Raw genomic sequence first — 144,179 nt, 5'->3', positions numbered from 1 at the left:
AGCGTGGAGACAAGGCTCGAAGCAATGAACCAACAAGTTTTCAAGTGCCAAGGGATGGTGGAACACAGACTTAACACTAACCAGATGATGATCGCGGAGTTCACCAACAACCACAAGCTAGACGCCAAGAACATCGGGGAGGCTATCTTCAAGCTTCATGAGAAAATCGAGCACCTCCAAGCCCAGATCTATGACCTGCAAAACCAAAACTGTGAGTATGAATATAGATTCAAGAGGATGAGCTTGGCTGCAGATTTGGGGATCCCGGAGACTCGATCATCCTTCTATGATGGTGAGCCTATGCCCTGGAAGATGGACGATAAGCCTACATCATCAACAACTCCACCTTCTTCACCAGCAAAAGAGACATAATCACATGGGTATGGGCACTCCCCTTGGCAACTGTCAAGCTTGGGGGAGGTGCCCTGGTATCGTATCACCATCACACTCCTATATTTATTGTTTTACTTAGTTCGATCCTTTTTGGTAATATCTTGATCTAGTAGAATAAAGTCTTGGTATGAATTAGTTTTGAGTTTTGCTTTATGATCCCTCTATGTAATCGAGTCCGTGAGCTATATATAATAAAGATTAGTGTTGAGTCAAGGGCTTTACTATCTTGCTATGATCTTGAAAGAAAGAATAAAAAGAAGTTAAGAGATCATATTGATCTTATGGAGAGTAATGACTTCACATATAAAGAGTATGATACATAAAAGTTGTTGAGAGTTGACAAACATAGTTTTGGTCATCGTTGCAATTAATAGGAAGTAATAAAGAAAGAGAGGTTCTCACATATAAATATACTATCTTGGACATCTTTTATGATTGTGGGCACTCATTAAGTATGACATGCTAAAGAGTTGATGTTGGACAAGGAAGACAACGTAATGGGTTATGTTTTCTCATATCTAAATTAAAGTATATTGTCATGGATCATCCAACATGTTGAGCTTGCCTTTCCCCCTCATGCTAGCCAAATTCCTTGCACTAAGTAGAGATACTACTTGTGCTTCCAAATATCCTTAAACCCAGTTTTGCCATGAGAGTCCACCATATCTACCTATGGATTGAGTAAGATCCTTCAAGTAAGTTGTCATGTTGCAAGCAATAAAAATTGCTCTCTAAATATGTATGACTTATTAGTGTGGAGAAAATAAGCTTTATACAATCTTGTGATATGGAAGTAATAAAAGTGACAGACTGCATAATAAAGGTCCGTATCACAAGTGGCAATATAAAGTGATGTTCTTTTGCATTAAGATTTCGTGCATCCAACCATAAAAGCACATGACAACCTCTGCTTCATTCTGCAAAGGGCCTATCTTTTACATTATGCAAGAGTCTAGGTGATCTTCACCTTTCCCTTTTACATTTTATCCTTTGGCAAGCACCTCGTGTTGGAAAGATCATGATATATATATATCCAATTGGATGTAAGTTAGCATGAACTATTATTGTTGACATTACCCTTGAGGTAAAAGGTTGGGGGGCAACAATATAAGCCCCTATCTTTCTCTGTGTCCGATTAAAACTCCATAACCATAAGTATTACGTGAGTGTTAGCAATTGTGAAAGACTAAATGATATTTGAGTATGTGGACTTGCTGAAAAGCTCTTATATTGACTCTTTCTGATGTTATGATAAATTGCAATTGCTTCAATGACCGAGATTATAGTTTGTTAGCTTTCAATGAAGTTTCTGGTTCATACTTGACATTGTGAATAGATTGTTACTTTATCATAAGAAATCATATGACAATATCTATAAATGTTGTTGTTATAAGAATGATTATGATGCCCTCATGTCCGTATTTTATTTTATCGACACCTCTATCTCTAAACATGTGGACATATTTTTCGATATCGACTTCTCCTTGAGGACAAGCGAGGTCTAAGCTTGGGGGAGTTGATATGTCCATTTTGCATCATGCTTTTATATTGATATTTATTGCATTATGGGATGTTATTACACGTTATGTCACAATACTTATGCCTATTCTCTCTTATTTTACAAGGTTTACATGAAGAGGGAGAATGCCGACAGCTGGGATTCTGGGCTGGAAAAGGAGCAAATATTGGAGACCTATTCTGCACAACTCCAAAAGTCATGAAACTCCACGAAAGTCATTTTTGGGATTAATAATAAACATTGAGCGGAAGAAGTACCTGAGGGGGCCCACACCCTCGCCACGAGGATGGGGGCGCGCACTACCCCCCTAGGCGCTCCCCCTTGCCTCGTGGGCCACCTGGCAGCCCTCCGGTGCCCATCTTCTACTATATGAGGTATTTTACCCTGGAAAAAATCATAAGCAAGCTTACGCGATGAAACTCCACCGCCACGAGGTGGAACCATGGTGGAACCAATCTAGGGCTCCGGCGGAGCTATTCTGCCGGGGAAACTTCCCTCCGGGAGGGGGAAATTATCACCATCATCATCACCAACAGTCCTCTCATCGGGAGGGGGTCAATCTCCATCAACATCTTCACTAGCACCATCTCCTCTCAAACCCTAGTTCATGTCTTGTATCCAATCTTTGTACCAAAACCTCAAATTGGTACCTGTGGGTTGCTAGTAGTGTTGATTACTCCTTGTAGTTGATGCTAGTTGGTTTATTTGGTGGAAGATCATATGTTCAGATTCTTAATGCATATTAATACTCCTCTGATTATGAACATGAATATGCTTTGTGATTATTTACATTTGTTCCTGAGGACATGGGTGAAGTCTTGCTATTAGTAGTCATGTGAATTTGGTATTCATTCGACATTTTGATGAGATGTATGTAGTCTCTCCTCTAGTGGTGTTATGTGAACGTCGACTACATGCCACTTCACCATTATTTGGGCCTAGAGGAAGGCATTGGGAAGTAATAAGTAGATGATGGGTTGCTAGAGTGACAGAAGCTTAAACCCTAGTTTATGCGTTGCTTCGTAAGGGGCTGATTTGGATCCACTTGTTTCATGCTATGGTTAGGTTTACCTTAATACTTCTTTTGTAGTTGCGGATGCTTGCAATAGGGGTTAATCATATGTGGGATGCTTGTCCAAGAAAGGGCAGTACCCAGGCACCGGTCCACCCACATATCAAATTATGAAAGTAATAAACGCGAATCATATGAGCGTAATGAAAACTAGCTTGACGATAATTACCATGTGTCCTCGGGAGCGCTTTTATTTATATAAGAACTTGTCTAGGTTTGTCCTTTGCTACAAAAAGGATTGGGCCACCTTGCTGCACCTTATTTACTTTCATTGCTTGTTACCCGTTACAAATTATCTTATCACAAAACTATCTGTTACCTACAATTTCAGTTCTTGCAGAGAATACCTTAATGAAAACCGCTTGTCATTTCCTTCTACTCCTCATTGGGTTCGACACTCTTACTTATCGAAAGGACTACGATAGATCCCCTACACTTGTGGGTCATCAATAATTTTTGACCAATGTCCAGTGATCTACTCCTAGATCACTATTGTACTCCCTTGCCAAACTCAGGGCGGGGTATACAATAGGTCTGGTACACAGCATGGCATACTTTGTAGAACCTATGGCTAAGGTATACGGAATGACTTTCATTCTCTCTCTATCTTTTGCCGTGGTCGGGCTTTGAGTCTTACACAGCATGGCATACTTTGTAGAACCTATGGCTAAGGCATGGGGAATGACTTTCATTCTCTCTCTATCTTTTGCCGTGGTCGGGCTTTGAGTCTTACTCAACTTCACACCTTGAAACACAGGCAAGAACTCCTTCTTTGACTGTTCCATTTTGAACTACTTCAAAAACTTGTCAAGGTATGTACTCATTGAAAAAAATTATCAAGCGTCTTGATCTATCTCTATAGATCTTGATGCTCAATATGTAAGCAGCTTCACCGAGGTCTTTCTTTTAGAAACTCCTTTCAAACACTCCTTTATGCTTTCCAGAAAAATTCTACATCATTTCCAATCAACAATATGTCATACACATATACTTATTAGAAAAGTTGTAGCGCTCCCACTCACTTTCTTGTAAATACAGGCTTCACCACAAGTCTGTATAAAACTATAGGGATCCCAAAACTATATGCTTTGATCAACTCATCAAAGCGTATATTCCAACTCCGAGATGCTTGCACCAGTCCATAGATGGATTGCTGGAGCTTGCACATTTTGTTAGCACCTTTAGGATTGACAAAATCTTTTTGGTTGCATCATATACAACTCTTCTTTAAGAAATCCATTAAGGAATGTAGTTTTGACATCCATTTGCCAGATTTCATAGAATGTGGCAATTGCTAACATGATTCGGACAGACTTAAGCATCACTACGAGTGAGAAAATCTCATCGTAGTCAACACCTTGAACTTGTCAAAAACCTTTTTCGACAAGTCTAGCTTTGTAGATAGTAACACTACTATCAGCGCCCGTATTCCTCTTGAAGATCCATTTATTTTCTATTTCTTGCCGATCATCAGGCAAGTCAACCAAAGTCCATACTTCGTTCTCATACATGGATCCCATCTCAGATTTCATGGCCTCAAGCCATTTTGTGGAACCTAGGCTCATCATCGCTTCCTCATAGTTCGTAGGTTTGTCATGGTCTAGTAACATGATTTTTAGAACAGGATTACCGTACCACTTTGGTGTGGAACATATTCTGGATGACCTACGAGGTTCGGTAGTGACTTGATCTGAAGTTTCATGATCATCATCATTAACTTCCTCACTAATCGGTGTAGGCATCACTAGAACTGATTTCTATGATGAACTACTTTCCAATTCGGGAGAAGGTACAATCACCTTATTAAGTTCTGCTTTCCTCCCACTCACTTCTTTCGAGAGAATCTCCTTCTCTAGAAAGGATCCATTCTTAGCAACGAATGTATTGCCTTTGGATCTGTGATAGAAGGTGTACCCAACAGTTACTTTTGGGTATCCTATGAAGATGCACTTCTCCGATTTGGGTTTGAGCTTATCAGGATGAAACCTTTTTCACATAAGCATTGCAACCCCAAACTTTAAGAAACGACAGCTTAGGTTTCTTGCCAAACCATAGTTCATACGGTGTCGTCTCAACGGATTTAGATGGTGCCCTTTTTAACGTGAATGCATCTGTCTCTAATGCATAACCCCAAAACGATAGTGGTAAATCGGTAAGAGACATCATAGATCGCACCATATCTAATAAAGTACGGTTATGACGTTTGGACACACCATTACGCTGTGGTGTTCCAGGTGGCGTGAGTTGTGAAACTATTCCACAATGTTTCAAATGAAGACCAAACTCGTAACTCAAATATTTGTCTCCACGATCAGATCATAGAAACTTTTTCTTGTTACAATGATTTTCCACTTCACTCTGAAATTCTTCGAACTTTTCAAATGTTTCAGACTTATGTTTCATCAAGTAGATATACCCATATCTGCTCAAATCATCTTTGAAGGTCAAAAAATAACGATACCCGCCGCGAGCCTCAACACTCATCGGACCGCATACATCAGTATATATTATTTCCAATAAGTCAGTTGCTCGCTCCATTGTTCCGGATAACAAAGTCTTAGTCATCTTGCCCGTGAGGCATGGTTCGCAAGCAGCAAGTGATTCATAATCAAGTGATTACAAAAGCCCATCAGCATGGAGTTTCTTCATGCGCTTTACACCAATATTACCTAAACGGTAGTGCCACAAATAAGTTGCACTATCATTATTAACTTTGAATCTTTTGGCTTCAATATATGAATATGTGTATCACTACGATCAAGATTCAATAAACCATTTATATTGTATGACCATAGAAGGTTTTATTTATTTAAATAGAACAACAATTATTCTTTGACTTAAATAAATAACCTATTGCAATAAACATGATCCAATCATATTCACGCTCAACGCAAATACCAAATAACATTTATTTTAGGTTCAACACTAATCCCGAAGGTAAAGGGAGTGTGCGATGGTGATCTTATCAACCTTGGAATCACTTCCAACACACATCATCACCTTGCCCTTAACTAGTCTCTGTTTATTTTGCAACTCCCGTTTCGAGTTACTACTCTTAGCAACTGAACCAGTATCAAATACCGAGGGGTTGCTATAAACACTAGTAAAGTACACATCAATAACATGTATATCAAATATACATTTGTTCACTTTGCCATCCTTCTTATCCGCCAAGTATCTAGGGCAGTTCCACTTCCAATGACCAATTCCTTTGCAGTAGAAGCAGTCAGTTTCAGGCTTGGGTCTAGCTTTGGGCTTCTTCACAGGAGTGGCAACTTGCTTGCCAAAAATCATGAAGTTCCCTTTCTTTCCCTTGCCCTTTTACTTGAAACTGGTGGTCTTGTCAACCATCAACACTTGATGCTTTTCTTGATTTCTACCTTCGCCGATTTTAGCATCGCGAAGAGCTTGGGAATTGTTTTCGTTATCCCTTGCATATTACAGTTCATCAAGAAGTTATAGTAACTTGGTGGTAGTGACTAGAGAATTCTGTCAATCACTATCTTATCTGGAAGATTAACTCCCACTTGATTCAAGCGATTGTAGTACCCAGACATTATGAGCATATGCTCACTAGCTGAGCTATTCTCCTCCATCTTGTAGGAAAAGTACTTTGTTAGAGGTCTCGTACCTCTTAACACGGGCATGAGTCTGAAATACCAATTTCAACTCTTGGAATGCCTCATATGCTCCATGTCATTCAAAACATTTTTGAAGTCCGGGGTCTAAGCCGTAAAGCATGGTGCACTAAACTATCAAGTAGTCATCATACCGAGCTTGTCAAAACATTCATAACGTCTGCATCTGCTCCTGCAATAGTTCTTTCACCTAGCAGTGCATCAAGGACATAATTTTTCTATGGAATAATGAGGAAAATCCTTAGATCACGGACCAAGTCCGCATCATTGCTACTATCATCTTTCAACTTATATTTCTCTAGGAACATATAAAAATAAACGGGGAGCTACATCGCGAGCTATTGATCTACAACATAGATATGCTAATATTATCAGGACTAAGTTCATGATAAATTAATGTTCAATTAATCATATTACTTAAGAACTCCCACTTAGATAGACATCCCTCTAATCATCTAAGTGATCACGTGATCCAAATTAACTAAACCATGTTCGATCATCACGTGAGATGGAGTAGTTTTCAATGGTGAACATCACTATGTTGATCATATCTACTATATGATTCATGCTCGACCTTTCGGTCTTAGTGTTCCGAGGTCATATCTGCATATGCTAGGCTCGTCAAGTTTAACTAGAGTTTTCTGTGTATGCAAAACTGGCTTGCACCTGTTGTATGTGAACGTAGAGCTTATCACACCCGATCATCACGTGGTGTCTCGGCACGATGAACTGTCGCAACGGTGCATACTCGGGGAAAACACTTATACCTTGAAATTTAGTGAGAGTTCATCTTATAATGCTACAGTCGAACTAAGCAAAATAAGATGCATAAAGGATAAACATCACATGCAATCAATATAAGTGATATGATATGGCCATCATCATCTTGTTCCTTTGATCTCCATCTCCAAAGCACCGTCATGATCACCATCGTCACCGGCTTGACACCTTGATCTCCATCGTTGCATCGTTGTCGTCTCGCCAACTATTGCTTCTACGACTATCGCTACCGCTTAGTGATAAAGTAAAGCAATTACATGGCGATTGCATTTCATACAATAAAGCAACAACCATATGGCTCCTACCAGTTTCCGATAACCGTTACAAAACATGATCATCTCATACAACAATTTATATATCATCACGTCTTGACCATATCACATTACAACATGCCCTGCAAAAACAAGTTAGACGTCCTCTACTTTGTTGTTGCAAGTTTTACGTGGCTGCTACGGGCTTAGGAAGAACCGTTCTTACCTACGCATCAAAAACCACAACGATTTTTTGTCAAGTGTGCTATTTTAACCTTCAACAAGGACCGGGCGTAGCCACACTTGATTCAACTAAAGATGGATAAACAGACACCCACTAGCCACCTGTGTGCGAAGCACGTCGGTAGAACTAGTCTCGCGTAAGCGTACGCGTAATGTCATGGACCGCTTCATCCAACAATACCGCTGAATCAAAGTATGGCATGCTGGTAAGCAGTATGACTATTATCGCCCACATCTCTTTGTGTTCTATTCGTGCATATAACATCTACGCATAGACCTGGCTCGGCTGCCACTGTTGTGGAACGTAGTAATTTCAAAAAAAAAATCCTACGATCACGCAAGATCTATCTAGGTGATGCATAGCAACGAGAGGGGAGAGTGTTGTCTACGTACCCTCGTAGACCGAAATAGGAACATTATAACAACGTGGTTGATGTAGTCATACGTTTTCACGATATGACTGAGGGAGTCCTGGATTAGGGGGTATCCGGACAGCCAGACTATATACTTTGTCCGGACTATTGGAGCGTGAAGATACAAGACTCAAGACTTCGACCCGTGTCCGGATGGGACTCTCCTTTGCGTGGAAGGCAAGCTTGGCGATCCGGATATTGTGTTTCCTTCCTTGTAACCGACTCCATGTAAACCCTAGCCCTCTCCGGTGTGTATATAAACCGGAGAGGTTGGTCCTTAGAAGGCCGGTCACAATTACAATCATACCATCATAGGCTAGCTCTTAGAGTTTAGCCTCTACGATCTCGTGGTGATACCAGGCGTTGAAGCCTACGGCAGGGGCTCTGTCGTACTGGAGGTAACATTTGGCTCCCCAGGCAATTCCAGAAGCGAAGAAATACTCTTCACCATCGCACCCTTCCAAAGCGGCTATCATGCATTGCTTAGAAGAACGGCCTTCGCCCGCTTCAACGCATTACCGCACTATGGCTACCTTATACTCAAGATGCCCGGTCCACGTGGCGTCATCACCGTTAACGGAATCACAGAGCGCTCTTCACGCGCAGAGGAACACACGACGGCCCTAGCGGCCGGACTATAAGCGGCCTCCAATATCAGAAAACATGACTGGTCATTAAGACCACAGACACGGTTAGACGAGTCCGGTAGCCTGGACAAAATTGAACCAGGGCACCGTATATGTAATCCCATAGCGGACACCAGGGGCTATAAATATTTAATACAGCCCCACACTTGGCTCAACCTTATTGGCAGGCCAACATCTTACACTTTTACTATCCATCGCATACTTATGTTGTACTCTCCTACGAGTTTTCTTTTTTCCACAGACAACGTTCGCGCGATACCCTTCCAGGATACGGCACAACGAGACAAAGGCGCAGACGTGCAGCAGGGCCCCGTTCAACAGGTTTCTTTTTAGATGAAGACCATGTGTAAACCTTTTCTATTGCCTCTTGTTGTTTAACCATCCCATGGGTTCCATACCCACAGAGGATACTGCCGTTATTGGCATTTCACCACGATAGATTAAAGCACGTACCTGGAAACACAGGGTTTATAATAAATGGGCATTCTTGAGCCCATCTTCTGTTATAAAGTCCGAATACCTTCGGGAGTGTTCGGCGTCACGAGTTTGGCCTTATATGCATCAGCTCCAAATCATGTCTTTGGTCAAATGTTGGGTTTGCCCGGCTCCTGGGTTTGCCTCCTTACGTTCCGTCATTATCGGCTAAGACGGCCAAAGGAGAACTACTGCGATTGTGCCCTGGTTATTCCGGATGAGCACCTCAGTAGAGAAAGCTGAAAACTGACTGTCATGATATAGCGAGAGACTGATCAACCACTCGAAGACTCACCGGAATCTTTAGGATTCCTCCGCATTAACGAAGGGCCATTTCTCGGTCATGTACATACGCGCCCGTATTCGAATGCATGCGAAGGTACCAGGGGCTACATAGTAGCCCCAACGTTAGACTCCCATGGCTAAGCGAAAGTGTTACAGCTATATAGTCTGGTTGCCTAGTTCGACGTGCGATCACCTCCTTAATGGACCAAGACATTGGATCAAGTGTGATTAAGCATATTTTTCGCGAACACCCCCGCATTGTATGCGTGGGGGCTAAAGCCAACGACTGCTAACTTTCGGATTATATATATATATATATATATATATATATAGGGTGGGTCTATTATGATAACACCCCTTAAGACCTTATTCTGCACACCCGAACCTTATTCTGATAACACCGGATCGTCGCAAGTGCGGAAAAAACAGCCCCACCGCACCTTCTTCACCTTTCCCCCACTCCCTGCACACCTTCTTCCCCTGCCCCCAACCAACTCGCCGCCGCACCCAGCTTCTCACCTTCTGGACGACGCGCCAGCCACCAGCTCCGCCCCGCCGACTACCTCCCCCACCGCTCCGATCTCCCCCTCCACTCCCCCACCTCCCAGGTGCCCCGTCGCCTCCCCCCGGCCCAGGCAGCTTCTCACCTTCAAGATGACGCGCCAGCAATCAGCGCCGCCCTGCCGGCTACCTTCCTTGCTGCTCTGATATCTCCCTCCACTCGCCCCACCACCTCCCAGGTGCCTTGCCGCCTCCACCCCCCACCCCCCGGCCCAGTAGCCTACGCGGTTGCTGGTGTAGATCTGGGCGCGCCACCCCCAAGCGCCCCACACGGCTGTCGATGCGGATCCGCCCCCGCTGCCCGCCATGGCCTACCCAACTCATCCCATACCATTGAGATGCGTGGCCGAACGGATCCTCTCACGTCCAGTGCTCGCCGATGCGTCCCCCCGATCCCGTGCCACCTGGTGTTGGAGCTCCCACCGCTCGTCTTCTCCTGCTGCGGGCAGCATCCAGTGGCCCGAGGAGGCGTGTGGAAATCAGGTGATCCTCTTGTGGAGGCCATAGAAGGAGGTACCCCACCTCTACATCACCCACTCCCTGCGGCTGCTCCTCTGCACCTCCAGGGCGGGATCTACCATGACTCTCCCATCAAGCTCCTCTCCTTCGAAACATTGTAATTCGTCAACGTGCTCTTTGCAGTTTGCCGGTGTGACTCCCGTGTACTTCGGCCATTGAGCATTCTCTTTTTTTTGTGTGTAGCAGCAGTCCACTTGCGAGCACCACTTCTTGACAGTGTCGGCCGTGCCTTCTTGCAGTTCCCTTTGACGATTATGAGGATCACCTCTCACTACGATGCAGCTCGGTTGGCTCTTCGTTGAAGTTTGATCGAGCCCACGTCTCTTTGGTGTGCTCATCAGAGGCTCTTGATGACGATAGGTAAGCAACCCCTGGCGTGCACTTCAATCCATGAATTTGCAGCTCGGCCCGGGTGTGCGAGTGCGGGTTGTTCTCCACCTGATGTTGAGCAGTGCGGGTTGTCTCTCCTTGCAGCTTGGTTGGGTCGTCGGTGCAGTAGGAAAGCGCCTGAGAGGACTATGGGCATATAGTTTGATTCCGGCCGTGCAACACCGCAGTACACATGTGTGCGGCATGCACTTTACTTGGTGTGCGCGGGAGGTTCTCGCAACTGGCTTGTGCAGTTCGCCGTTGCCCTTGTGCTGGTTGATCGTTTCAAAAGGGCACTCAGTTTCGCTGTGAAGTTTTGATGCAGTTTATTTTGTTTTGCCTTTTGAAAAAAATGGTTATGTTGTGCGCAGTGTAGTACTGTTAGAAACCTCGACGATTGGCTTTGTTAAAAAAAGATGGAGCAGCCCACTTGGTTGTGGGGGACAAAAAGAATGAAAGACCAAAGTTTATACAATTTTCTTAAAAAATTGATGTTCACTACAGTCGACCTAACAGTTTCATTACCTGTATGTATGAAGTGCACTCAGTTTGTGTAAAAAGAATATGTATGAGGTGCATTCTTTTGTTTAAAAAGAATATGTTTCATTACTCGTATGTTTGAAAACGCAAAATTGTTTTGTGTGTTTCAAAAAATCAGCCGACTACATCTACACATGCAGTGCGTTTGGTCATCGGGTGTGGTTCACTTTTTAGAGTGATGGTGTTCACTTGCGCCCAACATGAAAAGTGTGATTTTTTTAAATGAAAAAAAATAGCAATGATGTTCACTTCAACATGTGTCGCGGTTCATTTGCCCTCGTCTCTGCGGTGCACTCTCGTTCATGAAAAATTGTTCAAAAAAAGACAACAAAAACTTGTTCAAGAAAATTTACGTCCAACAAAAAGAAATCATGAAGTTCGCTTGACTTTCTGATGCAGTGCGGTTTTTTGTTCTAAGCAATGCGTTCTTTCATAAAAAATAACGACAAAAACTCACAAAAGCTCACCTGAGATAATTTACGCCCGACAAGAAAATCATGAAGTTCGCTTGACTCTTTGATGTAGTGCGTTTTTTCGTCTAAAAGCAGTGCGGTTTTCTTCCTCGTCTTCAAAAATTTACGTCTCACAAAAAGGAAACCATGCAGTTCTCTTGCCCGTCTAATGCAGTGCGGCATTTCATTCGATGCAGTGCGGTTTTCAGTCGGATGAAGTACGCACGTCGATTTGGGTGTCACGAAAAACAGTGTCCGCATTTCGGTAAATTTAAAACTGCTCTTAAACCGTAAAGAATTAGAGAGAGTGTTCTATATGAAAAAGTTGCACCTCGTCGATACCTTTCCAACGGCGTATCGTTTGAATCATTCCGAGCAGCGATTTGTAAAAATTTCATGAAAAACAGCAGCTGCCACTCGTCGTCCGCCACACGATTTTCAAAATTAACTTAAACCATAAGGAATCGCAAAAACATTGCAACATATGAAAGTTGCGCCTCGTCCGTAGCTTTTCAACGATATATTACATGCCTCGTTTCGACAAATGGTTAAAAAACTAGAGCGAAAACAGTACCGAAAATTTGAAAAAATTTGAAAAACAGAATTATGCGATTTAGTAAATTTGAAACTGCTCTTAAACCATAAGAAATCAGAGAAACATTTATATATGAAAAAGATGCGTCTCGATGATATCTATCCAACGGCGTATCGTTTGCTTCATTCTAATGAGCAGTTTAGAAGAAATCGCGAAAAAACGCTCGCTGCCACTCGTCATGGGCCGCACCATTTTCAAAACTACTCTTAAACTGTTTGGAATCTCGAAAAAGTGTTCAACATGTCGAAGTTGCGCCTAATCCATAGCTTTTCAACGGTATATTACACGCCTCATTCCAATAAACGCTTAAAAAATTAGAGCGAAAACAATACCGAAAAAATAACGCGTGCATTTTTTTCCGACGAGAAGTTCACTCGTGTGAGTACTACAGCACACTTGGTTTAAAGAATGACGTGCACTTGCGTTCAGCGTGCAGTGCGGAAGTGATGTGCAGAATAGTTATTCTGCTAATATTAGCAGAATAGACATATATATATATATATATATATATATATATATATATATATATATATATATATATATATATATATATATATATAGAGAGAGAGAGAGAGAGAGAGAGAGTAATGCTAAACTAAGCTTGAGTGTAGAATAGCTTATTCTACACCCCCAGTAACGCTCTATACAAAATATAGTAACGTAACATGTAAAATATAGTAAATTTTTTGACCAAGTAAGAACTCAAAAACTTGGATAGTAAAAAATATATCTCATAATTACTACATTTTACATAGCGTTTTACTAGATTTTGTACATACCGTTACTGGGGTGTAGAATAAGCTATTCTACACTCACGCTTAGAATAGCGTTACCCTAGTTCAGGGGACACAATCATATTTTCAGGAAAACAGTATAAATATAGCCTCATAATCAAAATAAATATTGTTTTTACAATGATTTGATTCATCACTCGAACAAGACATTCTTCGAGCACTGCGCCTCTATTAGGCCGGCACCTTCTCTGACCTGCGCCAAGTAGTGCTCGGCCGGATATTGGCCCTCTGCCGGATCCTGGATCGCTATAATGGTGGCCTCCATATCCGTCCAATAGGCTTTAACGCGGGCAAGAGCCATTCGTGCACCCTCTATGCACGCCGACCTCCTCATGACGTCGATCCGAGGCACGACCCCAAGGAATTGTTGCACCAAGCCAAAGTAACTGTCCGGCTTAGGCCCCTTCGGCCAAAGATGGTTTATTACAGACCGCATTGCAAGCCCGGTACAGCCTGTGAAGCTCCGCTACAGCAGCCATCTTCTCATTTAACGGCAGCGGGCGAGTGGGAGCATTGAATTGCGACCAGAAAAGCTTCTCCACTTCCTTATCACCTTGATCCTCAAAGAACTTGGCAGCGTCAGCCGTACTATTCGTCAAGTCCTCATATGCATCGGCTGGACTCCAGCGCCCATCCAGGGAAGCATACTTTGGATCCAAAAACTTCGTCCGCAGTAAGTAGGAGCCCCCAGCCACGATTTTGTCTGCCTGGTGGAGCTCCTCCCGCATACCCCGGATCTCGGTCCGCATCTCTTTGGTGGCATTAAGTGCCTTGTCCAGCTCGGCCGAGCTAGCCTTATTCTCCTTTTCAAGGAGTACATACCGGTCGGTGGCATTTTTCAACTCCACAACCATCTCGGCATCTTTTCCTCGCTTCGGTGATGAGCAGCCTGTTCGGCTCTCAATTCTTCGGCCGCCTTTAGGGCAGCCGCATTGCTAGCCCGAGCTTGTTCCTTGGCCTGAGCAAGTTCCGCCCTCAAGACCTCCACGGCAGCAGCACCATTTGAAGTACAAACACATTGCATTAATATTATGCCCCTCTCACATTTTCCTATACAACATAATAGGGGAAGCAGAGCACATACCCTGTGAATCGTCCAGCCGCTTGTTCACCAGCGTGATATCAGCATCGATAGATCCGATCTGCCTCCTTAGTTCGGCAACTTCAACAAACTGGTCGGCTGCCGGATCCTTAGATACCTGCGCACATGTACAGCACAGTCATTATTATATGATCCCCCGTTTGCCGCCTATGGCGGGCAACCAGAGTCTCAGGGGCTACTATCCATATGGAGCACACCTAGTGCGTGCCTCACAACCAAAAATAGTGCATTTTTACTACATACCTCAGCCTCTAAGCAGGCTCGTAAATGCCTCATTCAAACCGCTTGTAGCGGATGAAATCTTCTTAAGCACTGTGCTCATTAATGAGCGGTGCTCCTCCGAGAGCGCAGCTCGCTCCATAAGACTTGTTAGTACGTCCAGCCGGACATCGAATTGTGCCGGACCCTTGTCATCGCACCCTGTGGGAGCCGAACGCTCTGGGCTTAGGGCGGCTAACGTATTAGCTTCTGGCTTCAGCAGAACCAGACTCCTCCGTGATGACACCTCCGTGTTGCCCGCTTCATGAGGCGGAGAGGTGGGTGGGGTCTCGCTCTCCATCATCTCCGGAGGAAGATCCCCCGAAGACGAACTCTGTTGAGAAGAGCTGCTAGCCGAATTGCAAAATATGAATCCTGGTTAGGGATCTCGGAGAAACACCGTACCTTTGAATTAACGATTAACTTACAGCTCGATGGAGGGCTGGACCGTTGATGGGCACGACGCGGTGAGGGTGCCCGTCGCGGCAGAGCCCCCTGGTGATACCTTCTTCCCTTGCTTGGGCATCTCCGTCTCCAAGTCTTCGGAGGCGGCCCTTTTCTTCCCGCGCGGGGAGGTGGCCTCGGATTCGCCTCCCCGACTATCCTCCTTTGGGGAGAAATCAATTCCCCCGGTCCGGATGCATAGTGAGTGAAGTTTGGCTTCGCTGCCCTTTCCTTCGCCTTTCCCTGAGGGCATTTTGCTAAGCACCCGGCCAAGCATCTTGGCTACGGTTGGACCAGGCGAGCCTTCAGGAATTGGCGCCAGACACCTGATTCTCTTCGCTTTGTTGAGCCATTCCTGGCCACGGAGGGTTTTTAGAACAATGGTCATGGCAAATATAAACAGAGTGTCCGGTTTTAAGGTTACTTAATTGGGTATCTAGGCGATTGCAGCTTAGGCCCGCATCCTCGATGGTGTCCGGACACTTTACTTGTGGTTCGAAGAATAATTTACACATCCCTTCGAGCTTCAGGCCGAAGAAGTGCTTAATAGTTCGCGGACCCTCTGGATTGAACTCCCACATCCGGAGGCCGACGTTTGCACGGCAACACCCGTCGGATTAGCATTACTTGAATTATGCTAACAAGATTTATGTCCCTCTCGATAAGTTCCCGGATATGGCTCTGTAGTATTGGAACATCACTGGCGGGCCCCCAATTCTGTCCTACGTCGGACCATGACGCCAACTGTGACGGAGGGCCCGAGCGGAACTCGGGGGCGGCTACCCACTTTGTGCCTCTGGGAGGCGTAACATATAACCACCCCTGTTGCCGTACATCGGGTACTTCCGGGAAAGAACCCTCTGGCAATGGGGCATCGGCATTCCTACTTATTATGGCACCTCCGCACTCCGCATGTCGCCCCTCGATCATCTTCAGCTTTACATTGAAGGTCTTGAGCCACAAGCCGAAGTGTGGGGTGACATGGAGAAAAGCCTCGCACACAATAATGAACGACGAGATATGGAGGATAGCGTCCGGAGCCAGATCATGAAAATCCAACCCATAGTAAAACATGAGCCCCCTCACAAAAGGGTCGAGGGTGAGGCCCAGGCCGCGGAGGAAGTGAGGGCAAACACAACGCTCTCATGGGGCTCTGGTGTAGGGATAACCTGCCCTGGAGCAGGAAGCCTGTGCTGGATATCGGCGGTCAGGTATCTGACCTCCCTAAGCCTCGTAATGTCCTCCTCTTGGATCGAGGAGGCCACCCACCAGCCTTTAGGGTTGGATCCGGACATATTGGAGGATCTGAGGTGTTGGAGCTTGGGTCTTGGGTGTTGGAGCTTGAGGCGCGAGAAGATGCAAGGGAGGTGGAAAAGAGGCATAGGCCCCGATCCCTTTATAAAGGGGGTGAATATCAAGAGTCCTCAGCGTGACCGCTTGAGACTTATCCAAAAAATACACGGAGTCATACCAACGGTCGTCGTGGGGTTACGCACGCCCATATTGATGGAAAATCCCGTAATAAGAGGAACACGATCTCTGCTTTGGCAGGACGTGCCAATAAAAACCGCCTCGCAACGTGAGTCGAGGTGGGATAGGAAACGCCGGTTTGTGTTGGACCAGGCCACGATATAAGGGCACGACATACGAGGATTGCCAGCAGATCGGATTTACGCTATGTTCCCTACAATGGTATGTGAAGATCATCTTGCAGATCCGGACACGGTTTGAGTGTTCGACAGTTACTTTGGAGTATTCGGAGAAGGAACCCGTCTTGCAATGCCGAAGACAAGACTGCGCACCGGACTCATCGTCATTGAAGCCTGGTCCAGGGGCTACTGAGGGAGTCCTGGATTAGGGGGTATCCGGACAGCCGGACTATATACTTTGTCCGGACTATTGGAGCGTGAAGATACAAGACTCAAGACTTCGGCCCGTGTCCGGATGGGACTCTCCTTTGCGTGGAAGGCAAGCTTGGCGATCCGGATATTGTGTTTCCTTCCTTGTAACCGACTCCATGTAAACCCTAGCCCTCTCCGGTGTGTATATAAACCGGAGAGGTTGGTCCTTAAAAGGCCGATCACAATTACAATCATACCATCATAGGCTAGCTCTTAGGGTTTAGCCTCTACGATCTCATGGTAGATCTACTCTTGTACTACTCATATATTCAATATTAATCAAGTAGGAAGTAGGGTTTTACCTCCATCGAGAGGGCCCGAACCTGGGTAAACATTGTGTCCCTTGCTTCCTGTTACCATCAGCCTAAGACGCACAGATCGGGACCCCCTACCCGAGATCCGCCGGTTTTGACACCGACAATGACTGATCGTAGCACCGAATGTACGGCACCTCCGCGATCTGCACACGTTCAGCTCGGTGACGTCCCATGAAGTCTAGATCCAGCTGAGGTCGAGCGAGAGTTTCATCAACACGACGGCGTGATGTCGGTGATGATGAAGTTACCAACGCAGGGCTTCGCCTAAGCACTACAACGATATGACTGAGGTGGAAATCTGTGGAGGGGGCACCGCACACGGCTAAACAATCAACTTGTGTGTCTATGGGGTGCCCCCCTCCCTCGTATATAAAGGAGTGGAGGAGGGGGGGGCGGCCTCCTATGGCACGCCCAAGGGGGTGAGTCCTACTCCTAGTAGGAGTAGGTTTCCCCCTTTCCCTAGTTGGAGTAGGAGAAGAAGGAAGAGGGAGAGGGAGAGAAGGAAAGGGGGGCCTCCCAATTCGGATTGGGCTTGGGGGGTGCCCCCACCTTGTCCGCCTCCTCCTCTCTTCTACCATGGCCCATTAAGGCCCATTAACTCCCCGGGGGGTTCCGGTAACCTCCCGGTACTCCGGAAAATGCCCGAACTCATCCGAAACCATTTCGATGTCCAAACATAGCCTTCCAATATATCGATCTTTATGTCTCGACCATTTCGAGACTCCTCGTCATGTCCGTGATCACATCCAGGACTCCGAACTACCTTTGGTACATCAAAACACATAAACTCATAATACCGATCGTCATCAAACGTTAAGCGTGCGGACCCTACAGGTTCGAGAACTATGTAGACATGACCGAGACACATCTTCGGTCAATAACTAATAGCGGAACCTGGATGCTCATATTGGCTCCTACATATTCTACGAAGATCTTTATCGGTCAAACCGCAAAACAACATACGTTGTTCCCTTTGTCTTCGGTATGTTACTTGCCCGAGATTCGATCATCGGTATCATCATACCTAGTTCAATCTCGTTACCGGCAAGTCTCTTTACTCGTTCTGTAATGCATCATCTCACAACTAACTCATTAGTCACATTGCTTGCAAGGCTTATAGTGATGACCATTACCGAGAGGGCCCAAAGATACCTCTTCTATACACGGAGTGACAAATCCTAATCTTGATCTATGCCAACCCAACAAACACCTTCGGAGACACCTGTAGAGCATCTTTATAATCACCCAATTATGTTGTGACGTTTGATAGCACACAAGGTGTTCCTCCAGTATTCGGGAGTTGCATAATCTCATAGTTAGAATAACATGTATAAGTCATGAAGAAAGCAGTAGCAATGAAACTGTAACGATCATAATGCTAAGCTTACGAATGGGTCTTGTCCATCACATCATTCTCCTAGTGACGTGATCCCGTTCATCAAATGACAACACATGCCTATGGTCAGGAAACATGACCATCTTTGATAAACGAACTAGTCAAGTAGAGGCATACTAGGGACACTTTGTTTTGTCTATGTATTCACACATGTATTAAGTTTCCGGTTAGTACAACTCTAGCATGAATAATAAACATTTATCATGATATAAGGAAATAAATAATAGCTTTATTATTGCCTCTAGGGCATATTTCCTTCAGATTCACACCTTGGAGAAGAATGACCAAACCATCACCTACTGGATGAACACATTTTGTGGTACATACCAAATAAAAATATTCCTTATTCAATTTTTAAGGCAATACTAATGTGTATAGTCCCAAAAACATATAATGTTTTCAACTTTCAACTTCCTTTCTCTGTTTCTTACATTGCATGTGTATCTCATTCCTACATTTTGCTCAAACACAATGGGTACTAACAGACAATTGCGCAGCTAAAATGAATATATGCACAGAAACATTTGCATGTCTAAAACAATATGTAAACCACAATTGAATTCTTTCTAGTGCTACTCGATGGATCATCCACTTACTGCTGTTTCTTGGGGCTCAAAACTGGAAACAAAATAAGCGCCTTATTCCATTTTGAACTTGGATTAAATTTTCATGGAAGTAGATGTTCCTCATGTTTATAATCTTCTAGCTCTCTCTCCCCTCCATTCCTGATACATGTCAATATGCCACCCTCAAGCCAACACTTGCGTCCATAGCCCTGGGCACTCATCATAGCAGTTACACACAAGCAAGGCCTTCACTGAAAAGAAGAAACGCGATTTCATTCAACTGAGATGTACATGAATATGATCGAGCAAAAGAAGAAATAAGAACTTGCATTGAAAGAAAACAGTCGCTTAAAACATTGTACAAGTGTTATTCTATTTGGATGAAGTTTAACTCAATCCTAACATTCACAAACAACAATTATACACTACTAGAAAATTAGAAATAAAGCCCACATTAAAAATAGGTAGAATAATTTTAGTTCCTGCTCCGGTTACTTTCCCACGAAGCATTTTGGTCCTCCATATACATTTCAGTTAAATGCATAGGCATCAAAATATGAAGAGTAAAGCACACATAAAAAATAGGAGCTGCCAATATGGATAATCTTGCATTACAAGACAACACACCTGAGCATTAAAAGAAAAGAGAGGACACAACCTAAAATATTTATCCACTTGCATAAAAGTAAAAAGGGGAAAGGAAAAAAAAGCCCTCACATGCACGTAATCGACATGTTGAAGGCGGAGGAGCAGACAGATACATATCCTCAAGTCGCCACATGCATCACAGCTTGCTCTCAGTGCTGCTGTGAGTGTTGTTCCTGCTGTTTTGCAGCGCCTATGTGCTGATGACCTTGGTAGCGAGCTTGGCGTTGTCCTCGGCGGCCCCACACTGAGCGAGCTAGCTTCTGTTCTCAAGGTTGCTTGCATCCATATGGGAACAAAGGTAATACTGGAAAAAAATCATTGAGAAGCAGCATAAGGAGAACTACGTAGGGATGTACCATCGATCCTGAAGACACCTCCATAATACATCGTCTGGTCAGCACACAAGATCAAAATACCCGTTGGTTCAAACCTGTTGTTAGTGGTACTTGTACGGTTGTGCCATCTGAAAAAATAAGACAATTTGTATATAAATAAAAGAGGCAAATTCATCAAGCCCACCTTAAGGCAGATGAATGGCGTATAAGCTCCTATAGAGGCCTGAATAATGCTGATCATAGCCAGAGTTGTTGCCACCACTATTGAAGACGGGATATCAGCGTTGATTCCCACACATTCTTTGATCTTCCTGCAAAGTCATTGGCAGAAGATCACTATGAACGAGCTCTGCTCAATTAAGCATACAAAAACAATGATTTTCTAGAACCATAGAAGGTGGAATCAACAAAAATAAAAGTTTGGTTGAAGTTGCCAAACTACAATCAGAAGATCTACAAATGGTAGAAATCATCTATGTGTGGAACTACACTTTTCACCAAGACAAAATTTGAAAACTTGTTCATCTCATACATGCCATGGGTCATTATTTTCTCAACAATTGACTACCTTTTTAACCGTCGTTCATCGTATTCAGATACATCAGATGGACCATTTACAGATGCAAAATCACTCAACAAATTTGCTATTTCTCGAACTATTTATAACATACAGCATGCAGCAACTTCAGATCTTCAGTAACATCAACTGAACATACAACAAACAGAACATCATAACTCACCTACCCACCAAACTGACAAACATTGATCACCGAGATTGAAAAATCATCAGAGATACACACTAAAAGGGACAACAAAAACAAGCACCAATTGGCATACATATTTGACGCACCTCTGCCTTTGAACTCCACGTCTGTGGCGTGTTAGGTGGATCTCTATCCCATTCAAACCCAACGGGTCGAACGGGCCCCTGACTCGCGCCCTGATCGGGGGCCCCCAACCAAACCATGGTTGGTGGGCCCCTGTGACCCGTGCTACATAATAGAGGTGGGGGCCGGGGCACGACTCACGAGGTTGATCGCTGCCACAAACCCCACCGAACACTCCCTATCGATCTAGGGTAAGCGTAGTGCTCACGGGAAGCACACGACCACCGCCATCTCTCTGCCATTGCCACCATCGCCCTCTCCACCATGGCCTGCTCCGGCTCGAGCTCGTCCGCACCAGGAGAAGGTAGGTTCACCGGAATCACTAGCCTACACCGATCCAGAGGATCTATCAATGGTATCGGATGCCACTAGGCTAGATGATTCGGTACAAAGAAACAAAAACAGAAAAAGAAAAAGAGATCCCCTCCCCCAAGAACCCTAGACAGGGCAAAGAACGAATCCTTCACGGAAACGGAAAAGGTAGCGCCACCGCAAGGCCGCGCCGTTCCTCTCGATCTCGATGCGCATCGGCAAGCCGAGGCATCGAGAAGAAGAACACCACCCCTTTTCAGGGGAAAAGATCACCACCACCGATCCATTCGACGGCGGCGTGCTCACCGCAAGGGGAACGCGCGACCGGCGAAGGGGTTGGCAGGGGCGCAGCCGCTCCGTCCATCTAGGTCGCCGTCTTGCGGCAGTTGCCTCTCTTTCTCTCTGTGGGGAGGTGGTGGATGGACATAGTAGATACAAAGGAGGGGGAAAGGATAGGGGAGGGGCTCCGGCGCGGTGGTAGATCCACGGCGTCGCCGGCGGCCAGTGCAGCTCCAACCGCACCGCCACTCAGGCGCCATCACGCGCAGTGGGGAAGAGGAGCGCTCAGCCGTGCTGCTCTCTCTGCCACAGGAGAAAGAAAAGGGAGGAAAGAAAGGGAGAGAAGGCGCGCGCGGCGCGGTGGCTTCAGCCGCACCGCCGCGGGCGGCCGGGCCGGGCGGCCGGAGCACAACTCCTTGGCTCCGCCGTCATGAGGAGAAGTAGAGAGAGGCGAAGGGACAAAGTGACTATGGTTTCTCGAGTGGTGAAGGGATCGGGAGTTCTAATCCAGCAAGAACGACGCTGGACCGTCGGATCGTTTTTGACGGCCCAGATCGAAACCCTAGTGTGGTAGCAGGCCATTGGGCCGGAAGAGGAGGCGCGAGCTGGGCCAAGGCCACCAGCCGTGGGTGCCGCCGCGCGCGCTGGGCCAAGGCCAGCAGCCGCGGGCGCTGCCGCGCGGGCTGGGCCAAGGCCGGCTGTGCTGCACCTCCCCTGAAAAGTCTCTGAAAAGTAAACTAAAAAGTTATGATATTTTTTTCAAAGAATATAAAATTTTCCGAAAAGAAATGTTCATGAACTTTTTATAAATAAATTTAAATTGTTCATGATTTTTTATTCGGTCATAGAAAAGTTTCTGTAAAAAGTAAAAAGTTCGTGAATTTTTATTCATGTTTTTCCGCTACGTAAATAATTATTAGTGCTCTTTTACAAAGTAAATAAAAGTTTAGAAAGAATTAAGTTTTAAGAGCATGTTAAAGTAGTTATTGAAATGATATGATTATGTTATTTTTTATGACCAACGTTATTAATAACATGATCATGTTTTATTATTGAAATTTAAAGGTGCATTTATTTCTAATATTTTGCCCAACGGTAATATAGATTTAATTGCATAGACAATTGTATGTTTAATTTGACCAATGTTAGATTAATGCATATGATTGTTATACTGATGTCACTTAAATTGTGATTTCAGGAGGCTTTCACTTGATGAGTTGCCTAAAAGAAGTTCCGACACTCAGAGGTGACAATCACACTGAGGAGGAAGAAAATAGAATTGGCATTTGTTTGTGCTGATCTGTACTGGTTGTGGATGAACCATAGCCGGTCAGACCCAGAGAGCCAATAAGAGAGGCCACCGATGATGATGATGCATGGTCTAAAAAGAGGGGGGACTATGCTCCTTTGGAGATGTCCTACCTCACAGAAAACCAAAAGTGGGTCAATGCAAACAAAAAGTGCATGGCATTTGTAAAGAATACAATCGAGAGCACCATTGTGGGCTCCATTGCAGAGTGCACTTCCGCAGGGGAGTTGCTTACAAAGATAAAGAGCCAGTTCAGTGGCTCTTCAAAGATATGTGCCACCCAGGTGTTAAAACAACTGGTGACAAAACACTACATGGTTGGTGGAATAAGAGAGCACATCCTTAGGATGAGCAATGTGGCAGCAAAGCTAAAGCCCATGGATGAGGATCTGGAGATCAAACCAAAGCTCCTAGTCCACCTGGTCATGGCTTCACCGCCAAAGGAGTTTGAAACTTTTGTTGTGAACTACAATATGTCACCTGGAACATGGGACATTGAAAAGACAATAGCAATGTGTGTCCAAGAAGAGGACAGACTCAAAGCCTCACATGGTGGTTCACTCAACTATGTGAAGGATCAAAAGAAAAGGAATTACAATCAAAACAGCAAAAGTTCTCCTTCAAAGCATGGAAAAGCTCCCTATCAGCATCAGCATCAGCAACAACCTTTCTTAGTGGACAAATGCACTTGTCTCCACTGCAAGCAAAAAGGGCATTACAAGAAAGACTGCACTGCTTGGCTAAAGTCAGTCATGTCAAAAAGAGGTAAGAATATAGTTTCATTTGTAAATGAATCCTTGTATACACAGTTTTTCAAAATCCACTTGGTGGATTGATTCAGGAGCAACTGTTCATGTTGCAAATTCTTTACAGGGATTCCATTTGACGCGGACTACGCTAAGAAGCGAAAGACCCATTGAAGTGGCAAACAGGGTTGAAGCAGAAGTTGAAGTTGTCGGTGACATCTCCTTGGAGTTAGCTGACGGATTCAATCTTCTACTTAGAGATGTTTTATTTGTTCCATCATGTCATAGAAACTTAATTAGTGTTTCTTGTTTGGACAAAGATAATTATGAATGTTATTTTGGACATGGAAGTGTGCCATATGGTTAAATAATGCTTATGTGGGTGATGCTTTACTACACGATGAGCTTTATTTGTTATCACTTCGTGAAAAAGTTTATTCTGTATGCAATGTGAAAGAACATGTTTCCGCGTCGAATAAAGAACAAAACAAAAGAAAGAGAACATTCGACTCATCGAAATTATGGCACTATCGCTTGGGCCATATTTCCAAGAGGAGAATAGAAAGATTAGTCAAAAGTGAAATTCTTCCTCCGTTAGAATTCTCAGACTTAGAACAATGCACAGATTGCATTAAAGGAAAGTATATAAAACAAATCAAAAAAGGTACAATCCATAGCATAGGCACACTGGAAATCATTCACAGTGACATTTGTGGACCATTTCCGGTGAAAAGTGTGGATGGATATGACTCGTTCATAACATTCACGGATGATTACTCTCGCTATGGATATATTTATCCAATCAAAGAAAGATCTAAAGCATTGGATAAATTTAAAATATTCAAAGTTGAAGTTGAAAATCAGCATGATAAAAGAATAAAGATAGTCAGGTCCGACCGTGGGGGAGAGTACTACGGTCGGCACACTCCATATGGCCAAGTCACTGGACCATTTGCAAAGTTCTTGCAGGAGACTGGCATAGTAGCCCAGTATTCAATGCTGGGCGAGCCTCAGCAATATGGAGTAGCTGAAAGGCGCAACCGTACACTTATGGATATGGTGCGTAGCATGATGAGTTATTCCAACTTGCCATTGGGATTATGGATGGAGGCGCTTAAAACCGCCATTCACATTCTCAATAGAGTACCAAGCAAGTCGGTGCCCAAAACACTGTACGAGCTATGGACAGGAAGGGTGCCCTCCCTACAACACTTCAGGGTGTGGGGGTACCCTGCTGAGGCCAAAATGTTTAATCCAAATATTGCAAAGTTAGACCCCAAAACAGTGAGTTGCCACTTCATTGGCTGTCCAGACAGATCAAAGGGTTTTCGTTTCTACTGCCCAGACAGATATACAAAGTTTGTAGAAACGAGACATGCAGTCTTCTTAGAGGATGAAATTATGAGGGGGAGCTTGGTAGCTCGGGAAATTGATCTTGAGGAGAAGAGGGTGCATGCACCTAATCCGATGATTCAGGAGCCATTTTCTCACTACCAGTTGCAACTCCACCCATGACAACTATGGGGGTAGACCCGGAACCTGTCCGTCAGGAGCCGATTGAACCCATTGTTGAGCATCAAAGGGAGGTGCAGCAGCAATTTTTAGAAGAAGTGCCAAAAGTTGAGGCACAGAATGTGCCAGAAACTGAGGCTCTTAGAAGGTCTACAAGACCAAGAAAGTCAGCTATTTCTACTGACTTTAAAGTTTATAACACAGAAATGGTTCATATGGAAAAAGATCCCACCTCATATGAAGAAGCCATGAGAAGCCCTCATTCAGGCAGTGGATGAAGGCAATGGAAGACGAGATGAAATCGATGAGTTCCAAGGATGTTTGGGACTTAGAGGAAATTCCTAAAGGAGCCAAGATAGTAGGCTACAAATGGGTCTACAAAATTAAGTATGACTCTAAAGGGAATGTAGAAAAGTATAAAGCACGACCCGTGGCAAAAGGATTTACACAAAAAGAAGGGATAGATTACAATGAGACATTTTCTCCGGTCTCATGTAAGGATTCCTTCAGAATCATAATGGCATTAGTTGCACATTTTGATTTAGAGTTACATCAAATGGATCTAAAGACGGCATTTCTCAACGGAGATTTAAAGGAAAATGTCTACATGAAACAACCCAAGGGTTTTATCATGGAAGGCAAAGAAAATATGAGATGCCGCCTGAAGAAATCCATTTATGGATTAAAGCAAGCCTCTAGACAGTGGTATTTAAAGTTTAATCAAATGATTAAAACTTTTGGATTTAAAGAAAATATTGAGGATAACTGCATTTATGCAAAGTTTTAAAATGGGAAATACATTTTCCTAATCTTGTATGTGGATGATATTCTGCTTGCTAGTAGTGATGTTAGTCTACTATGAGAAACAAAGAAGTTCTTATCCTCGAATTTTGATATAACAGATCTTGGTGAAGCATCATATGTTTTGGGCATACAAATTTACCGAGATAGGAACAATGGAGTCTTAGGACTATCGCAGAAATCATATTTAGAAAAGGTTCTTAAAAAGTATAATATGCATGCGAGTAAAGCCACACCTGCTCCTATAGTCAAGGGCGATAGTTTTGGGAAACCCCAATGTCCCAAGAACCAGTACAAGATCGATCAAATGAAAGCAGTACCATATGCTTCGGCAGTTGGCAGCTTACAGTATGCACACGTGTGCACTCGCCTTGACTCAGCCTTTATCACCGGGGTACTCGGTAGATATCAAGAGAATCCAGGCATAGAGCATTGGAAGATGGTAAAGAAAGCATTGCTTTTATGCACAAGGCACGAAGGACTACATGCTAATATACAAGAGAAGTGATTCCCTAGAGATAAAAGGGTATTCAGACGCAGATTTTGCGGGGGACAAAGATGATAGAAAATCCACGTCAGGATACGTATTCACCCTCGCTAGGGGAGCTATTTCGTGGAAAAGCTCCAACAGATAGTTGCATCATCCACGATGTATGCAGAATTCATAGCATGCTTCGAAGCCACGGGGCAGGCGATATGGCTAAAAAAAATTATACCCGACTTGAAAGTGGTAGATTGCATTCACAAACCACTAAAGATGTACTGCGACAACCAGCCCGCGGTATTTTACGCTCACAACAACAAGTCGAGTAATGTTGCCAAAACAATAGAGATAAGGTATTATGTTGTGAAAGATAAAATCTAGGATCAAACTATAAGTCTCGAGCATATAAGGACAAAAGATATGCTTGTGGATCCGCTAACGAAAGGCTTACCACCCAATGTGTTCAAGGAATACTTAGTCGGCATGGGTTTAAGGGAAAGCCTTATGATTCCTGGATAGGCCCAAAAGGAACAGAATTTGTTTCTGAACAAAACGTATGTTGTAGTTGTATGATTCTATCGGCATTTAAGCCGTGATGATGAAACATGCTCTATGTACCAATATGTGATGAAACAAATAAACTAGAAAGTATAAGGTTAAAAGTAAAGTTGAGATCAAGGGGGAGAATGTTAGGTTGATCTCTATCCCGTTCGAACCCAACGGGTCGAACGGGCCCCTGACTCGCGCCCTGATCGGGGGCGCCCAACCAAACCATGGTTGGTGGGCCCCTGTGACCCGCGCTATATAACAGAGGTGGGGGCCGGGGCATGACTCACGAGGTTGATCGCTGCCACAAACTCCACCGAACACTCCCTATCGATCTAGGGTAAGTGCAGTGCTCACGGGAAGCACACCACCGCCGCCATCTCTCTGCCATCGCGACCATCGCCCTCTCCACCATGGCTGGCTCCGGCTCGAGCTCGTCTGCACCAGGAGAAGGTAGGTGCACCAGGAGAAGCTAGCCTACACCAATCCAGAGGATCTATCATGGCGCACACGACGCCCACCGGAAGTTTGGCGAAGTTCCTATAGGCAGAGGGGAAGCAAAGAGTAAGCCCAATTTGAGCGATTTCAAGAGGAAATTCATCGTCTCTTTCTTTTTCTGATGGAGCAAGACTCAAAAGAGCAAATCTTGCACTCGCTGTGTCACGAGGTCGTGCGTGGATGCCATCCGCGGCGACCAACACATCCACCTCCCGAAGCGTCGCGCCTGGAGCGCGCCCATGTAGGCGACCGCGTCGAAGCTCGCGTCCCCACTGGTGTCGAGCGCGAGGGAGACGGTGAGCTCGCCCCCGCCCTCTTTCGCCAGGGAGAGCTTGCCGGCGGTGAAGGCGAGGAGCTGCTGGTCCTGGGCGGACTTGCCGGAGAGCACGAGGAACGTGGTGGCGGCTGGGGCTCCGCCGCTGCTGCTATGCTCAGCTGCTGGAGCGGGAGCGGCGACCCAGTGCACACATCGGTGGGGAGCCTGGCCAGCGGCACCGGCGGCTCCACTCGGTCCTCGGCGGCGGTGAATCGTCTCAAATCTCGGCGGCGGCTCGTATTAGAGTAGAGATGGGATCGAGAGGAGTCGGCAATGAAGAATGGGATCGATGGAGCGTTTTTTTTGCGGGTGTGGGGTTTTTTGGTGCCTGCGTGGGATGAGGTGGGGTGGGGGAGAGGACGAAAAAAACCAACGAAAAAATGGTTGAAAATGGTGGGACGAAAATAAACCGTGGATGCTATTCACCAACGCAGACATTAGGAGTAGAGATAACTTTGCTCGGCAGTAAACCGTCTATTATAGATCCTAAAAAAAAGTAAATCCTCTATTATAACGAAATAAAATGATGCACTCGGCCTACTGGTTTTCGACCTTCCATGTGGTTTTCAGAAGGTTGCGACCGATTTTCCTTTCTTTTTCTTATGTTTTCTTTATTGATATTTTTCTAGTTTTATTTTTTTTCTCCATTTTTCCTTTTTAAATACATGTCAACTTTTAAAAAATACATGTTAAACATTTATTGTATACAAGTTTGAATATTTTTTATATACACATTTAACATTTTTCAAAGATATAATGAACATTTATACGCATATATATATTGTACATTTTTAATACATAGTTAAGTTTTTTTAACACACATTCAACTTTTTAAATATCATGAACATTTTTGCAAAACGTGCCAGCATTTCTTAAGTCTTTAAAAATATTCTAATGGCACAAATATTTGTTTGTTTAATTTGTAAAAATATGCATATCATTAAATATCTTTTCATGATACTTCAGAAATTGTTCATGGCATTTAAAAATAAAAAAATAGAAAAATTGCACTTAAAATGTTCATAACATATAAAAAATATGTGCGCCATTTATAAAATATTAATAAGTACTTAAAATGTTTGCACATTAAAAATGTTCATTTTGCATCTTAAAAGAATCTTTAACGTGCATTTTGAAATGTTCATTGTGTACCGACAATAAGTGAACTTTGTGCTACTCTATACAATAAGTTTTTTTTTTGAGGGATTACTCTATACAATAAGTGAGTCTTTGCGGTATTGTATGGATGTCCTATTGCTTGCTCTGTGAATGCCGGTCCCTCCCAAAGAATGTTGATCCCTCCCAAAGAGTGACTCACCGACTGGCCCAACCCAGATTACGAGCATGGAAGCTGGATTGTTTTCTATTCTATTGGTTATCAGTTGTTTTTTCCCTTAAAAACAACCTTTATTTTATTTAAAAAGTGTAAAATAAACTTGGGGAATTCTTTATGAACATAAACATTTTATTAAAAAATTAACATATTTTAATACTTAAGAGTAGTTTTTTGAAGTTTTTTAACATTTTGAGAAAAACATGAATTTATTTACAACTAGATTTTTTTATGAATATTGAAATTTTAGAAAATTAGATTTTCTATTTTGTAACATTTTTAATAATCAACATGGGCATCGTCTAACATTTTTTAATATTCTTAACCATGGGATTTTCAAAAATGTTTCAAAAGACAAAAACTGAAACATGTAAATAAAATTCAAAAAAATAAAAAGTTAAAAGATAGACTGGAACCTTTTCCTGAAACAACATTTTGTAGCTAGCTAAACGAGATAAACAAGCCGACCCATCTTATGTTCTATTTGATGATTCATTGTGCAATTGGGCCCTATTCTCAAGTAATGATTCTCGATGAGATCATGGGCACCGACAGTTAATGTGCCAGACATCCATGGTACGTGCCTCCACACCCATAGCTCACTCTTTCACTGATACAGATCTGAATAGGAAAGATCCCTCGGCACCGACCGACCATTGATCACGCGTTAGTGATAAGCCTTATCACTGACTGGCCTCTGCTGTGGTTTCAGTGATATTGGCTTTTAGACTTAGCAAGATGGTTATCACAGACCGATCTAAAACTGACCGGTCAGTGATAGCTTGCCTCGATGATAAAAAAAGTCAAAGATCACTAACTGGCCGCTGTATTCAACCCGTTTGTGTAGTGTATTCAAATAAGACCCTTTTCTCGACGTAAGTATTGTTTTCTTTGCGGCCTGTTATAATCAATTATGCGATGTTATAATCAATTATGTGCTGCCCCTCCACAGTGAAAATCTCACTGCCCATCCCCGACACCACTCTCTCCCTTCATCGCTCTCGTTACCACTCTCTCCCGCCCGTCATGTTTTTGGCCACATGTATTCTTTCCCCTTTTACCTCCCATCTGCCCCGACGAGCATCGTTCGGAGAGAGTCTGGCTCCACAATCGACATCATGCAACGCAAAGACGTAGATCGACCATCGCCCAACACGGTTGCGCCTTTACACCCTTCATGGACACTGTCATTTCTGTTTCTGCACAACACATATCAAGCTTGCAATTTTAATATCCGAAAGGCTACTCTACTCTCGCCCACGGTGTTTTGCACTGTCTTACTATATGTTTCCCGATTTACTTTTCCTTTTTTTGTCATTTCCTTTTTTTTGTATTTTATTTTTAAAGAAGTATAAATATTTTTTTTGAAAAACTTGGACACTTCTAAAATTACATGAACAATTTTGACAGGCATGAAACTTTTAAATTTTATACTAATGTTTTCAAAATACATGAACTGTTTTTAGTAGCATTAACATTTTTTAAAAATACAAGTCTTACCAAAACATTTTTTTATAACAGTAGAGTAATTTTATTTTTATTTTCAATTTGGTTATAATTTACATATTTGCCAGCAAATATCCCCAAAAAAACTATGTGCGCGAATGTGCTGCACTGACGGCAGGGCCCATGTGGGCGATCAGATCGGCCTACAAATGCATGAGATAAGTTACATGAATGGGCCTTACATTATTAGACGAACATCGTGAGCCCATCACCAAATACGAAGTTTATCGGGATTCGAGTTAAATACATTGGAGATGCCTTAACTTATCTTGTGCGATCTGTTTAGTGCCTAAAGTTGTAAAATACATAAAACTGGTGCTCAAACTTATCTGTTCGTGCAAATATGGTGCCTCCATCCGTATCCGAATATCTGTCCTATCCGTGCAGCGTGCCAGCGTGGCTGTGCCCCACCTGTCGCTGGCTGAGAATTGGGAATGTGCTGGGTGGCCCGCGGGTGAGGACTTTTTTAATAGAAAACCCACTCCTATTTTATTTAATCACATAGAAAAACCCCACAAATTAGTTTTTTTTTGCATGATGAGACCTCATGATAATGGATTGCAGTGCACACATGGGTTGTCCGCTCTGCCATACTCTACTCAATAGATATTGCCAAGGTCGAACTCTATAAATTGCATTGCTATGCAAAAAGTAACTTTGGAGCACCACCGCATTGTGTCCTTTTTTCCGAAGTTCAATGAAACGGTTTTTTACAGCTACAAAAATTATGAATTGATTCGTACGTGCACATAAAGAAGTGTAATATATCCATGTGGTTTTCATCAAAATCTATGTTTGTCCGTGGGAGATAAAAAAGACAAATACATCCAAAAATCAGCTTGGTTTTTGGCTAGATTTTTTTATCTTTTTGCAGGGTATGATATAACATATTTTCGTACAAAATTTGAAAATCACTTAGAGCACATGCATATGTTTTTTTTGTATGAAAATAATCAACTCTTTTTAAACCTTTAAGTGACACTTTTTAGCCTTTCAAAAAAAGCATTCTTAGTAGCCACGGTGCTCCAAAAATCCGCTTTGGTTACTATGTACCTCTTCAAGTGATTTTTATTTATATATGATGCTTCTATGGACCTACACAAGTTTTATTTTTTCAAGTTCTTTATTTTTAGTTTTCATATTATTTTTACCACGCAAGAAAAAAGAAATATAAGAAAAAATTACAACTGCCATAAACTTAAAGAAAGTGTTAGTGCATTTGAAAATTGGTCAACATGTTTTTTAAAAATGGTTCGCATGTATTAAAAACTATAACATGTTTTTGATTTTGTTTTGTTTTGCATTAAAAAATTGTCAATGTGTATTTTTTTAAAAGTTCAACGTGTATTTAAAATAACTCTGTTACGTATTGAATAATTGTATTAAAAAGTTCAACACAATACCTTTTAATGCACGTTGAATAGTTTACAAAATACAACTTTGTCAATTTGTTACTAATTAAGTATTTTAGAAATACAATGAAGATAAACAATAATAGTGTGTGCTTGTTGTCCAGAATGAACAGACATAAATTGACACAGTAATTTCTAATATAGGCTGAACTATTTCAGTTCCCATAAATTTTTGAAAAAGTTCTTGTCTACCTCTTCAAAGTACACAATAATTAAAATTAAAAATATATTAAAAAATAAGAAATAATTCATGTTGTATTTTTTATATGGGAAAATTTACGCACCACAAGACTAAACAGAAACCTGGAAATAAAATAAAAATAAAACTGATTGATAATGCATTAGGAAAACTGCAGAGCAGTACGTGGAAAGTGTCTACATAGCTTTCTAGCTAATAGGTGAACCCATGTCATGTTTCGGCCCAGTGGACAGATCGAGCAGTATACACTGTATTTCATGTCTTTTCTATGCGAATAAATAAAGGACTATCATATTTGACACACGTGTGGTGGATAGCAAAACTGCCACACCACCGATCCTTATAGATAACTGACACATATAGAAGGCCTCGTTCCGCTAGCTTTCTAGCTAATAGGTGAACACATGTCATGTTTTGGCCCAGTGGACAGATCGAGCAGTATACACTGTATTTCATGTCTTTTCTATGTGAATAAATAAAGGACTATCATATTTGGCACACGTGTGGTGGATAGCAAAACTACCACACCACCGATCCTTATAGATAACTGACACATATAGAAGGCCTCGTTCCGCTCGATCGAACGAGCGTTTGAACTCGGCTCGATCGTAGGAGGCTTCCACCGATTTTTTTCCTCCCAATTTTATTTTCAAAATGGTTTTTTTTTCTCTCCCGGTTTTATGCTAGTTAATTTAGGTGGAAAGAAAAAGAAATAATAAAGTGCTTAAAAGAGGACTTGAACTCAGGTCTAATGCATGCTGGCTATGACTAATAACCAACTCACCTATCTTAAGTTGTTGTCCATAGTATGCAAACAACGGAATTTGAACCCTTCTTCTTTCTACCATGTCAACGAAAAGCTTACTTTTAGGCTTGATAACTTTGGACGAGCAGCATGATAACTATGACATGTGCATGTTGATAACTTCAAACATTAACACCCCTGGTTAAAAAAATGACATGATAAAGCTGGTAACTATATCATGAGAACGTCGGTAACTACAGCGTGAAAATCACAGTAACTTTAACATGTGCAACATGATAATTTGGACAAAATTTAAAGTGCGCGGGGGGGGGGGGGGGGGGGGGGTTGAACAACCTGGATCCCCTTCATGAAAGTTACTACGGCGTTTTGAGTGTACGTTATGGTTTTAAGACGAAGCCTGATAGCATACAAAAAGAGGACAAAAAAACATGAAGCTTTGACATACTACATCCCATATTTCAAATTACCGCGATGTTTATACAGTTATCAAGTTTCACTTTGTTTATTATCATGCAATTTTCACATAAGTTACTAGGGTAAATTTTCCAATATTTTTTTTCTCATAGGTCAAAAATTAACGCGGTGTTTCCCCGGAAAAAATTACCACGATGTTTGTACATAAGTTATCAGTTCTTCGGTTTGTGTATTAACATGTTATTTGCACACAATTTACCAAAGGTATGTTTTTCAACCACCTTTCCCGCTATTGGTCAATGTTACCGTGGTGTTTATACCCAAGTTATCAGATCTGCAGTTCGTATATTATCATGGCACTTACACACAAGTTATCGAGTGTATGTTTTTCAACAACTTTTGCCCTTAGCAAAAAAGTTACCGTGCTTATTCGTATATTACCATGCTATTTTCACATAAGTTATCAAGGGTGTGTTTTTAAACAACTTTTTCCTGTTTGGTCAATGGAACCGCGATATTCTGTACGTAAATTATCGGGGATGTGACACATATATTACCGTACTATTTACACATAAATTAGCGAGCATATGTTTTTCAACAAAAAGTTTTCCGAGTCAGAAAGTTATCATCATGTTTTGTATGTAAGTTATCAGTTAACCAGTGCTTATATTACCACGTTATTTACATAGAGATTACCGATGACACATTTGTAATACACCCCTTGGGGTCAAAGTTGTTGTGGTGTTTGTATGTATGTTATCAAGTCCGCGGAGCAAATTATCATCTTATTTACACATAAGTTAATGTGGTTATGTTTTTCAACCACTTTTTTCCTCGGGTCAAAATTACCATGATGTTTGCGGGTAAAATTATCAGGTCTGCGGGGTATGTTTCTAATAACTTTTTCCTGGTTCAAATTGCTGCGGTGTTTTTGCGCAAATTATCATGTCTACAGTGCGTATTATTACCGTGCTATTTGCATAGAGTTACTGGGGTTTATTTTCAATAATAATTTTCTATGTCAAATTTATTATGGTGTTTCTACGTAAAAAATCAGATCAATTGTATATAAATTATCATGATATTTACATAGAAGTTACCGAGGGTATATTTCTACATCAATCTTTCTTCGGTCAAAGTTAGCATGATATTTATACGTAAGTCGTTAGGTCTAATGTAGTACAAATGATGCACCAGTGAAGCTAAAAAACCCACAAAACATGTTTTCTTTAGCCAACATTAAGTTTTCCTAACTAGGCCTCTACCCAGCATTGTGCCCAGCCCAACTCTTTTCTCTCTCTGAAGCCCACCGAAAATGTTGTCTTCAACCTCCAACCAATGAAACCTGTATTGAAAACTGAAAACTGAAAACACAGACACAAAGAACTCCCAATTATCCATCATACTTGTTGATTTAGGCTACGAATCGCGTGGACTTCAACATGAAATTCGTAGATCTCTTCATTGCGAATCCATTTTAGTTGAGCACGCAACTTATTGTTCAAAGATGAAGGAGATTGATGCAAGTGTCCTATCTTGAAGTCGGCGCTCGCCGGAGCCTATGGCCGTGGCTAGAAGCTCGGCCAGCAGAACAGCGGGCAGCAGAGGCTGCTATGGCCGAGACGTGTGGAGGACGTGGTCGTCGATGGGCTGCAGGGGAGGCAGGAATCCCATGGAGATGGTGATGGAGCTCCTGCACCGGTGAGTGTTGGCCATGGAAGGAGCTGCCCGCCGGAGGCGCTGCTGCTCGAGGGGTGCAAGGGAACAGGTGGTTCGATCAAAGCTGCTGATGGCCGGTCAATGCGTGCTCGCGGCGCCATGCCTAGGCGCTCGGGCATAGGAGTCGCGAACAGAGGAGATGCAGATCGAGCGGTTGCCAGATATGACGGCGCTGGATGCGGTAGATCGTTTTGCAATCTGCCACATGGTTGCCAGATACATATTTCGATAAATAAAATACGAGTGGGTTTCTGTAAAACAAATCATCGGGAACGGAGCTACCAGCACTTTCCCTTCTCAACCACTGACAAAAAAAAAAAACAATGACAGGTGGGTCACCGCCACACTAGCATTCCACATGGGCTCTACGTACATTTGAATTCAGAAGGAGACACCAGTTTTATGTATTTTGCAACTTTAGACACCAAACTGATTATGCAAGATAAGTTGAGACACCTTCACTGTATTTAACTCTTTTGGAAATATAATGGAAACATGAAGTCAGGAATTCAGTCGGCAGCCAGTAACACGGACGAAGAGCAAGTGACATGCAAGAGGGGTTCCGTTGCTTGAATGAAGCGTTGAAGGCTTCAACCAAGCCGTGTCATTGCGCCATCCGATCTGGAGGGGTCAACGACGGACGGACGTACGGCCGGGGGGCAAGCTAGCTAGGTAAGCAAACCGTGCTCAAGCTAGTTTCAATTCAAGCCCGTCCGTCCTCGACGATTCAAATTTTACGCTGAGAAAAAGGAGGACCGGTCGGTTCAAATTTCACGAACGAGCTCGCTAGCAGGGACCCGTTCACCCACGCACCTAATTCTAGTAACGCAGTCGGTCACTTTCCAGCACGCGCGTTGCGTTGGATCAAATGCTAGTTGCTCGTCGCACACTCACGCACACTGACCGACGGCCACGCGTTCAGTCAGTTTTCCGTCTTCCCAAGCTTTCTTACAGGAGGAAAAGAGGTAATAGCACCACAGATCCCTGAACTTGTCATGAAGGTGATGGTTTGGTCCTTAAACTTGAAAAAACTGATTATTTCATTCTTCAACTTGTTATGGAGGTGCAAATTTGGTCCTGGTCCAATCAAAACTTGCCAAGTGGAGCCAGCTCGACTGGACCGGTCAGCGCCGTGCATTTTGCAGTTTGCCCCCTGCCTTTAGCCCTTATCAACCTGCGGGAGGCCATTTGTGCAGCTGGGCATGAACATGCCCACCGAGAGGCACCTGTTCGTTCTGAACGAGAGGCACATGTTCATAGCCGCGCCGAGCGGGGGAACGTGTGATGTCTACCTCTTCTTCGGGATAATCGACATCCTGCAAAACTACGACATAACCAAGAAGCTGGAGCACGCCTACAAGTCTTTCCCGGTCAACCCTGGCTGCATTTCTGCTGTAGATCCCAAGCTCTACTCGAGGAGGTTCCAGGATTTCATTCGCAGGGTGTTCGTCAAACAACAGCAGTGAGAATAAGAACGCACAGAGTTAACTGACATTTTACATCTTGCAGATATGCTCGGGTAAAATGGCCGTATATCCTTTAGTTTAGCGCTGTAGATCCTTTGATTTGTTACTACTCTGTACTAGTACATTACAAAACTTCCTTGCCTGTGTGTGTAATGCTCTAGATGTGCTGAAGCCCAATACAAAGCCCAGTTTCAGATCAATCATCCAATCTGCGCCTGCCGCCGCTGGCTGCGCTGCTAATAGCCAGCAGCCGATCGTCGTTACGGCACCATAGCTGATCGCCATCAGTTACTAGCATCCGCGACTGACGACATCGCCGCACTGCCATGCTAGCCAGTCCAGTCGTGTCTCCCTGTGTAGATCCTCCCGCATGACGATCAGTGTGCTTGCCATCGAGACCGAGACTCCATCGATCACCTCATACCTCAAACGCTCAAGTCTGAAGGTACCACGTGGTCATTTTTCTCATAGATTGGATAACGTATAGTTAAATTAACTGTCTAACTTGCATCTGTATGTAAGACACAGTTGATTAATTTACAAATTAGATGTGTGTTTCATTCATCTGAGATGATTTCTGAAATAATAGTTTGCTATGCTGAAAATATATAACTGCAAAGTTCACCCTAATGAGATAATCTTATTTTTCGATCAGCTTGGTAGCTAGTTACAAAGCTAAATATAATCCCATTGTTTAATTTTCATTCGCAAAAAAATAAAAAATAATCCTATTGAAATGATGCCATTTGTACATTGCCAAAAATATAATGCCATTTTTTATCTCAATGGTATTGTTAGTCATGATATATTATGACGTTTATCTTCAAAATTTTCTTCCAATACAAACCACACACACTTAGAAGTGTTTGAGGAAAAAATTCAGTATGTACGATCCTTATCTCCTCCGGCTCCCTCATCCCCAAATCCTGGCTCCGCCCCTGATGAGATGGATCCATTGGTGAATGAAGCTCATGGCATGATGGAGTTGCTGATCCCGAGCATGCGCTGAAACAATGCAGCTGGTGGGGTGGTTTGGCTTTGGCCACCATACTGCTGGACGGTTCTCTTGTCTGAATAGGCGGCTGCGAGAAGATGGCTGGCTCTGCCGACAATCATGCTGAAATCTGAAGGATGGCGGAGCTAAACTACGGGCATGCAAAGCGCCGTCTTTTGGAAGACTTGTGAGGGTCCAAGTGCCTACTCCAAGATTGCAGAGCTATGAGTCCAGAAATTCCATGGCTAGCTTAGCTAGCCCCTGCCTCTGCTTTGTAGTGCTCTTTTGTAATTTGTTTCTTCCTTTTGCACCTACCAAGAACCCAACTTTTTGCTGGGATTCATTCTTGGTGTGATGTGCTGAATAGCGGGTATGGTCTTGCACAGGTGTGGTCGAGTGGGAGTGAATCAGGCCTTGTACATGTACACGTTGCCTTGCACTATCAAGATAATTTATTGGACTGATGAAAAATGATGCATCGATCTTGTCGAACGAATTTGAGAAAAGGGAACCAGGATGTCCATCCATATCGCCTTCTTCGGTAACACCTGCAGCTCTCACCTTTGCTTGCAGATGCATATGCAGATGGCCAATCTCGACCGTCCGGTTGAATTTTCAGGAGACGTCTCATTCGTCGTTTAGAGAAAAGAAGCTGCGCCCCTAGACATTCTTGCCCTCTTTGCAAACATTTAACATGTGCATTGATTAAACATGTGCATTGATTTTTTTGGCCCTTAACAATGTAGAAGAAATTAAACATGTGCATTGATAAGGGCTAAAGGCAGGGGGTAAACTGCAAAATGCACGGCGCTGACCAGCCCAGCCGAGCTGGCTCCACTTGGCAAGTTTTGATTGGACCAGGACCAAACTTGCACCTCCATGACAAGTTGAAGGATGAAATAATCAATTTTTTTCAAGTTTAAGGACCAAACCATCACCTCCATGACAAATTCAGGGACCTATGGTGCTATTACCTCGGAGGAAAACTTTTCACCGCTTCCTGGGCGTACGGCACACGCACGCGTGCAGGCGCACGCACCGTGTGTGTACGCACGTGACGAACGTCGCTGCCGGGTATGGAAGAGACTGACTCCATTAGAGAACAGCGACGTACGGCACGGCGGTTTTACCGGCCGGCGACTGTGGCGTGCGCCTGGCCAGTCAAGCAGATTGCTCTCGACCGGCCCATCGGCTCCCGTTAACAGTCTATCCACATGACGATCACGGAACCTCAAAAAAATGCACTGCCCTATCTAACTTCATCTTCAAACGGAAGATCCCAGGAACGTACGCCTTGTGTTCCCGTTCCAACTTTAGTCACCAGCGTCCCTCTCCAAAGTACTTACTTACTGATTACTTCGTACACATGGTTATTTTTTACCCACCACGCACGCACGATGGGGACTGTAGATAGATGAGTTACTTGCCGGTGCGTGTCTCCAAGCCCAATGCACGAGCTGTCGAGCGCTGGATCCACACATCTAGCAGTGACACCGACGGCCGAGGCACCACCAGTTTTACTCCCCTCAAACGTCGCATGCAACCATCTCATCTCCTTCACGTGGGCCCTCGGAAAAAACCGAGAAGAAAGCACACCTGGATGGCTGAGACACGCACGCACACCGCATGACCGCATTGACACGCACGCCCGGCCGGAGCTGAGGACGTCACGGCATCGCAACTTGCGCGGCGGTGCGCGCCCACACGTAAACTTTGAGTCCGTGCATGCAGGCATGTGAGCACCGACCAACCCAAGAATGTTCAAAAAAAAAAAAAACCCAAGAAGACCCCGGCCGTGCATGCACCTACGTCAACGATCGATGGATACCACTTCAGCTGGACAACACCATCAAATTCGAATCCTTTTGCGCGTCGGTTCCCAAGTGAAGCTTGCTTAACGTCACTACACGTATGTACTGTACATTTGCGAGGAAAGCTCGTACGTGCCCGTGCAATGCAAGGTTAGGTAAAGAGATCCAGCAAGTTCCTATACATTTCCGGGACTATACCTAATTTCATCGGGGGGTTTTCGGTACGGAATACTCCATCTGCTAAGGCGATAACCAAGAAATTTCATTGATACTTACTCGAGTACTACCTCCGTTTCAGTTTACTCTCGCCGGCGCTATTGCAAGGACCATGGCTTAACTATTTTGCTAGCTCAGAGTGAAAAAATGTACTGCTGAAACGCGCGCTCGCAGATCAAAGAAAATGAAAAGCTACTCATGATGCCGGAACTGAAGCACGTACGTGTAAACCCGTGAGAGTTGCCAAGGAAAGCTCTACGTGGAAGAAAGAGGTCGAACATGTATGTACAGAAACTCTCGGAAACATAAGAAAGTGAATACCAATGGACAATGGTTCAATTCCTTGACTCTTCTATGACCCGGAACGTGGAATGTTCAACCAAAAACGATTGCACTACGGCAGTGGACACTGTAGTACTGTCCAAGATATTATTTTTTTATCATTTCGTGACCGCATTACCTTTTTAGGGCGACTTTTTAGGGCGACTTTGTGACACATTTTGCTCAGATGGAATATACCTGCTCATTACATTCCAAGTAGGCACTCATTATTGGCCAATAATTTCCTCACCCCCTAAAAAAACTAGTTGATCAACAAAGTCCTACCTACTAGTTTTTTGAAAAGGAGTCGTACCTACTAGTGAGGATATGATATCTAAACATGCATGAACGATTATGAAACATCACACGCGTTTGCTTGCTTGAATAGTATCCCCATCAAACTTCACCTCAGAAATTCATCTGGGAATTCCCGCAAAAAGACATATGCGAATTGATTTTTTTTAGTAAATGCTAGCAAAAGCATATCTTACAAAAGGTAAATCAATGCATACATTTGAGTTTTTTTATGAGAAAAACTTTGTTCACATAGAGGATGAGTAGAAATGCATAGATGCAAACTTAGGAAAAGGTAAATTTATGTGCTTGTAATTGTTTAAGGACTGATCTATTATTGCTGTAAAATGATATTTAATTTTTGGTTGTGTTGGACGTGTTGACTATGTGCATTGTGCTATGCAGCAGTCGGACATTCCTTCAATGCGGTTGTACCATCTTGATATATTCAATTGAATGAAATGTCCTTTACATACATAACTTTTCATATTTTTTTAAACTTAAAACTGTGTTTTTTTTGTGTGGAAATTTTCATTATTGGTTTCATACGAATCTAGGTTCAAAAAAATCCCCTGGCATTGCCTATTCATGATGTGTGCACTACCAAAAGTAAGTTTTGTAGGTGGTTTAGTGTGCTTTTAGTCTTAGAATCTTTGCCTAACATTCTATCTACTACCTCTATACCGAAATACTTGTAGCCGAGGGAAACTAGTACAAGTTCCCCCAACTACAAGTATTTCGGTACGGAGGGAATTATGTGATGCACTTTCTCATTGTTTGAGGGATAACAAACGAATTTTTTGGTTTACGCGTGGTTACAATTTTGTTTGGTCGCCATGTTAGGCTCATCTCTGGCCCATGGATGGGTTGGTCGTGGTTGTACGGTAGTATGTCGTTTGTTGGTCGAGGGCTTGGGCGCTGCTTGGGAATATGTTTCTGATTGCCTTGGTTGTGGTTGGCTTCATCTACGATGCTCGCGTGCACCCTTCTGCTTCCCCTGGTTTATGCCTGTCCAACCCTATGGCCCCTCTTCTTTGGCCTGGGTGGAAGTAGATCTCGTGGCGTTGGGTAGGTGGCCATGTCGCTCGGTGATGTTGTGTTCTTGTGCAATTGGTTTGGCTCAAGGCTTGTGGTGGATCCATCCTTGTGTTGCAGTCATTGTCGTCGTTTTTGTAGTCGAGTTTTGGTCATGTTGCTTTGCGATTGCATTTCCGTTTTTGTAGTGGATGGTTCTCGCTTTCATGTCTTGTGATGCACCATTTTCTCTAGTCTAGGTTGGGTTCAGTCGCTATCCGGTGCATCACCGTGATCCTTTGTTGTTTATGTTTTCAGTCGTATCACGCCACCATGGTGTGGCATTGTTTTTTTTAGAAAAGGAGGATCATCCCCATCCTCTACATCATTAATACCCTAAAAACAAGAGCAAACGATGACATGATGTTCTAGACAATGTGTGCGTAACCGACTGCCGGGTTGACATAGCTAGTGAAATGCCAAGAACTCGCATGCTGGTCTCATATGCTAATTAAACAAACATCAATGCATTTGAGCAGATGTACTGTTTACACGCAAAGTAGGCAACACACTGCAGATACGTGTATAATTTGCAGTGTGAATGCATTGTAAGTTGACAAGAGCGACGACTTGTTAATCGGTTGGTCGTATATGAGTGAGCTCACAAAGATTAGGTTTGGGTTTATTGACTAAATCTCTTGAATATATCAGCAAGAAGACCGACTGCTGCTAGGACAAATTAGGAAGGAGGACTTTGTGGCCAAAAACAGTTTAGGCAAGAATACAGAAGATGACTAAGCAGAATTCAACTATATATACATACATATAATCTCAAGGCAAACTGAACCAGTGCACATGCATGTTAGGTTACTGCATCATGTTGCCTGCACTGATGGACTTGTCAACAACCAATAGCTAGCTGCTACCTGTAAAGTCCTATTAGATATACTACTTAATAAAAGTTGATTATGTGGAGGAACAAATATTTCTAACTTGACTCTTCTGGCTCTCAGGAGGCCTCCCTTGCTTTGCTTATTCATTCACTTCAAATAACACATTTTGTGTTCAGGAGGCCTTCCTGCATGAGATGTTGTTCTTTTTGAGGTTAGGTTAGGACTTAATAATAGATACAAGATTAGCAATTGTTGCCACATTAAAACTTAACTTAGAGCATTCCCTTGGAGAAAAGAAAATATGGGGCTGGGGGATAGATCAGTACTTCAGTCATCCAAAGCTTGTACTTCTACCTTCTTCAGAATAGTAAAGTAAATTTATTTTTACAGAATAGGAGCAAAACACAGGTCCAAATTATTCCTTACAAGGACCTTTCAACAAATCTTGTTTAGTACGGTTTCACAACTGATTGCCAAGACTTGGTCGGAACTCAGGACTTCACGGGTGGTCAACATAGAAAATCTCACTACACATGCAAAGCAGCTAAATAATCACACAATCAAGCTGTCCATGAGGAATCACAGTGAAAATTCCCAATAGGAATAGTCCAGGTACTTGCTTGCTGGAAACTAGCACATGGGTATATGTGTCCCTTTTGCGCATGGAGGGACCATATGGTACATGCACTGTCCACCACTAAAAATCCATCGCATTCCATCTCGAATTCCATCACATTTTTCTTTTTTGTGTAGCTCAAATGTTGAACTTATTTTATCATACATTGCACATGTGTAGTATACATCCACATTAACATGTTGAATTTGTTTTAACACATTTTGAAACTTTAAAATGTGATTGTCGAACTATTCAAATAAAGTGCCAACTAGCACCTGTGTTCCAAAGTTTTGCCTCTAGATGTAATATACAATCAAGAAACACTTTCGGTCGATACTCCTTGCGTGATAGCTAGGTTAGCCGTGCTGAATTTGTAAAATTTCAACCTCTTTTGGTCTTCCATAGACAACGTGCATGCGCGCGCGCGCACACACACACACATGCATAGCATTGCATTCGGTTTTTAAAATGGGAAATGAAATCATCTATAGCTCTTCTAAGGTTTGGTGTTGGCACACTCATTTGGTTCCCTTGCAACATGCATGGGTTGACTGAGCGAGGTGTTGCCATGGGTGCAGAGATGTTGGATGTTGGATATGGCGGGTGATGGATTTGGATGGTGCCAAACTGCCGATCTAGCCTTCATTGGTGTGCTTTGGCGTACAGACTATTGAGACATTTCTATGGAGGTCAAAACCCTTGATTCGATCATTATCTTTACCACTTTGATCCACAAGCTACTAAATGTGTCATTGCATTATTGAAGATACTGTTTGAAGCTTGACTTTTACGGCGAGAACCCTTCTTATGACCTTTGCTGGTTGAAAAAAGATCGACATTTGATTACTTTAAGGTGTTGCCTTGGAGTACTAATTTGATGATGTGTCGTGTGACCAATGTTGCCTAGTGACGAGGTGTGGTAGACGAAAACAAGAATTTTGCAATCCTAGGATCATGTGATGATGATATAGCAACTTAGTGAAAAGTCATATTTGTGAGTTTTTTACTAATTATGGAGAAAATCAGGCAAGTAATCATACATGTAGACACATACACACGTAAAATTTGGTACAAAATTATGATGTTCTCTGAGCTGAGGAAAATTAACAGATGAAGTTACTATAGATTGAGCTTTAGTAAGTAAGTTATACTTATGTAATAATGTAAAAATGTAAAAATGTCTTGAAGTTCAGTAAGTATAGGCCACGGATGATCTCACACTATTTTACCAAAATTCACATGTCTGTGACCCTACATGTATGGTTTTTTTTTCACAATTTCTAAAAACTGACTTTTTGCTAAGTTACACATACCATGATCATATATCTTAGAATAGATTTGCTATTTCTGTGAAAGTTGATAGATAAGCTAATTGTCAAGGCCAGGGTCTCAAACAACAGTTACCGCAACAGCTGGTTTTCACGTTCTGCAACTTCAACATATGTTTTTGTACATTATTAGTTGATGCAAAATCCCCCACTTCCATTCCCTCTAGACATACTCCCTCCGGTCATTTTTAGTCTGCATATAAGTTTTGTGCGAAGTCAAACTATCTCTGTTTTGACCAAATTTATAGAGAAACATATCGACATCCACAATGCCAAATCAATACTGTTAGATTCATTATGAAACATAGTTTTGTAGTATATAAATTTGGTCTAACTTTGTAATATTTGACTTGACACGAATGTAATACGCGGAGTAAAAATGTCCAGAAGGAGTACAAAAAGCAAATTACTCTTCACCTAGATAGCTTTTTTTCTTTCCAAAAGGAGGTTATCCCCCGGCCTCTGCATAGAACGATGCATACAACCATATTATTAAAAACCAAAAGGTTCAACAAAGTCTCCATGTTTCAAAAAGTAAAAAATGCTCACAAAGAGTAATAAATACAAAAAACAGGATAGCCACAATTGGCAGGCAAAAGGTAGATAGAAAATTAAGCACCTATCCTATTACATGACCGCCATCCAAAACGGTTGAAGATAACCTGTGCTACCGTCTCCCACCGAATAGACCCAGTAACCATACACCCACTGACATCCGTCGGAGTGAGTAGCGACCACATATGGATCAATACAGTGGCCCGAAAAATAACCTGCAAGAAATGAACATGTGTTGTTCACCTAGATAGCTAGGCATCCTCCGAAATCTTCACATGATCCAGGATATACAAGAAGATTTCAACATCTGAATTTATGACCAAATTCAGACGCATGGTTTGGTGAGATGGACGAAGAGCGCCCTTTGCCAGGAAAATCACACATGTAGTCCGTCCGCTAGCTAGCACACGTGGCGTGCGTTCGGGCAGCGCCAGGTGTGGACACCCCAAACCAAGATTTTGTCCATGGGGGGGACAAACCGTGCCTAGCCGAAGACTGCCTAAACTGCAGCTAGCGATCGTATTCGTATCCTCTTGAAATGAAAATCAGCTCTTGGCTTGCTTCCGACCATGGACACCATTTTTCAAAGTGGACCAGCCGGTGGCAAGGGCTACTTTTCAACGCCGGTTAGCTAGCTACTCCGTAGTTGCTAGGCTCTTCTATAAATCCAGCATTGCCCGCGCTGCTCTCTTGCCAGTTGCCACCTTTGGTTAATCGTGTCTGCTCCTCCCAGCCCTATAAATACACATCCAGGAGCTCCATTGTTCCTTGCCTCCTAGAGCTACCACACCTCCTGCTGCTAGCTATAGGCTATAGCAACCTCGCACCAAGAGAGTACTCTCTGAATCAAGAGGCTCTCAGCCGACCAGTCCAAGAGGCTCCCGCATCGATCCATCATGCCGACGAACATGATCTCCAAGTATATACATACTTACAATCGCGCTTTTCGTTGTGTGTATATATAGACCATGGATCTATCAATGATCCCTGCGTGTTAATCATGTGTGTAATCGCTGTTTTCGTTGTTTTGTTTGATTTGATCATCCAATTAAGCAGGGTGCTGGAGAAGGCTGTCCTTCCGCTGGATGTTGCGCCTCCTGTAAAGAGGGGACCAGGTACTTACTGTGTTTAGTCTTTCTTTGATCCTTGTAGCATTAGTAGTACTCTTGCCATCGATCTCCTAATGTTTGGCCATCTCTGAATTTGTGCTTGTGCATCCTAACAATTCAGCGTCTCGGACGAGCGTGCGTCGCAATCCAAACATGGAGAAGCTTCAGAACGGCTACTTATTCCCGGAGGTACGTACAGAAGACTTAGGGATTTCACTGCCATTTTAGCATGTACGAATGTTCTTCACTCGCTAACTAATATATCATCCTTTTGGCACGCGGTTCAGATTAGCATGAGACGTGAAGCACACGAGAAGAAGTACCCAGACGCCAAGGTCATCAGCTTGGGCATCGGGGACACGACCCAACCCATACCAAGCATCGTCACTTCGGCCATGGCCGAGGTATATACTACTCATACACCCTTCCATGTACACTTCTAACACCACCAACATGTAAGTAGAAGCTAAATTCCTTTTACCCTTGAACATGCGTGCGTATATGAATGCAAAACCACATGATCGTTTTATAGCAGAAATGGCACTACATCAAATCTAGACGAGATATATAATCCTCTCACGTCATATTTAGTTGGATTAATAAATTCTTATATCGTGATCTTATCATAAATAAAGGCATCCACGTACGTATCCTGCAGTGCTAGCGAAATACAACACGGGAGCTGATTAATTAGTCGAGTCTATTTCATGTGCAAATGCCCAATAATTGCATGGATATTTCTGATGATCTTTGAACAAGGCATACATATATGCATAAAAGGAAGGGAATGGTTGGCACAACCATAATATATGCAAGCTAGCTAGGTTAATTCCTGGTACTGCAACGGCCAAGATAATTCACCAACTACGCTAATTAACTAGTACTACAAGTCATTGATCACCAAGAACATACTGTCTATCCTAGCTCTGCACCCCATCAGTAGTCCTCTGCCGAACGCACCAAACAATTTCGATAGTTATTAATTAGCGTGACGTATCTGATCCTCACTGGTTAACTACACGTATACACGTGCACAGAAGACCTTTCTCCCAGGCAGAGAAGGAGACCCCGTGTCGTACGTCGTCGTGATAGACAGCAAGTGCAAGGCTAGCTAGATTCTGAAGCTCCATCATACAACAGCATCAGATTGGAGTTGGACTTGTCAAACCCTTATCTCCAATGACAGTCTGTTTCTTTACATGCTACATTCTCTGCATGCCTACCATTCAAAACTTTCTTTCTTTGTCAAGCCCTGCCTGCATCTGTGCTGCCACAACCCCCTAAAATTGGAAGTGGATAAGAGAAGATTATTTAGGTGTACTTGCATCATTCACCTCTGATCGGGGCCTGGAGATACTATATCACACGCACGGTAGGATAAGGTGTCTGACACTGCATGTGCATGGCTGCTTTATTTGCCTACCACGGCTGATACTCTCGTGGACTAGTCTGTGCTACCAGATTTGTGCCCGATCTTTATTTTGTGATGATCGATCACATCTTTGTCGCACTACATCTGCGTCTGGCCAACCCTAATTCTAGAATAAGTACACTGAAAGTGCTTTCAAATCACGCACTACTGATCAGCTAATGCATGGCTGTGTCCAGCAGATACACATTGTATTTTATGTGGCCGGCCATACATGCATGTTGTGTTGACATCACATCACAGGACGAAAAGGCGACGACTGAGACCCGACAACAGATTTACGCTTGCTTGCGCTGCTTGACTTTGATACTTACTTCTACGTAGCTAGCTCAAAATTGACCGACAAATTTGCTTCCAGAACAGTTTTGTTTGAAGCAACTGTGGTAAAAGAAATGAAATTTCATGGTTTATCCTCCTATTCTTGCAGTACGCGCTTGCATTATCAACTCCTGAAGGTTACCAAGGCTACGGGCCAGAGCAAGGCCAGAAGGTAATTACGATTTCTGACTGAAACAAGAGATGATTAAGCGTCTTACGATCACGAAATTAACTAACACATGCGTATGCATGCAGAGTCTGAGGAAGGCCATCGCTGACGTAGTGTACCCAAGCATGGGGATACGAGACACCGAGGTGTTCATCTCCGACGGAGCGCAGTGCGACATCGCACGCCTCCAGGTTCAGCAAAACTACCACTACTACTGGTTTCCACGGACGGTGAAATTAAACAGTAGTGCCTTTCCGAAGAAAGAATCTCATCTTGTTTCTTCTTGTGATGCAGATGATGTTCGGGCGAGACGTGACCATCGCCGTGCAGGACCCCACCTTCCCGGGGTACGTGGACAACGGCGTGATCATGGGGCAGACGGGGCCGGCGGCGGACGAGGAGTCCGGCGGCAGCAGGTACGCCGGGATCGAGTACATGCGGTGCGCGCCGGAGAACGCCTTCTTCCCGGACCTGTCGCGCGTCCGCCGCACCGACGTCATCTTCTTCTGCTCGCCCAACAACCCCACGGGCCACGCCGCGTCGCGCGACCAGCTGCGGCAGCTCGTGGACTTCGCGCGCCGCAACGGCTCCATCGTCGTCTTCGACTCCGCCTACGCCTCCTACGTCTCCCCCGGCGGCGGCGACGACAAGCCCCGGTCCATCTACGAGGTGCCCGGCGCGCGGGAGGTGGCCATCGAGATCTCCTCCTTCTCCAAGTTCGCCGGGTTCACGGGCGTGCGGCTGGGCTGGGCCGTCGTCCCCGACGAGCTGCTCTACGCCGACGGCACCCGCGTGGCCCGGGACTTCGACCGCGTGGTCACCACCTGCTTCAACGGCGCGTCCAGCGTGGCGCAGGCGGGCGGGCTGGCGTGCCTGGCGACGGAGGAGGGGCGCGCCGCCGTGGCAAGCGTGGTGGCCGGGTACAAGGAGAACGCGCGGGTGCTGGTGGACACCTTCCAGGCGCTGGGCAAGGAGGTGTACGGCGGCGACGACTCGCCCTACGTCTGGGTGCGCCTCTTCCCCGGCCGCCGGTCGTGGGACGTGTTCGCCGAGATCCTCGGGTTCGGCCCCGGCGGCGAGGGCTTCGTCAGGGTCAGCGCCTTCAACAGCCGGGACAGGGTCGTCGAGGCCTGCGCCAGGCTCACCAGCTTCCTCGCCTAGACGTCTCGTGCAGCCCTGCACTGCTCACTCATTCATGTATACGCACGCACGTTCGTACAATAACGCTGCGAGATACGCCGACGCGTTGACACTTAAGTACTACAGTACAAAATATATTACTTACTGGCTCGTGCTGATCAACTACGATTATGCATACGCACCGGACAATCATAAATGTATGCTCTAATGAATGCTCACTGGTTAATATATGGACGGAACAATAATGGGAACACATATATATGGTCTAATAAACGCACTCGTGTTGTCAAAGAGTGCGTGTGTTTACGGTTTACACTTGCATATACTGGTACACAAAGCAAGCAATAAAGTGTACAGAGATATATTGTTTTCAGATCCACGACCAACACCTCAAGAGGCCTGGATCTTATTTCGATCGGACAAACAAACATCATTTTGCGTCGGTAATCCCTTCGCTTTCAGTTTCACTTTCCTCTTCGCTTTCTTCCTCCTCGCTAAGGTCCAAGTGGTTCATGTTCTCTTCCAGAGGGGGCAAGCCGTCGTCAGATTCAGAATCTGATCCTTCCTCCTCTGTGCTTCGGTGTGGTTTGTCTGCCACTGTGATGCACAAACAATGACAAAGTAAAATCAATGTCCGCAGAACCAATCTTAGTACAATTTGCGTATGGATAGATTTTGCCAAATTCCAATGCTCTGAGATGTGATGTGGTTGTTACCGTTTACAGGTGACTTTGAAACACTCGATGCGCTTGACAGCCAGGAGTTCTGCACGTTGATTATCTCCGTGCCATTTTCACACTTGGAGTATGCTTTCAGCAGATCCCTGCAACATTATTACACGGAAAATGATGTGAAAACCTGAGCTAATATATTATTATTAAATGAAACATGTTCTACATGAAGAATCCAGGCTAGATAATGCAAAGGCAGATAGTGCACAATTACGGTACTACATTCAAACTAAGATGATAGAATGCTACATTCAAACATAGTGCCCTATCGTGGCACAATCACTAATTGTTAGCGATTAGGTCGGCGTGTATGACCAGAAATTAATTTGCTTCATCTATGTAATAACAGTCATTGGGTTTTGCGTCTTGCTGGACAATGGTAAATTCAAGCATCTCATTGCTTACACTACCCATAAAAGAGTAGAATGGTGTACATAGTCTAAACTTCATTACAAACCTATATGTGGTACAAAAAAGTATGGGTCGCGCTAACTGCCACACGTGTGGCAGGAAGGAAGACGCACCACACGTCTCTAATGTAAACAGATTACCACGTCATCGCATGCATGCATGCAGGAATCTTTTTGGATTTTCAGTTTTTTAAAAATGTTTTATCTCTTAAACGAAAAATCCGATATTAAATCCCTCGCGATGAGATCTTCGAAACTAGATCCCATGTTGATATGTTTTGATGAAATTTTTTTTGGATTAAAAGTTGCCATGTCTATTGCATATGAATTGCCATGATGTTTACACTGAAGTTGCCATGATATGTTTCAGCTATTTTCTTCTACATTTAAAAGTAATTTTTCACATTTATAAAACGGGGAATTAAGAAACTAGACTTGCCATGAACCATAAACTAAAATTGCCATGATACATGCACGTAAAATTGCCATGGTTCATACAAAAAATAATTTTCATGGTCAAAGTACTGGAGTTGCCATCATCAAAATACTAAAATTGCCATGATCTACAAACTAAAATTGCCACATGGCAACTTTAGTTTAAGCCCTATGGCAACTGCAGTGTAAACATCGTGGCAACTTCTGGCAAAAAAAAATTTCATCGAAACATATCAACATGGGGTCTAGTTTTGAAGATCTCGTCGAGACGGATTTAATGATGAAAACGGATTTTTAGTTCGCTTTTTTATTTAGGAGATACAACATTTTTAAGCCGAAAACCAAAAAAAATTCTGCTGATGTCATCTATTCATACGTGGCAAAATGAGTGGTGATGGAGGCGTGTGAGCGATGTGCAAATGCCCACACGTGTGGGCGTTAACATTTCCGAAAAGTATTTAGTGGACTGACCTGTTAAGTGATAAGAACGAGTGACCCCACTTGAATTTCGCAAGCAGCTGTTCTCCTGTCTCTTCCTCCCCACTGCGAATATAGTTATAACATAAGCTAAAACCATGGCAGAAAATAACTAGCACTATCCTGAACTATGAATTCACACGCTGGATATGTCACACCATAGATTCAGACCTACTCCCTCCGTTCCTAAATATAAGTCTTTTTAGAGATTCCAATGCGGAGTACATGCGGAGCAAAATGAGTGAAATCTACACTCTAAAATATGTCTATATACATCTGTATGTAGTTTTTATTGAAATTTCTAAAAAGACTTATATTTAGGAACAGAGGAAGTACAATTTAACTGAACATTTGGGAGAAAGTTTAGGCACTAAACTAGTTCATCAACAACAAAATGCCCAAAATTGCCACATCTCAAAAGCCTAGAAGTAATACCAAAGCTCAAAGCACCAACCAATGAATTTTTTTATCTACATCAATAGCTTAACAAACAATTCTAGATAAGTGAGGCTAGAAAATTTACCATATTATGAGGGCTGCTGACAAAGCTTCCACACAGGAAAGCTGACATGGCCGGCCATAATTCACAGGGTTTGCTGCTACCAACCATGGCACTGCAAACAGTAGAATAGAACATACAATTTAATGAATCCACACAGATCTACAAGAGGCAAAGCCTTGCGACAGGAACTAATTATCAACCTAATTTGGGTAAAGGGAAACAAGGGGAAAAAAGACTTTCTATGAAAGCATGCCAAAGTTATGTTCTAGAATATAAACTGAAAGAGCAGGGAGAGTCTGGAACTTTGACTCGAAGGGATGCATGACCCAATGATAAATTTACAAATAATAACTAGTTAACCATCTTACTCGTCTGCTATGTGTAGTTCATGCAAAACAGGTATGAGAAAATAATCCCACATTTCTAAATCAAAATAAAATGATGCACCTCCTTAGTGGATTTACTTAAATACGATGATCTTACAGAGACGAGGAGCACCACAACGTAGTTTCACAAAAGGGACATCATCTAAACGTGCCCAAGAACAATCAACCACAGCCAATCCTTTTCGTTGCACGATAGGATGATCTTCCTTGGACACACAATGTGTCCCAACAGGGCTGAAAGCAAAAGAAGGAAAACAATCAGCTGGAGTAAATATGTATCTCAGAGGCCAAGTTTACATGAGCATGTTTAGCTTTTTTACAAAATTTACAGGATTACCAAACTGAGAGAAATCCAACGTTTTATAAACTTATACAGGATAACCTAACTGAGAGAAATCACAAAGCTAAGTTTCAAAGAGTTGCAGATGATTCCTTTTATCGCATATCTTATACAATACCTGAGAACAACACCACCAAAACCATTAGTAACTCGCAACTCCTGCAAGACAAACAACAAACTTGTTAGAGAAAGCATGTCGTAAGAAGAGTATAATTTACCAAAAGCATAGAAGAATCAGCTTGATGATATTAAATGACCTTGACTATATACGTGTGCATGCAGTATGTGTAGTTTACTTTTTCTTATTTTTCATTTTAGCATGCACCTTTGTTTTGAGAGGAGGGAATGGGTCTTGAATTTTAGACGTTGTGAACCAAGTGGTGCCTTACCTTTAACAGCCCAAATCTTGAAAGCTTACGACCAGTGCATCTTTTAGCATCGCATTGCCCAAAGTCCTATAGAAAAACATAAGAGCTTACACACACTGTCAAATGAGCAGCATAAGAAGAATTGAAAACATCATACCTACCCACATTGCAAGCTGAATTTTTGGGCTATTAGATTCCTCTTCGGCGTTGTCTGGAAAATCAAAATAGCATTATCAATAATAAGGTTTCAGGAATGTTGTAAACTGTCAAACAATTTCATGAAGCTCATAGTCCCAATATGCATTTGACTGCAGCACACACTGTTATATAACTGCGCAGTTGGATCCGATAAGTGGTATCATAGTTTATGAGCTATTAAATTCCTGTAAATTGTAACCTTTGAAATAACTCCGGTCAATAAATGAATGAAATTCAGGTGGCGAGCCCCCCCTCCTCCTCATCAGTGACCATACAAGCAAACACTAAGTCACTGTATGTTTCACGACACTTTACGAGCGGTATATTTTCGTCTAAACGCATCTCAATTTCACATAGCAATTTGTCAACCATAAGCCTGTTTAAAGCAAGAGCTGTCCATAAACAAACAGGAAGTTCCAGGGAATTTGTACCTTCCTGCCTTGGAAGTGATGTCCCAGGAGCATCATCGCTGAAATTGAAGATAAAAGAATGTTATTTTACTCCCGTTTGTAAAATAAAAGATGCTGGTATCACAATCCAGATTCGCAACTTCAACTGAAGTACACATTCCATCCTCCCCGCATCAGTGAGATCAGCTAAACACGAGTGAAACCTAGTCTAACTGCCAAAGCCACGGCCCGAAAATTCGAGCAAAATCCTACAGGCCCTTAAGCAGAGACCTAGAGGAAGGCAGAACTCTTTGGACGGGAAACAAACTAGCGCTCGGAGGAAGTGGGTTTACCACGAGGCTTCTTGCTTGGTGCGGCGCGAGGAGGAGGAGGAGGAGGACGACGAGGATCCACGCCCGCGTCTATGCCGGTGGTACCCCATCCTGGAAGACTTGCCAGCGGCGAACCCCTCGTCCGGCGGCGGCGGCGGCGGCGGCTTTGTTCGGCTCGGGAAAGAAAGCCCTGAGAATACTTCGGTGGGGCCCACGTATAGCCTCTGCGGAATGGGACCCCTGACAGAGCTGGGCGGGGCCGGGCCGGGCCTACGAGATAGAGCGGGAAGTTGGGCTGTGGGCCCAATTTAGTAGGCCGCAGTTCTCCAGCCCATTCCACCGTCGAGGCCAGAGAGACCACTCTCGCAGGAAGAAATGGAGGAATCTGGACCGTCGAAGGCACCCGCATCCGGCCGTCCACGCTCCCGGTTCCCCTCCTCCTCTCCGTCTCGTCATATCAGGTGGACGCCGGCAGCCGGAAAACCCTAGCTAAACCCCGTCCCCCCTCCCAATCCCCATTCGCGAGAGAGAACCGGCGAGCGGCGGCGGCGGCGAGGATGAGGAAGAAGGTGGACGAGCGCATCCGCACGCTGATCGAGAATGGCGTGCGGCAGCGGCAGCGGTCCATGTTCATCATCGTCGGCGACAAGTCGCGCGACCAGATCGTCAACCTCAACTACATGCTGGCCAAGTCCCGCGTCAAGTCGCGCCCCTCCGTGCTCTGGTGCTACCGCAACAAGCTCGAGATCAGCAGCCACCGGAAGAAGCGCGCCAAGCAGATCAAGAAGCTCATGCAGCGCGGCCTCATGGACCCCGAGAAGGCCGACCCCTTCTCCCTCTTCCTCGAGACCTCCGACATCACCTACTGCATGTACAAGGACTCGGAGAGGGTCCTCGGCAACACATTTGGCATGTGCATACTGCAGGTATGATGATGATGGCTTCAGAGGCTGCGGCTTCACTGTTTTGCGGTCATGTTGCTGCCTGCCTGTGGTGCTCTGCCTGAAACTAACTGTGTGTTTGCTCTCTGCAGGACTTCGAGGCGCTGACGCCGAACCTTCTGGCCAGGACCATTGAGACCGTTGAGGGCGGCGGTTTGGTCATCCTGCTGCTCTCTTCGCTCTCCTCGCTGACCAGTCTCTACACGATGGTCATGGTGAGCTCAGTTTTCTGTTGCACGTTCCTACACTATTGCTTCCGGCGGGCGTAATCAAGTTTTGTGGTCAAACAAAGATAAATTTTGATTCAATGCTGTTGATTAGCTTCTTTGCCCCCTCCCTGTCCTGCTAAGCTAAATTGAACTCACATGTTCCTTGTGCTAACAGGATGTTCATGAAAGGTTCCGAACAGAGTCTCATACTCAGGCAGCCACAAGGTTTAACGAGAGGTTCTTACTGTCCATAGCTTCATGCAAAGCATGTATTGTGATGGATGACGAACTCAACATTTTGCCTATATCATCCCACATGAAATTTATACAACCAGTTACAAAGAATGAGGTATGAAGCTCAGCTGGTGAAATTATGCATTTCTTGAAGATTCTGGTTGTGCCAATTTGGTCATCTAAGACACGCATATTTTATTATCATGTGTTTAGGATTCTGAGGGATTGTCTGAAAGGGAACGAGAGCTCAAAGACCTAAAAGATCAATTCCGTGAAGACTTCCCGGTTGGCCCTTTAATTGGAAAGTGTTGCACTATGGATCAGGTACTATTTGCCTCTTACCCTGTCCAAATTTTCCTTAGTCATGTTTTTTTATTGGTCATAAACTCAAACTGAAACAATATACGCAGGGTAAAGCTGTTATCAATTTTCTAGACTCTATTTTGGACAAGTCCCTTAGGAGCACGGTCGCCTTGCTCGCTGCTCGTGGACGTGGGAAATCAGCTGCCCTTGGTCTTGCTATTGCTGGAGCCATCGCAGCTGGGTAAAGTTTAACTCACTTGTGTTATTTATGTTTTTCATTTCATGTGTTCCTCTAATTTTTTGTCTTTGTAGGTATTCAAATATATTTGTCACCGCACCAAGTCCTGAGAACTTAAATACACTATTTGATTTTGTCTGCAAAGGAATAAATGCAATGGAGTACAAGGTATATGTCTAATATTTTGTCTTGTTGTTAAAGTTTAAACATATCTTATGTGAACGCATCTGTGCTTCATCACCCCCTTTCAGGAGCATTTGCATTATGATGTTGTGAAGAGTTCGGATCCAAATCTCAGGAAAGCTATAATACAAATAAACGTCCATAAGCAACATCGTCAAACGATCCAGGTAATAAATCATTAAAAATACTACTTGGTTGCTACCAGCCTATCACTTCCTGGTCCTTCTGGGATGTTTAGCTTTTAGAATCTAATTTCATAGTGAGTTGGTGAAGAACTTCAGCTTCTATGTTGAAAGGGATCCTTTAGCTTCCCTGGAAAGCCTTGGAAGTTAAAAGTTCTTCAGCAAGAACTTAAAAGCCTTTGGTTGCTTTAAGATAAAGCTTACACAGATATGCCCTCGACAATGGTGGCAACTAGTTTGATTATTTATTTATCAAGATTCTCCTATTCCTGAGAACCATAGTTCATCTTTGCTTACCTTGATGCAAGGTTTTTGAGTCGCGACTTGGCGAGTCTTCGCGAGCCCTGCGGCTCGGCGTATAGTCGACGAAAGTCGCTGTATAGTCGCGAGTCGCCCTGATTTTTGGAAAACGACTTGGCGATTAGTCGGCGACTATACAGCGACTAATCAGCGACTCAAAAACCATGCCTTGATGTACAGATGAAAAAATGGTATTGATGTGTTATCTGCTTCAGTAGATCGATATTCAATAGTCGAACAATTGAAGAGCCTCTGAGGATTGGAACCTTATAGCCTAGCTAGGCGCTATTATGACTATTGCTTAATTCTTATGAAGTGTCTACTCATATCTATTAATCTAGAGCTGTACTACTAATAAAAGTACAAGTTAGGGTCGATCCAAACTATCTCCATCCAAAAGATCAGATCTGTAGATGAGAAATAAAGCTTACATTTATGCCCGACTCTTATAGTACTAATTACCCTTAATTTCATCTGATTTCAAATCGCCTCCAAAAACTAATTAAACTGGGGCTCATTCAATGCAGAAATACTCCCTCTGTAAACTAATATAAGAGCGTTTAGATCACTACTTTAGGGTTCTAAATGCTCTTATATTAGTTTACGGAGGGAGTAGTTTGAAAAGGGAGGGCTGTAGACACTTGTGTTTGTGATTTGGTAGCAGAATTTTGAACTACATGTAATATATTAAAAAAAATACATGTCAATTTCTTTAAGTGGAAATGTAAACTGTTGATGAGGTTTTGCATCATGCAATATGGCACTGGACTTAATTATCTCCGTAAGTGCTGGAGGGTGATCCATATACTTGTATGGTACTATTTGAATGCATGATGTTGGGATTATATTCTTATAAGGTATATTGGTGAAATTGCATTACACATGCAATATTGCTGATGATGTCAAATTGATGACAAGCATGTCGTCTAATATGTATAATTGATTTTAGAAGGGTGTTATTTCATGACCTAAAATCTTGGAACACTCATATTGATGATTCCTTAGTGTGACATAAGATCATGCTATGTCAAAGCTTACTTTTTCTGGGTAATTGGTTTGGTCTTTGGTGGTGTGTATTCTTTTTGCATGGGACTTGTCTTTTCTGTAGTTCATGCACCATCATTCGGCCAAATATTTTTGATATGTTAGTGCTTTCTGGTCTAGGCCCTTGTAAATTCGAACGTCTCACAGTTCCTCCATGGAAATTTCCATGTGCTTAGTCATAGGTCCAGCGTACCTGCGCCCAACCCTGGAAATTTTGATATCCTACTTGTTTGTAGACATATTTTGTACTGTTGAACATCACTTTGCTTAGCATCGATAAACTGCTTCTAAAGTTTCTAATGTTTGCAGTATTTGAAACCACATGATCATGGAAAGCTTTCTCAAGTTGAACTTCTTGTCATTGATGAAGCAGCCGCTATTCCATTGCCAATTGTTAAAGCCTTGCTTGGCCCATATCTTGTTTTCCTATCTTCCACTGTCAACGGGTATGATTGCTTTCAGTTACTAATGCTCTAGAACTATAAATCATGGGGGTGATCATTCTGGATATTTCTGTTGAAGGTATGAAGGGACAGGCCGATCCTTGTCTTTGAAACTCCTCCAGCAGTTAGAATCCCAAAGCCAGCCATCAGCTTCAAGTGATGGACCCAGTTCCAGTAAGAGTCGCCTCATCTTAAAATGAGCTGTCTACATTTCAAGGAACCTTCTGAATATTTGGATGCTTTACACGTGCCTTTTGCTTTGTTTTGGCTTGTAGGCAGGCTGTTTAAAAAAATCGAATTAAATGAATCCATTAGGTATGCCTCTGGTGATCCTATTGAGACCTGGCTTAATGAGTTGCTTTGTTTGGATCTTGCAAACTCCATTCCAAACATCAGTAGGTAAGTCACGTTGTTTCTTGTGGTGTTGTACATCTATTTTCTTGTACTGCCGTGTGTTTAGCAAGCAAACCTGGTTTTCTTAGGCTACCTCATCCAGAACACTGTCAGCTGTATTATGTCAACCGGGACACACTTTTCTCGTATCACAAGGAGAGTGAGGTATTTTTACAGGTATGATCTAAAAATGTTCTGTGTTCCTTGTAATTCTGTGCATTTACATAGAAACCTAAGTATACCTGCATTACATGTCTCTAAATCGATATTTATTCTACATACTTAATATTTCAGCGGATGATGGCACTTTATGTTGCTTCTCACTACAAAAATTCACCCAATGACTTGCAATTAATGGCTGATGCACCCGCACATCACCTTTTTGTACTGCTTGGTATGGACCAAATTGTTCTGCGACCTCACCTCTTTATTATGGTAACACTATTACTCTATACTAACACGTGTTTTGTATCTGTTAGGCCCAGTTAATGAATCCGAAAACCAGCTACCGGATATTCTGTGCGTGATTCAGGTTTGGATACTTTGTCTTGATTATCTTTGGAGGATCTTATATTGATTTTTTATTTGGACGATTGCCATTGGGTGGTTTTGATTCTTAGTTCTTTAACTGATATCCTATTTTAGCTTTGTTTCTAATGGGGGTCATGTGTGTTTGAACCAAATGTCGTACCTTAGTTTTGTAGTTGAGCAAACTGGAATTTTTCTGTTGACTGTTGAAGTGTTAAATCACTGCCTGCGCATAGTAGAGATAAGCAGTACCTATTTCTTACCTGAAATCGCGTACCCTTTATAAGTTATTCCGTTTTGTTACTTCGTTGGAGCGTTCACAAGCTACAGGGTGCAATGAGCATAACAATGATTTCTGCCTATTACCGTTGTATGCCGCAGATGCACAACACACTGTTAGTAGAATTATACATATCTGGATCAGATTTTTGGACCGTTTGGTTTGACCTAACTTAAATATATTTCTTTTTTACTTTCAATTTAATTTTTCTTCTAATATTATGCCGTACTGCTTCACAGCTTTATCTCATTTCTGTGAAAAATTATAGCTATTGTCTTGAACTAATTGGTTTTGTGCTAGTTATTGAACTCGCCATTCAAGGTCTGTTTGTATTCCTATACCTTCCACCTTCAAGGCATGGAGAATCCACTTTGTTCATCTAGCAATGGAGATTAGATCATACTAGATGGTGTATACATGCAATCTCAGCATTTTAAGTTGTTAGAGCTTGTTTGGAATTTTCAGGTCTGCCTGGAAGGACAAATATCTCGAAAATCAGCTATCAGAAGCCTAAATGAGGGCCATGCGCCTTCCGGTGATCAAATTCCATGGAAGTTTTGTGAACAATTTCAAGACAATGTATTTCCCAGTCTATCAGGAGCTCGAATAGTACGAATCGCTGTTCATCCAAGTGCCCTGAGGGTAGGCTTTTTTGCCTCTATTGGATGTGATACAATACCTATGTTAACGTCACTCGATGTTAATGTCTGGAAAACACCACTCCTTATTCTAATGGTCTCTTTTTTAACGCAGCTTGGATATGGTTCTGCTGCTGTCAAACTTTTATCAAGGTTATACACTACTTTTCTTACTACATCTATGTGTTTATCAGTTGATGCTCTTACAGTTTCTTTTAAGTCTAATTTGATGATTAATTAGGCTGTTGTTATTCCAAAGAAAGGAAATGGGGTAGCTATTCTGTAGTTGCTTCTTTGCTCAGTACCTTCCCAAACAATATAAGTTTATTAAAATATTATTACTGTCACATATTCTGCCCCAGTGTCTTTGTTAGTGGTTTGAATGTCCTTTTTGCCGTTGTTGGCGTTGGGCTTGCTGCCAGGTGGGCTTGACTTGTGTGCACTTAATAGTCGGCTAGTAACATCATTTTGTGGAGAGAGTAGTGGCAGGCTCATATTGTCCGGCAGTTGGAGATGGACTTTGTCTTCTGCATCGTGAAGAAACTGTGCAGATCGAAGGACTTGGCTGGCCCTGGATCATGAGGCAAAGAAGCTGCTCGCGAGAGCAGATGACAGCGTACAATGGCTGTAGTGTGATTGCTCCCTCGGAAATGAATGTAGATAAAACAGCAGGCGAGCTCACTCCTCACTCTTATTCATTGAACCTTGGTCTCTAGCATTGTTGTGCCAGGCGATCTTGGCCAGCAATGTGGCACCTAGCTTGTTGTAATGTGGGAATTCATCACCCTCTCCGCGGTGCAGTGGCAGTGACCCATGTTGGGAATGCGGTGCCAGCCCCGAAAGTGCAGCAGCGCACAGCTCAGGAGGTGTTGGTATGTGTCGGCCGGGTCCTGGCTCCTAATGATGGGTGTGGTATACGTTCTACCAGTTGTTCAGAAAATCGCCATGTCAGAGGAGTATACTGTTTTTAGCGCAAAACTGCAGAGGAGGCCCTTACAGTAGTCAGAGGTGTGCACTGCCCCGATATTTTGAGTACGCCTGGATCTGTGTCCTGCTTGTATTGGAGAAACTCTTATTTTCTCAGGTCAATACTTCTGGGATACTCCCCAATACCTCTAGGCCGTGTCTAACCCTAATCCTCGTCCTCAGTCCGGGGAACAATCCTTTCTCACCATACCCATCGCACTCAGTGAAAGCCCACACAGTGCAGAGCCCTCCTGTGTTGTGTGTGATCTGAGCACCACCACTGCTCCCTCCCAAATCCCAGATCTTAGCAGAGCTCACACAGTGCTCTAGCTCAAAATGCAGCACTAGAGGAGCCTTCATATGACAAAGAAAACCAGAAAACACAAGGGTATTCATCTACTGAATTTATTCTGCATGTAAAAACACAAGGCTGTATGGTGGTATCAGCTTGTGTAGCAACCTAGTCGTCTGGCATAGGTTAGATTGGAGAACCAGGGAAGTTATGGAGAACCTTGGATGGAAAATGTAATAGTAATAGCATTCCCATAAATGTTGTTGTTTGGTGGTACTGGCAAGAGGCACCTTTCAGGTAGTTTTTGCATAGCATAATTTTCCCTAGTATCTAGTTCAGGTCAAACTAGAGGAACCTTCATTGCACAAGGGTAGTATTTGCATAGCATAAATACTAAGCTCAACTTGTCAGATTATTTAAGCTTAATCTATTCCCAGTTTATTGACAAATACATATTATTTGATTGGTTTTAAAGTTATTACCAAGGAGAAATGACAGTATTTAAAGATGCGGAGGGAATTGAAGAACCTGATGTTACAATTTCTGAAGCTGCAGAGAAGGTAACTTTGTGTGGCAGCTTGATGCTCAGTTATTATAATATACCTGGTTCTGATTCTGTATTTTATAGTTCAAACAAAATTAACCTGATATGAATTTGTGCAAGTTTTATATGTGTTTGGTTATGTAAGAACTTGAAGGATTGTACAACTAGTTTACTCATTACAGCTGCCATTATTGTATGGCCTCTGCTCCTCAAGTCTGTATACTCAAGTTTTGTATATGTTCTTGCAGGCTTCTCTGCTAGAAGAGAGCATAAAGCCTAGGGCAAATCTTCCACCTCTCCTTGTTAATCTTGAGGATCGTCATCCTGAAAAGCTCCATTACCTTGGTGTATCTTTCGGGTTGACACAAGAGCTTTTCCGGTTTTGGCGGAAGCACAGCTTCTATCCATTCTATGTGGGCCAGATTCCAGTAATGATCTATTCTGATTACCCCCATGAGCTTCTTTGTTACACTCTCTGTTCTTTTACATGAGCTTCTTTGTTACCCTCTCTGTTATTTTATCATGTGCATTAATTTGCTACTTCTGTTTCCTAGAGTGCTGTTACTGGCGAGCATACCTGTATGGCCTTGAGTCCCTTAAATAGTGATGACATCAAAGCTGGTGATTCAATTCAACTTGGATTTTTGGAGCCATTTTATAAAGGTATTGCCTGAGAGTTCTTGTTACAGTTTGTAGTACGTGGCATTTTCAATTGCAGCTGCTTGAGTGGTAACTGTATACATCAAATCGAATAGAAAGGGCATTGATTAGTCTCTTTTTGTGCCTTAGCTGATAGATGCACAAGGTAGTACTGCTTGCTTCTGTTATACATCATGCTTTTTCTTTAGAAACATTCTTTTGCTGCCCTAGCTAAGTTTGAAAGCAATATGTTCAGATTTCAGACAGAGGTTCAGGCGGCTTTTAGGAACATCTTTCCGGCATCTCAACTTTAAGCTTGCAATGAGGTATGTTTTCTTAGCAAAAAACATGTGCTTTAACCTTTATATTGTTCTCTTAGCAAAAGACATCTGTTTGTCTAATAATATTTTTTGGCTATGCTTTTAGTGTTTTGGCTTCAAAAATAGACTTTTCACACCACGAGCCTTCAGAGCATGATACCAATATTACATTGAAGTTATTGAGAGATGTATTATCCCCACATGATATGAAGCGACTAGAAGCATATTCAAACAACTTGGTCGATTATCATCTGGTAAGAACTCGATGAAATAAATGGAGCATCTCTATTTTGAATGCAGTTCTCACAATATGTTTCCCTTGAAAGACTGTAAAATCCCTACTGCCTGTTCTTATTGACATCACCGACCCTCAGAAACTTAAACAACATCTGGCATTTTGCCCTTTATACCTGCGCTGCAAATCATGGCTCTCTAATGCGCTTAGTTGTAATTATTATCCATGTAACTGTTGCCTTCTAGCTATACGTTTTGAGCTTTGCTGGTTTTATCTGAGGTTATCTTCTTTCTTCTTGCTTAGTCTATTCTATATCCTGAAATGCGTGTCTAAATGAAAATGGAAACTTATCCTATATGCGGAGTGAATCTCCTCTATAAACATATACTCCCTCTGTCCCAAAATAAGTGTCTCAATTTTAGTGTGACTTAGTACAAAATTGTACTGAAGTTAAGACAGTTCTTTTGGGACGGAGAGAGTATCTAGCTATATGTGGAGGACCTTTCCAATTTGAATATTTTGTTTTGTAGATTTTGGATCTTGTCCCTATCCTAGCACACGAGTACTTCTCAGAGAAGCTTCCTGTAACCCTACATGGTGCCCAAGCTTCAGTTTTGTTCTGTATGGGTCTGCAGGACAAAGACATAGGTGCTACAAAGGTTAGCTTAAGTTGATTCCATTCGAACACAATCTTTTTGAACTTGTCATCAAACAGGTTGGCAATTCTTATGTTTTTTGTGTTGACAGGAAGAGCTTGGCATAGAAAGGGAACAAGTTCTATCTAACTTCATCAAGACAATGAAGAAGTTGTATGGTTATCTTAATAACACTGCAGGAAAAGAAATTGAAGCAACCTTACCGAGACTTAAGGAAGTACGCAACCTTACTCTTTGGTTTTTGGTTTTTGCATCGTGTTATAATGTTGAGCATGCAGAGGAAAGTTCATGGTTTATTCGCATAAAAAATTGAGCATGGCCTTTACTTTGGAATAGTCTGTACCAACTTCATTGTTTGACCTGTTTGTGCTATGTTTTTGTTGTATTCAGATTGAAGCCCCACTTAGCAGATCAATGGACGAAGACCTTGACGAAGCTGCTCAGGAAGTGAAGGTGAGATTTCAGAGATGCATTACTCACATTGTTAAATTATGATGCAGGATGACTGATAAATGTTTCTGTGGGCCTAATATAGGAAAAAAGAAGAGTCGCGGATGAAGCAGCCGTGGACCCAAAGTTACTGCAGAAGTATGCGATTAAAAGCGATGACCTTGAGATTGAGAAGGCTCTGCAGAATGAGAAATTGTCTGCAAGTGGCGTTATCAGTGTAAAATCCAGCAAATCAAGTGCAGACAAGAAAGAGAAGCATAGGGAAAACGAAAAATCGAAAAGAAAAGGACAAGATAGTGGTAGATCGGAGAAGAAGAAGAAGCGAACTTGAAGCTGCCGCTTGGAATTGAGATTGTCTGATTCTGGTGTTCTGTAATCGCCAGAGAAACCTCTCCAGAAGGGGTAAGCGGGGGAGCATAAGTTGGGAAGCAGGCTATAATTTGTAGAATCTCCCTGAGAAACCTCTCCAAAACCCCGTGGCACCACAATGCCTCAATTTTGATGTACCATTTGCTTCATTAGAATACTGGGCAATCGGAATCGCAACATTGATTTTTGATGTATGATCCGTCTTGTTGGAATATACAGTTGCGCATTCTTAGGACCGTGCAATATTCTATTTTGTTGGGAAACTTGTTGATTAAAGTGTTGTACATTCATACCTGAAAACATCCACTACGTTTGAAAATCCTAAAAGAAGAAAACACAGTTGCTTGAGGAGGGAGTTGGGGTCACGGCTTCCTACTGGCTGTCCGCATCATGATCTGCAATTACATGCAGACATTGTATTGGACGAATAAAAAAGCACCCAATCTCCAAGAATCGATGCAAAAAATATTCCAATTAGGGAATGAAGGAAAAATAAGCTCATCTCATTCACAAGATTGCAAAGTTCTACCTGAACAGACCAAATGCAAATTGGAACACACCAGTAAGAAATGTCACGGTGAAAATCATTTCTCGGTAGGAAGCTGAATCAGCTACCGGGTCGACTATCTTGTGATCCATTGATGAAAGCAAAAGTGGCACGATGGCGATCGGCCCCCATTACCGATTGGTTGAAACAGACATTGCGGAACATACATCGTGCACACCGACCAACGTGGAATGCTTGCCTGCACCGCGGCACACCTTCCTTAAAATGTCAGTGAGGTCATTCCACAAGCTCGGCCGCTCGGGGGCTCCCAACCGTGCAGTAGTAAGTCTGCCCCTTTGGTCACAGGTGAAGCACTTGGCATGGGATCCATGGGGCGGCTCTGAAGTGTTTGGATGAACTCTCTGAGGGAATTGTAAGGGTGTGTTTGGTAGCTGTTCCCACCCTAGCATAGTTGTTCCCATTTGAGACATGCTTAGTCTAGACATGCTCAGTACATGCAACTGCAGTTGTTTGGTAGCAATGTATGTACTGATGCATGCTGAGCTGAGACTGTGTTTGGTAGGCTGCATCAGACGAGACATGTTGCACAGAGACTGTGTTTGGTAGCCTGTATCTGAGGTATGATGCATGAATGATTTTTTTAAAACCAAGACAAATATTGAAACAACATTTCGACAATTCATGGAACAATTCGAGCAATAAAATGTTACCACGCCAACATAATTTGAACAATGATAATATAAATAAAATAATCAACAATTAACATAACACATGATAACCTTGATTTGAAGCAGTGCATCACTAGATTCATATTACATAAGAATAATAACCATAATTCGTAGCAGTGCATCACTAGATTCATATTACATAGTCTCATTTGAAGTACACTTTATAATAGGCATTACAAAAGGGACAGTCTCATCAAGCACCAACTAACAACAACTCAAAGAAGACCAGGATTGGCTTTCAAGATTCGCTTGAACGATGCTTTTCGGACTTCATCATCCATCTTCACAAAGTTAAGGCCTTTTGCCTTATGTTCTGTGAGATAATCTAAAACAGCCAAGCGCTCATCTTGATTATGAAGGAAATATGCCCTAGAGGCAATAATAAAGTTATTATTTATTTCCTTATATCATGATAAATATTTATTATTCATGCTAGAATTGTATTAACAGGAAACATAATACATGTGTGAATATAGACAAACAGAGTGTCACTAGTATGCCTCTACTTGACTAGCTTGTTAATCAAAGATGGTTATGTTTCCTAACCATAGACAAAGAGTTGTTATTTGATTAACGAGATCACATCATTAGTTGAATGATCTGATTGACATGACCCATTCCGTTAGCTTAGCACCCGATCATTTAGTATGTTGCTATTGCTTTCTTCATGACCTATACATGTTCCTATGACTATGAGATTATGCAACTCCCGTTTACCGGAGGAACACTTTGTGTGCTACCAAACGTCACAACGTAACTAGGTGATTATAAAGGTGCTCTACAGGTGTCTCCAAAGGTACTTGTTGGGTTGGCGTATTTCGAGATTAGGATTTGTCACTCCGAATGTCGGAGAGGTATCTCTGGGCCCTCTCGGTAATGCACATCACTTAAGCCTTGCAAGCATTGCAACTAATGAGTTAGTTGCGAGATAATGTATTACGAAACGAGTAAAGAGACTTGCCGGTAACGAGATTGAACTAGGTATTGGATACCGACGATCGAATCTCGGGCAAGTAACATACCGATGACAAAGGGAACAACGTATGTTGTTATGCGGTCTGACCGATAAAGATCTTTGTAGAATATGTAGGAACCAATATGGGCATCCAGGTCCCGTTATTGGTTATTGACCGGAGACGTGTCTCGGTCATGTCTACATTGTTCTCGAACCGTAGGGTCCGCACGCTTAAGGTTTCGATGACAGTTATATTATGAGTTTATGATTTTTGATGTACCGAAGGAGTTCGGAGTCCCGGATGAGATCGGGGACATGACGAGGAGTCTCGAAATGGTCGAGACGTAAAGATCGATATATTGGACGACTATATTCGGAGTTCGGAAAGGTTCCGAGTGATTCGGGTATTTATCGGAGTACCGGAGAGTTACGGGAATTCGCCGGGGAGAAGTATTGGGCATTATTGGGCCATACGGGAAAGAGAGAGGGGCTACCTAGGGCAGGCCGCGCCCCCCCCATGGTCTAGTCCGAATTGGACTAGGGGGAGGGGCCGCACCCCCTCCTTCCTTCCCTTCTCTCTTCCCCTTCCTTGTCTCCTACTCCTACTACATGGAAGGACTCCTAGTTGGACTAGGAAAGGGGGAATCCTACTCCTGGTGGGAGTAGGACTCCCCTAGGGCGCGCCATAGAGAGGGCCGGCCCTCCCCTCCTCCACTCCTTTATATACGGGGGCAGGGGGCACCCCATAGACACAAGTTGATCTTCGTGATTGTTCCTTAGCCGTGTGCGGTGCCCCCCTCCACGATATTACACCTCGGTCATATTGTAGCGGTGCTTAGGAGAAGCCCTACGACGGTTGAACATCAAGATCGTCACCACGCCGTCGTGCTGACGGAACTCCTCCCCGAAGCTTTGCTGGATCGGAGCCCGGGGAGCGTCATCGAGCTGAACGTGTGTCAAGAACTCGGAGGTGCCGGAGTAACGGTGCTTGGATCGATTGGACCGGGAAGACGTACGACTACTTCCTCTATGTTGCGTCAACGCTTCCGCTTCGGTCTACGAGGGTACGTAGACAACACTCTCCCCTCTCGTCGCTATGCATCACCATGATCTTGCGTGTGCGTAGGAATATTTTTTGAAATTACTACGTTCCCCAACAGTGGTATCCGGGCCTAGGTTTTATGGTTTGATGTTATATGCACGAGTAGAACACAAGTGAGTTGTGGGCGATATAAGTCATACTGCTTACCAGCATGTCATACTTTAGTTCGGCGGTATTGTTGGATGAAGCGGCCCGGACCGACATTACGTGTACGCTTATGCGAGACTGGTTCTACCGCCGTGCTTTGAACACAGGTGGCTAGCGGGTGTCAGTTTCTCCAACTTTAGTTGAACCGAGTGTGGCTACGCCCGGTCCTTGCGAAGGTTAAAACAGCACCAACTTGACAAACTATCGTTGTGGTTTTGATGCGTAGGTAAGAACGGTTCTTGCTCAGCCCGTAGCAGCCACGTAAAACTTGCAACAACAAAGTAGAGGACGTCTAACTTGTTTTTGCAGGACATGTTGTGATGTGATATGGTCAAGACGTGATGAGATATAAGTTGTTGTATGAGATGATCATGTTTTGTTGAAGTTATCGACAACTGGCAGAAGCCTTATGGTTGTCTCTTTATTGCATAAGATGCAAGCGCTAAATAATTGCTTTACTTTATCGCTATGCGATAGCAATAGGTGCAAGAGCAATAGTTGGCGAGACGACCATGTGACGACACATTGATATAGATCAAGATGATGGATATCATGGTGTCATGCCGGTGATGATGGAAATCATGACGATGCTCTGGAGATGGAGATCACAAGCACAAGATGATGATGGCCATATCATATCACTTATGTTGATTGCATGTGATGTTTATCCTTTATGCATCTTATCTTGCTTTGATTGACGGTAGCATTTTAAGATGATCTCTCACTAATTATCAAGAAGTGTTCTCCCTGAGTATGCACCGTTGCTAAAGTTTGTCGTGCCCAGACACCACGTGATGATCGGGTGTGATAAGCTCTACGTCCATCTACAACGGGTGCAAGCCAGTTTTGCACACACGGAATACTCAGGTTAAACTTGACGAGCCTAGCATATGCAGATATGGCCTCGGAACACGGAGACCGAAAGGTCGAGCGTGAATCATATAGTAGATATGATCAACATAGTGATGTTCACCATTGAAAACTACTCCATCTCACGTGATGATCGGTTATGGTTTAGTTGATTTGGATCACGTGATCACTTAGAGGATTAGAGGGATGTCTTTCTAAGTGGGAGTTCTTAAGTAATATGATTAATTGAACTTAAATTTATCATGAACTTAGTCCTGGTAGTATTTTGCAAATTATGTTGTAGATCAATAGCTTGCGTTGTTGCTTTCATATGTTCCTAGAGAAAATTGTGTTGAAAAATGTTAGTAGCAATGATGCGGATTGGATCCGCGATCTGAGGTTTATCCTCATTGCTGCACAGAAGAATTATGTCCTTAATGCACCGCTAGGTGACAGACCTATTGCAGGAGCAGATGCAGACGTTATGAATGTTTGGCTAGCTCAATATGATGACTACTTGATAGTTTTGTGCACTATGCTTTATGGCTTAGAATCGGGACTTCAAAGATGTTTTGAACATCATGGACCATATGAGATGTTCCAGGAATTGAAGTTAATATTTCAAGCAAATACCCGAGTTGAGAGATATGAAGTCTCCAACAAGTTCTATAGCTAAAAGATGGAGGAGAATCGCTCAACTAGTGAGCATGTGCTCAGATTGTCTGGGTACTACAACCGCTTGAATCAAGTGGGAGTTAATCTTCCAGATAAGATAGTGATTGACAGAATTCTCTAGTCACCATCACCAAGTTAGTAGAACATCGTGATGAACTATAGTATGCAAGGGATGATGAAACTGATTCCCGAGTTTTTCATGATGATGAAATCGATGAAGGTAGAAATCAAGAAAGAACATCAAGTGTTGATGGTTAACAAGACCACTAGTTTCAAGAAAAGGGCAAAGGGATAGAAGGGAACTTCAAGAAGAACGGTAAGCAAGTTGCTGCTCAAGTGAAGAAGCCCAAGTCTGGACCTAAGCCTGAGACTAAGTGCTTCTACTGCAAAGGGACTGGTCACTGGAAGCAGAACTACCCCAAGTATTTGGCGGATAAGAAGGATGGCAAAGTGAACAAAGGTATATTTGATATACATGTTATTGATGTGTACTTTACTAGTGTTTATAGCAACCCCTCGGTACTTGGTACTGGTTCAGTTGCTAAGAGTAGTAACTCGAAACGGGAGTTGCAGAATAAACAGAAACTAGTTAAGGGTGAAGTGACGATGTGTGTTGAAAGTAGTTTCAAGATTGATATGATCATCATCGCACACTCCCTATACTTTCAGGATTAGTGTTGAACCTAAATAAATGTTATTTGGTGTTTGCGTTGAGCATGAATATGATTTGATCGTGTTTATTGCAATACGGTTATTCATTTAAGTAAGAGAATAAACTGTTGTTCTATTTACATGAATAAAACATTATATGGTTACACACCCAATGAAAATGGTTCATTGGATCTCGATCGTAGTGATACACATATTCATAATATTGAAACCAAAAGATGCAAAGTTAATAATGATAGTGCAACTTATTTGTGGCACTGCCATTTAGGTCATATTGGTGTAAAGCGCATGAAGAAACTCCATGCTGATGGGATTTTGGAATCACTTGATTATGAATCACTTGATGCTTGCGAACCATGCCTCATGGGCAAGATGACTAAGACTCCGTTCTCCGGAACAGTAGAGCGAGCAACTGACTTATTGGAAATAATACATACTGATGTATGCGATCCGATGAGTGTTAAGGCTCGCGGCGGGTATCGTTATTTTCTGACCTTCACAGATGATTTGAGCACATATGGGTATATCTACTTGATGAAACATAAGTCTGAAACATTTGAAAAGTTCAAAGAATTTCAGAGTGAAGTGGAAAATCATCGTGACAAGAAAATAAGGTTTCTACAATCTGATCGCGGAGACAAATATTTGAGTTACGAGTTTGGTCTTCAATTAAAACAATGTGGAATAGTTTCACAAATTCATGCCACCTGGAACACCACATCATAATGGTGTGTCCGAACGTCATAACCGTACTTTATTGGATATAGTACAATCTATGATGTCTCTTATCGGTTTTAACACTATCGTTTTGGGGTTGCACATTAGAGACAGCTGCATTCACGTTTAAAAGGGGCACCACCTAAGTCCGTTGAGACGACACAATATGAACTGTGGTTTGGCAAGAAACCAAAGTTGTCGTTTCTTAAAGTTTGGGGTTGCGATGCTTATGAGAAAAAGTTTCATCCTGATAAGTTCAAACCCAAATCGGAGAAATGTGTCTTCATAGAATACCCAAAGGAGAAAGTTGGGTACACCTTCTATCACAGATCCGAAGGCAAGACATTCGTTGCTAAGAATGGATCCTTTCTAGAGAAGGAGTTTCTCTCGAAAGAAGTGAGTGGGAGGAAATTAGAACTTGATAAGGTAATTGTACCTTCTCCCTTATTGGAAAGTAGTTCATCACAGAAATCTGTTCCTGTGACTACTACACCAATTAGTGAGGAAGCTAATGATGATGATCATGTAACTTCAGATCAAGTTACTACCGAATCTCGTAGGTAAACCAGAGTAAGATCTGCACCAGAGTGGTACGACAATCCTGTTCTGGAAGTCATGCTACTAGATCATGATGAACCTACGAACTATGAAGAAGCGATGGTGAGCCCAGATTCCACGAAATGGCTTGAGGCCATAAAATCTGAGATATGATCCATGTATGAGAACGAAGTATGGACTTTGATGGATTTGCCCGATGATCGGCAAACCATAGAAAATAAATGGATCTTCAAGAGGAAGACGGACGTTGATAGTAGTGTTACTATCTACAAAGCTAGATTTGTCGAAAAAGGTTCTTGACAAAGTTCAAGGTGTTGACTACGATGAAATTTTCTCACTCGTAGCGATGCTTAAGTCTGTCCAAATCATGTTAGCAATTGCCGCATTTTTATGAAATCTGGCAAATGGATAAACAAAACTACATTCCTTAATGGATTTAAAGAAGAGTTGTATATGATGCAACCAGAAGGTTTTGTCAATCCTAAAGGTGCTGACAAAATACGCAAGCTCCAGCGATCCATCTATGGACTGGTGCAAGCATCTTGGAGTTGGAATATACGCTTTGATAAGTTGATCAAAGCATATAGTTTTATACAGACTTGCGGTGAAGCCTATATTTACTAGAAAGTGAGTGGGAGCACTACAACATTTCTGATAAGTATATGTGAATGACATATTGTAGATCGGAAATAATGTAGAATTATTCTGCAAAGCATAAAGGAGTGTTTGAAAGGAGTTTTTCAAAGAAAGACCTCGGTGAAGCTGCTTACATATTGAGCATCAAGATCTATAGAGATAGATCAAGACGCTTGATAAGTTTTTTCAATGAGTACATACCTTGACAAGATTTTGAAGTAGTTCAAAACGGAACAGTCAAAGAAAGAGTTCTTGCCTATGTTACAAGGTGTGAAATTGAGTAAGACTCAAAACTCGACCACGGCAGAAGATAGAAAGAGAATGAAAGTCATTCCCTATGCCTTGGCCATAGGTTCTATAAAGTATGCCATGCTGTGTACCAGATCTATTGTATACCCTACACTGAGTTTGACAAGGGAGTACAATAGTGATCTAGGAGTAGATCACTGGACAGCGGTCAAAATTATCCTTAGTGGTATAAGGATATGTTTCTCGATTATGGAAGTGACAAAAGGTTCGTCGTAAAGAGTTACGTCGATGAAAGTTTTGCCACTAATTCAGATGACTCTAAGTCTCAATCTGGATACATATTGAAAGTGGGAGCAATTAGCTAGCGTAGCTCCGTGCAGAGTATTGTAGACATAGAATATTTGCAAAATACATACGGCTCTGAATGTGACAGACCCGTTGACTAAACTTCTCTCACAAGCAAAACATGATCATACCTTTGTACTCTTTGGGTGTTAATCACATAGCGATGTGAACTAGATTATTGACTCTAGTAAACCCTTTGGGTGTTGGTCACATGACGATGTGAACTATGGGTGTTAATCATATACAGATATGATTATTGGTGTTAAATCACATGGCGATGTGAACTAGATTATTGACTCTAGTGCAAGTGGGAGACTGAAGGAAATATGCCCTAGAGGCAATAATAAAGTTATTATTTATTTCCTTATATCATGATAAATGTTTATTATTCATGCTAGAATTGTATTAAGAGGAAACATAATACATGTGTGAATATATAGACAAACAGAGTGTCACTAGTATGCCTCTACTTGACTAGCTTGTTAACCAAAGATGGTTATGTTTCCTAACCATAGACAAAGAGTTGTTATTTGATTAACGGGATCACATCATTAGTTGAATGATCTGATTGACATGACCCATTCCGTTAGCTTAGCACCCGATCGTTTAGTATGTTGCTATTGCTTTCTTCATGACCTATACATGTTCCTATGACTATGAGATTATGCAACTCCCATTTACCGGAGGAACACTTTGTGTGCTACCAAACGTCACAACGTAACTGGGTGATTATAAAGGTGCTCTACAGGTGTCTCCAAAGGTACTTGTTGGGTTGGCGTATTTCGAGATTAGGATTTGTCACTCCGAATGTCGGAGAGGTATCTCTGGGCCCTCTCGGTAATGCACATCACTTAAGCCTTGCAAGCATTGCAACTAATGAGTTAGTTGCGAGATAATGTATTACGAAACGAGTAAAGAGACTTGCCGGTAACGAGATTGAACTAGGTATTGGATACCGACGATCGAATCTCGGGCAAGTAACATACCGATGACAAAGGGAACAACGTATGTTGTTATGCGGTCTGACCGATAAAGATCTTTGTAGAATATGTAGGAACCAATATGGGCATCCACGTCCCGTTATTGGTTATTGACCGGAGACGTGTCTCGGTCATGTCTACATTGTTCTCGAACCGTAGGGTCCGCACGCTTAAGGTTTCGATGACAGTTATATTATGAGTTTATGATTTTTGATGTACCGAAGGAGTTCGGAGTCCCGGATGAGATCGGGGACATGACGAGGAGTCTCGAAATGGTTGAGACATAAAGATCGATATATTGGACGACTATATTCGGAGTTCGGAAAGGTTCCGAGTGATTCGGGTATTTATCGAAGTACCGGAGAGTTACGGGAATTCGCCGGGGAGAAGTATTGGGCCTTATTGGGCCATACGGGAAAGAGAGAGGGGCTACCTAGGGCAGGCCGCGCCCCCCCATGGTCTAGTCCGAATTGGACTAGGGGGAGGGGCCGCACCCGCACCTTCCTTTCCTTCTCTCTTCCCCTTCCTTGTCTCCTACTCCTATTACATGGAAGGACTCCTAGTTGGACTAGGAAAGGGGGAATCCTACTCCCGGTGGGAGTAGGACTCCCCTAGGGCGCGCCATAGAGAGGGACGACCCTCCCCTCCTCCACTCCTTTATATACGGGGGCAGGGGGCACCCCATAGACACAAGTTGATCTTCCTGATCGTTCCTTAGCCGTGTGCGGTGCCCCCCTCCACGGTATTACACCTCGGTCATATTGTAGTGGTGCTTAGGAGAAGCCCTGCGACGGTTGAACATCAAGATCGTCACCACGCCGTCGTGCTGACGGAACTCCTCCCCGAAGCTTTGCTGGATCGGAGCCCGGGGAGCGTCATCGAGCTGAACGCGTGTCAAGAACTCGGAGGTGCCGGAGTAACGGTGCTTGGATCGGTTGGACCGGGAAGACGTACGACTACTTCCTCTATGTTGCGTCAACGCTTCCGCTTCGGTCTACGAGGGTACGTAGACAACACTCTCCCCTCTCGTTGCTATGCATCACCATGATCTTGCGTGTGCGTAGGAATTATTTTTGAAATTACTACGTTCCCCAACAGATTAAACACAAGATGGTCCATGACAGCCTTGTACAAGTCAGGGTGTGTTTCAGCATGGCAAGTGTTGTTGATAGCACTTGCAATCTCACGCATAGCATCAGTCATGTTGCTACACTGGATTGAGTCCTCCTCTGTCAAGCCAGATGCCCTCTTTCTCTTCTTATTTGAAGTAGGAGAAGGGTCCTGAGTGGCACTAGCAGTAGGAAGTACAAAGTTAGATCCAGGAAGATGTTGCAATACCTCATCCGTTGTTCCTTCCCCCTCCATGACATTCGGTTTATCCTTGTCTTCCACAACAATAGGCGTTCCTAGGGGCACACCGGGGCCCATTGCATATTTCCCAGTGGCATGCTTATTAGCAAAGCAAAGTTCCATATAGTCGTAGTTCTCCAGTGGAGAATTGAGCAATTCACCATCTGCTGGATGATCCTGCAACACCATTTGAACAAAAATAATTAACTGAGACATCATTTCAGCTATGAAACATCATTATTTTTGGCAAAACTATATCATTTTAACACTCTTTGAGCACTAAGATAACTCATTTCAGCATTCAAAAAAGGCTGGTACATGGACATGCATACCTGAGTGTGGCCCAAATAGTGTTGTTCTTCTAGCACTACCATCTTCTTGTCATCATCCCAAAGTGCCCCACTTAAAGCCTTCAAATAGACAAGCCTTGTCCACCTATTCCTCCACTTGCGAATATGATTGTGCACTTGCGTAATAGACACGTCATAACCAACGAAAGAAGATATACGCTTTGCAACTTTCAATTTTTCAACCTCTTTGAATCCTTTGTCAGTCTTAGCACCTCTTGCCGCCACCTCCGAAAGGCCTTTCAACATCTACGCCGACATAGGAGGAGTCCAATTCATGACCTGGGGGCCTTCTTGGGAAGAGCACCAACACTTGGAACCTCCTGCACCTCATCATCCATCTACAACATAGACAATCCAGAAGTTAATAACATATTTCAACACATAAATAAGCATAATTCAGCAGCTCAAAATCATGTTTCAGCTCATAAACATGAAGTCCAGCACACAAGAACACGTTTCAACACATAAAAAGCATATTTCAGCAGCTCACAATCATGTTTCAGCTCCTAAATATGAATTCCAGCACACAAAAACACATTTCAGCACATATAGCCCATCAAAATCATGTTTCAGCACATAAATATAACAGTACAGTAATAGTTTTACAACACCAGGACACATGATACATCAAATATTTGCTAGCCCTCTATTCGCCCACATCTGATTTGCAAATTCATCTCTCTTATGAGCCCAAGAAATATTGTCATAGACAATATCATTGTGATCTTCATCATTGGGTTCCAGATCCCATGTTTCCTCAGGTGGGAAATACTCATCCTCACCATATTGAAGTACCCAATTGTGAAGAATTGCACAAGCTAGCACTACTTTTACTTGGGTCTTGTAACCATGGAACGGCTTATTGTAGATAAACTTCCAACGGTTTTTGTATGTGGCAAAAGCCCTTTCAACCGTTGTCCTCAAAGAAGAGTGTCTTAAGTTGAACAACTCTTTAGCATTTTGAGGATGGTTCCCTCGTCCATACTCTTTCAAGTGGTACCTCGTGCCACAGTATGGTGGAAGAAAACCCGGCCTCACAGCATACCCCGCATCAACAAGGAAGAATTTTCCTATGAAATAGCAACTATTAGCTATGGGTAGAAATATTAATATATTTAGGTAGTAGGCCCTAGTTTATTACCTGTAGGAACTTTCAACCCATCTTCCCTCTCCAATGCATTTGCAAGTATAAGGGCATCATGAGCTGATCCCTCCCAACCCGCAAGTACATAGGTAAACTTTAGATCAAAGTCTACCGCAGCCATGACATTTTGGTTAGTCCCCACCTTTCTACCCCTAAAGGCAGCTGAGATACTTTTTGGGACTCTAGCAAGCACATGAGTCCCATCAATTGCTCCAACAAACAGTCCTAATTTAAAAAGGCAAATGATTGTTATTCAAAAGTCCCATTGATTGTTTGTATTTGTTTGCAAAAATAATTACCTTGAAATATGGATTGAAGCGAGTGCTTTCTTGTATTTTATGATGACAATGGTTGGAGGGAGGCCGAATCATCTCATCTCTCAACTCCCCAATAGCATAAAGCACTGCCTTAAAATACCTACTAATGACTTCGATAGATCTTCTAAAGATCGGTTGAAGTGTCCTATACCTTTGGTTGTGGCCAACTACTAGAAGAAACCTGGCTACTTGTTCCTCGATAGAAGTATGGATGCTATCCAACAACAAATTTCTCTCTCTAAATATAGCACACAAACGAAAAAAAGGAGCTTTTCTCATCCTTAATTGATTTGAACAATTTATGTCACTAGAGTGATAAATATATCTCAAATTTGACTCTCTAGATATGGCACGATCGGCCATGCTGCCCACGGTTATCCTCGCTGTTTGTTGCCTAGCTCTTCTAAACATGAGCATCTTGTATGCATACAATCCAGCCACTAGACCGGCTCCCCTCACAATTAATTGCCTTCGTTTTCTTGCCAATTCATCCATCTATGACAATACAAATAAATCGAAACTTAGCACAACAGATTTTTTTCAGCATGACAAGCAATGAACAAACTTCAATATGAGCATAATAGGTACAACAATGAAAAGTTATACATCTACTGTAATCAGTTTAACCCATCATCATAAGGGAACAGAGAAGCAATTTTTTGTCTAACCCATATATGGCTATATGAACAAGAGCTCTCTGTACAGAAAAAAAGGCCTAATCTATGGTCACGCAGCAGCGGCTCGTCCCTGGTCACGCAGCAGCGGCTTGCAGAGGCCGAGGCAGGAAGGAAGGGGTGAGGAGGGCAGAGGGAGACGGAGGCAGAGTAGCTACCTCTCTTGGCAGCCGCGAGATTCACCTGGGGCGGCCGCGACTTGAAGACCAAGGCGGCGGCGAGGTTGACCGGGGCGGCGGTGACGGCGGCGAGGTACAAGATCAAAGGGGGCCGACGGGGATGCAGATCAGGTGGCAGTCGCCATGGAGTTCGCGGGAGAGAGAGGGGGGCGAGGGGTGGCGGCTAGGTCAGGGAGGGGTGGTCCGAGCGAGAGGAAAAACAGATCGGGAGAGAGGTCGTTCGATCCTAGTGGGTCGGGAGGAGATTTTTGCGGGGGTCGAACCGAGCCTCGCTGACCCAAGCTCGCATGTATGTGGGTGCTCCAACGAGCATAGCTCGGAGCCTTTTTAGCATCAGATGGGCTATGCCCAGAAGAGCCCATACACCCTGCCAAACACCTGAAAGTGGGTTGGGTAGGGAACTGCTACGAATTATGGTTATTATTCTTATGTAATATGAATCTAGTGATGCACTGCTTCAAATCAAGGTTATCATGTGTTATGTTAATTGTTGATTATTTTATTTATATTATCATTGTTCAAATTATGTTGGCGTGGTAACATTTTATTGCTCGAATTGTTTCATGAATTGTCGAAATGTTGTTTCAATATTTGTCTTGGTTTTAAAAAAATCATTCATGCATCATGCCTCAGATACAGGCTACCAAACACAGTCTCTGTGCAACATGTCTCGTCTGATGCAGCCTACCAAACACAGTCTCAACTCAGCATGCATCAGTACATACATTGCTACTAAGCATGTCTCAAATGGGAACAACTATGCTAGGGTGGGAACAGCTACCAAACACACCCTTCAAACACACCCTAAAGGTTCCATCACATCACATCAGACTGGTGCCTCCAACGTTCCAGGTGAACAGCACTGTCTGAGTGGGCTTGAATTTTGGGTGCTTCAGGTGAGTTTGACCGCTGTATGCTGGCCATACATGGTGTCATTTCTAGTGCTCTTGGTTCATGGTGGGCAGTCCTGCTGGCCATCGCATTCAAAAGCGCCACCTATTATTCTTAAGCCACATTCAGCGTGCAGAGGGGGCTCACCGCATTCTGATAATTGATTTTTTTTTTGCGGGGGATAATTGAATTGATAATGATGAGTTTCTTTTGGATCTGCACTTGTGCTTCAAGTAGTACACCGCAGAGTGCTCACTGCCACTTGGACGTTCTGATGGAAATGCAAGGCGCAAGTCATAACTTTGCATCCATGCACTCCAAAAATAAATGAAAACGTTAAAATACATGCTAGAGGTACATTACATAGCAGTGCTTTTGCCATTGCTAAACATGAAGAAGACTAACCTTCCAATTCTAAATGTACACGGGTGATTTAGTATTCTAGGCCAAGATCAAAAGCTATGCAAGCACTGGGCTTCATTTTGAATTTGAGCCCCCATTTCTTCCGCCACTGGGCGTAATGCTCGACTCAAAAGGATTTCAAACGTCTTCCGTGGTTAGCTTGGACATTTAGTTCCTTGATTATCCAACTGAGACTAACATCGGACTTTCACAGCCTTGATGAAAGAAACATGCAAATGCAAGAATGCAAGAACATACTATGCCGGTGCCATCATTGTTTATGATGGACCGTGCTAGAGCTGCTAGTGGAAACACTGTCAACATTGCAGAGGTCAGAACTCGAACTATTGGTGATTTGATGACATTAGTGAGAATTGTGATGCCATCATTGTTTATGAGGAACTACTAACAGGGAAGAAAGGAATCTGAATTCAAACATATAAGGATTTGAATCCAGGTGGTAGGATTGTATATACGCTCATCCACCCAAGTGTCCGACAGACCTCGGATCACATCCTGTGAGCAGAATATATGCATAAAGATCCCTTCGAGTAGCTGCAAGTAGCTGGACACTTGGCACGTTTAATGGTTCTTTGTTTCGGTATAAGTTGACTTATATACCGATTGAACGAAACAACTAACAGCATCTTTTTCCAGTGTCAGTACTCTCATAGTCCTAATTCCCTTTTCCAGAGGGGCCGGAAGGGGCATTGCAAGTTTGCAACCCCAAAGGCCTAAACCCAACCCAGATCTGAGTGCACAGCAAAGATACTGCATAAGAGCATCTCCAGCCGTTGAGCCCCCCAGGAGGCATTTTTTTCGCCGCCTGGGGGGCTGCCGGCGATAATTTTAGCCTGTGTCTCAAAAACTTTCCACTCGTTGTCCCCCTTACCCCCTCTTCTGTCTCTCCTCTGCTCGGCCATGGAGGTGGAGGCGGCATGGCCCTGCTCCTCTTCCTTCTCTCCACCCAACCTCGCCGCCGTCCATTCACCCCATCTCCTTCTCCCTCGCCACCTGCTTCTGCTCCTCCTTCTCGCCATTCGCCATTCAGCCTCGGCCCGCTCCACGCCGGCAAGCGGCGGCTGCATGAGATGGAGCCCCATCTTCTTCGACCCGCTGATGGCACGCCGCTGCACCAGAAGGACCGGAGGGCGCGGGGGACGGAGGAGGCTGCCGGCGAGCGGAGCCAGGGGACGCGGAGGCGCGGAGGCCCGGCCACGCAGAGGCGGGCGCGAGCTCCGCCACGCACAGGCGGGCGGGCGCGGGCCGCCCCGGCCACGAGCTTCGCCCCAGCCACAGGCTTCTCGGCGGCCTCCTGGCCTGGCCGCCAATGCCCTGGCGATGTAGCGAGAGGAGAGACCAGAGCCCGATGGCACCTCATCGTTCCTTTTTGTACTGCTCCGGTGTCCAAGAACGCGTCGACCCGGCCGCTCGTGGTCGCGGAGTCCAAGAACGCGTGGCCGCACTTGGGGAGCAGCCGGCAGCGCCCCCAGTGTTCGGCTCCGGCCTCGCGCGGCCACGACCTTCGCCCGGCCACAGGCTTCTCGGCGGCCTCCTGGCCTGGCCGCCGCGCGCGCCCCGCCTCACTGCTGGGCCAACGGCTGGAGATGTACGCGAGCAGGGCCATGGACGAGCTCCTTGCCTCCCTGCGTGCTCCGGCGCCCTCCCTGCAAGCTCACGCGGCCGCCGTGACGCCCGCGCCCGCCGTGACTCCGGCGCCCGACCGCCGTGACGCCCGCGCCCGCCGTGACTCCGGCGCCCGACCGCCGTGACGCCCGCGCTCGCCCGTGCCCCAGCTCCGGCGCCCTGCTCGCCGCGCTCGTCCCGTACCGTGCGCGCCTGCTTGCCTCGGTGGGTGGGGGATGGGGGAGTGTGCTTGTGCGGCCGAGCACGTGGGTAGGCCGAGAAAAGAGAGGGAGAGAGAGAGGAGAGAGGGAGTTGAGACACTGACAGTGGACCTTTGCATGCAAATAATATTACCGGCGTCCCCAGCTGCCCCCTGGGGGGCTGGGTTTCGCCTGCGGGCGCCGGCCGTAATATTCCTCGAATCCGGCGAAAACTGAGCTGTTGGGGTCACGAGTGGGAGGAATTTTAATCGCAGTTGGTGAAAAAGTGCCTTGGGGAGGCTTCTTGGGGGGACTAGTGGAGATGCTCTAAGGGTGGAGCATGTGCCACGCAAAAATAGTTGAGTGGGCACGTTGGAGAACAAATTTATGCAAATGCAACTTGAAGGCAAGGTGGTGCGTCCACTTGAAACGGAATCAAGATTGCCAAGCTTGAAGCGTTCCTTTCACAGCTTAATTGGATCCAAGGGTCAACCCCAAAAATTCAGGCGAGAAGCATGCGCGAGAAATGGGTTCAGTCTTGAGTGACCTTCAGAATGTCGTTTCTTGTGTAAAGTTGTTGCTTAAATCAAATGAGTAGGCAGGCTTCTCCGGCCGTCCATTGTTCATTTCAACAACCGCACCTGCTGCAGTGGTGCACTCCCGTTCCCATGGAACTGCAAGTGCCGCACTCCCGTTCCCAAGGGTGAACCAACGAATGGTTTGCACGCTCGACCGAGATACTCATGTGAAATATATATGTAGCACATTTTCCTTTAAATAGTACAATTTTGAGTAGAAAATTGTGAGAATAGCTGCACCTGCATCTTCAAATATAAATGTAGTTTATGAGGTGTTGTCATACCATTAGCCAAAAGAAATATTGATAAGTAAAAATGAATTAATGGTAATGTTTCTAGAAGAAGAAAAGCACGAGAAAACTAAAGTATGGAATAGTCTAGCACATAAGAGCAGTGCCCATGTTTCCTGATTTACGCACACGGTGCAATGTAGCCCATAAAATAAATATGAGCGGTGGCTATTGTAGAAGAAAATCAATTCGGAGAATTAAAGTATGCAAGATTCTAGAACAAATGAGAATTGCTTGTGTTTTGATGTTTGCCAACCATGAAATCTTATGAATAGTAAGTGTGGAAGATTATTTCCAGACACACAAGGGCCTGAGACAAGCTGATCCAATGTCTCCTATTTTGTTCAACATTGTGGTTGATATGTTGGCAATTCTGATACGTAGGGCAAAGGAGGCTGGTCAGGTGGGTGGCTTGGTGCCTCATCTAGTTGATGGAGGTGTGTCTATCCTATAGTACGTTGATGATACGATCATCTTTATGGAGCACGACTTGGTAAAAGCGATAAATATGAAGCTGGTGTTATACTTATTTGAACAATTGACCGGGTTGAAAATTAACTTTCATAAAAGCGAGTTGTTCTATTTTGATAGAGCCAATGAGGAATAAGAGGCTTATAGGCAATTGTTTGGATGCGAATTGGGGACTTTACCTTTCACGTACTTAGGTATACCCATTCACCATCGTAAGCTGACAAACAGAGAATGAAAGTGTATCGAGGATCACTTCGAGAAGAAACTGAGTTGCTGGAAGGGCAAACTCATGTCATACGGAGACCGATTGATTCTTATTAATTCGGTGCTCACGAGTATGCCTATGTTTCTCTTGTCTTTCTTTGAAGTCCCAGTTGGTGTTAGGAAAAGGCTGGACTTCTATCGATCCAGGTTCTTCTGTCAGAGCGACGAACTAAAAAGAAAATACAAACTCACCAAATGGGATATCATCTGTCGACCAAAGGACCAAGGGGGTCTTGGCATCAAGAATCTTGAAGTCAAGAACGGATGTCTTCTCAGTAAGTGGCTGTATAAGTTATCAGTTGAGACTGATGCCACATGGGCACAGATTATCCGTAGTAAGTATCTGCAGTCCAAAACTTTGTCCCAGGTGACAGTGAGACCGACGGACTCGCCTTTTTGGAAGGGGCTCATGAGAGTCAAAGCAGCCTTTTTCAATAGGACAAAGTCTATGATCGGTAATGGCACTACCACACGCTTCTGGGAGGATACCTGGCTTGGAGAGACGCCACTGATGCTTCAGTACCCGTCCCTGTATAGTATTTGTTCAACGACGTGATGCTTATGTTGCAACGATACTGCAGCCCATCCCCCTTAATATTCATTTTAGGAGGACGCTTGTTGGCAACCGGTGGGAAGCGTGGCTTCATTTAGTGAGTAGACTGATGGAGGTTCAACTATCTCAACAACCCGATCAGTTGTGCTGGAAGCTCACTAGGTCTGGAGAGTTCACAGTTAATCGATGTATATGGATGTTATCAACTCTAACGCCATTCCTAGTTCCGAATATGTTTGGAAAGTCAAAGTTCCTTTGAAAATTAAAGTGTTTATGTGGTTTGTACATAAACAAGTCATATTAACAAAGGATAACTTGGTAAAGCGCAACTGGACAAGATCTACTAGGTGTAGTTTTTGTGATCGGGATGAAACTATCAAACACCTTTTTTTATTGCCCATTGGCCAAAGTTTTGTGGCAGACGGTGCACATTGCCTTTAACATTACTCCTTCGAATTCTGTCAGTACGTTATTTGGAACGTGGCTTGTTGGGATAGAGTCTGAAACAGCTAGACACATTCGCGTAGGAGTATGTGCTTTACTATGGGCAATTTGGAACTGCAGAAATGATTTGGCTTTTAACAGAACAACAAATATCCATTTTTTGCAGGTTATCTTCCGAGCCACTGCGCTGATCCGTATGTGGTAGTTACTCACTCCGACGGAGGCCAGAGAGCGTTTGGTTACTGGATCTATCCGGTGGGAGATGGTAGCACGGGATATCTTCAACCGGTTTGGATGACAGTCATGTAATAGGATAGGCGATTAGTTTTCCTATCTTTGTTATGCTAGCCGGTTGAGGCTTCTTGGCTTTTGTGTTTTTGGCATTGTGGCTCTTTGTGAGCTTGCCTTTACTTTTGTTTCAGATTTTAAGACCTTGTTGAACTTTTTTGCTTATTTATAAAGGTGGCCGTATGCATCGTTTGTAGAGGCCGGGGAGGCCTCCCTTTTCGAAAAAAAGTAAGTGGGGAAGATTCTTGTGTTCTGAAAAACATATCCAACGGCCCATGGTTCTTGAGCGGACGGATCGGCTCAATCCAACAACCAATATCCAAAGTTATTCTTACACTTCAATACTTCATAGTGGAATAGAAATAGAAACAGATATAGATTTTAAGTGATATATATAGTCACAAAAAGACGACTGTATACCACTTCAGTTAAATGTCTTTGGTTTCTACGGAAACATACATACTGTCATTGTTGCGTTTGTTACTGTTTGTAAGCATTTGCGGAGCTGTGTAAACCATGTTCACTTGATACAAATCCACAGCAAATGGTGTTATTTCTACTAGCATACACTCAACACTCCATAGCACTGCCCTTGTGTGCAGTTAGACACCCTTCCACTGCTTCACCTACTGTCAGGAAAATCCAGTCTTCTCCTATCCTGTCAACAACGTGTGCCAGCTTCATCTTCTGAATTGCCTGCCATCCTGGACTGGCAATAGCCATCTGCAGACAATTTTTTAACACAAGAGTGAGATATTTTGACCAGTAATAACTTGGAGATATTTCCTTTTTGGACAAAGGTACAATTTTGATGCTCATCATCAGTAAATCACTTCACCTGTATGCCCAGAGACTCTAGCTCCTTGTGAGTTTCCTCCAGTCCCACAAGTCCAGAAGTGTCAATGTTCACCACATCTGCAGATCAGAAGCATGAATGCATCAGATATATGTCTTTGGAATGTTCAGTATCAGTCTAGCACATGTAAAACTTCTCTGCAAGATGCTTACTTGACATGTCAAGGACAACTGAGTGCACCCTCTCCCTGACCTTCTCATTGGATGTGTCCACTTCTGCCCTTACCCATTCCATGATCCTGAATCAACAACACCTACATATATGAGCACCCACATCGAACTTTACATGATGCCAAGTTAACTTTCTTTGATCACATTGGTTGGTACCTCTCTTTGATGAAAGTCGCATTGATGAAGCAGAGGAAGGACGTATCGATGCGTATGACCTGCACGGCCGGTGTCCGGCACGCCACGGGGTACTGCCTGACGCTGCAGAAGGTGTTTGTTCCTTGCAGCCTGCCCAGAACCTCCACCTGAGGCCGGAGTGACTGGATGATGATCTTCGCAAACGATATGGCAAGCTGCAAGGATCAGCCCTAAGAATGTCAGAGACCTGCTGGAAGATACTCCTTCAGAGCAGAAGGCAATGTCGATCGATTGTTACCGCGACTCCGAGGCCGATCTCCACGGACCCGAAGAGCACGCCGAGGAACGCGCCGAGGCATGTGAGGAAGTCCATCTTGTCGACCCTCCATATGTTGCACGCCTCTCTGATGTCGATCAGCCCGGGGAGCGCCGAGAGGATGATGGAGGCCAGCACCGCCATGGGCGTGTAGTAGAGGAGCTTCATGAAGAACTCCAGGGCGATGAACACCGTGGCGGCCATGACGATGTTGGACACCGTCGACCTGGCGCCGGCGCTGAAGTTGACGGCGGTCCGGGAGAAGGAGCCTGCAAGCAAACACGTCTGTCCGTCAGACACATTTCGTTCCTTTCCAGACGATTTACAGGCATCGACCGATCACCTGTTGCGACGTAGCACGAGGATAGAGATCCGGCGACGTTGGAGAACCCCATGGCGATCATCTCCTTGTTCCCGTCGAGCTTGTACCCTCTGATCGTGGCGAAAGATCTTCCGACGGCAATGGCTTCCTGAAACAGGCAATAAATTGTTCAGTCAGCCCAGCCTGCATTTTCGCCGTGCAAACAAACATACATCGGCTGAATTTGCGCGTGATGATGAGGATGATGATGGTTACCGTGAGCGCGATGACGGCGCAGATGATGGCGATCTTGGCGCACTCGGTGGTGTAGGGGCCGTTGAGCTGGATGAGCTTGACGGAGCTCGGGTTGAGGCCGGCGTGCACCTCGCGGATGATCTTGACGCCGTGCTTGTCGGCCTTGGTGGCGTAGACGGCGGCCGTGGACAGGATGACCGAGAGCAGCGGCGAGATCGCCGACAGCCAGAAGAGCTTCTTGTACTTCCTCCCCTGTGATTACCACCACTCATGTTAGTGATTGCGATCCAGTAAAGCAAGTGACTGAAGATATCGGAGAGCTAATTTGTTTCTTCTTCTTCTTACGATGAATCGCGTGGCGAGGATGAATATGAGGAAGGAGCAGCCGATGAAGAAGTTGCCCGGGTGCCACTGCCATTGATTGGACAGAAGAAGTCACATTAGATACATACAGTCAGACAGTAGCAGAGTCGGGTGAGTTCACACGAAGGTACAGTACGCCCTACATTTGTCCGAACAGTGGGTTCCAAAACACTGAAAAAAGTATGCATGCATGCATCATGCATGTGGTGATGTTCTTGGTCCATTAAAGCTTGGTACCGTACTACTGTCAAGTTGCATAATCATTCCAAGGGTTCCGAAAGACTAAATTGTCTTGAGCTCTAGGCTTCTTCTACCCGCGCTCTGCTCACGGGACCTGTTTAGTCAATCTCTTATGACAGCACTTATTAGTAGAACTACCGAGAGGAGATCTCTGTTCCATCAGAGCTGAGGTCTACTACTCCGTCATTGTTCTACTAACATTTCTGTCGATCCAATTATTGAGCTCTGTCAGAAAATAGTCGATCTAGGCCGGGGTGATCCTCCTTTTCTAAAAAATAAAAAATAGTCGATCTAATTAAGTATGCGCTAATTAAGAGGAGGAATTTTTACTTCTGTTGTTTTTTGTGCTATCTTGACAGTTGACGAATAGATTGAAAGTTTTTTTAAAGGAGGGGTTTTTTGTTCTTGTTGGCGACAATTCCAAAAGGACCCAACCATCTGCGTGTGCCTTGTGTTATGGTGCTTGTATTCTTGTGCGTCACAGTGCGCCTGGGAAATTAAGACCGCATTTGTCCTTTGCTACCAATATCATGTGGCATATTTGCTGAGAAGACGATAGGGACGAGCATTTCTATCTGGCATAATAAGTTTTGGTAGCACCTCGACCATCCCTTTTTTGAAACCTCCCAACCATCTAATAAGTCCAACTGAGTATAGCATATAATGAATAAAAGCAGACAAGAAAGTGACGTTTATATTGACTTAAACGACTTTATTTTGTTCCATTATCTGTTAATCTTGTTACCTCGTGAGTCACTCAATCGTGTGGTATCGGTGCCTGAAAAGTACTTCTTAGTCTAAACACTCTTATATTTCTTTACGGAGAGAGTAAAAGTGTGGCGTCGTTGGAGCAAGACGCTCGATTAATGACTAGTAAATCTTACGGATTTAAACCTGCAGACTGATGTGGCAACAGCTGGTTGGAAAATTATGTGGAATCCGCACAGTGAAATTTAGGGGAAGGAAGGTTAATGGGAGACACTGACGGGGTCGTGGAGCGCGGAGAAGACGGCCTTGGCGACGGCGACGACGTCGGTGCTGTTGGTGAAGCGGGAGAGGCCGAGGAGGCCCTTGAGCTGCTGCAGCCCGATGACGATGGCGGCGCCGCCCATGAACCCCACGATCGCCGCGTGCGACAGGAAGTCCACCAGGAACCCCAGCCTGCATGCAGTCACACACTCGGTCAGTCGTTAGTCGTTGAAAACAGAGCAGGAGCTGCTCCGCATGTGAACTTTAAAAAAAAAATACTAGATAACTGTACTACTACCTAGAGGCGCGCAGGTCGTACCTGAAGAGGCCGAAGGAGACCTGGAAGACGCCGGCGAGGAAGGTGACGGTGAAGACGAGCGTGCGGTAGGTGACGGGGTCCACGGCCGGGTCGACCACCTTCTGCACCATGGACGACAGCAGCAGCGACACCACCGCGACGGGCCCGATGGCGATCTCCCTCGACGTCCCCATCACCGCGTAGATCAGCGGCGGCACCACGCTCGTGTCTGCCGCCACAAATGTCACGTCGTCGTACCAACAAGGATTAGTCCGGAGCAGTGGGATCGAAACAAAATATGGCGATGCAAATTATTTCAGAAGATATTACAAAAGCTGGTGATGGTGAGGATGCTTACAAAGGCCATACTGGGGGTCCAGCTTCGCTAGATTGGCGTATCCAATGCTCTGCACACAGTGGATTAATTACTATGAGCATCACGATATGTATACTCTAGTAGGCAAAAACTGAATTAATGTTCCTTGTTGATGTCAGTAGTGCATGCTGGTCAAAAAGCTAGCAATCTGTTACATATACGTGGAAGAGAAGAGAAAACTGAAGCGCGCACGTATGGCGTCACCAGTCGTCGCACGGCGTTCGGCGGTGGCGCGCACGTACCTGCGGGATGCCGAGGCTGGCGAGCGTGAGGCCGGCCATGACGTCGCTCCGGAAGGACTTGAGCGTGTAGGTCCTCCCCCACTGCAGCACCGGGAACACGGCCTGCAGCGCGGCCAGGGCCCACGCCCACCGCGGCGGCCGGCGGTCACCACCGTGGCCGCTCCCGTGCGGGCGGAACGCCTTGCCGACCACGCCGACGAGCTCCTCGCGCAGGCTCGGCGGCCTGGGGCTGTTGAGCACGAGGCCGGCCGTGTCGGGCCGCCTGGACACGTCGAATGTCGACGGCGACGGCACCGTGACGGCCGTCTCGACAGCTGCGGCGGACGACGACTCCATGAATGACGGACGGTAACTGAAGTGTTTGGGGGAACTCCCTCCTCCTTGGTCTTAAAGGGGGGCTCCTGTTGTTGGATAGATGGAGAGAGAGAGAGAGTATCTCTCGAGGGTGAGGTGACACGATCGACTGCGAGGCGGGCGGGCGGGCGGGCGTCTGGTTGCTCTAGATTTCCTCTGGCGTAAACATCACCGGCGACGAGTCACGGTCGTCGTGGATTGCGATATGATTCTTGGGGAGAGGTAGACGACACCCATGCACATATGAGCCCCCGACCTCGAGAGAAAATTCGCTCTCTCTCGGAGGCGGGATGCGTGTGTGCGGCCGTGCAGATGCAGATTGAGATGTTGGGTGCTATATATGGGTGTGCGCTAGTGCTGCCATGGACAATGCTCGCAAAGCTGGCCACATGCATCTCGGTGGCCAGCACTTTCACTGATTCCTCGATGATTGGCTCGGCTGCTGCTGCTGCATCTTTAGCCCCTCCCGTTGCAGCTAAACCAGCCAGTGTGACCCCCGGTCCCAAAACTTCCAATTCTTCTCCCTATCTCGTTCCCCTGTTTTTGTTCTGTTTTGCTAGATGTGTCCTAAGTATTGCGCATCTAAATCCTGTATCATTGATTTTACGCGAACATTCGTGCGAGCATTTTTTTGTCTTTTTTTTCCTTTTTTAGTTTGATTAAGTCATTTAGATGTGCAATAACTATGATACATCTAGATGTGTTCTAGACACACATTTTTTTTGTTTTAGAAGATTACTTATCCACTATAAATTGTTTCCTTAAAAAGATTTACGTGGAAATTGACAATTCTCAGTGAACTCTATGTATAGAGCACTAATCCAATCTGATGTGTCAGTGGATAATAACAAGAAGATCTGGAAGATGAAGATGCCTCTTAAGTATAAAATCTTCGCATGGTATCTTCGTCGCAGAGTCATTCTTACTAAATATAACCTTATTAAGAGGAATTGGCATGGAAGTCCTCAATGTGTCCTTTATCATCACGACGAGATAAAAAAACATTTATTCTTCCAATGTGTAAGTGCATCTAGTGCCACCCCTAGTTGGTTTTGGAGTATTGACGACAAAGTTGGTTGAGGGACTAATGCGTTTGTGAGAATTGCAGGATAACGCAGGTAGTGTCCCTCATTGATTCGGTTTACCTACCGGAGATGACCCCTAAAAATGTATGAAGACATTGACGATAATGGTGGTATGAGAAGATATTCATATTGAAGACTATGACATGAGAAGACATTGCGTGAAGACTATGGAGCACGAAGACTGTGTGGTTTCGTTGTTTCCTTTTCTTCTTTGTTGAGTCATAGGAACCACCGTACTGTTAAGTGGGGTCCAAGTGAACTAAGTCAGAGTGACTGAAGTGATGCTCAACCCAAATCCTATGTCTTCGAGCGAAGACAATGAGAGCAAATCTTATCCAGAGTTGGATGAGTCAGCTTTGCTTGTAGCCCAAGTAAAGTTGCCGTGTGTGTTTGAAATCTGACCGTTGGAACACGTGTCAGTTCCTTAGTGACCCAGGGTCATTTCGGACAAATCAGGTCGGGTTGCCTAGTGGCTATAAATAGCCCACCCCCTACACCATAAATCGGTGGATGCTCAGAGTTAGTATACGACTTTTGTCGTTTGAGAGCAACCCACCTTGAAGCATTTGAGAGAGAGAAATCCTTGCGAGGACAAAGCACAAACACCCAGAACCAAAGAGTGTTAGGCATCACTGAAGTCTTTCTGTCTGTGTGACCTGAAGACTTATTACACTTGAGGATTGTGCATCCTCCAGCCGGTTAGACGTCTCGTTCTAAGCATCCAAGAGTCATTGTGGATTGCCGGGTGAACGGAGTCTGTGAAGGTTTGGAAGTCTACCTTGAAGACTTACCAGAGTGATTGGGCGAGGACTAAGTGTCCTTAGCTCAAGGGGAATAAGGTGAAGACACGGTCTTCTGAGTTGATTGCCGGGTCAACAAGCAACTGGTCCAACAAATCCTGTGTCTTCAACAAGCAACTGGTTCTATCTCTTCCCTCCTTACTTTGAGTTTGTCTTCGTGAAGTCATTGCTTATCGTCTTATCTGAATGACTCCATTGCCTGACTACTATTGTTGATTGGCTTCATACTATCTTCCATCCTGATCCTACTACCTAGCTGCTATTAATCTTCGAACGTTAATGCTATTGCATACATGATTATGGCTTGCTTGTTGTAGTTTATCTTCCGCTGCATATCAATTAGGTTGTTTCTATTGTTTGTCTTCGAAACTTCCAAGTTTTGAAGACTTTCATAAAAATCGCCTATTCACCCCCCTCTAGTCGATAACTAGCACTTTCAATTGGTATCAGAGCAAGGTACTCCCTTGTTCTGTGTGATTCGGTTTAACCACCTGGAGTTTAGCTATGTCGACTGCAGGGATAATCAAAGTCTCCGCTGCTTGCCCCGTGTTCGATGGAACAGAATATCCCTACTGGAAGAATAAGATGCGCATGCATCTTGAAGCCATTGATGTCGACCTCTGGTATGTCGTCAAGAATGGCGTTCCCAAAACTGGTGAAGGTGTCACCCCTACTGATGTCAAGAAGTTCATTCAACTGGACTCGACTACAAAGAACATCATTTGTGGTCATCTGACCAAAGGACAGTATGGCTATGTGAGTGCTCTGGAAACGTCAAAGATAGTTTGGGACTGGCTGTCCAAGGTCAATGAAGGCGTCTCTACACAGAGAGACCAGAGGATCAGTGTTCTTCGCAATCTCTTCAATCGCTTCAAGAGAAACGACAATGAAAATGTCCAGCTCACGTTTGATCGCCTCACCGACATCACAAATGAGCTTCAGGCTCTCGGCGCCACTGAGATCACCAAGCATGAAATTGTCAAGACACTGCTGAGATCACTTGACACCTCCTTTGACACCCTTGCCCTCATGATACAAGAACGTCCTGACTTCAAGACACTCGATCCGTCTGATATACTTGAGAGGCTCAACACACATGAGTTCCATCTTTTTGAGAAAAGAGATATCTATGGCCCCAACTATGGCCGAACTCGTGCTTTGAAGGCAAAAGTTGTTTCCTCATCTGAAGAAGAAGAATCTGACTGCGGTTCTGACGATCCTGAAGACATTGGAAGGGAGCTTTCTATGCTTGTGAAGAAGTTCCAGAAATTCATCAAGAAGAAGGGTTTCAGAAAGTCTTCACGATCCAGTTCAAGAAATGATGAAGCTTCCACTCAAGACAACAAGAAGAGAACATGTCACAAGTGTAAGAAGCCTGGGCACTACATCTCTGAGTGTCCTCAGTGGAACAACGAGAAGAAGAAGAAGAAGAGCAAGGAATATGACACCGATGACAAGAAGAAGAAGAAATCTTCGAATGTCTTCTTCCAAGTCCTCATCAAGGTCTTCATCTCACAAGAAGAGCTCATCTGGCAAGGCTCGTGCTTTTGTTGGCAAAGAAATGGATTCAGAGGAGGAGTCTGCGTCTGAGGAGGCAGAGGTGGAATCTGAAGCTGAGTCCGACTCTGGCGTTGCAAGTCTGGCTCTGGCCACAGCCTACATCGCAAAGTCCATCTTCAACACTGAAGACAATGACTCCCACACCAACGCTGATGATGACAAGGACGATCTTGCTCCCACCTACTGCTTCATGGCACGCGGTTCCAAGGTAAAATCGCGCGATGCTTACTTTCAAACATCAAGTGAAGATGACTCTGATTGTGAATCTAAACCCAGCTACAAAACACTTGCTAAAATTGCTACTGAACAACAAAGGGCTATGGAACATACTCAAAAACTGTTAGACAAAAGCGATGACCTGTTGGACGCAGAAATGACACGTTCACAGTCCTTAGTTGAAGACATAAAAAATCTTCATGCTAAGTATCAAGAACTTTAAAGTCTTCATGAGACGCTCTCAACCACTTATGAAAAGCTCTCCTATGATTATCTTCAAAGGAAGCAAGAGCTTGAGAAACTGAAAGTGTCTCATGAAGATCTTCAAAAAGAGAATGAGTCATTTCGTGCTCAACAGATCGGTCCCGCTCAGGATGAATTTGAACCACCATGCTTAAAATGAATTGAGCGTGATAACGCTACCTCTATTGCTGAATGTTCCACTGCTGCTACTGTTGCCCTGTCTTCAACTACTGATGTGGTAACTAACCCCTCTTCTAAGGATACCATTACTATTTCTGATGAAAATGCTAGGTTGAAGACATTGCTTGAAACAGGGATGTATAAAAGTCTGAAAGGGCATCAGAGACTTTGTGATGTCCTCAAAAAGCAGATTCTGAACCGAAACCCTAGGAAAGAGGGTGTTGGGTTCGAGAGGAAAATGAATGCTGATGGTTCCTACTGGAAGCCTGAGCAGTATCCCAAAACCACATGGGTTGCTGCAAAGGAACCTTCAGTGGATCCATCTACTTTATCTGGATTTACCTGTGCTAATCCTATTATCATTGATGAATCCTTTGATGCAAACTATAAACTGTTCAAAAATCAGAATGATGAAGTGTTTGCCAGGTATATTGGTACTAACTGCAGGAATGGACCTCCTATGAAGAAGATCTGGGTTCCCAAAAGCTGCCTTGAGAATCTTCCAGTGAATGTCATCATGACACCACCAGGGAAGAAGACAAACCCCAGACCAAAGGCATCATATGGTCCAATGGCTACTTACGAACACAGGACTCACTTGAGGCACCCTAACGCCAATGCTTTGCAGGGAAATCATACTCAGACTCATGAATATGAGCGCGTGTCTTCAAATCGCTATGTTCATAGAACTAAGAACTTTTCTGCTTATTCACATGAGTATCATTCATCTCCTGCAAGGCTATTTGCTAGGGCTTCAAAGCCGAAATTCTCAGATGCTGCACTTAGACTCATTGCTTCTAAGCCACCCCTGAAAATGTGGGTGGTGAAGAAGAATTAACTCTCTTTTGCAGAATGTGGTCTCCAGCCAGCAATCAATGGCGTCCGATATAATTGCTGGGGACCTAAAACATAAAGGGACGCATGATAGAATGACTTACTATGTATTCCACATATGAATCACTTACCTGTCATACTGTGTGCTAACTTTCATCTATGCTGTGATAATCCAAGTGTGCATCAAATGCTTATGCTTCACAACATACATTGTGAAGCCTATCCTCCTAACTGCACTGTAGGGCATGTCACCAAAAGCTTCAGGATGGATTATTGACAGTGGATGCACTAATCATATGACTGGTGATCAAAGTCTTCTCATGGACTCAACCTTACGTCCATCCGACAAGAGTCAAATCACATTTGCTGACACTGGTAAAGGCAAAGTATTGGGTCTAGGTAGAGTTGCAATCTCAAAGGATTAACACATGGATAAAGTGATGCTTGTTGAATCCCTTGGATTCAACTTAATGTCTGTCTCAATGCTTTGTGACTTAAATATGATTGTGATATTTGGAAAATATCGTTGCCTTGTACTAATGGAATCTGACAAATCTCTAGTCTTTGAAGGGTATAGGAAAGGTGATCTATACATGGTAGATTTCTCAGCAGGTCCAAAACTTGCCGTATGTCTTCTTGCAAAAGCTTCAGAATGCTGGCTCTGGCATCGAAGGATGGGGCATGCAGGCATGAGGAACTTGCACACTCTCGTCAAAAAGAAGCATGTCATAGGCATCGAAGGTGTCAAGTTCAAGAAAGATTATCTGTGTGGTGCCTGCGAAGCTGGAAAGATGACAAGGGCCAAGCATCCTTCAAAGACAATCATGACAACATCTCAACCCTTCGAGCTGCTACACGTGGACTTATTTGGACCTACCCATTACTCCACCATCACAACAACGGCGTGTCTCTATGGCTTCGTCATTGTTGATGACTACTCAAGATACACATGGGTGCACATAATTCTCTACAAGACTGAAGTACAAGATGTCTTCAGACGATTCGCCAATCGAGCAATGAACAACTATGGCGTCAAGATCAAGCATATCAGAAGTGATAACGGCACTGAATTCAAGAACACCGGCCTTGATCTTTATCTAGATACAATGGGAATCACTCATGAATTTTCTGCTCCATACACACCACAGCAAAATGGCATTGTTGAGCACAAAAACAGAACTCTTATTGAGATGGCTCGCACAATGCTCGATGAGTACAAGACACCAAGAAAGTTCTGGCCTGAAGCCATTGATACAGCTTGTCACATCATCAACCGTGTCTACATCCATAAGCTTCTGGGCAAAACATCCTATGAGCTCCTCACTGGCAAGAAGCCAAATGTTAGCTACTTCAGAGTCTTTGGTGCTAGGTGCTGGATCAAGGATCCCCATCACAAGTCAAAATTTGAACCCAAAGCTCACGAAGGCTTCATGCTTGGCTATGGAAAGGATTCGCACTCTTACAGAGTCTTCAACCTCTTCCACTACAAAATCATTGAAACAGTGGATGTGCGATTTGATGAAACCAATGGTTCACAAAGAGAAATTCTGCCAAGTACACTTGATGAAGCTCCTTCCTGTGAATCTATCAAGTTGATGGGAACTGGTGAGATCATGCCCTCTGAAGCACAGCCTGAAGAGGAACTTATCATTTCTGCACCAAACCAACCTGAAGACAATGCTCAGACCGAAGATAATACTTCCAATGATGACAATGATCAGCATGAGCAAGGTCTTCGTCCAGTTCATCCTCGTGTTGCAAATGAAGTACAAATTGAGAAGATAATTGTCAGCATCAATGCGCCTGGTCCGCTTACTCGCTCAAGAGCAACACAGTTAGCAAATTTCTATGGGCATTTCTCATTTGTGTCAATATCAGAACCCAAGAAAGTTGCTGAAGCTTTTATGGAACCTGAATGGATTCAAGCCATGCAAGAAGAACTTCAACAGTTTAAGCTGAATAATGTTTGGGAACTTGTCAAGCGACCTGACCCTCGCAAGCATAACATTATAGGAACAAAATGGATATATCGAAACAAGCAAGATGAGCATGGTCAAGTCGTCAGAAACAAAGCACGTCTTGTGGCTCAAGGATATACTCAAGTTGAAGGAATTGACTTCGATGAAACATTTGCTCCTGTTGCTAGGCTTGAAGCCATTTGCATACTGCTAGCCTATGCAAATCATCACAACATCCTGCTATATCAAATGGATGTAAAGAGTGCATTTCTCAATGGCAAGATTGAAGAAGAAGTATATGTTGCACAACCACCTGGCTTTGAAGATCCAAAACATCCTGATATGGTGTACAAACTCAACAAAGCACTGTATGGCCTCAAACAAGCTCCTCGCGCTTGGTATGATACAATCAAAGACTTCCTGAAAAGTAAAGGCTTCAAACCGGGATCCCTCGATCCCACACTCTTCACGAAGACATATGATGGTGAACTGTTTGTGTGCCAAATATATGTTGATGACATAATCTTCGGCTGCACCAACCAGAAGTACAGTGACGAGTTTGGGTAGATGATGCAAGAGCAATATCAAATGTCCATGATGGGAGAGCTGAAGTTCTTCCTTGGTCTTCAAATTCGTCAACAAAGAAATGACATCTTCATATCTCAAGAAAAATATCTCAAAGATTGCCTGAAGAAGTTCGGCATGCAAGATTGCAAAGGTTACACGACGCCAATGCCAGCCAAACATCATCTTGGTCCCGACGACAATGGTAAAGAGTTCGATCAAAAGGTATACCGCTCCATGATTGGTTCTTTGCTTTATTTATGTGCATCTAGGCCAGATATTATGCTTAGTGTTTGCATGTGTGCTCGATTCCAAGCGGCACCAAAGGAATCGCATCACTTAGCTGTGAAGCGAATTCTTCGATATTTGGCTTACACCCCAACACTCGGATTATGGTATACAAAGGGCTCAAGGTTTGATCTGGTTGGATTCTCGAATGCTGATTATGGTGGTGACAAGGAGGATCGCAAGTCAACATCAGGCACATGTCATTTTCTTGGTCGATCACTTGTCTGTTGGTCTTCAAAGAAGCAGAACTGTGTATCACTCTCAACTGCTGAATCTGAATACATTGCTGCTAGATCCTGTTGTGCTCAGCTTCTGTGGATGAAGCAAACTCTCAAGGACTATGGCATCAATCTGAAGCAAGTCCCTCTCTTCTGCGACAACGAAAGTGCCATCAAGATTGCCAACAATCCAGTCCAACACTCGAAGACAAAGCACATTGAAATACGTCATCACTTTCTCAGAGATCATGTTATGAAGAAAGATATAGATATCATGCACGTCAACACTAAAGAGCAACTAGCAGATATCTTCACAAAGCCCTTGGATGAGAAAAAGTTTTGCAAGTTACGGTGTGAGCTAAATATCTTGGAATCCTCTAATGTCCTGTGATCAGGCACACATCCTAACACTTATGCATGTTGATGACTTAGATGTGCAACACACAAAGCAATGTATATCTTCAATCAATGAAGATTTACACTCTGAGTGTGAATACATTAACATGGAATTTGACTTCGGAGCGCCACGATAATTGTGCGCCGTGTATGGGTCTAATACTTCCTATACAGTGGGTAACGCCACCACCAAATTTCTCTGTTTGAAGTGTTTCACTCATGGCGTTATTTTGCAAAGACTTCACATTTGGTTTGTCGTCAGTTTCTATTTATCTTCATGATTTTCTGCGCTATGATGAGTTGATTGCATATATCTATATATACTAGCGTTCTGTCCTCTACAGCATTCACTTATAGCTATGTCTTCAAGTTGAATCTTTTGAACTAAGTGAATGTGATCGGACCCTAATCTCTCTATGCTTACTATCTCAAACTCTATCTGTCCAAATCATATGCATTCTATTGAAACTGTTGAATGTCTTCTCTGCATCCTTGTCAGCAGAAGACACAGAGACAAAACATCAAGTCCTACTTAAATGAATCATCTAAATTGTCGATATCTGGAGAAGCCAGAACGAACATCCGACATACTTGGCGGGCGTGGGAACGTGGGACAATACTAAGTATGTTGCATGCTTGCCACGTACCCCTCAGATGTGAACCGCCAGGGGCACCAGCGTAATTGCGCTGTGTCTCTCACCTACTTATAAATACTTGTCCCCTGCGGTAAAGAAATCCTTCTTCCACCTCTCCACCTCCTTCAAAACCCTAGCGCCACCGCTAGCTCGCGACGATGCTGGCGACGAAGCGCTTAGCTGCCGCGACTTCTCCGACGCCGTCCTCACGCCGACCGCGGACATCGTCCTCTCCGCCGTCGCCGTAGGTGTCCTCCGTCGCCAAGTTAGGGCACGGTGGACTGAACTGCTCGGTCTCTCATTCTTCCCATCTAGCAGTTCGTCGTGCGGTAATTATAACTCTATTTTTACCACCTTTTTGATCTTCATAGATTCATCCTACTTACCGAAAGTGGTTTCTGCCTACTAAATGTTAGATATATTCTATCTGCATCTCATAATGCCTAGTCTATTCACTTAGATTTCCTATCTAGTTTGATTCCTCACTTGTACTTATTCACGGATTGGTACAAATCTGGAACCAACTCACCACATATAAATGAATGTCTTCGCATCATGAGGTCAATGTCTTCAAACTGATTTATCTTCAAAATCTTCTGAGAATGCATATGACCTCTTCCCCTTCCCTCGCATCTCTAATGCTGTCACAGGTACATGTCCGTGGGAGAATCCCTTGGTTCTCATAGTCTGCATTCGTTTGCAGAATACTTACAGCATCATTTCAATTCTCCTGAAGCCAGTTCCTGCTTGACCAGCAAGCGCAAATCTCTGAAGCCTCTGAACGTATTGAAGCCATTCAGCTTGAAGTTCATGGCTGCAGAAAAATCAGCAAGGAAGGGTGGCAGACAGCGTTGTGGGGGAACTTCGAAGGATCTGCCTGAGGATCTGGCAGAAATGTATAAAACAGATCCTGAAGAAGATTACAACCAACGCAAGACTCGAATCCAATGGATTCGACGCTATTGGGCTGAACAGTGGTACAAGTACAAGTTCGTCACCCAGGAGTACGCAGAGAAATATGCTATCAAGAGCCCTTGGGGTGATATTCTCTATCGAGGCCTTCCCCCCAAGAACAGAGCTGAAGCCATTGTGCAAGAATTCTATCCTTGCATGGTCTGTGGGCCACAGCCTGAAGAAGCCGACCCATCATCATTTCTCTGGTGTCGCGACGACAATCTCTTCAAGCGCAACTTCCAGTTTGCTATGTCTTCAGCAAAGGAAAACAAGAAGTCATGGGAATTAGACTTCAATCCTGGTCCCTCTGCTCCCCGTGAGGATGGGACACATGAAGCTGAAGAGAATAGAATTGGCCCCTTTGCAAACCTTGATGGTCTCATCTCCTACGTCTTGGTTCATGGTGCCAGAGTGGATCATCCCAACAATGATGCTGATTCTGATGAAGCCCCTGCTCCTACTCCAAGGCCGAAGAAGCCAAAGAAGGTTAAGGTTTCATCATCAGCCGCACCTCCAAAAGCTTCTCGTGTGAAGCCATTGGCCACTGCACCTCCTAAAGCCAGTGTGCAGTCTGAAGATCAATCCCGTATCTCCAAAAAGACGGAGAAGAAAAAGCAACTTGTCAGGCATACTGATCAAGCCTTGACTCCTGCCGCCATTCTGCGTGAAGAACCCATTGATCTATCAAGTGATGAAGATCTTGCGGATGATGCTCTTGAGCAGCTGATAAAGAGCAAGGAAGAAGCAGAAATCTTCAGCAATTTGCCTCTCTTTGATGTGGCCATCATTCACAATTTCATTGATGAGTGGTTCGACACCCCAAACGTCAGCTTTGAAGATTTACAGCTTCCAATTGGCCTCAACGTCTCTTTCAATGGCGCCATTGCTTCTGAGCTGGCTCTCGCTCAGCAAATCGTTGAGCTCAAGAACAAGATTGATTATGAGAAGGCTCAATTCAAGAAGCATGTGGCCAAGCTAAGTGTTCAAGACGTCCAAAACTTCAAAGTCATGATGCATGAGCTTAAAGAAGCTTTTCTAAAGAAGCGCCAAGAAGCTCAAGGCTCTCGTGAGCGCATGAAGAGTTTGGCTGATAAGTGTGTGCTTGCCTACAATGAGGCTGAGAAGCGCAAGTCACTTGGCCGTCCTGGCATTGACCCCAGGATGGCAGCAAAGAAAAGGAAGAAGCTTCCTGCTGATCAGCCTGCGCCTTCAAGCCAAGAAGTTCCACGTATTATCTTCCCAAGTAGCATGACTGGCTCGAAGCCAAAGGTCACCACAACCGCTTCAGAACAGAAGAAGACGAGAGCTGTAGAGGCAGAAGCCAGAAAGAGGAAGAATACCGAAGCCTCTGATGCCACTCCCTCCAAGAAGAAGCGCAAGACCAAGAAGAATCGGGCTGCTCCCACAGAACCCCCTTTTGTTGAACCCATCTCAGTGATTCATCCTGCATCTGCATCCCAAGAACTTCACATGACTGTTCATGAGCCTGCTTCCATAGAGGCTCCTGAAGCTGAAGATATTCCAGCAGCTGAACCCACCACTGCTAAAGACATTGGTCATCATGACAATGTTGAAGATGATGAAGTTCTTCCTCAGATCGAATACAATGTGGTATCATCACCTGTTCGTACGAACAGCGAACTCATCAGCATTGGTCGTCCTTTGACGCCAATTGCACAGGATGATTCATGGGCTGATCGCCCGCAAGAACAAGACTCCCCCAACACTCCCCACCAACAACAAGTCACAACATCCGTACAAGCTGAAGAGGATGAGGGCCTGCCACTCCATATCCAAAAGCGTCGCCAGTACTTCAAAGGCTTCTCAAAGGACCAAGGCCTCAAGCTCCTCTTCCGAGCGTTCCAGAAGGAGAAGTGCATCATCAACCTGTTGCACGTCAAGTGTTTTCAGAAGCCACTCCTGTTGTGAATGTCTCTGCGTCTGAAGCACCTGCTGCTGAAGACAATCCGGCTGCATCAGCCGATGAAGAACGTCAAGAAGAACGTGTCTCTACTCCCCCCATTCCTGAAGAAATAGTTCATGAAGTGAACGTGTCAATGCCTGACCCTCGAGCACCTCAAGTGGAGGTTGAAAATCCTGAAGCTGCCACAACCAACGCAAGTGAAGCCGATGACATTGTCATGGCTGAAGCTAATGTGGAGCTTGCAACAACCAGTGTGCCTGAAACTAATGCGGCCACTGCACCTGAAGCTAGTGAGGCTAGTGCTTCTGAAGCACCTGTTGTGCAGCCTGAAGCCTCAGTTGCTGCCACTGCTCCTGTTCCGCCACCAAGGCCCTATACAATTGAGCAGGCATATAACCATGGAGAGCTAACAACAGTCAGATGGCCTGTTCTGGTCCCTCCGCCTAATGTCTCTGGTCCTCAATTTGACTATCATGTTGAGCATAGGCCTCAAGTCTAGAAGCCCAAGCCAAGACTGCCAAGGTTTCCTGGTACTGCCACCGCTGTCGGGTCTTTCAATGCAAATGGCTTCAAGAGCCACAACACATTCTTTGACAGCTCAAAGAACCCCTACATGAAGCCAAGAATTGCATCAGATCGGTTCTGCAGTCATCAGCAGTGAAGCTATTACTCCTGTGTTATGTATGATCAAGGGCGCATCTTCTGTCATATGCGCCTCGACACTGAAGCCATTACTGGACTCCCCTGCTTAGAAGAAGCACTTGACTGCTTTCGTGATGCTGGGCTGCTCAGTTTTGTCACAGATAAAGAACACTGGAATGAAGAACTATTGCTTCAATTCTATGCCACACTGCACATTCGCGGCTACAACAGAGATACGAAGACTTGGGTTCTCGAGTGGATGACCGGAAACATTCATCATGAAGCCAAAGCTATGGATATCATCGAGCTTACAGGCCTGTCCACTCCTGGAGAACTCTATGAACCTGGCTGTCAACATCGTCATAATGCCCTGGAAAGCATCTTTCATAGGCCTGAACCCAATATGAGTCAGATGCTGAGCATGATGAAGCCTTTGCCCCGTGACGCTGAATATCCAACTGAGTTCTTTGTTGAAGACCTTGAGTATCTGCCACGCACCATATATCACATCATCAGGCGGACTCTATGGCCTATCAAAGGACATTCATCAGCGGCAAAGCTTGAAGGAGCTATGAAGACTTTGGTCTTCTACATTTTCAATGGCATCAGCTTCAATGCACAAGATTTCTTCATCAGACAACTTTCTGCCTCCGGCTCTGATCTCTTTGGTCTGAAGTTTTATGCTCCATGGGTCATGCGCCTCATAAAGCGACACTCTACTGTCAACTATCAACCTTCTGCTCGCAATCATGTGATTTTTCTACCTGAGGTTGATATGTCAGTTGAAGCTATATATCCTGACCCAGCCAAGAAGCCTCTTTGTCTTCAGAATGCCGAGCACCAAAGCTTCACTCAACCCATTGAAGGTGTTCAAGCAGCTACACGAATCTATCCATTGGCTGGAAATACTCATCTGCCTCATCGAGCACCTACTAAAGCCACTGAAAGCACCATTGCCCAAAGGCCTCAGAAGCATTCTCGCGTTCTCAATGATCGAGAACTTCTTGTGGCCCTTCATCAGAAACAGGATAAACATCACTTTTGGCTCAAGAGACAGATGCAAAGCCTCTTGGTGGATGTCAATTGCATTCGCAACCTTGCCACCAAGAATGCCTTTGTTGCTCACGAAACTTGCCGGCGATCATGGAAGAGTTTGACCCTGCTTAGTGCTGAAGCAGATCTTCAAGACGATGGCTTCAATGAAAGATTTCAGTTTGACTCCACTCCTCCACGGAATGCTGTCTTACGAAGAACTCCATCTCTTGAAGACTCTAAATATTCTTCCTCCGTGGCAACGGTAAATGCCAGAGTGATCAATGATGAAGATGATGCTACTTCACCACCTCCAACTACTACTCCGCGCATCGACACTGCACCAAGTTCATCTGCACCGCCACCCAACGACGACAACCCTGCTGCTTCACCTACTCATCAAGAAGACGAGTAGATGCTCTATGTCTTCAAACCTTTTTGGTCATTACTGACAAAAGGGGGAGAAGCGTATGAGTTGATAGTCTTCAAGCGGATTCAAATGGGCGGTTGCGTTATATTTTGCCTCGTGCTTACAACTCTTGTGTTTTGAAACATTTGGTTCTCTGAGTTGTAACACTTAAACTTGATGGTCGTCTGCTACTTATTTGCATTCCCATGTGCGATGATAACTTCCGCACTTAGATCATCCTGCAGATGTCCATTTTTCATTATGCATGTCATCCTATATGCTATATCATTTCATGCATGATGAATTATCTTCATAAGTTGAAGTGGATCTCCACAAGTACAACCTGCCATGTGCATTTGCATTCCAAAAGCAAAATTATTTATATGCACATCTTCAGGGGGAGCCCTTTCTACTTATGAAGACAAATTCCTATCCTTTACAATTTCACATACTTTATCCCCGTTGAAAACTTCAACCAGTTTGTCATCAATCACCAAAAAGGGGGAGATTGTAAGTGCATCTAGTGCCACCCCTAGTTGGTTTTGGAGTATTGACGACAAACTTGGTTGAGGGACAAATGCGTTTGTGAGAATTGCAGGATAACGCAGGTAGTGTCCCTCATTGATTCTGTTTACCTACCGGAGATGACCCCTAAAAATGTATGAAGACATTGACGATAATGGTGGTATGAGAAGATATTCATATTGAAGACTATGACATGAGAAGATATTGCGTGAAGACTATGGAGCACGAAGACTGTGTGGTTTCGTTGTTTCCTTTTCTTCTTTGTTGAGTCATAGGAACCACCGTACTGTTAAGTGGGGTCCAAGTGAACTAAGTCAGAGTGACTGAAGTGATGCTCAACCCAAATACTACGTCTTCGAGTGAATACAATGAGAGCAAATCTTATCCAGAGTTGGATGAGTCAGCTTTGCTTGTAGCCCAAGTAAAGTTGCCGTGTGTGTTTGAAATCTGACCGTTGGAACACGTGTCAGTTCCTTAGTGACCCAGGGTCATTTCGGACAAATCAGGTCGGGTTGCCTAGTGGCTATAACTAGCCCACCCCCTACACCATAAATTGGTGGCTGCTCAGAGTTAGTATACGGCTTTTGTCATTTGAGAGCAACCCACCTCGAAGCATTTGAGAGAGAGAAATCCTTGCGAGGACAAAGCCCAAACACCCAGAGCCAAAGAGTGTTAGGCATGACTGAAGTCTTTCTGTCTGTGTGACCTGAAGACTTATTACACTTGAGGACTGCATCCTCCAGTCGGTTAGGCGTCTCGTTCTGAGCATCCAAGAGTCATTGTGGATTGCCGGGTGAACGGAGTCTGTGAAGGTTTGGAAGTCTACCTTGAAGACTTACCAGAGTGATTGGGCGAGGACTAAGTGTCCTTAGCTCAAGGGGAATAAGGTGAAGACACGGTCTTCTGAGTTGAATCTCAGCCGCCCTAACCAGACGTACAGTTTTCACAGCAACTGGAACTGGTCCAACAAATCCTGTGTCTTCAACAAGCAACTGGTTCTATCTCTTCCCTCCTTACTTTGAGTTTGTCTTCGTGAAGTCATTGCTTATCATCTTATTTGATTGACTTCATTGCCTGACTACTATTGTTGATTGGCTTCATACTATCTTCCATCCTGATCCTACTACCTAGCTGCTATTAATCTTCGAACGTTAATGCTATTGCATACATGATTATGGCTTGCTTGTTGTAGTTTATCTTCCACTGCATATCAATTAGGTTGTTTCTATTGTTTGTCTTTGAAACTTCCAAGTTTTGAAGACTTTCATAAAAATCGCCTATTCACCCCCCCTCTAGTCGATAACTAGCACTTTCACAATGCAAATTTGGCTCGTTCTGTATGGTCAATCATCCAAATAGTTTCTGGCTTGTATCCCCTTGTAGTGTTGCTAACGTTTTTGACAACTGGCTACATATGATTGATCACAAGTTTAGAACTCTTCTCAGGATGGGAGCGCTCGCCGTTATTTGGTCACTTTAGCTATGTAGAAATGATAAGATTTTTAATGACAAAAGTACTTCTCTTATGCGGGTTATCTACAGATGTACCGGGACTCTTCGTTTATGGTCGGTCCCCTCTACAGCACGTGGAGAATCGAGAACTATTTTCGGAGGTGTCTACATGATTGAAGGCTACGGCGAGGGATATTTTTATCCAACATGGATGGCAGCATGATCTTAGGATTGGCCCCCTCTGCTTTAGGCATTATACGGACTCTACATGTTTCTTTGTATTTCGCATTTCTATTTTTCGTTTCTGTGTGAGGACTTTGTTTGGCTGTGTGCATCTTAGTTATGTAGAGGCCGGGTGTAATACTTAATTTTTTTAAGTAATAAAGCATCCCTTTCAAAGAAAAAATAAACACATATTTTCACACAAATTCGGTTTGAACACATATTTAAACCACTTTGTTCCATAATCAAACAATAAGACTATGTTCTACTTCTACCATGCTAGAATAGTTAATTAATCTAGTACTCCCTCCGTCGCAAAAATAAGTGTCTCAAGATTAGTACCCCTGTGTCCCAAAATAAGTATCTCAACTTTGTATTAACTTTAGTACAAATTTATACTAAGCTTGAGACACTTATTTTGGGACTGATGGAGTACATACTACTGCATCGCTATTAAACTAGCTAAATTCATCAATACATATCAATGAATTCTACTTCTACTCCTCATCGAAGGAGATGTTGATCACCCTCGCGTCGGAGGGACCGGCCTCGTCGTCGTTGGCGGTGGGCGAAGCTGCGCGCTGTCCAATGATGCGAAGATCGCGTGGTTCTGGGCCACAATATTCGGATTTGCCGGGAGCACATCCACGGTTAAGGTATCACGGCGGTCACGCTCCTTTGCCACATCAGCAAAGTGGTGATGCTGCTCCGCTGGCAGCAACACTCCTTCGCCTTCTAGACTCGCGCGCGACGGTGACGCTTCTTTGCGTCAACCGCATCGTCTTGCGAGTGCCAGCGCTGGTCCTCCACTTGCTTAGCTTGCGTGCGCCTATATTTTGCCTCCACCGCATTCATCAATAGGAGGCGGATGCCGCTGTCGTGGTACTAACTCTGACAGTAAGTATAGGGGGTACGAATGAGGAGGAAAGATCCTAGCTATGGCAAGATTGTACGCAAGTGTTTATGAGTTCAGGTCCCTCTAGGAGGAGGTAAAAGCCCTACGTCTTGGTGCCCAGAGGCGGTCGACTGGATTATATGAGTGTGTGTAACAGGGGGTGCGAACCCTTGTCCCAGAGGAAGGGGGTGGCTTATATAGAGTGCGCCAGGACCCTAGCCATCCCCCGTTACAGAGGGTTCAATGTACATAAAGATGGGGCGTTACTGGTAACGCCAGCCTTAAGTGCCTTAAATGACCTTAAAGAGTACGGAGTGAATGCTTGTCCGTTGTTGTTCTGAGTGACTCCTGGTCTTCAGTAGGTCGAGTGATTTCTTGTATGGTCGAGTGATTGACTGGTCGTGTGACTTCAGGAAGGAGGGGTACCCGAGTGGTTGACTGGTCAAGTGGATAGCACTCGACGCCTTCATTGGGTACTCCTTCTTGTCTCTTGAGCTTCTCTGCTTCTAGGGTAGTGACCTTGGGTAGGGCGTATAGGTCAGGCCCATGACCCTACCCTAGGTCTATATCATCATCATTAGCTCCCGAATGGATTGAGGTCCGAGTGGAAAGAAGGTTGAAGTTGATCTTGCTTCGATCCTTGCGATTCACACGTACTTGCGTTGGACGGAGGGCTCATGTTGGAACTTCGGCTTCATTTCAGTCGCCTTGATCGATTCAAAAGTTGCCGAGTGGATTTATAACGTCATTCGTCGAGTGTTATTTTTGGGCGCGGAACCTTCGGCGCGATTGGTTACGGCGTAACCCGGATCTCACGGGATTCGAAATTTCGGGGAAGCGCGCGGGACAGAGCATGCCGCGGTAAGCGGGTTGGATAGACAGGGGCGCCTCGATCCCTGCGCCACCTTTTTCGCCATGTATCCAGCGCGTAACTATTGCGGGATTTGACAGGATTGCCTGGGCCCACGCGTCAACCACTCGGAAGCGGGTCCTTAAAAGGCGACGGGGCCGAGGTGCCTGCACTGTGTGCGTCCATTCTCTCCCCTTCTCCTCTGCTTCTCCACTGCATCCGGCTCCTCCACTCTCGACGCTGCCGTTCCGCCATCATGGTGAAGGACAAGACGACGGCGCTGGAATGTGCGAGAAAGGTGACGGGGGCGGCGAAGGGCAAGAAGAAAAATCAGGGGTCGTCGTCGCGGTCGGCGCTGCCGCCAGGTTGGATCCAGGGCGATTGGATCTGATACTCGCTCTGGCAGGATGACTTGGACGATCTGGCTGAGTTCGGGCTGATCGCCAACGGCGCCGCACGGTTGCCGGAGGAGGAGACTGAAAGTGCAACTATCCCTGGGTGGTTTTGGTAATTCCTAACAACATATAGCTCATTGAGCTAATGCTATTTCAAGAAAATATTTCAGGAAAGCTCAATGATTGGCATGGCATAGATGAGAAAAGTGGATCCCTCAAAATGCTAAGGACAAAAGGATTGGCTCAAGCTCAAAGCACAAGACTCTACATTTTCCATTTTAGTGATCCAAGATCACATTGAGTCTACAGGAAAAGTCAATACTATCATGGAGGGATGAGGTGTTGCTTAATTAGGTTCTTGCTCAAAATGCTTAGTGATATGCTCCAAAACCCTCAACTACTTTCTCACTTCCACATATGACCTAAACCAAAAGTCAAACTCGGCCCCACCAAGATTGCAATGTAAACTCTCTATTTCTCTTTCATAACATTTCGGTCTAACTGAGATGAGCGAATCGGTCCCACCGATTTGCCTCACCAACTCTTTGGTTAGCTTATTACCAAAATCGGTCCCACCGAGTTTGTGTAATCGGTCTCACTAAGATTATGTTATGCCCTAACCCTAACCATATTGGTCCCACCGAGTTGACATGTCGGTCCCACTGAAAATCCTAACGGTCACATTATTTGCTAAATCGGTCTAACCGAGTTTCAGGATTTGGCCTCATCGAGATTGGTATGTTGTGTGTAACGGTTAAATTTTGTGTGGAGGCTATATATACCCCTCCACCCACTCTTCATTCGTGGAGAGAGCCATCAGAACATGCCTACACTTCCAACTTACATTTTTTGAGAGAGAACCACCTACACTTGTGTTGAGGTCAAGATATTCCAATCCTACCATATGAATCTTGATCTCTAGCCTTCCCCAAGTTGCTTTCCACTCAAATCTTCTTTCCACCAAATCCAAATCCTGTGAGAGAGAGTTTAGTGTTGGGGAGACTATCATTTGAAGCACAAGAGCAAGGAGTTCATCATCAACACACCATTTGTTACTTCTTGGAGAGTGATGTCTCCTAGATTGGCTAGGTGTCACTTGGGAGCCTCCGACAAGATTGTGGAGTTGAACCAAGGAGTTTGTAAGGGCAAGGAGATCGCCTACTTCATGAAGATCTACCCCTAGTGAGGCAAGTCCTTCGTGAGCGATGACCATGGGGGGATAGACAAGGTTGCTTCTTCGTGGACCCTTCGTGGGTGGAGCCCTCCGTGGACTCGCGCAACCGTTACACTTCGTGGGTTGAAGTCTCCATCAACATGGATGTACGATAGCACCACCTATCGGAACCAAGGCTCAAAAATCTCCGTGTCTCCAATTGCGTTTGGCTCCTCAAACTCCTCCCCTTTACCTTCATATGCAATTGTTTTACATTCCGGTGCTATACTCTAGCATTGCATGTGTAGGTTGATTGCTTGACTTGTGCTAAGGTTCTAAAATCTGCCAAGAATTAAAATTGGGAAAAGGCAAGGTTTTTATTTGGTCAAGTAGTCTAATCACCCCCCCTCTAGACATGCTTTCGATCCTACAAGTGGTATCAGAGCTTTGGTCTCCATTTGCTTTGATTTTCATAGCTTTTGGTAGTCATAGCCTTGGTTTCACAACCTAGGAGAGTATGGCGTCTAGTGAGGGAAATTATCACAGTAAAGGTCCTTACTTTGATGGTACTAATTTTGCTAGTTGGAAGCATAAGATGAAAATGCATATTCTTGGACATAACCCCGCCGTTTGGGCTATTGTGTGTATTGGCTTGCAAGGTGAATTCTTTGATGGAAGATAACCGAACCGTGAAGCTTCCGCGGAAGAATTGAAGATGCTGCAATACAACGCTCAAGCTTGTGATATCCTCTTCAACGGATTGTGCCCCGAAGAATTCAACAAAATTAGTCGTCTTGAGAATGCAAAGGAAAGTTTGGATACTTTGATTGACATGCACGAAGGTACCGACTCCATCAAGGAATCCAAATTGGATGCGCTTCAAAGTCAACTTGACAAGTTCAAGATGAAGGATGGTGAAGGCATCGCTGAAATGTACTCTAGGCTTGCTCTCATCACAAATGAGATTGCCGACTTAGGAAGTGAAGAGATGACCGACGAATTCATCATCAAGAAGATCCTAAGAGCCTTGGATGGAAAATATGATACCATGTGCACATTGATCCAAATTATGCCCAATTATAAGAATGTCAAGCCAACGGAGGTCATTGGAAGAATTGTTGCTCATGAGATGTCACTCAAGGATAAGGAAGAGCTTCACAACAAGTCTAGTGGTGCTTACAAAGCCTCATGTGAAGCTCCCACATCATCAAGTGAGAAACAAACCTTCAATGAAGACTTGAGCCTAATGGTGAAGAACTTCAACAAGTTCTACAAGAGTAGAAGCAAGGAAAGAAGTTCCAAGTCAAGGTCCTACAATGACAAAAGATCTTCTAGTCATGAGCGTAATTGCTACAATTGTGGAAGACCCGGACACTGTTCCAATGAGTGCACGGCTCCCTACAAAAGAAGAGAAGAATCTCCACAGAGAAGAAATAGGAGAGAAGAATCACCACCAAGAGAGAGGAGGAGTAGAGATGATCGTTATGAACGAAGAACATCCCGAAGAAGCAAGGATTCAGAAAGGAAGGACAAGTCATCAAAGAGCTATACAAAATGAAGACATCAAGCTCATGTTGGTGAATGGGTATCTGGCTCCGACTCCGACCATCACTCTAAGAGAAGCTATCACTCCGACTCAGAACATACTCAAGATGAAGGTGTTGCCGGTCTAGCACTTGTGTCAACCAACTCCTACAACATATTTGACTCACCAAATGAAGGACTTGGAAGATGCTTCATGGCTAAAGGCCCAAAGGTATTACACCCCGAGCATGTTGATTTCAATAGTGATGAAGATGACTTGCTAGGTGATGATGATTTACTTATTGACAACTCTAGTGATTTACTTATTTAACTCTAGTAGTAACAATAATCATGCTAAATCCAATATTGTTGCTTCTAGTAGTTCTCTTGATTCCACTAATGATTCTCTTAGCCAAGTTACACTTGAGCAAGAAAATAGCTTATTGAAGGGAACTATAGAGAAAGGTGTTTACAAGAGCCTTGCCGGGAGTAATCAATTCGAGGAAATTGTACGCAAGCAAGGAAGGCACCAGAAGAACCAAGGTGTTGGTTTTGAATGAAAGTTCAATGCCAATGGAGTTGAGAGGGAAGAAGATCAATACGCCAAGACGAAGTTTGTTCCTCAACAAGAGAAGTACGATCCTACTTCTTTCAAAGGGACACTGTAGGACCTTGAAGTATGTCTAGAGGGGGGGGGTGATTAGACTACTTGACCAATAAAAACTTAATCTTTCCCAATTTTAGAGTTTGACAGATTTTAGCTATCTTAGGACAAGTCAAGCAATCATCACACAATTCAAGCAAGCATGCAAAGAGTATATAGGCAGCGGCAATTAAAGCATGCAACTTGCAAGAAAGTAAAGGCAAGGGTTTGGAGGATTCAAACACAATTGGAGACACGGATGTTTTTGGCGTGGTTCCGATAGGTGGTGCTATCATACATCCACGTTGATGGAGACTTCAACCCACGAAGGGTAACAGCTGCGTGAGTCCACGGAGGGCTCCACCCACGAAGGGTCAACGAAGTAGCAACCTTGTCTATCCCACCATGGCCGTCGCCCACGAAGGACTTGCCTCACTAGCAGTAGATCTTCACGAAGTAGGAGATCTCCTTGCCCTTACAAACTCCTTGGTTCAACTCCACAATCTTGTCGGAGGCTCCCAAGTGACACCTAGCCAATCTAGGAGAAACCACTCTCCAAGAAGTAACAAATGGTGCATTGATGATGAACTCCTTGCTCTTGTGCTTCAAATGATAGTCTCCCCAACACTCAACTCTCTCTCATAGGATTTGGATATGGTAGAAAGAGGGTTTGAGTGGAAAGCAACTTGGGGAAGGCTAGAGATCAAGATTCATATGGTAGGAATGGAATATCTTGGCCTCACCACATGAGTAGGTGGTTCTCTCTCAGAAATGGTAAGTTGGAAGTGTAGGTTTAGTCTGATGCCTCTCTCCATGAATGAAGAGGAGGTGGAGGGGTATATATAGCCTCCACACAAAATCTAACCGTTACACACAATTTACCAAACTCGGTGGGACCGAATCGTTAAACTCGGTCGGACCGATTTAGTAAACCTAGTGACCGTTAGTGATTTTCGGTGGGACTGACATGCAACTCGGTGAGACCGATTCGGTTAGGGTTAGGGCATAATGTAATCTCGGTAATACCGATTACACAAACTCGGTGAGACCGATTTGGTAATAAGCTTTCCAGAGAGTTGGTCAGGTAAACTCGGTGGGACCGATTTGCTCTTTTCGGTGAGACCGAAATGTTACAAAAAGGAAACAGAGAGTTTACATTGCAATCTCGGTGGGACCGATCGCTCACTTCGGTTAGACCGAAACTTTACGAAGGGAAACAGAGATTGCAACCCCATCTCGGTGAGACCGAGATCCCTATCGGTAAGACCGATTTGCTTAGGGTTTGTGGCAGTGGCTATGACTTTTGGAATCGGTGGCGCCGGATAGAAAGAATCGGTGTGACCGATTTTGGCTTTAGGTTTAGGTCATTTGTGGATGTGGGAAAGTAGTTGAGGGTTTTGGAGCATATCACTAAGCACATGAAGCAAGAGGCTCATTAAGCAACACCTCGTCCCTTCTTGATAGTATTGGCTTTTCCTATAGACTCAATGTGATCTTGGATCACTAAAATATAAAATGAAGAGTCTTGAGCTTTTGAGCTTGAGCCAATCCTTTGTCCTTAGTATTTTGAGGGATCCACTTTCATCATCCATGCCATGCCATTCATTGAGCTTTCCTGAAATAATAGTCTTGGAATAGCATTAGCTCAATGAGCTATATGTTGTTATGAATTACCAAAACCACCTAGGGATAGTTGCACTTTCAATCTCCCCCTTTTTGGTAATTGATGACAACATATAGATCAAATCTTCGACAAATGATAATAAAATTTAAATAACATCGTCACTTTGAGAAGTATGTGATAAGCAAGAGCTCCCCCTAAATTTGTGCATAGTTTTAGATTTGCTTTGGACTGCAAATGCACAATGAATTAGGCTCATGGGTTACTCTTCCATGTCACATACATCTTGGTGGAGCGCTCAAAATAATAAACAATGAATACATGCACTTATCACCAAGCATAGTGAGTGATCACATAAGATAGATAGGATAATATCAAGCATGCATAAGTGTAGCTTATGATCAAACACATGATCATCAATGTCTCACAAGTATAGTATCTCAACCAAAAGCAAACAAAGATCAAATAAAGCAAGAGAGAAAAAAGCAACACACTCTCTCTCTCTCTCGAAGCCTATGATCTATACATTTTTCTCCCCCTTTGGCAACAAGTTACCAAAAAGTTCATAAAAAAATACATAGTGCTAGATCGACTCTCAGGCTTGATCTTCAGTTGGTGGTGTCCTAATAACTCCTTGGACGAAGGCATCAGTTGATGTAGAGGGTGCTGGAGTTGATGCTGAAGCTGGTTGCACTGGAGCTGAAGGGGCAGTAGCTGGTGCTGAAGATGTTGCTCTAGTGTCTGGCACTGGCACAGCAGCTGACCTCTGGGCTCCATGATTCTTTCCAGGCTCTCCTGGTTTTGAGTTAGGGTGGCCAACCCCTTCTCAATCCTCAGAGATGATGCTATCAAGTAACCAAGCTGCTCCTGCTTGTTTTTCAAGAAATACTCAGATGCCTCCTCTTGAGTTGGCATCTTGGCAGCCTTCTCCTTCTTCTCTTGAGCTTGAACTGATTGTGAATCATCTTCATTCATGACAACCTCTTTGTCCTCAAAGTCTGGATAAAGAGGAAAGTGTTCCTTATCCAACTGATATTTTCCTGTGCCCATCTTTGAGTTTATCAATCCTTGAATCTGAGGTGCATATCCACAGCTCCTCTTCTGATCTGCTGTAGTCCTCTTGATTGTTTCAATGATCAGGCTCATGACTTTGAATTTTTGTGGCACATCAAATAAATGCAACATGTTGATGGCATGCCCTCTGATCATGTTATGGTCACCTGACTTGGGCAACAAAGTGTGCCTCAGAATCCAATTTATGGTTGGTAACCCTGACAGCAAAAAGTGGACTGATCCAAAAGTGGAAGTCTCTAATGCCTTGTCTGGAATTTCCTTGATGAATTTCCAGTCAACCCACCTCATGTCACAAACTATGGGCTTATTGTCCAATAAGATTGTCTCGTATAAGTCCTGTTGTTCCTTTGTATGGAACCTATAATCAACATCAGTTCTTCTCCTTGTGGCATATGGATCTGCCATCCTCCATAGTCTCAGTCCTGAATCCTTCCTGATTCTCATGTTCTCAGCCACTGGATGGGTATCATTGTGATCTGGTATCTTTGGCTTGAGTTTCCTTAGATCCTGTCCTTCTTCATCTTCCTCCTCAGCAACCTCAGGCACTGGGGCCTTGTTCTTCTCAGCAGCTGGAATACTCCTGGTATTCCTTTTTGGTGCAGACTTGGCCTTGGGGGCAGCTTTGGGTGCTTCCTTGGGCTTATATGTTGCAGCCCCAGATCTGATTGCATCACCCATAAGCTTAGGTGCCTTTGGAGCTGGTGCAGAAAGCTATTCCTCTTCCATCATGGAAGATTGCCCAACAACTCTGGCTATGGTCTTCTTGACCCTTTCCTTCCTCTTCTTGCTTTCATCAGCTGGCTCTTTGGGATCAGGATTTACAGGCAGTTGAGTTGATGCTCTGGCCTTGGGCATAGATTGCCTTCTTGCAGGCCTTTTAATCTTCATGCCTGGCTTTATATCCTTTGCTGAGCCAAATTCCTTCGTGAGCACCACTTTCTGGGAAGTAGCCTCATCTTCCTCAGCCTTGTAATCTTCATCCTCTGAATCTGAAGTTCTTTTCCTCCTTTGCCTAGTTGCAGCCTTAGGCAAATTGCTAGGAGTACTTCTGCTCCCTTCATCTGAAGTTGAGGGACTAGTGCCCTCACTCAAGTCCATCTGCTCTTCTGGCCTGTTCTGGCTGTCACTTTGATCAGACATACTGCTCAAGCTGACTGCTGACCCTGTGAAGAGTTATAGATGAGATAGAAAAGATGAGCATCACAAAATGCAGAGGTTTTTGCAAAAGAATGACCCAAAAGTTCAGTCTTAGTTTTCCACAGAAAGAATTTCGGATCCGCCGATTTTCAAACTCAGTGATACCGAAGCAGTTTTGGAACCTAAACTGATGATCTCGGTTGGATCGAGTTTCAGTTCGGTGGTACCGAGACTGCTAGGGTTTCACAGAATCCTCAAATTGGTTGCACTGATTAGTAATTCTTGGTCAGACCGAGAGTCACTAGTGCAATGGCATAAGCCAAATCGGTGAGACCGAGTTTTTCAACTCGGTGGGTCTGAGATGGTTTCGGCGGAAACCTAACCCTAAAAATTTGAATCACATCTAATGTATGAACTACTTTGGCTGGATAGAAGAGTTTCAATCGTGGCAAAAATCAATATGAAAGCAATGTGCCAGGAATCAGACGTGGATAGCACAAAGATTAAGTACATACCCTAACTTGGTGGTGGACTTGCTACGGCGGCAACGGCGGGGACGAAATCCGTTGACAGCGGCGGAGACCAGCGACAAGAGGCTGCTGACGACGAGGAGACGATCCGGAGATCACAATGGCAGAGCGAGCTGTTGCGCGGGCGAAGGGTTTCGGAGAAATTTCCAAAATTTTGCCCGTGTCTATATATAGCCCGACCTTGTCGGTGTGACCGAGTGGAACAACTTGGTGGCACTGAGATGCATAACTATGTTCAGTTGTAGCAACTCGGTGAGACCGAAAAGTTCAAATCAGTTGCACCGAGATTGAAAACTCAGATCAACTTGATGATCTCGGTAGGACCGAAATGGAAGAATCGGTCAGACCGAGAATCACAAAGAGGTTTTGGAAGTTTAAGTCTATGACGAATCGGGGACTCCGAGTGCTCCTCACACAGAGTGGTTTGAATCTGACTTGATCAAATTTTGTGATGTAGCATGAATAGAGTTTGAGATGAGAAAAGCATAGATAGCTAAAGAAGGTTCTTAGGCATTCTTGTCCATCCACTTGGCACTAATAAAAGAATCCAAACAAACAAAACAACAAGTGGATGTCCTTGAATGAGTAAAATATGCACCAACATGCTCACACAATAAGATGGCAAATGAAATATGTGGCAAAGCATGCACAACCAATTCTAGCATCTATCAAACAATTGGCGATGACTAGGTCATCTATATATGAGTATATTGACTTAGGAGTCAAATGAGAACATTTGATCATAGGTCATACTCATCGTTTAAGCTCAAGTGGGGTTACCACTTTTACATAATGCTTTAATGTATTCACACCATTAGAGTTGCTTTGACTCAATTTTTTGAGTTAAGCTCCCCCTAGATGTGAGATCCCCCCTTAGAGGGATGAACTAACCTTGGGTTTTGTCGATGATGACTTCATGTAGGTGTTGAAGATGTAGATGCTCAGTGCTGATGTAGATCATTTGGAGCAATCCTTTGGAGTGAGTTGCACTTTCAACTTGCCTACATGGGTTAGTCCCACAAGGAACAAACAAGAATATCCATAGACATAGAGTGATGCACACACAAGATGATGTCCATGAAAACATTAGGTTACCTTGTCCCTTGCCTTACCAACAAGAGGGTTTGTGACTCCTTGAACTAGTGCAAGATGTGAACGTTGATTGCACTTGTTCTTGCCAAAATGATATGAGTGAAGAATGTTGGCGGAGTCACCCTCAAGAACTCTCTAGTTCTTCTTCTTTGGGATCCACATCATCTTGATGGGAATCCTTGGAGCTGTAGTTGTACTTTATGAAGTAGAACTTGACGTAGTCTTGGGGACCCACTTGAACGAGGCTTTAGGTGCTTATTCAAATGCATCAATCTCTTTTTGAAGCTTGTCCTTGCCTTTGTTCTTGTGGTCTTGTGGTGGAAGATCATCTTGAGCTTGTGTCCCCTTGAAGGAAGTAGGATCATACTTCTCTTGTTGAGGAACAAACTTTGTCTTGGGGTATTGATCTTCTTCCCACTCAACTCCATTGGCGTTGAACTTTCGTTCAAAACCAACACCTTGATTCTTCCGGTGCCTTCCTTTCTTGCGTACAATTTCCTCGAATTGCTTACTCCCGGCAAGGCTCTTGTAAACACCTTTCTCTATAATTCCCTTCAATAAACTATTTTCTTGCTCAAGTGTAACTTGGCTAAGAGAATCATTAGTGGAATCAAGAGAACTACTAGAAGCAACAACATTGGATTTAACATTATTATTGTTACTACTAGAGGAAGTATCTTTCTTGTTCTTGTTACTAGACTTGACTTGAGGCATGTAAGTAGAAAGAGTAAACGCTTGGCAATGTAAGAAGAACTTTTCTTGCGGAGATCATCATTGATTGGCTTTAAGAACTCATGCTCTTGCTCAAGATTGAGCTTTTCAAAGCGTAACTTCTCATGAGCCCTTAAAAGTTCTCGATGATCTTCGAAGATAGTTTCATGAGCCAACTTAAGAGTGTTTAGTTCTTTAGTTAGAAGCTCAATTTTATCCTTATCATTGTCATTCATTTGATTAGCATGATTAATTGACATTTCATCATAGTATTCATCACTAGAGTTGTCAACAAGTAAATCATCATCCACAAGCAAGTCATCTTCATCACTATTGAAATCAACATACTCAGGATGTGTTACCTTTGGACCTTTGGTCATGAAGCATCTTCCAATTCCTTCATTTTGTGAATCAAATATGTCGTAGGAGTTGGTTGACACAAGTGCTAGACCGGCAACACCTTCATCTTGAGTATGTTCGGAGTCAGAGTGATAGCTTCTCTCGGAGTGATTGTCGGAGTCGGAGCCGGAAACCCATTCACCAACATGAGCTTGATGTCTTCGTTTTGTGTAGCTCCTTGATGACTTGTCCTTCCTTTCCGAATCCTTGCTTCTCCGTGAGGGTCTTCGTTCATAACGATCATCTCTACTCCTCCTCTCTCTTGGTGGTGATTCTTCTCTTTTGCTTCTTCTTTTTGGAGAATCTTCTCTTCTTTTTTAGGGTGTTGTACACTCATTGGAGTAGTGTCCGGGCTTCCCACAATTGTAGCAATTGCGCTCTCGACTAGAAGATCTCTTGTCATGATAAGACCTTGACTTGGAGCTTCTTTCTTTGCTTCTACTCTTGTAGAATTTGTTAAAGTTCTTCACCATTAAGCTCAATTCTTCATTGAAGGTTTGTTTCTCACTTGATGATGTGGGGGCTTCACTTGAGGCTTTGTAAGCACCACTTGACTTGTTGTGAAGTTCCTCCTTATCCTTGAGTGACATCTCATGAGCAACAATTCTTCCAATGACTTCTGTTGGCTTGAGATTTTTCTAGTTTGGCATCATTTGGATCAATGTGCACACGGTATCATACTTTCCATCCAATGCTCTTAGGATCTTCTTGATGATGAATCTATCGGTCATCTCTTCACTCCCTAAGCCGGCAAGCTCATTTGTGATAAGTGCAAGCCTAGAGTACATTTCAGCGACACCTTCACCATCCTTCATTTTGAACTTGTCAAGCTGACTTTGGAGCACATCCAACTTGGATTCCTTGACGGATTCGGTACCTTCGTGCATATCAATCAAAGTATCCCAAATTTCCTTTGCATTCTCAAGACGGCTGATTTTGTTGAACTCTTCAGGGCACAACCCGTTGAAGATGATATCACAAGCTTGAGCGTTGTATTGCAGCATCTTCAATTCTTCCGCATTCGCTTCACGGTTTGGTTCTGTCCCATCAAAGAATTCACCTTGCAAGCCAATACAAATAATTGCCCAAACGGCGGGGTTATGTCCGAGAATATGCATTTTCATATTATGGTTCCAACTAGCAAAATTAGTACCATCAAAGTAAGGACCTCTACGGTGATAATTTCCCTCGCTAGACGCCATACTCTCCTAGGTTGTGAAACCAAGGCTATGACCACCAAAGCTATGGAAATCAAAGCAAATGGAGACCAAAGCTCTGATACCACTTGTAGGACCTTGAAGTATGTCTAGAGGGGGGGGGTGATTAGACTAGTTGACCAATAAAAACTTAACATTTTCCCAATTTTAGAGTTTGGCAGATTTTAGCTATCTTAGGACAAGTCAAGCAATCATCACACAATTCAAGCAAGCATGCAAAGAGTATATAGGCAGCGGAAATTAAAGCATGCAACTTGCAAGAAAGTAAAGGGAAGGGTTTGGAGGAGTCAAACGCAATTGGAGACACGGATGTTTTTGGCATGGTTCCGATAGGTGGTGCTATCGTACATCCACGTTGATGGAGACTTCAACCCACGAAGGGTAACGGCTGCGCGAGTCCATGGAGGGCTCCACCCACGAAGGGTCCATGAAGTATCAACCTTGTCTATCCTACCATGGCCGTCGCCCACGAAGGACTTGCCTCACTAGCGGTAGATCTTCACAAAGTAGGCGATCTCCTTGCCCTTACAAACTCCTTGGTTAAACTCCACAATCTTGTAGGAGGCTCCCAAGTGACACCTAGCCAATCTAGGAGACACCACTCTCCAAGAAGTAACAAATGGTGCGTTGATGATGAACTCCTTGCTCTTGTGCTTCAAATGATAGTCTCCCCAACACTCAACTCTCTCTCATAGGATTTGGATCTGGTAGAAAGAGGGTTTGAGTGGAAAGCAACTTGGGGAAGGCTAGAGATCAAGATTCATATGGTAGGAATGGAATATCTTGGCCTCAACACATGAGTAGGTGGTTCTCTCTCAGAAATGGTAAGTTGGAAGTGTAGGTTTAGTCTGAAGGCTCTCTCCATGAATGAAGAGGAGGTGGAAGGGTATATATAGCCTCCACACAAAATCTAACCGTTACACACAATTTACCAAACTCGGTGGGACCGAATCGTTAAACTCGGTCGAACCGATTTAGTAAACCTAGTGACCGTTAGTGATTTTCGGTGGGACTGACATGCAACTCGGTGAGACCGATTCAGTTAGGGTTAGGGCATAACGTAATCTCGGTAAGACCGATTACACAAACTCGGTGAGACCGATTTGGTAATAAGCTTTCCAGAGAGTTGGTCAGGTAAACTCGGTGGGACCAATTTGCTCTTTTCGGTGAGATCGAAATGTTACAAAAAGGAAACAGAGAGTTTACATTGCAATCTCGGTGGGACCGATCGCTCACTTCGGTTAGACCGAAACGTTACGAAGGGAAACAGAGAGATTGCAACCCCATCTCGGTGAGACCGAGATCCCTATCGGTAAGACCGATTTGCTTAGGGTTTGTGGCAGTGGCTATGACTTTTGGAATCGGTGGCGCCGGATAGAAAGAATCAGTGTGACCGATTTTGGCTTTAGGTTTAGGTCATTTGTGGATGTGGGAGAGTAGTTGAGGGTTTTGGAGCATATCACTAAGCACATGAAGCAAGAGGCTCATTAAGCAACACCTCATCCCTTCTTCATAGTATTGGCTTTTCCTATAGACTCAATGTGATCTTGGATCACTAAAATGTAAAATGAAGAGTCTTGAGCTTTTGAGCTTGAGCCAATCCTTTGTCCTTAGTATTTTGAGGATCCACTTTCATCATCCATGCCATGCCATTCATTGAGCTTTCCTGAAATAATAGTCTTGGAATAGCATTAGCTCAATGAGCTATATGTTGTTATGAATTACCAAAACCACCTAGGGATAGTTGCACTTTCAGACACAAGCTCAAGATGATCTTCCACCACAAGACCACAAGCAGAAAGGCAAGGACAAGATTCGAGAGGAGGTTGATGCATTTGAAGAAGCTCCTAAGGCCTTGGTCAAGTGGGTTCCCAAGACTACATCAAGTTCTACTTCATCAAGTACGACTACAACCCCAAGGATTCCCATCAAGATGGCATGGATCTCGAAGAAGAAGAACTAGAGAGTTCTTGAGGGTGACTCCGCCAACATACCTCACTCTGATCATTTTGGGGAGGACAAGTGCAATCAACTTCCACATCTTGCACTAGTTCATGGAGTCACAAACCCTCTTGTTGGTAAGACAAGGGACAAGGTAACCTAAAGCTTTCATAGACAACATTTTGCGTGTACTTCACTCTATGTCTATGGATATCCTTATTTGTTCCTTGTGGGACTAACCCGTGTAGGAATTGAAAGTGAAACTCACTCCAAAGGATTGCTCCAAATGATCTACATCAACATAGAGCATCCACATCTTCAACACCTACATGAAGTCATCATCAACAAACCCAAGGTTAGTTCATCCCTCTGAGGGGGAATCTCACATTTAGGGGGAGCTTTACTCTAAGAATTGAGCTAAAACAACTCTAATGGTGTGAACATAACAATGCTTTATGTAAAAGTGGTAAACCCACTTGTGCTTAAATGATGAGTATGACTTATGATCAAATGTTCCCATTTGACTCCTAAGTCAATATACTCATATATAGATGACCTAGTCATCGCCAATTGCTTGATAGATGCTAGAATTGGTTGTGCATGCTTTGTCACATATTTCATTTGCCATTTTATTGTGTGAGCATGTCGTTTGCATATTTTACTCATTCGAGGACATTCACTTGTTGTTTTGCTTGTTTGGCTTATTTTCTTTTGCCAAGTGGATGGACAAGAATGCCAAAGAACTTTCTCTAGCTATCTATGCTCTTTTTGTCTCAAACTCTATTCATGCTATATCACAAAGCTTGATCAAGTCAGATTCAAACCACTCTGTGTGAGGAGCACTCGGAGTCCCCGATTCGTCATAGACTTAAACTTCCAAAACCTCTTTGTGCGTTTCGGTCTGACCAATTCATCCATTTCGGTCATACCGAGATCACTAAGTTGATCTAGGTTTTCAATCTCGGTGCAACCGATTTGAACTTTTCGGTCACACCGAGTTGCCGTAACTGCTTGCAGTTTTGCATCTCGGTGCCACCGAGTTGTTCCACTCGGTCACACCGACAGGGTCGGGCTATATATACTCATGGGTCAAATTTTTGGAAATTCTTCCAAAACTCTTCGCCCGCGCACAACCTGCTCTGCCTCATCGGGTCTCCAGATCATCCTCCTCGTCGCCAGCAATCTCCCGCCGCTGGTCTCCGCTGCCGTCAACGGGAATCGTCTCCGCTGTTGCCGCCGTAGCAAGTCCACCACCGCATTAGGGTATGGACTTGATCTTTGTGCTATTCTCACTCCAATTCCTAGCATATTGCATTGCCATGAATCTTGCCACGATTGAAATCTTCTTATCAGCGAAAAATACTCCGTAGTTTAGACTTGGATTGGAAATTTAGGGTTAGGTTCCCGTCGAATTCATCTCGGACCGACCGAGTTGTAGAAATCGGTCTCACCGATTTGGCTTAGGCCATTGCACATGTGGTTCTCGGTCCGACCGAGAATTGCAAATCGGTGTGATCGAGATCGATTCTCTGTGAAACCCTAGCAGTCTCGGTGCCACCGAACTATGACTCGGTCTCACCGAGTTCACTAGTTTAGGTTCCAAAAGCTGCTTCGGTATCACCGAGTTTACAAATTGGTAGCTCCAAAATGCTTTCTGTGGAAAACTAAAACTAAGTTTTTGACTCAATTTTTTGCAAAAACCTCTATGCTTTTGTGATGCTCATCTACTCTACCTCATCCACATCTATTCACAGGGTCTGCTGTCAGAAGTTTGCATCATGTCAGATCAGAGTGATAGTCAGAACAGGTTAGAGGAGCAAGTACAGATGAGTGAGGGCACTAGTCCCTCCAGTACCTCAGTTGAGGGTAGCAGGAGCACACCTAGTAACCTGCCCAAGGCAGCTACTAGGACAAGGAAGAAGAAAATCTCAGAGTCTGAAGATGAGGACTATGTGGCAATTGATGATGAGGCCACATCAAAGAAGAAGGTGCTGAAGAAGGAATATGGCACAACTGCTGCCATTAAGCCTGGTATGAAGACCAAAGCACCTGCCAGAAGAATTCCCATGTTTAAAGCCAGAGCCTCTACTCAAGTAACTTTGGAATCTGAACCCAAAGAGGCTGCTCCAGAAGGGAAGAAAAGGAAAGAAATGGTCAAGAAGATAGTTGCCAAAGTTGTTGGAAATCCCTCTATGATGGAAGAAGAGGAAGAGTTGCTGCACCAACACCTAAAGCTCAGAAGCTGATGGGAGATGCAATCAGATCAGGGGCTGCTCCATCTAAGCCCAAAGATGCTCCCAAAGCTGCTGCTCCTAAGCCCAAGATTGCACCTAAGAGGAGCACTAGGAACATTCCAGCTGAAGAAAAGAACAAGGCCCCAGTGCCTGAGGCAGCTAATGATGAAGAAGATGATGATTCTCTTGTCCTGAGAAAGTTGAAGCCCAAGATACCTGATCATAATGATGCTCATCCAGTAGCAGAGGATATGAAGCTTAGGAAGGATGCAGGTCTGAGACTATGGAGACAGACTGATCCTTATGCTGTCAGAAGAAGAACTAATGTGGACTACATGTTTCACACTAAGGAACAATAGGATTTCTATGAGACAGTTTTGCTTGATAAGAAGCCCATAGTATGTGATATGAGATGGGTAGACTGGGAGTACATCACGAAGCATGAACAGCATTATCCTAGAGTGTATGACAGTTTCAACGCTTGTGGAGTAGATGACTTTGTTGGCCAGAAGCTCACCAAGTGGAACGATGAGCTCATTATGCAGTTTTACTCCACAGCTCACTTCTACCCAGATGGGAGAATTTTCTGGATGTCTAAGGGTACAAAGTACCAATCCACTATTGAGGAATGGTCTGAATTGATAAATGCTCCAAAAGAGAATGAGGATGACTTGGATGTCTATGCCAAGAAGAAGCAAGACCATAACTCCATGGCTAGTATGTATAGAGAGATCCCAGATGCTGCTCTAGAGACACATACGTTTGGATCTGTACACTATCTGTTGTCAGGATTGCCAACTATCAACTGGATCTTAAGGCACACTCTATTGCCCAAGTCAGGAGATCACAAGATGATCAGAGGCCATGCAATCAACTTGCTACATATATTTGATGGGCCTCAGAAATTCAAAGTCATGAGTCTGATTATGGAAACAATCAAAAGGACTGCTGCTGATCAGAAGAGATCATGTGGATATGCCCCACAAATTTAGGAGGTCATAAACTCCAAGATGGGCACTGGCACATATCTTTTGGACAAAGAGCACTTGCCCATCTACCCTGACTTTGAGGACAACACCATTGTGATGGATGAGAATGAACCATCATCTGTGCAATCACAAGAGAAGAAGGAGAAAGCAAGGGCAGAGAAAGCTGCTAAGATGCCAACTTCTGAAGAAGCATCTCAATATTTCATGAAGAGCAAGCAAGATCAGCTTGGCTACTTGATTCCTCCACCTTGAGGATTGAGAAGGGCTTGGCCACCCTGACTCAAAACCAGGAGAGCTTGGAGAGAATCATAGAGCAAAAGTTCTATGATCTTGATATGAAGGTCACTGAGATCCAATCAGTTGTTAAGCAACTTTAGGAGGAAGTGGAGGAGAAGAAGGGCAAGTCTACTACACAAGCATTTGCAAGAGTGCCCAGAGGTCAGAGATCTGCTACAGTGCATATCCCAGACACCAGAGCTACATCATCTGCACGAGCTATAGCTTCAGTGCCACCAGCTCCAGCAGCCACTCCACCAGCTCCATCTTCATCGACCGATGCGTTCGTCCTTGGAGTCATCTCTACACCACCACCTGAAGATCAAGCCTGAGAGTCGTTTAGCACTATGCATTTTCTATGAACTTTTTGGTAACTTGTTGCCAAAGGGGGAGAAAAATGTATAGACCATAGGCTTCGAGAGAGAGTGTTGCTTTTGTTTTCTCTTGTTTTTGGTGGTTGAACTTCTTGTTTCCTTGTTTGCTTGATACATTATGTCTTTTGTGAGATACTTGGATGATCATATGTTTGATCATATGCTATGCTACATTAATGCTTGTTGGATGATATTATCTCTCATATTCTCATATGATCATTCACTTTGCTTGGTGATGAGTGCATGTATTTAATTATTATCATTTTGAGCGCTCCACCTACATGTATGTGACATGGAAAAGTAACCCATGATCCTAACTCATTGTGCATTTGCAGTCCAAAGCAAATCTTAAATAATGCACAAATTTAGGGGGAGCTCTTACTTTTCACATACTTCTCAAAGCGACAATGTTTTTCAATCTTATTATCATTTGTCAATGCTTTGATCTATATGTTGTCATCAATTACCAAAAAGGGGGAAATTGAAAGTGCAACTATCCCTCGGGGGTTTTGGTAATTCCTAACAACATATAGCTCATTGAGCTAATGCTATTTCAAGAAAAATATTTCAGGAAAGCTCAATGATTGGCATGGCATGAATGAGAAAAGTGGATACCTCAAAATGCTAAGGAAAAAAGGATTGGCTCAAGCTCAAAGCACAAGACTCTACATTTTCCATTTTAGTGATCCAAGATCACATTGAGTCTATAGGAAAAGCCAATACTATCAAGGAGGGATGAGGTGTTGCTTAATGAGGTTCTTGCTCAAAATGCTTAGTGATATGCTCCAAAACCCTCAACTACTTTCTCACTTCCACATATGATCTAAACCAAAAGTCAAACTCGGCCCCTCCGAGATTGCAATGTAAACTCTCTGTTTCCCTTTTGTAACGTTTCGGTCTAACCGAGATGAGCGAATAGGTCCCACCGAGTTTGCCTGACCAACTCTCTGGTTAGCTTATTACCAAAATCGGTCCCACCGAGTTTGTGTAATCGGTCTCACCAAGATTACGTTATGCCCTAACCCTAACCATATCGGTCCCACCGAGTTGACATGTTGGTCCCACCGAAAATCCTAACAGTCACATTATTTGCTAAATCAGTCTGACCGAGTTTCAGGATTCGGTCCCACCGAGATTGGTAAGTTGTGTGTAACGGTTAGATTTTGTGTGGAGGCTATATATACCCATCCACCCACTCTTCATTCGTGGAGAGAGCCATCAGAACATGCCTACACTTCCAACTTACATTTTCTGAGAGAGAACCACCTACACTTGTGTTGAGGTCAAGATATTCCAATCCTACCATATGAATCTTGATCTCTAGCCTTCCCGAAGTTGCTTTCCACTCAAATCTTCTTTCCACCAAATCCAAATCCCGTGAGAGAGAGTTGAGTGTTGGGGAGACTATCATTTGAAGCACAAGAGCAAGGAGTTCATCATCAACACACCATTTGTTACTTCTTGGAGAGTGGTGTCTCCTAGATTGGCTAGGTGTCACTTGGGAGCCTCCGACAAGATTGTGGAGTTGAACCAAGGAGTTTGTAAGGGCAAGGAGATCGCCTACTTCGTGAAGATCTACCCCTAGTGAGGCAAGTCCTTCGTGAGCGACGACCATGGTGGGATAGACAAGGTTGCTTCTTCGTGGACCCTTCATGGGTGGAGCCCTCCGTGGACTCGCGCAACCGTTACCCTTCGTGGGTTGAAGTCTCCATCAACGTGGATATACGATAGCACCACCTATTGGAACCACGGCTCAAAAATCTCTGTGTCTCCAATTGCGTTTGCCTCCTCAACTCCTCCCTTTTACCTTCATATGCAATTGTTTTACATTCCGCTGCTATACTCTAGAATTGCATGTGTAGGTTGATTGCTTGACTTGTGCTAAGTTGCTAAAATCTGCCAAGAATTAAAATTGGGAAAAGGCAAGGTTTTTATTTGGTCAAGTACTCTAATCACCCCCCTCTAGACATACTTTCGATCCTACAGAGATGGAGCCGCAGCCGCGACCGAGTGAGTGCGTTCTGCTCGCCACCCACGTCGACTGTGGTTTCTCGCTCCCTCCACATCCTTTTTTTTGGGGTTTCTTGAACTTCTTCGGAGCCCAACTCCATCACTTTTCCCCCAATACCATCACATACCTAGCCGCATTCGTGTCCATGTGCGAGAATTTTCTGGGCAGTCGACCGCACTAGGGTCTTTTCAAGCACATTTTCACTATCCGCTCCCAGTCGGTAAAGAAAGCTAACATGAGTGACGAGAAAACACACGTCATCCAGATGTGTGGGGGTTTGGGTATCCAGAAGAGGAAGAGGAGCTCTTTCCCTTCCATGACCCTTCCCGAGTCGGTCAGGGGCTGGCAGTCGATCTGGTTCTACTACCAGGACATTGCAACTCCAGGCCAGTCGACTGGACTTCCCCCTTTTACTTTCGATTGTGTTCAGACCCCTTCTTCATTGAAAGTGACCACTGCGGAGAGGGTGGAAACAAACATGCTGGTTGAGAGGGTGGTCCAGTTGATCAATCAAGGCGTCACTGGCATGGATTTGCTGGAGGTATTTCTTAGTCGGCGGATCCAACCACTCCAGGCTCGTGACCACTCCATGTGGATGTATTCTAGGGTCAACGACACCGCTAGGGTTCATCCAGAGGAAGTACCGTCCAAGACTGTGGCCCAGTGGTTGAGGAGCATCACAAGAAACAAGGACAACCCTAGAGGCGCCAGGAGAGTCGACCCCTTCAGTGACATCAACCAGCCAGACAAGATTCGGCCTTTGCCATCGACTGTATTTGTGTACATCTTCCGACTGTCTTTGAATCCGACTGACTTTCACTTGACTTCTTGTCTTGTAGGTTTATACTGAGATGTACTCGATGCCCAATGGCGAACAGGTTCTGGAGCAAGACCAGGAGGGAGAGGACAGCGCAGAGGAGAGCGACGATTGGCAATCTCCAGACGATGAGGACGGGGAGGAGGGTGACGAGTCGGACGACAAAGAGATGGTCGACTCACCACCTCGGTCGGAACATCAATCCAAACTACTCCATGATCCAGCGGGCGAGTGCGGCAAGACCGTAGCCTCGAGCACCCAAACTCAAACGTGTACTCGGACTTCAACTCTGGAGCCGATAGAGAAAGTCGCCAAGCAGCCCAAGGTTGTTCCCCCAAAAGCTTGGAAGACTTTGCCCCGGATTAACATGGATGTTATTGTTGCCTCTGGGTGAGTGTTCTTTCTGCGTTTTCCTCCACCAACTGACTCTTCTGTTCTGACCGAATCGATCGTACACTTTTCCAGCCCTACCTCCGCCGCGACTGATATGGACGTTGACAAGGCCCCAGGTGACGAGAAATCCGATGATGCGGCCACCTCCAGAGCTAGTAAGTCCGCTTGACTCGAATTTATTCTTGTCAATTGAGATGTCGGTCGGTTGAATTTCTGATGTTTCTTTTTGTTGTAGCTCCACGAGATGTTGTCGTGCTTCCAGATGAAGAAGAAGAAGAAGTGCCTCTGAGCGAGAGGAGGAGGAGGGGCAAGGGATCAAGCAGGAAAGCGCCTGAGGTTCAGGTCCCTCAGTCGACTCTGGTGCTTGAGACGGTGGTCGAGCGATCCAGAGATCCGGTTCGGACCAACGTCACTTTCGCTAACCCGTTGTTGACTGATCTCCCATCAGGGTCGACTGCCTAGACCCCTGCTGCTCCGGTACAACTCCATGCGTCCGACCCAGTGGTTGCTTCGACTGCCTTGGCACCATCGCTCTTTGTTATGTACCAAACTGCAGACGGCTCGCCAAGTGCCGCCAGGGAGGCTCTTCTCCAGGTGAATCTTGTGATGGAGCAGGTGAAGTTGGTGCACGAGGCCAGTCAAGTGGCTTATAATGCCAGCATCGTTCTGCAGACGAACGTCAAGGTTAGTTGATTCCCGACTAATCTTTTGAATAATGAAAACTGCCGCTGTTGCTTCGCTGCCCATATGTGCATCTACTATCATGGGTCTGTGTTTCACATCCAATCACCCACTAGGGTGTGTCTGTCTTAGAGTTGAATAGGTCTTCCACTTTAGTCGACTTAGGTTGATTTGAGTGTTTGTCCGAACCAGTGGGGGCACGCAGAGTGCACCCACTAGGTGTAGTCCCCGAGACCACGGTCGACTGCTGGCAGTCGGTTGGGGTCTAAGAATCTCCTCTATTTTTTTTGAACTCACGCTGGGAAGACCATGCTGAGTATTGAATCAAACCATTGGGGGCACGCTAAGTGCACCCACTCGGTGTAGTCCCCGAGACTACTGTTGAATGTTTGATTTGGCGGTAGTCTTAGAGTAACTTTCACTGTGATTGTCTTTTGTTTCTGTCGACTAATATATCTCACTCGCTGACTACAGAGGTTTTGTGATCTTGGGGCTCAACTTTCTGAACTGAACAAGAAGCAAATCAGCCTCCATCTTGATCTTGAACTGGCGAAGAAGAACTTCAAGACTGCTCAGGATGAAACAACTATCATGGGAGGTAACCCACTGTCCATCTTGTGACTCACGCTTCTCGGTGTTTTTTCTTTCAGTCTCTTTGAACCGAGTGACTTCACTCGAACAGATGTGCGTAGTGAAAACCGTCAACTTCAAGCTCGTATGAAGAATGTTATTTCTTTAGAGAAAATGAAGCAGGCTCTCGAGAAGAAGGATCAGGATCTTGCTGCTGCCCAGAAGGAGGCGTGAGAGAAAACAACGCTTGCTGACAAGAAGCTGGCTTCAGTCAGCAAGTTAGAAGAGGAGAACTCTAAGCTGAAGACCGCTGTCTCTGATGCCAATCGGGAGGTCGAGCAACTGAAGAAAGACAAGGACAACTTGACTAATGAAGTTGTGAACCTCAAGACCAAGAAGGGCAAGCTAGAGTCTTATTTGGGACAGCTTGCTGCAAAACTGGTCCTGAAGCTTGAAGGTATTATTGTTCGATTGATTTGTTGCTGACGATTGGTATGTCTCGTCATACTGTCGACTCACTATTTTTCCTGACTGTGCAGAACTTTGTCAGGACTTTGAGGCTGAGACTGGGCGAGTCGAGACGGGTCTCGACCCCATCAATTGTCATGTTAAAGATGATGTGGCCATGAACTTGTTGCGGTTGGAATCACGCATGGACAGTGTTGTTGCTTATCTTGCCTGACTGAAGGCAGCGATGACTCAGGTTGATGCTGAACTCTGGCCTCAGGCGGAAGTCTCACAAGATCTCGAGTCTTTGATGGCTCGACTGAATCAGATACCTGGCCGAGTGCAAGAATAGAAGAAATCGTCCGCTCGCTACGGCGCTGACGTCGCCCTGTCATTGGTCCGAGTGCACTGCAAGGACGTTAGAGAAGACAAGCTGGCGGGCCTCAAGGTTGTGAACACCAAGAAGCACACTTTCCAGTCCTTCATGGACACTTTCCCTGATGTTGCCACTCGCATCGCGGATAGCATTGATCTTGACAGCTTCTGCGATCCAGCAAGTCCCTCTCCTGATGAGTGACCAAACATATTATGCCCTACCTTTATTTGCCTCGGAATGCCGAGTGATTATCTAATCGTTAAACTCTTTCAGGCTTGATGCCTGAGTACTTCTGCCTGCTGTGGTCCTAAACTTTTGCAGGGTTTATCCGAACTTGAATTCTTTTGAATATCGTGACTTTTGCTCTATTTTTGAATTGTTTCTGATTGTCTTTCAGCTCCAAGTGGACTTGATCTTCTCACTCTTTACCAAATGAAAGTATATCGTACTTGTGACAGAGCTCAGACGCGGTGTTCAGTCGACACCTCGTCCTCCTTGCGGATAGGGACGGAACATTGTACTTGTGGCGCGGCTCAGAGGTGATGTTCAGTTGACGCCTTGTCGTCCTTGCGGATAGGGACGGAACATTGTACTTGTGGCGTAGCTCAGAGGTGAGGTTCAGTCGTCACCTCATCGTCCTTGCGGATAGGGACGGAATATTGTACTTGTGGCATAGCTTAGAGGTGAGGTTCAATCGACACCTCGTCGTCCTTGCGGATAGGGACGAAACATTGTAATTGTGGCGTAGCTCATAGGATATTTGTGACTTAGGCGATTACGGGGTCGCAACTAAGCCTCCGAGTGGGAGGATTGCTCTCCACTCGGAGTGTTTTTAACTTAGGCGATTACGAGGTCGCAGCTAAGCCCCCGAGTGGGAGGATTGCTCTCCACTCGGATTGTTTTTAACTTAGGCGATTATGGGGTTGCAGCTAAGCCCCCGAGTGGGAGGATTGCTCTCCACTCGGAATGTTTTTAACTTTGGCGATTACGGGGTCGCAGCTAAGCCCCCGAGTGGGAGGATTGCTCTCCACTCAGAATGTTTTTAACTTAGGCGATTACGGGTTCGCAGCTAAGCCCCTGAGTGGGAGGATTGCTCTCCGCTCGGAATGTTTTTAACTTAGGCGATTACGGGGTCACAGCTAACCTCTGAGTGGGAGGATTGCTCTCCACTCGGAATGTTTTTAACTTAGGCGATTACGGGGTCGCAGCTAAGCCCCCAGAGTGGGAGGATTGCTCTCCACTCGGAATGTTTTTAACTTAGGCGATTACGGGGTCGCAGCTAAGCCTTCGAGTGGGAGGATTGCTCTCCACTCGAAATATTTTTAACTTAGGCGATTATGGGGTCGTAGCTAAGCGTCCGAGTGGGAGGATTGCACTCCACTCAGAATGTTTTTAACTTAGGCGATTACGGGGTCGCAGCTAAGCCTCCGAGTGGGAGGATTGCTCTCCACTCAGAGTGTTTTTTAACTTAGGCGAATCAGGTTCGCAGCTAAGCCACCGAGTGGGAGGATTGCTCTCCACTCGGAGTGTTTTTTAACTTAGGCAAATCAGGTTCGCAGCTAAGCCACCCACTGGGGGATTTGGACACAAGTGATTACGAGGAACCAATCATTATGATACTGTAAAAAATCTTGTCTTTGGAAAATAAACTAAAGTGCTTTTATTACAACTCGTTGGGTCGAGTGATTTTAAGTATAGAAAGGATGAAGCAGCTCTGCGTTCCATGCATGTGGCTCGTCCAATTTCTTGTCTATGTTGTAAATGTGATATGCCTCATTGTGAAGCACCTTGGTGATGATGAAGGGACCTTCCCAGGCCGGAGCGAGCTTGTGAGGTTGTTCCTGAACCACTCGGAGCACAAGGTCTCCTTGAAACGCCCGACCTCTGACACTGCGGGTGTGGAGTCGACGCAGATCCTGCTGATAAATGGTCGACTGAATCAAAGCCATCTCACGTTCTTCCTCCAAGAGATCGACTGTGTCTTCGCGTGCTTGCTCTACTTCGACTTCTGAGAATAGTTCAACTCTGGGAGCATTGTGTAGCAAGTCACTCGGAAGCACAGCCTCATCACCGTACACCAGGAAGAATGGGGTTCAGTCGACCGGTTGGGTGTTGTTCTCAGTCCCCATAAGACTGACAGCAATTCGGTCACCCAAGCTCCAACAGCATGTTTAAGATCACGCATTAGGCGAGGTTTTAACCCCTGAAGGATCAAACCATTCGCCCTTTTAGCCTGTCCATTCGACTGCGGGTGCGCGACAGACGCGTAGTCGACCCGAGTGCCTTGGCATGCATAGAACGCCTTGAACTCATCAGAATCAAAATTGGAGCCGTTATCTGTGATGATGCTATGAGGAATTCCATATCTGAATATCAACTCTCTGATGAAACTGACGGCAATGCCTGCTCCAAGGTTTTTGATGGGCTTGGCTTCGATCCACTTGGTAAACTTGTCGACTGCTACGAGCAAATGGGTGAAGCCACTTGCACCAGTTTTGAAGGGCCCAACCACATCCAATCCCTAGATTGCGAACGGCCAGACGAGTGGAATAGTCTTTAGGGCAGATGTAGGCTTGTGAGACATGTTGGAGTAGAACTGGCAACCTGCGCACTTGTCGACTATATCTTTCGCCATCTCATTTGCTCGAGGCCAATAAAATCCCGCTCGGTATGCTTTGGCCATGATGGTCCGAGAGGACGCATGGTGACCACAGGTCCCCGAGTGGATGACATTTAGGATCATTTGACCTTCTTCCGGAGTGATGCAGCGTTGGGCCACTCCTGTGACGCTTCCTCTGTAAAGCTGCCCTTTCATTACGGTGAAGGCTTTCGATCGACGGACTATCTGGCGGGCTTCATCTTCATACTCTGGGAGTTCCTTCCTGAGAATGTATGCAATGTACGGTACTGTCCAATCGGGCGTGACCACCAGGACTTCCATGATCAGGTCGACCACGGCTGGAACTTTGATCTCAGTCAGGTTGGTTGAACTTATTGGTTGCGGGGGCTCTTCCTTGAAGGGATCCTGTTGTACTGATGGGGTGTGAAGATGCTCTAAGAACACATTGCTGGGAATAGGCTTCCAAGTGGAACATATCTTCGCCAGATCATCAGCAACTTGATTTTTGATTCATGGGATGTGGTGGAGCTCTAACCCCTCAAACTTATTTTCTAGCTTTCTTACTGCATTACAGTAACCAGTCATTGCAGGACTCCTGATGTCTCATTCCTTCATTACTTGGTTAACCACTAAACCTGAGTCGCCATAAACCATTAGGCGCCGGACGCCGAGTGAAACGGCCATACGCAACCCATATAATAGTGCCTCATACTCAGCTTCATTGTTTGAAGAGTCAAAGTGAATCTGGGGGACATAACTGAGCTTGTCTCCTCGTGGGGACACTAAAACCACTCCTGCACCAGAGCCATTTAACATCTTTGATCCATCAAAGAACATGGTCCAATGTTTCGACTAAATTTGAATCGGCTGTTGTTGTTCAGTCCACTCTGCGAGGAAATCTGCAATTGCTTGAGACTTAATGGCCTTCTTTGCCTCAAATCTGATATCCAAAGGAGGAAGTTCAATTGCCCACTTTGCCACTCGGCCAGTTGCATCTCTGTTATTCAGAATCTATGATAATGGAGCGTCGCTGATGACTGAAATTGAGTGATCAAAGAAATAATGTGCAACCTTCTTCGTGGTCAGGTAAATCCCATAAACAAGCTTCTGATAGTGAGGATATCTCTGCTTGGATGGGGTTAAGACTTCAGAAATGTAATACACGGGGCGTTGAACTTGAAGGCCTTGCCTTCTTCTTCCCGCTCGGCCGTGAGCACTATGCTAACAACTTGTCCTATGGCTGAGATGTAAAGCAGTAGAGGCTCCTTGCTAACTAGAGCAGCAAGCACCAGCTGGGTGAAAAGCAGGGCTTTGAGCTCTTCAAACGCTGCTTCAGCTTCGTCATTCCACTCGAACTTGTCAGATTTTTTCATCAGTCGGTAAAGAGGCGGTGCCTTTTCACCGAGGCGTGAGATGAATCGGCTCAAAGCAGCCAAGCAACCAGTAAGCTTCTGAACGTCATCTACGCGCACTGGGCATTTCATTCGGAGGATTGTGCCAATCTTTTCTGGGTTTGCGTCGATCCCTCGTTCGGAAATGAGAAAACCGAGTAACTTTCCGCCTGGGACTTCAAATGTGCACTTAGACGGATTAAGCTTGATATCATACCTTCTCAGGTTGGCAAAGGTTTCAGCAAGGTCAGTCAGCGGGTCGGAACCTTTGTATGACTTAACCACTATGTCATCCATGTATGCCTCCACATTCTGACTGATTTGAGTGAGCAGGCACTTCTGAATCATGCGCATGAATGTGGCACTAGCATTCTTGAGGCCGAAGGGCATAGTAACATAGCAAAAACATCCGAACGGGGTGATGAAAGCCGTCTTTATCTCATTGTGTCCAAAAAATCGGATCTGATGGTACCTGGAGTAAGCGTCCAGGAAGGACAGTCGCTCACATCCCGCAATTGAGTTGACTATCTGTTCGATGCGGGGTAGAGGAAAATGATCTTTCAGGCAGGCCCGATTGATGTGCTTGAAGTCAATACACATTCAAAGTGATTTGTCTTTCTTGGGAACCATAACGACATTGGCGAGCCACTCGGAGTGGTATATCTCGCGGATGAACTCAGCGGCCATAAGCCGGGCCACCTCATCGCCAATGGCCTTCCCCTTCTCCGTGGCGGACCGACGAAGATGTTCCTTAACGGGTTTTGCCTTGGATTCGACTCGCAAACGGTGCTCAGCCAGTTCCCTGGGTACACCTGGCATGTCAGCTGGCTTCCATGCAAAGATGTCTTAGTTCTCACGGAGGAACTGGATGAGCACTTCTTCCTATTTGCTGTCTAGTGTAGTTGAGATGTGGTTTGGAGCAGCATTGGGGTCAGTCGGGTGAATGTTAACTGGCTTGGTTTCACCGGCCGACTGAAATGTGGACTCTAAAGCAGGCCTCTTGGCACGCAGCAAATCACTCGGATCTGCAATCTTCTGGTGTCCTTGAAATTCTACTGTTGCCATCTGCTCATCTGCTATCTTTGCACCGTCCAGAAGACAGTCTTCTGCTCTCTTACGGTTGCCTGAAACCGTTATCACACCCTTGGGGCCCGACATCTTCATCTTGAGGTATACATAGCATGGTTGAGCCATAAAGCTAGCATACGCGGGTCTGCCTAGAATGGCATGATAGGCGCTTTGGAAATCTACGACCTCAAACGTCAACTTCTCCTTGCGGAAATTCTTTTCATCGCCGAAAACCACGTCAAGAGTGATTTGGCCGAGTGATTCGGTTTTCTTGCCTGGAATGATTCCGTGGAATCGCATGTTGCTCTCACTGAGTTTGGACATTGGAATGCCCATTCCTTTTGAGGGCCTCAGCATACAAGATATTCAGACCACTACCTCCACCCATCAGAACCTTGGTCAGTTGGGTGCCCCCTATGACTGGGTCGACCACCAGCGCTTGCCGCCCAGGGGTGGCTACACGTGCCGGGTGGTCGGACTGGTCGAATGTGATGGGGGGGGGGGGGTTCGACCCTTTCAGATACCTTGGTGTTGTCGGAGCAACCATGTTAACCTCTCTGTTAATGACCTTCAGTCGACTTCTGCTCTCTGGATCAGCAAAAATCACCAAGGTAGCATTGACATTGGGATAACCATCGTCATCGTCCTTCTCCTCCTCTTCCTTCTCATGCTCTTTGTCCTTATCGCTTGGTTTACTCTCTCAGAAGCTTTGGATTAGGAGTCGACATTGTCGAGTGGTATGCTTGGGGAGAATCAGGTTCCCCTCCTCATCCTTCTTGGTGTGAATATGACATGGCAAATCCATCACATCATTTCCTTCCTGATCTTTCACCTTCTTGGGGGTCCCGGGCCCTTTAGGTTTCCCTTTGAACTTTCCTTGATTCAACACTGTTGCCTCGGCAGGACCTGCTACCTCAGCCTTTTGCTTTTGCTTCCGACTGGAATTACCTCCTCCGGTGTCCCGAGAAACTGTTTTGTGGTTGCCACTCCTGAGTCGGTCTTCCTCTTCGCCGTTAGTATATTTGGTGGCAATCTCCATCATCCGAGTCAAAGACATATCTCCAGTCCGACCGAATTTCAGATTGAGCTCTCTATAGCGAACGCCCTCCTTGAAGGCATAGACTGCTTGGTGATGTGACACATTCTCTACTGTGTGGTGCAGAGTGATCCATCTCTGGATATAGTCCCTCAGGGTTTCATTCGGTTTCTGCATGCAATGTTGCAGCTCCGGTAGACCAGCAGGCCTCTTGCACGTGCCCTCAAATGTTCCGGTAAACACTCGGGCTAACTCATCCCAACTCAAAATGCTCCCAGGGGCCAGCTGAGTCAACCAAGCCCTGGCGGAACCTTCAAGCATCAGAGGGAGGTGCTTTATGGCTACCTCATCGCTACCACCACCAATGTGCACAACCACTCGGTAATCTTCAAGCCAAGTGTCGGGCTTCGACTCCCCTGTGAACTTGCTGACGCCAGTTGCCAGTATGAAGTTATGAGGGATCTTGGCAACTCTGATGTCTCTCTCAAAACACTCTAGTCCGAAAACATGGACCCTGCTTCCACTGGGTTGGTCCCGCTCCAAGCCTTCTATGTATGCTCTGTTCCAGTCGACCAAACCCTGCACAAGGAAAGACCTTGCATTGAAACCGGGCTCTCTGGGTCGACTGGAACTCTACGGTCGTTCCCATGTGGACGACTATCGTCATTGCGCCGGGGCGCGTACGACCCATCCCTTGGAAGGGGTGAAGGCGCTCGACGGTAGTTGTCACGGGCATACTCTCGATCGTATTCGCCATGAGCTCTTCCTAGGTACCGACCTTGGCGGTGATCACGGCCTCCATGTTGCAAAGGAGACCTAGGACGGTGAGCCGACTGAACGGTATCTGCTCTCACTAATCTGCTATGAATTCTGTTCCGCGACTGGGACACAGCGTAGTTCTAGTCTCCCGCTGCTCGGAGCAGCGTTCTGATCTGTTCCAAGCCTCTCCCAGCCTCTGAATGAGACGGCTGAATAGACTCTGCAATACTTGTAGCGGCTGCCAAATTTTGAATCGGTGTATCGAATACCTGAGTTTCCGGTGGAAACAACTATCGTAGACGCCGACTGGACTCGGGAATCAGTCGATGGGCACGCTTGTCGAGAGAATGTTGAAGATTTCCCAGACGAGTGCGCTCAGCCAGAGTGGCCAGGCGCACTACCTCCAAGGCCCGGGCCTCGGCTGTTTCCCCTATGATGGGGGTCTGGAGAACCTCCGCGTTGTGGCGGTGCAGCTCTTCCCTCTTCTGCGAGTTAAGAGGTTGGGGTTGGTACTCTTCATGGTCGAGTGATAGACCAGCGCTTCTACCGCCGTCGCCGCTACGATGGCAGCCAGGTGGACCGTGATGGGAGTCGACCAAGAGGACCTCCACCGCGGGGTCACAACTCCCGCTCTCAAAAAAGGTATCTACAAAATCAGTCGACGGGTCGACCGATCTGCGAGAATACATGTTGGGCCTAATCGCCGCGACTTGGGGGGTGAAGGCCTGATGAGCCATCACGTGTCTCACCAATCGCTGTAGTTGTGAATGCCCAGACCGCTTGCGGCGGCGTCCAGCAAAGTGATGTTGGGGAACGTTGCAGAAAATAAAAAATTTCTACGCTTCACCAAGATCAATCTATGAGTTCATATAGCAATGAGAGAGAGGAGTGAATCTACATACCCTTGTAGATCGCGAGGGGAAGCGTTTAAGAGAACGGGGTTGAGGGAGTCGTACTCGTCGTGATCCAAATCACCGATGATCCTAGTGCTGAACGGACATCACCTCCGCATTCAACACACGTACGATTGGGAAGATGTCTCCTCCTTCTTGATCCAACAAGGGGGAAGGAGAGGTTGATGGAGATCCAGCACCACGACGGCGTGGTGGTGGATGCAGCAACGATCTCGGCAGGGCTTCACCAAGCACTACGAGAGGGAGAGGTGTAGCAGAGGGAGAAGGAGGCGCCAAGAGCATGGGTGCGGCTGCCCTCCCCCCTCTTTATATAGGGCCCCTAGGGGGGAGCCGGCCCTAGGAGATGCAATCTCCAAGGGGGGGGGCGGCCAAGGGGGTGGCTTGCCCCCCAAGCCAGGTGGAGGCGCCCCCACCCCTAGGGTTTCCAACCCTAGGCGTAGGGGGGCCAAAGGGGGGGCGCACCAGCCCACCAGGGGCTGGTTCCCCTCCCACTTTAGCCCATGGGGACCTCCGGGATAGGTGGCCCCACCCGGTGGACTCCGGGACCCTTCCGGTGGTCCCGGTACAATACCGGTGACTCCCGAAACTTTCCCGATGGCCGAAACCTGACTTCCTATATATAATTCTTCACCTCCGGACCATTCCGGACCTCCTCATGATGTTCGGGATCTCATTCGGGACTCCGAATAACTTTCGGGTTACTGCATACTAATATCTCTACAACCCTAGCGTCACCGAACCTTAAGTGTGTAGACCCTACGGGTTCGGGAGACACACAGACATGACCGAGACGACTCTCCGGTCAATAACCAACAGCGGGATCTGGATACCCATGTTGGCTCCCACATGCTCCTCGACGATCTCATCGGATGAACCATGATGTCGAGGATTCAAGTAACCCCATATACAATTCCCTTTATCAATCGGTACGTTACTTGCCCGAGATTCGATCGTCAGTATCCCAATACCTCGTTCAATCTCGTTGCCGGCAAGTCACTTTACTCGTACCGTAATGCATGATCCCGTGACCGAACACTTGGTCACTTTGAGCTCATTATGATGATGCATTACCGAGTGGGCCCAGAGATACCTCTCCATCATATGGAGTGACAAATCCCAGTCTCGATCCGTGTCAACCCAACAGACACTTTCGGGGATACCTGTAGTGTACCTTTATAGTCACCCAGTTACATTGTGACGTTTGGTACACCCAAAGCACTCCTACGGTATCCGGGAGTTACACGATCTCATGGTCTAAGGAAAAGATACTTGACATTGGAAAAGCTCTAGCAAACGAACTACACGATCTTGTGCTATGCTTAGGATTGGGTCTTGTCCATCACATCATTCTCCTAATGATGTGATCCCATTATCAATGACATCCAATGTCCCTAGTCAGGAAACCATGACTATCTGTTGATCAACGAGCTAGTCAACTAGAGGCTTACTAGGGACATGTTGTGGTCTATGTATTCACACATTTATTACGATTTTCGGATAACACAATTATAGCATGAATTATAGACAATTATCATGAACAAGGAAATATAATAATAATCCTTTTATTATTGCCTCTAGGGCATATTTCCAACAGTCTCCCACTTGCACTAGAGTCAATAATCTAGTTACATTGTGATGAATCGAACACCCATAGAGTTCTGGTGTTGATCATGTTTTGCTCGCAGAAGAGGTTTTGTCAACGGATTTGTGACATTCAGATCCGTGTGCACTTTGCAAATATCTATGTCTCCATCTTGAACATTTTCACGAATGGAGTTGAAGCGACGCTTGATGTGCTTGGTCTTCTTGTGAAACCTGGGCTCCTTAGCAAGGGCAATAGCTCCAGTGTTGTCACAGAAGAGAGTGATCGACCCCGACGCATTGGGTATGACTCCTAGGTCGGTGATGAACTCCTTCATCCAGATTGCTTCATGCGCTGCCTCCGAGGCTGCCATGTACTCCGCTTCACATGTAGATCCTGCCACAACGCTCTGCTTGCAACCGCACCAGCTTACTGCCCCTCCATTCAAAATATACACGTATCCGGTTTGTGATTAGAGTCATCCAGATCTGTGTCGAAGCTAGCGTCGACATAACCCTTTACGACGAGCTCTTCATCACCTCCAAAAACGAGAAACATATCCTTAGTCCTCTTCAGGTACATATCCTTAGTCCTCTTCAGGTACTTCAGGATATTCTTGACCACTGTCCAGTGTTCCTTGCCGGGATTACTTTGGTACTTTCCTACCAAACTTACGGCAAGGCTTACATCAGGTCTGGTACATAGCATGACATACATAATAGACCCTATGGCTGAGGCATAGGGGATGACACTCATCTCTTCTATATCTTCTGCCGTGGTCGGGCATTGAGCCGAGCTCAATCTCACACCTTGCAATACAGGCAAGAACCCTTTCTTGGACTGATCCATATTGAACTTCTTCAATATCTTATCAAGGTATGTGCTTTGTGAAAGACCTATGAGGCGTCTCGATCTATCCCTATAGATCTTGATGCCTAATATGTAAGCAGCTTCTCCAAGGTCCTTCATTGAAAAACACTTATTCAAGTAGGCCTTAATGCTGTCCAAAAGTTCTATATCATTTCCCATCAAAAGTATGTCATCTACATATAATATGAGAAATGCTACAGAGCTCCCACTCACTTTCTTGTAAACGCAGGCTTCTCCATAAGTCTGCATAAACCCAAACGCTTTGATCATCTCATCAAAGCAAATGTTCCAACTCCGAGATGCTTGCACCAGCCCATAAATGGATCGCTGGAGCTTGCATACCCTGTTAGCATTCTCGGGATCGACAAAACCTTCCGGCTGCATCATATGCAGTTCTTCCTTAAGATAGCCGTTAAGGAATGCCGTTTTGACGTCCATTTGCCATATCTCATAATCATAGTATGCGGCAATTTCTAACATGATTCGGACGGACTTCAGCTTTGCTACGGGAGAGAAAGTCTCATCGTAGTCAACCCTTGAACTTGCCGATAACCCTTAGCGACAAGTCGAGCTTTATAGATGGTAACATTACCATCCGCGTCCGTCTTCTTCTTAAAGATCCATTTATTTTCTATCGCTCACCGATCATCGGGCAAGTCTGTCAAAGTCCATACTTTGTTTTCATACATGGATTCTATCTCGGATTGCATGGCTTCAAGCCATTTGTTGGAATCTAGGCCCGCCATCGCTTCTTCATAGTTCGAAGGTTCACCGTTGTCTAACAACATGATTTCCAGGACAGGGTTGCCATACCACTCTGGTGTGGAACGTGTCCTTGTGGACCTACGAAGTTCAGTAGCAACTTGATCCAAAGTACCTTGATTATCATCATTAATTTCCTCTCCAGTCGATGTAGGCACCACAGGAACATTTTCCTAAGCTGCACTACTTTCCGGTTCAAGAGGTAGTACTTCATTGAGTCCTACTTTCGTCCCACTTACTCCTTTCGAGAGAAACTCTTTCTCCAGAAAGGATCCATACTTGGCAACAAAGATCTTGCCTTCGGATCTAAGGTAGAAGGTATACCCAATGGTTTCCTTAGGGTATCCTATGAAGACGCATTTTTCCGACTTGGATTCGAGCTTTTTAGGTTGAAGTTTGTTGACATAAGCATCGCATCCCCAAACTTTTAGAAATGACAGCTTAGGTTTCTTCCCAAACCATAATTCATACGGTGTCGTCTTAACGGATTTAGACGGTGCCCTATTTAAAGTGAATATAGCTGTCTCTAGAGCGTATCCCCAAAATGATAGCGGTTAATCGGTAAGAGACATCATAGATCGCACCATTTCCAATAGAGTGCGATTACGACGTTCAGACACACCGTTACGCTGAGGTGTTCCAGGCGGCGTGAGTTGTGAAACGATTCCACATTTCCTTAAGTGCGTACCAAATTCGTGACTTAAATATTCTCCTCCACGATCTGATCATAAGAACTTTATTTTTCGGTCATGTTGATTCTCTACCTCATTCTGAAATTCCTTGAACTTTTCAAAGGTCTCAGACTTGTGTTTCATCAAGTAGACATACCCATACCTACTTAAGTCATCAGTGAGAGTGAGAACATAATGATATCCTCCGCGAGCCTCAACGCTCATTGGACCGCACACATCAGTATGTATGATTTCCAATAAGTTGGTTGCTCGCTCCATTGTTCCGGAGAATGGAGTCTTGGTCATTTTGCCCATGAGGCATGGTTCACATGTGTCAAATGATTCATAATCGAGAGACTCTAAAAGTCCATCAGCATGGAGCTTCTTCATGTGCTTGACACCAATGTGACCAAGGCGGCAGTGCCACAAGTATGTGGGACTATCCTTGTCAACCTTACATCTTTTGGTATTCACACTATGAATATGTGTAACATTATGTTCGAGATTCATTAAGAATAAACCATTGACCAGCGGAGCATGACCATAAAACATATCTCTCATATAAATAGAACAACCATTATTCTTGGATTTAAATGAGTAGCCATCTCGCATTAAACGAGATCCAGATACAATGTTCATGCTCAAAGCTGGCACTAAATAACAATTATTGAGGTTTAAAACTAATCCCGTAGGTAAATGTAGAGGTAGCGTGCTGACGGCGATCACATCGACCTTGGAACCATTCCCGACGCGCATCGTCACCTCGTCCTTCGCCAGTCTCCGCTTATTCCGCAGCTCCTGCTTTGAGTTACAAATATGAGCAACCGCACCGGTATCAAATACCCAGGAGCTACTACGAGCACTGGTAAGGTACACATCAATTACATGTATATCACATATACCTTTAGTGTTGCCGGCCTTCTTGTCTGCTAAGTATTTCGGGCAGTTCCGCTTCCAGTGACCCTTCCCTTTGCAATAAAAGTACTCAGTCTCAGGCTTGGGTCCATTCTTTGACTTCTTCCTGGCAACTGGCTTACCGGGCACGGCAACTTCCTTGCCGTCCTTCTTGAAGGTCTTCTTACCCTTGCCTTTCTTGAACTTAGTGGTTTTATTGACCATCAACACTTGATGTTCCTTTTTGATTTCTACCTCAGCTGACTTCAGCATTGAAAATACTTCAGGAATAGTTTTCACCATCCCCTGCATATTGTAGTTCATCACAAAGCTCTTGTAGCTAGGTGGGAGCGACTGAAGGATTCAATCAATGACCGCCTCGTCTGGGAGGTTAATGTCCAACTGGGACAAGCGGTTGTGCAACCTAGAAATTTTGAGTATGTGCTCACTGACAGAACTATTTTCCTCCATCTTACAACTATAGAACTTGTCGGAGACTTCATATCTCTCGACCCGGGCATGAGCTTGGAAAACCATTTTCAGCTCCTCGAACATCTCATATGCTCTGTGTTGCTCAAAACGCTTTTGGAGCCCCGGTTCTAGGCTGTAACGCATGCCGCACTGAACGAGGGAGTAATCATCAGCACATGACTGCCAAGCGTTCATAACGTCTTGGTTCTCTGGGATGGGTGCTTCACCTAGCGGTCCTTCTAGGACATATGCTTTCTTGGCAGCTATGAGGATGATCCTCAGGTTTCGGACCCAGTCCGTATAGTTGCTGTCATCATCTTTCAGCTTGGTTTTCTCTAGGAACGCGTTGAAGTTGAGGTTGACATGAGCGTTGGCCATTTGATCTACAGGACATTTTTGCAAAGGTTTTTAGACTAGGTTCATGATAATTAAGTTCATCTAATCAAATTATTTAATGAACTCCCACTCAGATTAGACACCCCTCTAGTCATCTAAGTGTTACATGATCCGAGTCGACTAGGCCGTGTCCGATCATCACGTGAGACGGACTAGTCATCATCGGTGAACATCTCCATGTTGATCGTATCTTCCATACGACTCATGTTCGACCTTTCGGTCTCTGTGTTCCGAGGCCATGTCTGTACATGCTAGGCTCGTCAAGTTAACCTAAGTGTTTTGCATGTGTAAATCTGTCTTACACCCGTTGTATGTGAACGTTAGAATCTATCACACCCGATCATCACATGGTGCTTCGAAACGACGAACTTTCGCAACGGCGCACAATTAGGGGGAACACTTTCTTGAAATTATTATGAGGGATCATCTTATTCACTACCGTCGTTCTAAGCAAATAAGATGCAAAAACATGATAAACATCACATGCAATTAAATGGTGACATGATATGGCCAATATCATATAGCTCCTTTGATCTCCATCTTCGGGGCTCCATGATCATCTTCGTCACCGACATGACACCATGATCTCCATCATCTTGATCTCCATCATCGTGTCTCCATGAAGTTGCTCGCCAACTATTACTTCTACTACTATGGCTAACGGTTTAGCAATAAAGTAAAGTATTTACATGGCGTTTAACCATTGACACGCAGGTCATACAATAATTAAGACAACTCCTATGGCTCCTGCCTATTGTCATACTCACCGACATGCAAGTCGTGATTCCTATTACAAGAACATGATCTCATACATCACATATATATCATTCATCACAACTTTTGGCCATATCACATCACAAGGCACATGCTGCAAAAACAAGTTAGACGTCCTCTAATTGTTGTTGCATGTTTTTACGTGGCTGCAATAGGATTCTAGCAAGAACGTTTTCTTACCTACGTGAAAGCCACAACGTGATATGCCAACTTCTATTTACCCTTCATAAGGACCCTTTTCATCGAATCCGCTCCAACTAAAGTGGGAGAGACAGACACCCGCTAGCCACCTTATGCAACTAGTGCATGTCAGTCGGTGGAACCTGTCTCATGTAAGCGTACGTGTAAGGTCGGTCCGGGCCGCTTCATCCCATGATACTGCTGAAGCAAAATAAGACTAGTAGTGGCAAGAAAGTTGACAACATCTACGCCCACAACAAATTGTGTTCTACTCGTGCAAAGAGAACTACGCATAGACCTAGCTCATGATGCCACTGTTGGGGAACGTTGAAGAAAATAAAAAAATTCTACGCTTCACCAAGATATATCTATGAGTTCATCTATCAACGAGAGAGAGGAGTGCATCTACATACCCTTGTAGATCGCGAGCGGAAGCGTCCAAGAGAACGGGGTTGAGGGAGTCGTACTCGTCGTGATCCAAATCACCGATGATCCTAGTGCTGAATGGACAACACCTCCGCGTTCAACACACGTATGGTTGGGAAGACGTCTCCTCCTTCTTGATCCAGCAAGGGGGAAGGAGAGGTTGATGGAGATCCAGCAGCACGACGGTGTGGTGGTGGATGCAGCAGCGATCTCGGCAGGGCTTCGCCAAGCACTACGAGAGGGAGAGGTGTAGCAGAGGGAGAGGGAGGCGCCAAGAGCATGGGTGCGGCTGCCCTCCCTCCCCCCTCTTTATATAGGGCCCCTAGGGGGGCGCCGGAACTAGGAAATGCAATCTCCAAGGGGGGGCGACGGCCAAGGGAGTGGCTTGCCCCCCAAGCCAGGTGGAGGCGCCCCCACCCCTAGGGTTTCCAACCCTAGGCGCAGGGGGGCCCAAGGGGGGGGGCGCACCAGCCCACCAGGGGCTGGTTCCCCTCCCACTTCAGCCCATGGGGCCCTCCGGGATAGGTGGCCCCACCCGGTGGACCCCGGGGCCCTTCCGGTGGTCCCGGTACAATACCGGTGACCCCAGAAACTTTCCCGATGGCCGAAACCTGACTTCCTATATATAATTCTTCACCTCCGGACCACTCCAGAACTCCTCGTGACGTCCGGGATCTCATCCAGG

At 44.6% G+C, this 144,179-nt stretch overlaps 4 protein-coding genes across 4 annotated transcripts; 2 read left to right on the top strand and 2 right to left on the bottom strand.

The window, feature by feature from the left end:
* Positions 1-45,763: 45,763 nt before the first annotated feature.
* LOC123093135 (aminotransferase ALD1 homolog) lies at positions 45,764-49,493 on the top strand. Its single transcript, XM_044515047.1, has 7 exons — positions 45,764-45,978; positions 46,116-46,174; positions 46,290-46,357; positions 46,456-46,572; positions 48,025-48,087; positions 48,171-48,275; positions 48,379-49,493. The coding sequence occupies exons 1-7, from the start codon at positions 45,956-45,958 to the stop codon at positions 49,243-49,245; spliced, it is 1,302 nt and encodes a 433-aa protein (XP_044370982.1). The 5' UTR covers positions 45,764-45,955; the 3' UTR covers positions 49,246-49,493.
* On the bottom strand, positions 49,453-54,029 carry LOC123093136 (18S rRNA aminocarboxypropyltransferase). The gene is made up of 10 exons (XM_044515048.1): positions 53,814-54,029; positions 53,503-53,540; positions 53,035-53,084; positions 52,895-52,960; positions 52,624-52,664; positions 52,263-52,399; positions 51,801-51,891; positions 51,272-51,343; positions 49,941-50,047; positions 49,453-49,821 (listed from the first exon to the last, which is right to left on the bottom strand). The coding sequence occupies exons 1-10, from the start codon at positions 53,900-53,902 to the stop codon at positions 49,655-49,657; spliced, it is 858 nt and encodes a 285-aa protein (XP_044370983.1). The 5' UTR covers positions 53,903-54,029; the 3' UTR covers positions 49,453-49,654.
* Positions 54,030-54,212: 183 nt separating this feature from the next.
* On the top strand, positions 54,213-64,393 carry LOC123093134 (RNA cytidine acetyltransferase 1). The gene is made up of 24 exons (XM_044515046.1): positions 54,213-54,718; positions 54,826-54,948; positions 55,118-55,291; positions 55,390-55,500; positions 55,587-55,720; positions 55,792-55,885; positions 55,969-56,067; positions 57,736-57,872; positions 57,949-58,043; positions 58,145-58,268; positions 58,352-58,439; positions 58,557-58,656; positions 58,742-58,794; positions 59,536-59,712; positions 59,824-59,861; positions 61,442-61,526; positions 61,759-61,938; positions 62,065-62,173; positions 62,406-62,475; positions 62,576-62,723; positions 63,235-63,363; positions 63,452-63,577; positions 63,751-63,813; positions 63,896-64,393. Exons 1-24 carry the CDS (start codon positions 54,350-54,352, stop codon positions 64,139-64,141), a joined length of 3,072 nt encoding a protein of 1,023 aa, XP_044370981.1. The 5' UTR covers positions 54,213-54,349; the 3' UTR covers positions 64,142-64,393.
* A 19,277-nt stretch (positions 64,394-83,670) lies between these two features.
* Positions 83,671-88,495, bottom strand: LOC123093133 (low affinity sulfate transporter 3). Its single transcript, XM_044515045.1, has 12 exons — positions 87,840-88,495; positions 87,580-87,628; positions 87,243-87,450; positions 86,941-87,115; positions 85,697-85,762; positions 85,373-85,603; positions 85,139-85,265; positions 84,778-85,064; positions 84,501-84,694; positions 84,327-84,412; positions 84,157-84,233; positions 83,671-84,041 (listed from the first exon to the last, which is right to left on the bottom strand). Exons 1-12 carry the CDS (start codon positions 88,173-88,175, stop codon positions 83,889-83,891), a joined length of 1,989 nt encoding a protein of 662 aa, XP_044370980.1. The 5' UTR covers positions 88,176-88,495; the 3' UTR covers positions 83,671-83,888.
* Positions 88,496-144,179: the final 55,684 nt, after the last annotated feature.

Source organism: Triticum aestivum, chromosome 4B (genome assembly GCF_018294505.1).
Source record: "Triticum aestivum cultivar Chinese Spring chromosome 4B, IWGSC CS RefSeq v2.1, whole genome shotgun sequence".
Taxonomy (NCBI): Eukaryota; Viridiplantae; Streptophyta; class Magnoliopsida; order Poales; family Poaceae; genus Triticum; species Triticum aestivum.
The sequence above is the reverse complement of the archived record's forward strand: the minus strand, read 5'-3'. Positions and strand labels throughout refer to the sequence as shown.

Bases quoted from the DNA above. Each gene is read 5' to 3' on its own strand.
- LOC123093135 (XM_044515047.1), top strand. From the start codon at position 45,956: ATGCCGACGAACATGATCTCCAA. The intron at 46,358-46,455 runs GTACGTACAGAA...CACGCGGTTCAG, and splicing joins ACGGCTACTTATTCCCGGAG to ATTAGCATGAGACGTGAAGC. The intron at 46,573-48,024 runs GTATATACTACT...CTATTCTTGCAG, and splicing joins TCACTTCGGCCATGGCCGAG to TACGCGCTTGCATTATCAAC.
- LOC123093136 (XM_044515048.1), bottom strand. From the start codon at position 53,902: ATGGGGTACCACCGGCATAGACGCGGGCGTGGATCCTCGTCGTCCTCC. The intron at 52,961-53,034 runs GTAGGTATGATG...GTTTTTCTATAG, and splicing joins AAATTCAGCTTGCAATGTGG to GACTTTGGGCAATGCGATGC. The intron at 49,822-49,940 runs GTAACAACCACA...TGTGCATCACAG, and splicing joins TTCAAAGTCACCTGTAAACG to TGGCAGACAAACCACACCGA.
- LOC123093134 (XM_044515046.1), top strand. From the start codon at position 54,350: ATGAGGAAGAAGGTGGACGAGCGCATCCGCACGCTGATCGAGAATGGC. The intron at 57,873-57,948 runs GTATGATTGCTT...TTTCTGTTGAAG, and splicing joins CTATCTTCCACTGTCAACGG to GTATGAAGGGACAGGCCGAT. The intron at 62,476-62,575 runs GTATGTTTTCTT...CTATGCTTTTAG, and splicing joins AACTTTAAGCTTGCAATGAG to TGTTTTGGCTTCAAAAATAG.
- LOC123093133 (XM_044515045.1), bottom strand. From the start codon at position 88,175: ATGGAGTCGTCGTCCGCCGCAGCTGTCGAGACGGCCGTCACGGTGCCG. The intron at 87,629-87,839 runs GTACGTGCGCGC...CACTGTGTGCAG, and splicing joins CCAGCCTCGGCATCCCGCAG to AGCATTGGATACGCCAATCT. The intron at 84,695-84,777 runs GTAACAATCGAT...TGATCCTTGCAG, and splicing joins AGATCGGCCTCGGAGTCGCG to CTTGCCATATCGTTTGCGAA.